Below are 114,891 nucleotides of genomic sequence, written 5' to 3'. Positions count from 1 at the left end.
ATATTACAATGTGCTTGACATATCATATTTCATACATTTGATTCAAGTGGGTTATGAACTCTCAATTTTACCACGTGTACAGACTGCAGAATCACATTGGTCACACATCCATGTTTATACATACTGCCATACTAGTGTCTGTTGTTTTTTGCTGCCTTTCCTATTCCCTAGTATCCCCCTCCCCTCTCCTCCCCTCCCCTCCCTTCTTCTTTCTCTATCCCATCTACTATAATTCAATTCTCTCTCTTGTTTTTCCCCCTTTCCCCTCACCTCTTCTTATATGTAATTTTGTATACCAATGCAGTCTCCTTCCATTTCCATGCAATTCCCCTTCTCTCTCCCTTTCCCTCCCACTTCTTGTCCTTGTTTAATGGTAATCTTCTTCTCATGCTCTGTCTCCCTGCTCTGTTTTGAGATACCCTCCTTATATCATGAAGACATTTATCATTTGTTTTTAAGGGATTGGCTAGTTTAACTTAGCATAATCTTCTCTAATGCCATCCATTTCCCTGCAAATGCCATGATTTTGTTATTTTTTAGTGCTGAGTAATATTCCATTGTGTATAAATGCCACATTTTTTTATCTATTCATCTATTGAAGGGCATCTAGGTTGGTTCCACAGACTAGCTATTGTGAATTGTGCTGCCATGAACATCTATGTAGCTGTATCTCTATAGTAGGCTCTTTTTAGGTCTTTAGGGAATAGTCCAAGAAGGGGAATAGCTGGTTTGAATGGTGGTTCCATTCCCAGATTTCCAAGGGATCTCCATACTGCTTTCCAGATTGGCCACACCAATTTGCAGTCCCACCAGCAATATATAAGTGTACCCTTTTCCCCACATCCTCACCAGCACTTGTTATTGTTTGATTTCATAACAGCTGCCATTCTTACTGGAGTAAGATGGTATCTTAGAGTGGTTTTAATTTGCATTTCTCTGACTGCTAGAGATGGTGAGCATTTTTCCATGTATTTGTTGATTAATTGCATATCCTTCTCTGAGAGTGTCTGTTCAGGTACTTGGCTCATTTGTTGATTGGGTTATATGTTTTTTTTGTTTAATTTTTTGAGTTCTTTGTATACTCTGAATATTAGGGCTCTATCTGAAGTGTGAGGAGTAAAAAATTGTTCCCAGGTTGTAGGCTCCCTATTTACCTCCCTTATTGTTTCTCTTACTGAGAAAAAAACTTTTTAGTTTTTAGTTTGAGTATGTCCCATTTGTTAATTCTTGTTTTTAACTCTTGTGCTGTAGGTGTCCTATTAAGGAATTTGGAGCCCGACCCCACAAAATGTAGACTTGAGCCAACTTTTTCTTCTATCCGTCGCAGAGTTTCTGGTTTGATATCAAGCTCCTTGATCCATATTGAGTTAACTTTTGTGCGAGGTGAGAGAGATATTTAGTTTCATTTTGTTGCATATGAATTTCCAGTTTTCCAGAACCATTTGTTGAAGATGCTATCATTTTTCCATTGCATGCTTTTAGCAACTTTGTCAAATATAAGGTAGTTGTAGTTCTGTGGATTGGTCTCTGTGTCCTCTATTCTGTACCATTGGTCCACCCGCCTATTTTGGTACCAGTACCATGCTGTTTTTGGTACTATTGCTCTATAGTATAGTTTGAAGTCTGGTATTGCTATATCGCCTGTTTCATTCTTTCTGCTTAGAATTGCTTTTGCTATTCTGGGTCTTTTATTTTTCCAGATGAATTTCAAGATTGCTTTATCTATTTCTACAAGAAATGCCATTGGGATTTTGATTGGCATTGCATTAAACCTGTACAGTACTTTTGGTAGTATTGCCATTTTGATGATGTTAGTTCTGCCTATCCATGAACAGGTATAGTTTTCCATATTCTAAGACCTTCTTCTATTTCTCTCTTTAGGGTTCTGTAGTTTTCATTGTATAAATCATTCACCTCTATTGTTAGGCTGCTTCCCAAGTATTTTATTTTTTTGAAGATATTGTGAATGGGGTGGTTGCCCTCATTTCCATTTCAGAAGATTTGCCACTGAGATACAGGAATGCCTTTGATTTATGCATGTTGATTTTATATCCAGCCACTTTGCTGAATTCATTTACTAGCTCTAGAAGTTTCTTTGTAGACCTTTTTGGGTCTGCTAGGTATAGAATCATGTCTCCCACAAATAGTGCCAATTTAAAGTTTCTATTTTTTTTTATCTTTATGCCTTTAATTTCTTCCGACTGTCTAATTGCTCTGGCTATTGTTTCAAGAACTATGTTGAGTAGAAGTGGTGAGAGAAGGCATCCCTGTCTTGTTTCAGATTTTAGAGGGAATGCCTTCAATTTTTCTCCATTTGGAATGATGATAGCCTTTGGCTTAGCATAGATAGCTTTTACAATGTTGAGGTAAGTTCCTGTTATCCCTAGTTTTTCTAGTGTTTTGAACATAAAGGGATGCTGTACTTTGTCAAATGCTTTTTCTGTGTCTATTGAGATGATCATATGGTTCTTATCTTTAAGTCTATTGATGTGGTGAATAACGTTTATTGATTTCCGTATATTGAATCAGTCTTGCATCCCAGGAATGAATCCTAAGATGCTTTGCAGTACTGGTTTTCTGGCTGTGAATTCTTTTAACTTCTGATTATTGTGAAAGATTTTTATTTCGTTTTCATACCTGAAGCTGAACTTTGCTGGACAAAAAATTCTTGGTTGGAATCCATTATCTTTCAGTGTTTGAAATATGTTGTTCCAGGATCTTCTTGCTTTCAGCATCTGTGATAAAAAATTAGCTGTTAACCTAATTGGTTTACCCCTGAATGTAATCTGTCTCCTTTCTCTCATAGTTTTTAATATTCTCTTTTTGTTCTGTATATTGAATATCTTCATAACATTGTGTCTTGGAGTTGGTCTACTGTGATTTTGTTTGCTCAGCATCCTATATGCATGTTCCTTTTTCATGTCTGGAATGTTTTCTAAAATTATTTCATTCAACATATTGCTCATTCCCTTTGTTTGGACCTGTATACCTTCCTCTATCCTGATGACTCTTAAGTTTTTGTTTTGTTTTTTTTTTTATGCTATCCCATATCTTTTGGATGTTTTCCTCGTGATTTCTTACCAACTTTTCTGAGTTGGCTAGACTCTTTTCGAGATGATATATTTTGTCTTCATTGTCTGACTTTCTGATCTCTACTTGATCTACTCTATTAGTGATACTCTCATTTGAGTTTTTAATTTGGTTTATAGTTTCCTTCATTTCTAGGATGATTGTTTGATTTTTTTATAATCTCTCTCTCCTGGTAAAGGTGCTTATTTGCTTCTTGAATCTGTTTATGTAAATCATTTTCAATGTGTTCTTTCACTGTTTGAATTTGCTGTCTAATGGCCTCTTTAAGATTCCATTCCATCTGTGTAAGATATGCCTTGAGTTCTTTATATGATCATTTTTCTGATGCCTCTAGGTTCTCCTGTAAATTTAGCCTGTCCTGCAATGTTTGTACTCCTTTTCTTCATTGTTTTTTCATGGTGCTCATATCACTTCTGGCTCTATTTGACTGCTGAGTTACTGTTTATTCTTATGAATTTATTTTGGTTTTGTGTATCTCCTGGTTCTCTCCTTTGTGATGGGAGACTATGTCTAGAGATGTTGAGTTTTATTGTACTTTAAAGCAGATTCGTTCATTTCATAAAATGATTTGCATTCTGATGGCATATAGCAATCTGCGGTTTGGTCTTGGGACTTATGTTTACATCAGGTGATGTGATGCTATAGAGGTTGGTATATCTTGGCAACCTTGAAAGATTGCTCTACTGAAAGGGGATATTAACAGGAGAATTTTCTGGAGTATTTGGGGTTATCTAGGGGCTTGGGAGCACTATTTATTGCCTCAGAACTTTGATCTATATACATTTAGTAAATTCACATATAAACAGAGTCATAATGCTTGGGAGGAAAGGTATGAGAAGAGGAAGGAAGAGGTCACTAAGGAGAATGAGAGAAAATAGGTAGAATTCAAAAATAGTGGGAAAAGGGAAATTTAAAAAGAAATTAAAAAAAAGATAAATGCAGTCTTAAAGTTCGATTAACTTCTCTTCCAGTAGCTGGAGCTGTGCCCACTGGGCCAATCTTCTCCTCTCAATATGCAGGAAACAATCCCTGTGTGGCGGCTCTTCCTCCCCCACTGGGCAGCTCTCCAATGCTGGTGGCCCAGGGCCTTTCCTGGACTACAGCCACCTCCCGGCTTCTCCTCCAGCCAGGCACCACTCACTGCTGGCATTGACCACAGAACTAGCCACACGCCAGGCCTGCAGCTCCTGGGTGCCCTATTTTCTTGAAGGTCTGTGCACTCTCTCTGTTTGCCATTCACCTAGACCCCAAGGTTGTGGAGTGTGGCGCTGGGGACTATCAGCTTTTTTTGCCTGATTCCCTCTTTTAGCCACGGTCCTGGGAGTTGGTACAAGAGACCTCAGTGGTCAGCACTGGTGGGAGTGGTAGCCAGAGGACAGGTGCTGCTCCTGACTCCCTCAGGTCCAACAATCACACTCTTGGAGAGCTGGGAGGAGCCCTTGAGATTTCCCTGCTGTGTGGAGAGGGGGGCTGGTGGGGTTACACATTCTCAGTCCTGCTCTCACTGCACAGCGATCCCATCTGCCAAATTCTGGTGACATCAGTTCTCTGCTATGGTGGATGTGGTTTTCTGATGGGGTGTCCATTGCAAAAGGTGGGTCTAGTCCGTTTCTCCCAGGTCCCACCTCCACTCTCACCTGCTGACCTATAGAGGCTCGGTTGACATCACTCAAAAGGTTCACAAGGAACCTAAGAATTGATTCTCTATTCCACTGGAGTGTCTCTGCAGCGCTGAGTCTCGGTGGTATGGTTACAAGACACAAACAGTCTGCCAGTAACTATACACACGGAGCAGTCTCAATTCACCCACGCAGAGCCCGCTGTGGCCTCTAGAGATTCAAACTGCTCATACTAGATCCACTTCACCCCATCATTGCCAAATGTTTCTGAGCCAACAGCATGGAGTCAGTTGAAGTCTCTTTTAGCCAGCGCAGCAGAAGAGGTCACAGGATTGATCTCTCCAAGTCTGCCACCATCTTTTTTAGTAATAATCTGCTTAACTGATTTCTTAATAGTACATTAAAATAAACACAAAAGCCATTGATGGCAAAATCATCAAAATAAAAAATGTCTTCTCTAACTCAAACTCTTCTGTAGTTCAATGCATATCAACCCTGTGTAGTTGTTCCTCAGTAATTCCTGAGAATTGGGCATATTATACATTATTACTATTTTTTTACAGTTTCCCCTGTGTGTGATAACAGCAGTTAATACCAGTCACTGGGTTCCTCTGCTTTATCTCAGGTCATATTGAGAACCAGCCTCATTGAACTCTTCAGGGATACCTGCATTGGCCAGGCACAGTTGCCTACCAGAAGTCCACATCCTGGCACTGTGAGATCCAGCTCAGAACCCCCAATAACAGTTCACTGGATAGATCTTGCTGTCAGAGGTCTCTTCTGCAGCTTTGAGGGGTCATCTCTCCCCTCATCCCCAACACTTACCTGATGTGCTACATTTCCAATGGGAGTAAATGCTTATCTCAGAATTTATTTATGGAACACTTTATATTTATTTTACTTTCATTAATGCTTTTTGATTTTATATAAAGATTCACTTTAACATAATCATACATGCATTAAACTTAATTTACTCTATTACAGTCCCTGGATCTCCTCTCTCCAATCCTCATTTCCTTGATTCCCTTCATCTATTCTACTGATCTACCTTATCCTCATTTAGTGATTTATTTTTAATTGGAGTTTTATAGATGCACATAGAGGTGGAATCCACAGTGTTACATTTACACACACTCATGACTCTTTCCCCATCCATTCTTCCTTTCTCTGGATCTCCTTCCTCTATTGCATTGATCTTCTCTATGTCTTTATAATATCCAACCTCATTTTCCCACTTACTTTCCTCTAAATTCTGCATATGAGATAAATCAATTGACCCTTGACTTTCTGAGTCTGTCTTATTTCACTTAGCATGATATTTTCTTCTTCCATCCATCCATCAACCAAAAAATGACACAATTTAATTATGCCTTTTTAATGAGTAAAACTTTACTTTGTAGATATATCACATTTTGTTCATTCATTCATCTGTCAACTACCATCTGGCTACTTTCATAACTGGCTATTGTGAATTGTGCTTCCATGAGCTATGATATGGCTGTATCAATGTAGTGTACTGATTTTAGTTCTTTTGGGTAAATACCAATGAATTGTACAGCTGAGTCATATAACAATTACATAAATTTTGTCAAAATGGCCATACTCTACAAAAGCATTATACAGGTTTAATGCAATTCCAATTAAAATCCCAATGTCATTCTTCATAGAACTAGGAAAAGGAATCACAAAATTTATTTGGAAAAATAAAAGACATAGAATAGCCAAAGCAATTCTTAGGGAGAAGAGTGTAGCAGGAGACATCACAATATCAGACCTTAAACTATACCACAGAGCTTAGTAACAAAATAGACATGTAGACCAATGGTACAGAATAGACACCAACAGAGACCAACCCCCATAAATACAGTTATGACATACTAAACAATGGTGCAAAAAAATACTTCAGAGAAAAGATAACTTCTTCAACACATAGTGCTGGGACAACTGAAAATCCATGTGCAGCAAAAGGAATGTAAACCCCTATCTCTCACCCTGCATAAAAATCAACTCAAAATGGATCAAGGACCTAGGAATTACACAAGAGTCCCTGTGCCTAATAGGAAAAAAAAGTACATGTGAAGAGCTTTATCCAAGAACCACAAACAGTAAAATTAGGATAATGCTGAAATGCATCTTTATCATTTCTGTAAGAACAACTCTCTTTGCATTAGTGTCCTCACAGTGACCTTTACCTATTTGTTCCTCAGACTCTAGATGAGAAGATACAAGAAGGAAGGAAACATGGTGTAAAAGCAGAGAGAACCATGTCCTGGAGAGTTTCAGAGGTTGCTGAGGACCTCAGGTACACACCTGAGCTGGAACTGAGGAAGAGGAACACCAAGAGGATGTGAGGGGGCAGGTGGAGAAGGCTTTCCTTGGGGCTCTGGTGGGAAATTTGAGCACAGCAGAAAATATGCGAATATATGACATGATTATTATAGCAAAGCAGCCACCACCAATGACTGTAATAGGGATAAGGATAAGGACCATGTTGCTGGTGATGTCAGAGCAGGAGAGCCTCAGCAGAGAGGGGACATCACAGAAGAACTGATGGACCACGTTTGACTGGCAGAAGGACAGCTAGAATGTGTTCCCAGAGTACACATCTGCATACAGCAGATGACTGAGTAGGGAAACCAAGGTCATGTGGACACAAATCTGGGGATTCATGATGAGGGGTACTGGAGGGGCTGGCAGATGGCCACATAGCGGTCCCAGACCACAATGGTTACAGAAGATCAATACATGCACAAAATGACCATGAGAGTCTGGATAGCACAGCCAGTGAGGGAAATGGTCCAGTTGCCAATGAGAGAATCGATATAGGCATTGGGGACAGTGATGGAAATGTAGCACATGTCAAATATTAACAGTTTCCATAGGAAGAAGTACACGGGTGTGTGCAGGTTCTGGCCAACAGTGGTGACAGTGACAATGAGAAGATTCCCTAACAAAGTACCTAGTAGATCAGTGAGAATACTGTGAAATAGAAAAAAAAACTTAGATTTTAGAATGGTATCAAGAAAGCCTGGGAGAAAAAAAAATTTAGTTACCATGGTGAGAATAGCTATTTGCTGGAAATTCTGGTTTTGAGAAAAGATAGAGAGATAAGAGAGAGAAAGCAAAACATGATCAGTACTACTACTTTACATATTCATGTGCACATTATTTTCTTCTATTTAGTAGAAGGTTTCCCAACAGATAAAAGGTCACTATTTGTTTTCTGATATAAACATATATTTTCTGGTATACTCATTTCTAAGCAGAGTGCACCTCTCAGTGCAAGTGTGGAGGTCTGCAGCTCAGGGTCTGGGTGTGACCTGCAGGGCTTATCCTCAGCTCCCCCATCATGCCTCACCTGACCTCTTGAGACTCCCATGTGGAGCACTTCCAATGTTGCACACCTCCTCTCCTGCATGCCCACCTGGGGGATAATAGATTCCTTAATTGATTGTATATTTGTTACCTTCAATTTCTTCCACAAATAAAATTTAAACATTATTTTCTCATTTAATCCACAATTAGTAATTCAAATTAAAATCCCTAATTCAGATTATAATTATTTTTAATTTTTATTTTAAAAATGTATATAATCTTGGAGTACTTATCAGTAGGACCAGAAAAAAAATTTACTCACAAGGACAGAGTCTCTAATAAACAACCTTTTCCATTTTAGGCCTGCAGGTCCTGCATGTTGAAAACTGCAGTGATCTGATAGCACCTGGACTCTCCTTCAGTTCCCCACTCTCCCTTTTGCTCACCCCCACATAGATGTTGCTGCCTCCTGGCCACTGGGTCTCAGCCAGGAACTTGTTCCAGCTCCCACGGGGGCTCTCTTCTCCTCTCCAAGAAAACCTGACACATTTATTACACTCACCCTTAGAAGCGTGACCTCCTGCTGAGCCTGCCTCAGCTACTCTGGAAATATGTGTGTCTCCCATACTCAGGGGTGGCTGGCCAGACACATGTAGGCTGCTGTTAAATTCACAGTGTGGGTGATGTTCAGGGGGTCCTACTCCCTTTACCTGCAATCTGTGTCTCGCCCCATCCCCCATCCCTCCCCGTCACAAACCTGAATCTCACTCCTGAGGGATCTCCTTGTTCATAACCTACCTAGAAATTGTTGACAGAGCCCCTTTTCTACTGTGACATAATGATTTAAATTCACCCATTACTATGTACTTTAAAGGACAGTCAAGTGCAAAAAATTCTCTAGAAACTGCTTTCAAATCTCAAAATTTTTTCACTGTTGTGTAGAGTTAGAAATCAGCTTGTTGTACTACACTTTCACTAAGTCATTAGGTATTCATCTTCCAAATCACTGATGTAAATTTTTTGATTTGGAACTTTGTATCTTCAGCTTTATATCCTTTAAGGAGCAAATGCATTATTTCCTGCACAGTAGTTAAAGCCTGGTGGCTTTACTAACTGGCCATTTCCCTGGAATGACTTTCTTTATGCTACTGATTTACAAAGGAATAGTTCCCAAACAGACTCAGCCCCTTCTACACTGCTGTAACACACAAAAGTGTACATTGGTTGAAGGCATGCAAGCCCAGAGGACCTGTGCACTTGCAAGGTAAGGTCTCTTTACAGCTGTAATCACTCAACAAGCATTGTTTATGACACAAATATGGCCACCCCTATTTCAGATGGTGAAGTTTTGGAAAGAAGAAAAATACTGATATTTTTAAGTATTTTGATTACCATGACAGAAAAAATACAATAATATAATATGTAAGCATGTAAATCCATATAACAAATTCAGAAGGTGATGGGTAAAGAGAGAAATCCATATTAAAAACCTTGCAGCTTTTCACCCTTCTGTACTGACTTTCGGGCCCTGTAGGGGGTCCTTTCTGACCAGCCCTAGACATTTGTGTCAAATACAAGATGGAAAAATACATACGTTTTCAGGATATGGAAGCTCACCTAGAATTATAGAGACATTTTTTTTTGTTTCTATTTTTTTCTACTTAACAATGTACTATTTTAGTTTCTCCAAAAGAACTTATCAAATTCTCTAGTAGTTTCAATTATATAACTTAATTGATATCTTTCTTTTCTTCTATTGTTTAATTACCTCTTGAAAAATTATTCTGTAAATTTGACTTACTTTTTTCACGGATCAATCCCATAGGAAATTTCAGATTATGATGATGGTAAAATACATATATGAATCACATCCTAGTGTTCATACAGCCTCACATCCTGTAGATCTAAAAAATGATTACTTTACAAACCTACTTTTAAAAAATAAAGCATAAGCTTTATGTTCTGTAGTTTGATTTCAATAATTTTAGAGTGTTCAGAACTACAATCTCCTTTAAGGGTGAAAAGGTTTATGGAAAATTCCCTCAGAAAAACGATAAGATGGTTCATAAGTAAAACAAATCTCCATTAACAGGAGGGTCATGAAAAGGAGTATGAGGAGAGGTTAACATATTTTTAATGCCATTGATTTGAAGAAAGACTGCTGCAAGTACTTCTCTCTATAAGTGGGGAAGCTGGGGGTTCCTCCTTGGTTCTTCTCTTTTTAGTGCTTCAAATAAGAAAATTTAAGTATGGTCAATTTATTGCATGTAAAAAAATGCAAAAGATTGCTTGGATTGTAAGATACGAGAATTAGTTACTTTCTAAATTACTTTTTTCCTCCTATTAACAATGATCACTTAGTGCTATTGATCAACCAGTGAGGAATGCTGAGGGACACTTTATTACGTCATGAAATTCATAATGTGCTTCTGAATCTCAGTAACCCTATTGTAATCATTTTGCCACTGGACACACATCCTAATCACATACAATATACCTTTAATATGAACTGTGAAAATTATTGATTTTGATCTTTTATCTTAGTATTTTCCTAAAGTTATTTATCAGCTCTAGAAGTCTTCTGGTGGAATTTTTGGAGTCGTATAGATATAGAATCATGTTATGACCAAATAGAGATAGTTTGACTACTTCTTTTCCTATCTGTATCCAATTAATTTTCTTCTCTTGCCTTTGGTTTTCTATCCATGATTTGTTCCTGATTTTTGAGAAAATGTTTTCAGTTTTTCTCCATTTAGTATGAAGTTGGCTTTGAGCTATTCATATATACCATTTATAATGTTGAGATGAATTCCTTTTATCCCTATTTTATCCAGTATTTTTAACATGAAGGGGTGCTGAATTTTATCAAAGATATTATTCCACATGTATTGAGATGCTCATGTGATTCCTGTTCTTAAATCTATTTATTGTATTCATGTTGTTTATTGCATTTACTGATTTGCATTTGTTAAATCAACCATGCATCGCTGGGATAAATCCATGACCCAGATGATTCTGCCAATATTGTGAAAATGGCCATTCTACCAGAAGCAGTAAACAGATTTAATGCTCTTCCAATTAAAATCCCAATGTCATTCTTCATATAACTGGAAAAAGCAATTATAAAATTTATTTGGAAAAAATAAAAGACCCAGAATAGCCAAAGCAAATCTTAGTAAGAAGAGTGAAGCAGGAGACATTGCTATAAACTCTACTACAGAGATATAGTAACAAAAATGGCATGGTCTTGGCACCAAATGAGACATGTAGACCAATGGTACAGAATAGAGGACACAGAGACAAATGACAAAAACTTATACTTCAACAGAGGAACTACCGGGAGACACCTCACACCCCATCCATAACATTTACTGCTGGCCCTTCAAACCCCATGTCCATTTTACAATGCAAAATTAATTTAGTCCATCTCCAAGTGTTTCACAGTCTTAATAATTCCAGCGTTGCCCCAAAGTGAAAGTCCAAAATCTTTCCTGAAACTGTAGGCAAACTATTGGCTGTGAACCCCTATAAAACATCAAAAGAAGATACATGCATCCAGTATTTACTAGCAGAGAGTAAATCTTCCATTAGCAAAAGGCATTATTAGGGGCATATAAAGAATGGATTAGGGCTGAGGAAATGTGAAACCTAGTTGAACAAATATGACCCTCAACTCCACCTGTAATTCCTCTGGTAGCATTGAAAACCCTTGACTATTTCCAAAGTGCTTAAGTATTTCTGCTCTTTGGCTTTGCCATTTGCAGAGCACAGGCAAATACTCTCTATTCCTTTGGCTATCTCTGTACCCAGCAGCTTTACTTGGCCAGCAGTTCATGCTTTTGGTAACTACAAATTTCTGAGAATTCCATTAGAACTTTGGCTTCACCTTCAGAGCTTCACCTATCACCTGGTCAGGGGCAGCCTGCAGGCCTCAGACCCTGCTACAGTTTGATTGGCATATGAGGCCTTTTATTGAGATGATGGTGAAAGGCAGCATGACCCCTTAACTTGAGCACCCTTCATTCCTGCAGAGCCAGCACAATGTAAATAGTGGCAAAGTCTGTTGTCAGCTTGTGCTTCAGTTGGTCCCTGAAATTACTGCTATGATGATTTCTGAATGTCTTCTTGCTGAGCAAGGTAAACTCACTTCCTGGGCCCCTATGCTAGTGGTGTGGCCCCAAGACAGTTTGGAAGGGAATTTGTCTTCTACCTCCTTGAGTGTACAACAGTGGTGGTCTTGCGAATTCCTTACACTTCCTCAGCCTCTTCTATATTGTGTCAGTTTGAAATGCTTGACATCTCTTAAGAGATTGCAATGTCTTTACCACCACACCTTCCTTGGCCCTAGTTTTCTCAATGATAATCTTATATCAAATATGGTATTTAACTCTACTAAAATAAGCAACTGCTTTCTTACAATGCTATATGTCTATGATATTGATATAAATATTGTAAAGGCTATTTAAAACATGGAAAAATGTAATGATTATGATATTATATTGTCAGTGATGAACATTACCTGAAAGCATTCAGTAGATTATGTTACCATAATGTCTTTTTGGTGGCTCTCTTTACAATAGATATTATCACACAATTATATTACTATAAAAATAACTTTCTTTGTACAAAACTAGCACACAAAGTAAAGTTTTACTAAATTCTGAAGAAGTATTATATCACACTCACACACCTACAGTGTTTTGTGTAATTTGACACAGCTGTGAAATATCATGAAGATCTTATATCAATATTTTCTTTTTTGGTTTCCTTCATCACCAATTCTTTCAATATAAAACATCTTATAATATAAGGTAAGCACCCAAAGTCTTTGTCAAGATAGATACATATCATTAGAGATGGTTTTGCAATTTAATTTCATTCTTAATTCATCTATTAAGTAAAAAAATTACCCACCTAACTTAACTCAAAATTGTTGATACAAGTCACTCAGAGAGGTTCAATAAGCTATAGTTCTGGGGGAAATGCATGTAAATGTGGAGTTTGCAGAATTCTTTGGGATTTTCTGAAGTTCTTTCTGCTCTAGCAGGGAACATTGGAGCAGTGACAACCAGAAACCATAGACACAGTGTGTGGATGGAGCTTATGTTCTGTTTAGATAATGTTAAGCATGTCAAGACTTCCTGCAGCAGCCAGTGCTGGGGTGCTCATTGATTCCTATTACTAGCATTTCCCTATCTGCAAACTTTAAGAAATACCTTTACTAATCAATCAAATATGTTCAGGCTTTTAAATTTACCTAGGTAATAAGTACATTGAATTTTTTGCATTTTTTCCTATTAGTGTACTGGTGAATAAAATTGTTTCTCAAAAGTTAGAATTTGATGTAATTATTTGTATAAATACATATTTCTCTTTTTTATATAAGTAGTCCTAGCTAACTTGATATGAGCATATGTCAGCTATAATTTTACTTGACAAAGCATATGTCAATGAGGACACTAGCATGTTTGGAGAGAAATAACGTTTGTGAGAAGATGAAAGATTGCCACAAGACTGGGGAAGTGGCACACCCCTGCAATTCCAGTGCATCAGGAGCTAAGGCAGGAGAATAAGAGTTTCCAAGCTGGCATCAGCAACATAGTGAGACAGTAAACAATTTACTAAGATCCTTTTTTATATTAAACACCTAAAAGTCTGAAGATACTCCCCTGGATTCAATCACTTTTCAGGAAAAACAAATAAATAAATAAACTGCCATGAGGTTTTAGGAAACAAGTACAGATAGAAGTTTAAAAATTCAGTAAAGTGAGAAAAATATAAGTGTTCACATAATCAGACAATGAGGCCAGACAATTACAGTGTGGGAGGAAAACTGTCAAAAAGATGACCTGCATTTTCACTTTGGACTTTGGTCCCTGACACTGGGTCACTCATGAACAGCTAAGGAAGATGGAGTATCTTCTCAACCAGTTGGGTTTATTGTCAGGACACAAGGGGTGGTAACAATGGCTATCCAAATACTTCATGGACAAAGAAATTTTTCTTTTTTAATGTTCTAAATGGAGAGAAATATTATTGTGTTTCTCTCTGGATTTTTGGTCACAACTTCTTTCGAATTTGATTTTTGTATATTTTATAATAATTAATTGACAAAATTATATATCACAGTTCTTGCTTATTAGACACTGGCTCTGAGTAAGAATAGATTATGGAGTGTAAGTTATCTCTAGATAAAACTGGTAAAATTTTCCTCTGTCACAGTATTTGATATATGTAAGAGGATATATTGGATGAATCTTCAATATATATATAACCTAAAAGAATTTCAGCAAATATGTTGAATTATATTTTTTATTAAATTATGTATTGATAAAAAAATACTTGTGAACCAATATAACAAATGAGGTAGAAGACCTCTACAATGAAAACAACAAAACAAAGAAGGAAATTGAAGATGATCTTAGAAGATGGAAAACCTCCCCATGATCTTGGATAGGCAGAATTAAGGTTTTCAAAATAACCATAATTCTAAAATCATTTTACAGATTTAATGCAATTTCTATCAAATTCCATTATTATTTTTTATAGAAATAAAAAAAGCAATTTTGAAATGCATTTGGAAAAATAAAAGATCCAGAATAGCAAAAGCAATACTTAGCAAGAAAAGTAAAGCAGGAAGCATCACAATACAGAATTTTAAATTATACTACAGAGTTATAGTTTCAAAAATGGCATGGTTTTGGCACCAAAATACTCTTTTAGACCAATGGTACAGAATAGAAGACGTAGAGACCAACCCACATAAATACAATTATCACATAATAAATAATGGTGCCAAAAATATTTCAGAGAAGAGAAAGCTTCTTTAACAAATAGTGCTGTAAAACTGGAAATCCATATGTAGTAAAATGAAACTAAACCCCTATCTCTCACTCTGCACAAAAATCAACTTAAAGTGGATCAAAGACCTAGGCATTACATCCAAGACCTTTTGCCTACTAGAAGAAAAAGTAGAACCACATCTTCATAATGTTGGCATAAGACATGATTTCCTTAAAAAGATTCCTACAGCACAAGACATAAAATAAAAGATCAATAAATGGGATGATATGAACTAAAACACGTCTTCACGAGAAAGGAAAAAAATCAAGAACATAAAGAGAGAGCCTACAGGATAGGAGAAAATGTTTCCCAGGTGTACATGAAAGAACACTAATATATATATATATATATATATATATATATATATATATATATATATATATATACACACACACACACACACACACATATATAAATTCAAAAAACTTAACACCAAAGAAACAAATAACCCAATCATTAAATAGATTTAGAAACTGAACAGACACTTCTAATAAAAACTACTCTAATATTTCATCTCACTCCACAATACCTGTTGGTGAGGATGTGGGGAAAAGGTACACTCATAAATTGCTGGTGGGACTGAAAATTGGTGCAACCGCTCTGGAAAGCAGTATGGAGATTGCTTAGAAAACTTGGAATGGAAATACCATATGACCCAGCTATCTCACTTCTTGGTATGTACTCAAAGAACTTAAAGATAACATACTATATGACACAGCCACATTAATGTTTATAGCAGCTCAAGTCACAATAGCTAAACTATAATACCAAACTAGGTACCCTTCAACAGATAATGGATAAAGAAAATGTAGTATATGTACACAATGGAGTATTACTCAGCCTTAAAAAAAATAAAATCATGGCATTTTAGGGTAAAGGATGGAGTTGGAGAATATCCTGCTAAGTGAAATAAGTCAATCCCCAAACACCAAAGGCAAAATGTTTTCTCTGATATGCAGTTTTGATCCATAAACAGGGGGAACATAGGGTAGTATGGAGGAATTTTAGATTGTGCAAAAGGAAGTGAGGAAAGGGAAGGGTGTGGGTGGAGAAAGCTGGCAAAATGAGGCAGTCATTATTAGCATAGGTACTTATATGTATGCACAAACCATAAAACTCTGTATCATGTAAAACCAGAGAAATAAGAAATTATACTCCATTTAGAATAATGAGATAAAATTCATTCTGCTGTCATGTATAACTAGTTAGAACAAATAATCAAAAATAAAAAATATGTACAATGATAAAATTTCACATTTTATGAAGTATCCATGGAAAAATATGGTAAATCACAAAAGATACCTTTAAATAAATAAGCTTCTAATGATGTGATCCCAGTGTAGGTAGGCTAAGATGGAAAGCCCACATGTAAAGAGCTTTATATAAGAACCACTAAGAGAAAATGAGGATAATCCTGAAATGCATCTTTATTGTTATCTTGAGAACAACTGTCTTTGCTTTAATCTCCTCAGAGCTTTCTTTACCTGCTTTTTCCTGAGACTGGAGATGAGAGGATTCAGGAACGGAGGAACCATGATGTGAAAGGCAGAGAGAACCATGTCCTGGAGTGTGTCAGATATTTCTGAGGACCTCAGGTACACACCTGTGACAGAACTGAGGAAGAGAGACACCACGATGATGTGAGGGGTGCAGGTAGAGAAGGCCTTCCCTGGGGCTCTGGTGGGAAATTTCAGCATGGCAGAAAATATGTGAAGATATGACATGAGTATTATAACAAAGCAGCCACCACCAATGATTGTAATAGAGACAAGAAGAAGGACCATCTTGCTGACCTCCTGAGACTCCATGCAGAGCACTTCCAGGGTTGCCTACCTCTTCACCTGCATGACCACCTGTGTGAGAGTTCATTGTTTAATGCTCTGTACTTTACTTACCTTCATATTCCTCCATAAATACAATTCAATATTATTTTGACATTACCTAAACACCTAATAATTCAAATTATAATGCAAATTGTAATTTTTTTATGTTTTTATGTAGAGATCTCTCTCTCTCTATATATATATATATATATGTATATATATATATATATATATATATATATATATATATATATATATCATGTTGGAGTACTGATCACTATGAACATGGAAACCTTTTACTCATGAGAAAATCATCTCAAGAACTCAGATTTTCCCATTCCAGCATTACAGATACAGTGTTGTGGAAAACTGAGGTGACCTGAGTGCCTCTGAACTCTGCTCAAGTCCCCCACTCTCCCTGGTGCTCCCTGGATGGGGGTGGTCTTTCTCATGGACATACACCCGCAGCCTGACCTAATCCAGCTTCTGCTGGGACTCTCTATTCCTCTCCAGGTGATCAGGGTAAGGTTTTCAGAGCCTCCAGGTCCCCGTCCAGCTGAAATTCTCCTAAACCTCTACTTTGTACATTTATTGGTTTTTCACTCTGTGTTCAGCACCATGAAGTTGTAGTTTCCTTTGTCTGAACAATAATTTATACTCTCCTTGGGGACACCTTTCATTATTTTTCTTTCTTCTCAATGGCATCATAATGATATAAAAAGATACTGAATGTATATACTAAAAGAATGTTTTCCCCATAGTTACAACACTTCAACAGCAGCTTAGACCACCTATAAGGTGACTCAATCCAGAGTCACACATATTGTCATTTCCTCTGCCCTCTGCAAACCTGATCCTTCTCAGCACCTTCTAGGTTAACCACACTTACCCTTAGAAAAGTGATCTTCCTGGTGAGCCTCCCTGGGTTCCTCTGGAAATGTGTGTTCCCCTGGGTCAGGGGTGGGTAGCCAGACACAGGTAGGTTGGTGTAAATTTCACAGTGAGGGTGAAGTTCAAGGGGTCCTACTCTGTCTATCTGAACAATGTCTTGCTCCATCCCCCATTCCTCCCTGACACAAACCTGAGGCTCACTCCCAAGTGACCCCCTTGTTTATAGCATACCCTGGAATTGCTGACAGAAGCCTTTTCGAACTGTGATATAGTTTGACATAATTTTCTCCATTAATGTATATTGGGCTTCAAAGAAAGCTCAAATCGAATTTTTCCTCTGGAAACTGCTTTACAATCTTAAACATTTCCCCCTTCTATGTAGTGTTAGAAATAGACATATTGTATTGCCTTTAATTAAATCAGCATTTATTCATCACTCAGATCACTGGTGCAAATTCCTTGATTTGGGACCTTGTATTGTTCATCATTTTTGTAGCAAGTGCATGACTTCCTTCACAGTGGTAAGGAACTAATGCCTGGTGGCTTTGTTGGCTGATTGCTCCCCTCGACTGGATTTCTTTATGCTACTGACTTACAGATGAAGAGCTCCTAAGCAGGCTCTGACCCTTCTACACTGCTATAGCACACACAGTACATGATGGTGGGAGGTCATGCAAGTGAAGGTGCAAAGTAAGATATCTTTATAACAGTAATTGCTGAATAAGGATAACCGATGACACAACTATGGCTACAGCTATTTCTGATGGTTAAGTTTTGGAAAGAAGAAAAATATTGGTATTTTAAAGTAAATTGATTACCACGAGAGAAACTGCACAATATACATTATGTAAAAATATAAATGCATATGACAAATTCAGATGGTGATGGGTGATGAGACAAATGAATGTTAAAAACTTTGCAGGTTTTCAACCTTTTATACTAACTTCCAGGCACTACAGGAGTCCTTGCTCACTACCCCTAGACATTTGTGTCAAATATAAGATAAACAAATATGTGTTCAGGATCTGGAATTTGGCACAGAACTACAGAGACATTTTTTGTTACCAAATTTTATACTAAACCATGAACTATTTTTATTTTTCCAGTAGAACTTAGTAAATTTTCCAGTAAGCAGTATGAATTATATGAATTTAATTGATGTCCTTCATTGCTTATATGTTTAACTACTTCTTGAAAAATTCTTATCTATATTTGACTTACTTTTTTCATGGATCAGTCTCACAGGAAACTTCAGATTATGGATATGACAAAATCAATATAGGACCACTACCTGATTTACTGGGGTCTTCCAAGTATTCTTACACATCTCCAAAATGTGATTACTTTCTTCACCTAGATTTTTTAAAAATAAGAAATAAGCCTTCACTTTTCTAGTTTGACCTCATAATTTTAGTATGTTTAGAACTACATTGTCCTCTAAGGTATGAAAATGCTTATTGAAAATTCCCATAAAAACCAAATTTGGTGTTATAAATGAAACAAAGGTCAGGATACAAGAAGGTCAAGAATAGAATCATAAAGAGCAACTAGCATATTTTTAATGCCAGCAATTTGAAGAAGGGCTTCTGCAAATACTTTCATCTGTTAATGGAGAAAGCTGGGAGTTTTCCCTTTTGGTATTTCTTTGACAGTTTTTAACTATCAAGTAAGTGGATTGCATTAAAAAATGCATTGGGTTGTTTGTGTGTTAAAATACAGGTTTTAATTATTTTCTAAATTACATTTTTTCATAGTAGCAATTATGGTTTAGTGTTATTGATCAGTCACTGAGGGATGCTGAGGAGCATTTTAGCACATCTGACCTTCATAATGTGCTTCTAAAGGTTGCATACCCATATTAACTTATTTTTAATACTAAACTCACATCCTCATTAAGTCATATGCTTTTAGTCTAAAATGTGAACAATTATTGAAAATGCAAACATATTTGTGATTAGGACAAAAAGGTGAGGCTGATGAATTAAAAATACTTCATTGAAAATTGTATACCATATTAGATGTTTTTATTTCCAACAGCTACTGAAAAATATGAATGTATGAATTTGCAGAAATGAATTCATATCTACCTCCCTGTCACCAACAATGTATTTGGCATTTTCGTCCCTGTTGCCTTAATCTGAAGATATTTCTTTGTCAGCCATCAAAACTGTGCAGATAATTTTGTGCATTTTCTAAGTGTGTAGCAAGTAAAAGCTATTAAGAGGTAACATGAAGAGCTATCACATGTGTTACTTGCAAATAATGTGCAGATATCCACCATGCTCCAGGTATAATACTACTGAAGCACAGGAAATCAGAAAATAGTACTGTGTTTACAAGAATTCATTGTTCCTATAATTCTTTGAAGAATTAATCATTTTTTCTGGGGTGGTTGACAATCTGGATGAAACTGCAATTTGTTGAGCAGAATAAAAATGAGGCTCAGAAGTGCTTGGACTCTAACTGCCAAGTACTCCCTCCTTAGTGTCTCCTGTTCTCCAGGTGGGAGCAAAACTGCATCTCTCCTTGATTTTTCCCATCAATTCTGTCTGCAGTCAGGGTGCATCTGTGCAGTCAGCACAGTGCTATGTGGGATGTGGAAGGCTCAGTCACATCTGTGAATCTGGAGCCTGGCCAGTGGGAGCAGGACCCCAGGGATCCCAGATCTCAGACTGCAGAGATAGTCTGAGGCCTGAGCACACCACCAGGCAGCAGCACCACCAGAACCCAGGAGAGAGGACCTGGCCACATGCCATCATGGACAGTGGATAAAGCAGTGAAATTCCTCTGATGGATATCTGTAGAGAAATGCATAACACTAAGGAGAGACTGATGGTTCTCACTGTGTGTGTTTCCATCTTTGCCCTCCTTCACATCAGTGTGAATTAGGGGTATTTGGGGATCAGATAATATTAAGCGTGGTGGGCAACTCTTATTCACTCACCAACCTGTAAATAGGAAACCTCTAACACTATCTGCATTTTTGCTGCAAAAATTTCTTATCATTGACATAAAATTCACATGACATCATTTTAACCTTTTAACCGTTCATGGTCATCAATTTAGTGTTATCTACCACATTAAAAAATTGTGAAACTTCCAAATGCATCTTGTTCCCAGATAGTTATCACTTTCAGTGAGATATTATCCATTGTCCCTACATATACATACTTACAGTCACTTGATGACACTAAGTATAATCTCCATGTTTAGATTATGTCTTTCAGGTTTGGTTGAGTAGAATCATTCAGTATGGCTTCTTTTTATGACTTGGGTCAGTCAAATGTATTTCAAATTAGTCCACTTTGTAGTATTTATCACAATTTTATTCTTTTAGAGAATGAATACTATTCCTTTATATATGTATACCAGCAATTTAAAAAGTCTATCTATCCTTCTCTGAGCATTTTGGTCCTTTGTTCTGTTAGCATAGTGTGGGATTGCTGGTCCCTGTCTTTGGGCTTCTCGTCTTCTGGGATAGATCCCATATGTACACAGGGTGCTGTCTTTTTAATGTGCTGTTGTATTTCATTTTCTAGGTTTTGCTGAGAATGGTTATATGTATCTTGATCAAGGATACGGGTCTGTAATTCTCTTGTTTGGTGTTTTTTGTGTAATTTTCTGGATCTTATATTAAATGATGTTTTTTGTGAATGTGACTTGAGGAGTTGAAGGTCATTTCAGTTTCCTGGAGTGGGTTCAGGAGACATGGCGTTACCTCTCTTTGAATGTTTGGTAGAACAGTAGTGAAGCAACGGGCTGCTGGAGGATTTTATGTTTTTCTTTTTATGTGTTTGTTTGTTTGTTTTACATAGAATTATTTTTATTACTGATTCAAATTTCTTGGCCATTATATATGTCCAGGACATTTATTTTCTCATAATTCAGATGTAGTATGTTATATTTGTCCCAAATTTATCTCTTTCTTGTATATTTTCCAATATGTTGAGATGTGATTGTTCGTAAGAGTTGCTAATGCATTTCTGTGACATCACTTAAAGATTTATTTTTATTCTCTGATATTTTATTTACTTTGGTCTTTTTTATTGTTAGTGTAGCTAAAGGTCTGTTGGTTTTGTTTGTATTTTTATAAACAACTTTTGCTTTCATTGATACTTTTTGTATTGTTATTTAGTGTTAATTTATTTCTTCTCCAATACCTATCATTGCTTTTTCAACTGCTTATTTTAAGTGTGGTTTCCGTTTGCTTTTCTGCTGTCATTGTAGGATGTGTTCTTAGACTTTCTGCTTTATTGAACCTTTTTCCTTAGTAGTGCTTCATGAATGTCATAGGTTTTTCAATGTTATGGTTCCATTTTAATTAATAGTCTTAGTAAAAGAAATGTTTCCTAGTGTCTTCAAATGTCTTTCATTTAAAGTTAGTTTACTTTTTTATGAAAAGGAATTTGAACATTAGGAAAAAAGTCCATAAACGAAAATTTTCCCAGCTTCACAAGTATGGAAGAATGATCAATCAATAGTCTATGACCACATATAAAATGGCACACATTTTTCCACATATCAAATACATACAAAGTACCCAGTTCAGGCAGCATTTATGTGGGTTGTTTTCAGGATGCACTTATGCCAATATTTGGTGGACAAATTTGTGCATATTGTGTTGAGTTAATTTTGTTCTTGTCAGCAATATGTGAGTACACTGATTTCTCTCAACTATAGCTACAAGAGTTTCACCAACTGACCTAAGTATATGGCTAGACAATATCATTGTACTGTCTTTTGTTTTTTATTTTATGTATCCCACAACTTCAGTAACCAACCTTGAAGGGACATTTCTCTCTTTTCACAGTGGCTCAGAGACTCCCCTTACACTGGGAGTCCTCACAATGGGTATGAAGGCAGGAATATCCAATCTACTATGTTTCATGTCTTCTGGGATCTGATCTCTTACACTGTCTCTTTTGCTCTGTCTATATCTATTCTCTGCTTGGCTCAGTGTCCCTAAACAGACATGGATGCTGCCACTCAAGCCTGGGTGGCCCTTTTTCCTCAGTGCCTGGCCATGTTGTGCACACAGCAGCTCATACTGCCTGGTCCAGAGGCCTGAGTCCATTTATTTTTTCTTTCTCAATTTTACTCATCAATATTGTGTAGTTTTAGGACCATAGATAGTTCATTCTTAGGTTAAATGTTGTTGCTTATTTTTAAGTGTTTAATTTTTGTTAGTTATATATGTCAGTAGAGTATATTTTGACATATTTCTACAAACATGGAGTACATCTTATTCGAATCAGGATCACAGTATTGTGAAGTGTACACATCATTTTGATGCTAATGTAAATATGATTTTTTCTTAATTGAATTTTGATAGTACAATATAATGAACAGAAATGCCCCTGTATGCAAATTCACCAGCATAAAAATTTCTCCTCTATCTCTTCCTCTTCTGTAATTCAATGAATATCGATCCTCTATGTTTCCCCATTAATTTCTGAGAAGTGATTATATTAGAGATTCTCTTTTTACAGTTTTCCCTGTGTGTGATGAAGAGTGGTTATTATGAGTCATGGGTTCTTCTGCTTTAACTCAAGTCATATTGAGAACCAGCCTCATTGAACTCTTCTGTGATACCTACATTGGACAGGCACAGTTCTCTACCAGAAGTTCACATCCTGGTACTGCAAGATCCAGCTCAGAACCCCCAATACCAAGTTCACTAGGCAGACCCTTCTTTCAGAGGTCTCTTCTGCAGATTTAAGGGGGTCATCTCTCCCCACTTCCCAAGCATTTATCAGATATGCTACATTTTCAAAGGTAGTAACTGCTTATCTCAGAATTACTTTAAAGGAACACTTTTTATTTTATTTACTTGTTTTCTTTTATTAGTGTTTATACTTGTCCATAAAGACTCATTTTAGCATAATCATACATATATTGAACTTAATTTAGTACATTATAGTTCTTGTTTTCCCTCTTTTCTCTCTTCTTCTTCCTCCACTTATTCCCCTTCTATTCAACTGGTCTGCCTTATCTTTATTTATTTTTAATCCATGTTTATATTAAATTAATAATTAGTGGTTTATAGATCCACATACATTTGGAATCCACTGTTTTATATTCATACATGCACATGAACATTTCTAATCCCTCTCCCTTTCTCTGGATCTCCTTCCTCAATTCCACTGGTCTTCCATATATCTGTATTGTATCCAACTCCATTATCCCCCTTAATTTACTCTAGATTCTTCATTTGAGAGAAAACTTTTGATCCTTGACTTTCTGAGTCTGTCTTATTTTACTTAGCATGGTGTTTTCTTCTTCCATGCATTAACCAAAAATGCCACAATTTAATTATTCCTTTTGAATGAATAAAATTTACTGTGTACATATACCACATTTTCTTTATTCATGCCTGTGTTGACAACCATCTGAGTTAGTTTCATTACTGCCTATTGTGAACTGTGCTCCCATAAACATTGATATGGCTGTATCTCTATACTGTATTGATTTTAGTTCTTTTGGATAAATACCAAGAAAAGGTAAAGCTTATTCATATGATGATCCCATTCCTAGAATTTCCATACTGCTTTCTAGAATGTTTGTATTAATTTGCAGTCTCACCAAAAATTTACTATGGTCCTTTCCTCCCCATATACCTACCGACATTCATTATTTGATTCTTGACAGTTGTCATTTTGACTAGTGTGAGATGAAATCTGTAAGTAATTTTGACTTGCATTTCCTTGATTGCTAGAGATGTTGAACATCTTTTTCATATATTTGCTGGCCATTTGTATTTCTAAAATAAATATCTGGTTAGTTCTTTTAATTTTTATTGGTTTATTTGATTTTTTGGTGTTCAGATTGTTTACTTCTTTATATATTCTTGATATAAATTTCTTGTCAGAAGAATAGCTGACGAGGATTTTCTAACACTCTGAAGTTTCTCTCTTTACCCTCTTTATCATTTCCTTGGCTACGCAGAAGCTTTTTTAATTTAATGCTACCTCACTGATCATTGCTTTCATTTCTTGAGCTTCCAGGGTCTTGTTAAGGATGTCAGTGACTGCACCAATACATGCTGACCCTATGCTTTCTTCTAGAAGTTGCACATTTCTGGCTGGATTTCTACATCTTCAATCCATTTTGATCTGACTGTTGTGCAGGGTGGGATATAAGGTCCTACTTTTATTCTTTTAAATGTGAATATTAAGTTTTCCCAGCACCATGTTTACAAGGTGATTATTTCTCCAACATATATTTTTGACCCCTTTGTCAAGAATCAGAGGACTGTGCATGGGTTTGTCTCTGTATCTACTTTCTATTCCATTAGACTTCATGTCTATTTTAATGGCATCACCATGCCCTTTTTGTTATCATAGGTCTAAATTTATTTATTCTATTTATGTGGTGTATTGCATTTACTAATTTGCATTTGTTAAGCCACCCATGTATCCCTGGGATAAAATAACTTGATCATGGTTTATTATCTTCTTCATGTATTTTTAATTTGTTTTCTGAAAAAAAATTAGGAATTTTTGCATCTATGTTCATCAGGGACATTGGTCTGTAGATTTCCTTCCTTGAAATATCTTTGTCTGGTTTTGGAATTAGGGTTATACTTCTTTAATAGAATGTAATTGAGAGTTTTCCCACTCTTCAATTCATGAAATAATTTGATAAAGTCTAATCCTTGTTCTTCTTTAAAGGCCTAAATGGTCTTTTATATCTTATATGTGCCCTCTTGTGGTGAGCCGTGTCAGTGGACCGTGGTCGCCATTACAAGATGGCGCTGATAAGCGCCGTGGCCTGTGATAAACAACTCCTTGTTTTGGGAGAGTTGGCACGTAGCTGTAAAACACCCTATGAGAAAGGTCCACGTGGCAGTTGTGCATTGGGGCTTGATGTGCTTTATCAAGGCTGGGGCGCTCGGGAGCAGTAGCAGTAACAGTAGCAGTAGCAATAGCAGTAGCAGTAGTAGTAGTAGTAGTAGTAGTAGTAGTAGAAGAAGAAGCTTCCAGAGACACATAATTAAAGGCCTGAATAAACTGCTGAAAAAAGAATCCTGTGTCGTGTCCTCCTTGCTGGTGAGGGGTCGCGGCACCCTCTTAATTACTTTCATCTTATTTTAGGTTATTGAATATTTTAATAATCAGATTTTTATAATCTTTCTCTGGAATTCCAGTTATGTCTTTATCTGTGGGATCCTTTGTTGGTGTGTTGTGAGTTTTGGGGGAGGTTCTCTTGCACGTTTCCTCAAGTTTTTGAAGGTCTGGAATATGCACTTCACTTGACATGGAATCCTTCCTCTGTTAAATGTGTGTCCTTTGTGGGTAGTTATCATTTTGGTTCTAGGCACCTCTCTCTGTTTTTGCTGAAGGAGTCAATGTCCAGGATTTGGACCTATGTTTCTTCTCTGTTTCTTTGTGCCCAGACCCTCATTGTTGTTGTTTTCTCATGTATTCAATGTATGGAAGCATTTCTGAGGCTGTGATGGGTGTAGTTCATGTGTGGAGTGAGGTTTGCTGTTACTTGGCTGGGTTTTGAGTATTTTTTGGCAGCAAGATTTCTTTGTTGTGAACTTGAAGTGTCCCAACCACTTTTAGCCCCTAATGTCCTCCCTGTCAGAGTGCAGCATTCTCCACATGGATCTTCCAGCACAGCAGAGAAACCTGGGCTTCCTGAGCACAGTACAGGAGTCTGGAACTGTACCTGAGGAATGGCTAGGGACTCTTTCAATTGTTTGTAATCCTCATCTATCTGGAAACAAGTCTCCATATTAAAGTATCTTGAATAAAATGCCTAATGTTGATTTCTCTCTTCCTGAACAGATACAAATGATACACAGCTCTGTGTCAATCAAAATCCAGCTCCACACTTCCCCTCCTCCTAGCTTTTCAGAATGAGCTCAGGCTACTCCTCCCTTGCAAATTCCTCCCTTCAGGTTTACTCATGCTAACTCCTCTGGATTGGGTTTATCTCCTATTTACCCATAATGTGAGTTCCTATCAGTCCCTATCTTCCTAGCAATCCCATTTCTGGATGAGTTCACAGTATCAGTAAAGCCCTCACTTACATAATCAGAAGTCTGTTGTGGATCAGGCATTGACAGAAAATGTAAAATTTCAGTTCTCAGCACAAGAATCCTTATTTGTCTTCACCTGGGTAGCATCCTGCTTGCTAGCTACTCTACAACAACTTCAAGTGGCTCAGGTGGGTGTGAATCCTAGCCCTGAATCTGCAGCAGATATTCCAGCCTACTCAAGGCATGGGTGGGGCCTGAAGTGGGAGGGCGGCATGGGGGTGGGGGGAGTAAGGTGTGTGGCCCCAGCTTGGCCATTTTGGATGGCCATGGCTGGGAGGGAAGGAAACCAAGTCTCCCCATCTAGCTTTTCCAAAAGCTGTGGTGTCTTCCTCCCTATTCCACCTGCTGATGAAACTCCTGAACTTGGACTCACAAATGCTCCAGTAGATCTGGAAATTGTGCAGAGCACATCACAAATGCCACTCTTTTCAGAGCCCCAGAGTCCTCCCAAATTTTGATTATAATCATAAATGAAGTCATATCAGGGTAAGGATGGCTTTGTTACCATGGAGAGCCAGTACCACCCAATCACTGACCAATGATGGTGTTTGTAACCAATAGATTCTGAGTTAACTGTAGAAACACATCAAGAACAAGAAACACAATGAAAAAAACAAAAAAGTGCTCATGAGCAACACCATAGACCCAGACAGCCCTCTGCAGGTGAGGAGACTGTCCCCGGAAGCTTGTTTGGTCTTTATTCAGAGGTTTGTCAAATGATAAATCACTGAAGCTGGGTGCATATCTGTCACTTGCTTCTGATGGAGTTTCCTGAGTGTTTTGTTTAGAGGCCACAGAGCTGTTGCCCCTCTATGGGCTATGTATGTCACAATAGGGGAGAGTATATGGGCAGCCAAGAGCAGCGGCCTGGTGCAAAGCTGCTGGGGCCATAAACTGTGGCACACATGCAGGAAAATGCTGATGAATTTCTGAAGACTGAGTGTGGATTGGCATGAAGAGAGATTCTGAGCCTTAAACCTGAGAGGTGCTCCAGGGACTTGGTTGGCCAGTGCAGTTGACGTCAAGCAACTGTCCAGCTGTGGAAGCAGATTGTCTTTTTTTCTCTTTTTGGAATGATATTTTTGATGCCAGTTTTCTTCCTTTTTAGAGAAGTTTAACATTGAAACAGAAAAAGGCTGTAGTGAAAAGGAATTTGAAAATTGACTGGCTTGCATCCTGGATATTCCCCTTAATGAGAAAGTGTGTATTTTTCAGTCTTTTTTCTCTGGATATTGGGTTGTATTGTAGTCACCCAGAGGGTTGAACACCTCGAGGCAGACATCTCTCGTGTATCATGGTGTTATTGTGACTGGCATAATAAAAGAGAGCATAACAGTCACCTAAGTGGAATGACTTTGTGACATAAGCTGCACAGGCATCAGGCAGCTTTTCTGTGATGGTGGCAGGAGGTGGTGTCACTGCCCACATATGTGGTTTTGTTAAATCTATCATAATTTGAGGGGATGACCAAAAAGTGGTGTGTTAGTCAGTTTTTCATTGCTGTGACCAAAATACCCAACTAGAGTAAGTTAGAGAGGGTAATGTTCAGTTTCTTCCCTGGTTTTAGAGATTCAGTACATGGTGGACCAGTTCCATGCTCTGGGCCATGGTCATAGGGTGTAGTGGAGAAAAGCTGCTCAGCTCATGATAGCCAGATAGCAGAGAAAGAGAGGGGGAATGGTCTGCAGGGAAGATACATCTTTCCAGAATATGCCTCCAGTGACCCATCTCCTCCATCCTCCCCCACCTGTCTACATTAGTCATCTAGTCAGTCCATTCAAACTAGGATGGTCTGATTAGGTCTCAGCTCTCCTGATCCAATCATATCCACAGCTTCCTGCTGAAACACGCTAGTTTGCAGGGAATACCTCCCATTCAGAACTGGAGATCAGGCAAGACTCTGTGTTCGTGATGAGTGAGCATGTACCAGCTTCCATACATAGTGAACTACCACTTAGCTGGGTTCCAAGCAGGGTATAACATGACCCATCAGTGTGTCCTTATATCTAAGCAACTGAGCCTCTGCCAATCCTAGGCCAAAGCCTGTCCAGTGATGCTGAAATGTAGCCAATGCCAGGCCTCATCCACTGGGGACTCTCTGCATGCCATTTCCTGTCTTTCTGGTTGTATGTCCTGGAGAACATTAGCAACTTCCTTCTGTGTGGAATGTTGGCAAGTGCTAGGAACTTTTTCTCACTGAAATAAACTTTTTTATGTTTACTTGTCTCAGTTTTTCTTTATCAATTTTGATGTGGTCAACAGGACTTGACATACAGCTCCCAGTGAATGCAGGACCCCTAGATGAAAACACTAGAAACCTCCATGGTCCATCGAGTCCAGAGGTCTCTTCCAACAGCTGGAAAGATAACACAAAGTTTAGGTGAACATTGCACTACCCAAGGAAACATTTGATCTATAGAAGAGTCACATTATAATGTTATTAGAGTTTTCGTTACTTCCATTTCCATGTCTGCAAAGTCTGTGTACAAATTCCATGTAATATATTGGTCTAATTAAATAGCTATATGAGAGTGAAAGTATATAGGGTAGTCTGGGGGAGTCCCTTGGAATAAGCTTCTGCTTGTTGGTGACATTGTTTCTTCAGCTTGCTTGGTTCATGCTTGTGCCTTCAGAGTAGGAGAATCTGATGAACCACAAAATTAACATGCATATTTTATAGATCTTATTACTAAATTAATAGTAAGCAGTGTTCTTACTTGTCTGTCCTAGTAAAGAGTCAGTTGATTCATAAATGTAGAATGCCCAGGAATTACGATATACTAAAACACGGATGTTATTATTTTTGTAATCATTGCACGCTACATTTTTACTTCATAATGAACAAAACCATATGCTTTTCAATTGAAAATCAGTTAATTCAAAGATTATTGAGGATTTATGACATCATGAAATTAAAAATCTATGTCAGATTAGTTAGAACACAAGTTGGCACAATTTTTAAGAAGTCAAGCAACATGTGTAAGTAGGTTATCACAATATTGATTAAAATTATACTTTTAGAAACTTAGATAATAACCACCAAGTATTTAGAGTGGGCCTTTGAATCGCAGTTATTATAGTGAAATCTGAAAGTAATTTTTATAACAATCTACAGTGGAGGAATTTGATGTTAGGATCCAGTAATATATATAAATGTTCCAATGAAGTTGATGGATATTTAGAAACTGTAATGTAATAAGTATTTAAAATGAATACAAATGACAAAGACATTTCTCTATTTACTTATAAATAAGCTAAAGGAAATATACAGCTCAGTACCTTTTTGTTTGTGTCATGGGCCAGGCTATATGGACAATGACCAAACAGACTCCATTTTACCCTGAGACTCCATGTCATGTAAGAAATGTGCCTCCCATTGGAACACTCTGCCTCTGTACCTATCAAGAGTTGCTTAGCATAGCATGCTTGGCAACATAAATTGGCAATTTTTACACAATTTAAAATTGTTCTCTCTTTGGTTCCAATTTTTCTTGGGCAGTGTACCCTCTCAGAGATTGATTGTCCAAACATTAGTAACCATTCTCTAAATTGTACTCAACTAGAGTCATTTTTGACCCATTTCCCTTCTGCTTGCTTGCTGCTATGCCAACCTGGAAAGTCCCTTGGGAAATACCAAAGTACCCATTGCATTGTTTCACTAACTGCTCAGTGTAGCTTCTGTAACATGCTTGCTTGCAGATACATCAATCCAAATGTAGTTTTGGCAGTTTTTGCTTTTAAATAACTTGAAATGCTCAGTTTTGGGGCTATTCCTTGGAGAAACAATTATGGGTGCTGTAGGGAGCAGTTGCCAGCTGGCCAGGTAAATAAAGACTCTCCAATTTGAACAAAATGGACTTTGCATGTTTCTAAGTGGGGCAGCCCATAGTGGTTTGCACATATGTAGATAAAAGAGCTATATCTGCATGTTACCTGTATACTATCTATGTGGAAGGAGATGGAGACACCTATTTAGTTACATGGAGGTGTACATAGAAATGTACACAGGCTGCTTTATATTTTCTCTATCTCCTATCTTCTGTTTATCATTTTGGTCAATCTGAAACAGGTTTCTCAGTAAAAAATTAATTAAATTCATTGTGTTTGAGGACAAACTAAAAAAATGGTTTGCTAATTTGGGAAGATATTTGAAAACTGTACTGGAAAAAAATTATAATTGGTGCCACGCATGCTAAATCCTCAGATACATAAAAAATTCAGGTTCATAATTTTACCTTATTGTTGTTCAGATTTTCTTCCTTCTGTGAGGTTCTGTAGCACTAATGTCCAGGAAGAAGAGAGGCCCCTGAAGAGACAGACCGCTCCTGGCACTCTGGAGTTAGCTGGTACATGCCTCACCACCTGAAATCAAGTGGTGTTTTCTACCTAAGGGTTACTTCATCTAATGGAAAATAATGAAGAAACATGATGCATGTCAGTGTCACAGCTGTGACTACTATGCCATGTGGAGGTGGCTGGCTCTCCTCCCTCTCCATTTGGAGGGCCTCTGCAACTGGTTTTATTCTACCCTAGAGTTGAGGGGCTGAGGTTGTGGAAGCTTCACTTCCCACATGTGGGTAGCTATCCTGAATTCTGTCCACCATGATAAAAATGGGTGGCACCCACTCCATGCTCTGGGGTACAGGGAGGAAGCACTCATTACTTTATTTGATATGTTTGTATTTCAGCCATATGCAATTTTAGTTGCTCCAGTTAGAACAGTGAAGTAAATAGCACAATCTTTCCTCCTGGAGCCTGGTACTCACAAAAGATAGCATTAGTAGCTGGGATAGAAATATTCTATTATTGTAATTTTATAAAATCCAATAAAACTTGGAAATTGTAAATTGCTAAATAATTTTAGGAAAAAGTTTCTGAGAAAATAAATTAGAGTTATTGACTCAAACACTTTTTATTTACCAAGGCAGAGATCATTGAGAGGAGATGAATTCCCTGTTCATTTTGTATTTTTGTGAATAAAACTGCCATTTGCTATGTGTTCTACACTTTGAAGAGTAGGGTGGGTTGTTTCTATTTCATAAGCAACCATGTGGAGGGAGCAGCGGTCCTGGGAAATGTCCCAGTTATGGACATGCCCATGCATGCTCACACTCACACATGTGCATGTTCAGCCACACAGGGATATGCTTTGCTTTATCTATGGATAAACTATCTATCACTTGCCCATTTTTAATCAGGCTCATTGTGATTGAAGTGTAAAAGTCACTTACATTTAGAATAAAAATTCCATCAGATGCAGATTTCTCTTTCCCATCCCACAGGCAGGTTGCCTTTCCAATTTTACAATATTTTTTTTTCATATTTATATTTTTCATTTGTTTTCTCTGCATTTAGGTTCTATTTCATGAAACTGTGATCCTGTCCTGAGTCCTGGAGCTTTATCAAAGGTCTTCTTGTAGGAGTTCAATGGATTTAAGCCTCACAGTTAAGCCTTTGTGCATTTTGAGCTAAGATCCAGGATGGTATAGAGGCCCAAGTCACCCTTTTGCGGAGGTCCCAGTACCATACAGTGGAGAAGCCTGACACCCTGTTCAGTAATCTCAGCACCCTCATTGAAAATCTCCCAGCCCAGAGTGCAAGGGCTGCGGTGAGGACTCCACCTTCTGCTCTCTGCACTGTGTGAGGGATGCAGGTGCTGACTTAAATAATCTCCTTGTTATATGTTTGGAAACCTCAGTGTGAGGCTTTTAATTTTGCTCATTTCTTTTCAACACTATTTTAGCTTTGGAGAACAGTTTCATTCTACATTAATTTTGTAACAGTTTTTTTGTATCTGAAAGGAAAAGAGGAATAAAAAATTGATAATGATTTTATTGAATCTATAGAGTATTTTAGAAACTAGAGGTATTTTAATAACATTAATACTTCTTATCCACAAGATGAAACATCATTCTACTTATTTATAACTTTAATTTATTTTGACAATGCTTTTCTTATACTTTCATGTAAGAATCATTAAGATTTTGATTAAATATACTTTTTCCTTCCTGATACATAATTGAATGAAATCACTTTTTAATTTCATCTTGTGATTTGTTATTGTTAATGCAAATGATAAAATTTTGAGTGTTGAGTTTGTATCTTTAAACTTCTTTGAATTAGTTGATTTTTTGGTAAATTTTTAGGGTTTTCTACATGTAAAATGATGTCACCTCTAAACATATTTTAAGTTCTTTTTAAATTTCAATTCTTATGCCTGATTTTTTTAAATTAAATGTATTTTTTAGTGGCAAATTTGTGATATATGCAACAATTTCCTTAATTTTTGTTGTTTGTTCATTTGAGACAATTTCTTGTCATAGGTTCATAATTTTAGTTATCAGGCTTCTTTATATCAAACCACATACAGTTGAACTTTCTTCTCTGATTCTGTGTTTGTGAGCTTGCTTGTTGTGATTTTCCCACAAATGTGACCCCAGAGTCTGTACTTGGAGCCCTTAAGGACCACTCCTAAAATGCAAGAACAGTGCACTGTTTGAGTTACACTAATGCACACTCCTGGTTTAGGAAGGATGGAGCAGGACTCTGCCTTCTTCTTCTTCTTTGGGCTCTCAGTTGATACACCAGTGTACTCTCTGTCAAGGTCCTGTCTCACTTATCTAGTTACTATGCTCTTGGTGCTTTGCTGTTCAGAAGGCCACCCACGTGTGTGCTGAGCTGCTGTTCAGTGTCCCTGAGCACTATTAGGTTCTGATGTGCCTTACAATGAGATGAGCTTTGAGGGCCTGCATAACAGTGCTGACAGTGATAAGGTGCATTGAACAGCAGCTCCTCTCCCAGAAACATGCAGAGAACAGGGTGTGTGTAGTTGGTTGGTTAAAAGGCTGTGATCAGTTGCAATCAAAGCTGTCAGAGCCTAAACTGAATTTCTCATGATAGCAACGGGGCGGTGTTTACTAATCCAGCATTTGCAGTGACTTTGTAGTACTGTGAGGAGTTAGAATTGATTGACTCTATTTGAGGGTGTAGTTGAGGCCTGGTGTGGTGGTGCATGACTGTAATCCCAGTGATTTGAGAGCCTAAGGCAGGATGATAAAAAGTTCTAGGCCAGCCTGGCAATGGAGCAAGATCCTGCCTCAAGGTAAAAAATTAAAACGTCAGTGAATGTAGTTCAGTGGTGAAACACACCTGGGTTGAGGTGTAGGAAAAAGGAAACAAAAAGAGTACTTCTAAAAAGAATATTCAGAGTGGTATTTTTTCCATCTAATAGATGTATAATGAAACAACAAAATTTGCTTAGATTTCCTATATATATGCCCTTGTTGAAAACTTGTCAAAATAATTACATACATTTAGAATATTTCTGACCTGTCTGCTCTGTTCCATTTGCTTGGGTTACTGGTTTTATGCCAGTGCACACTGTAGATTGCAATGGCTTTGTAAAAATACCTTAAATGATAAAGTGGAATGCCTCCAACTTTGTTTTTCTTTCTCAGCATGGCTGTGAACATTTAAAGATTTTGTGGTTTCATACAAATTTTCAGAATTTTTTTCTATTTTTTATTACATACACATATTACCTATGTAAGTTATATATTTACCTATTTCAGGTACTTATGAGGTATATGTGTACTATGTACAAAATGATACTCATGATCAAACTTTTTGTATGTGATACCTGAAAATTTTGAGCCCATATAAGTATGTGGGGGCAGAAATAGAGTGAGGTGAGTAAATTCTGGTCAGCAACTGCCCAGCATGAAGACTGTACTCAGGGCACTGTGTACTTGACAGTTGAAGAGGGCAGATCCTAAATGTTCTCACCACAGACAAAAATAATGATAACTATGTGAAGTGGTAAGTGTGTGCTAAGGCATCTGAATGCCTCCTGCTGTTTTTCATATCTGTGTCCTCTGGGTAGAATGTAACATCCCAGTGTTCTGTTGAGCAGTAGTGCTGAGAGAAGGGACCTTGCCTTATTCCTGATCTTAGATGCACAGATTTCATCTCTCCATTGAATTTGGTGTTATCTGTGGGCTTTTTATACCTGCCTTTTACTATGTTGATGTATCATATTCCTACTTTAATGTACATTTTTATCTTGTTCAGTTTTTTTAAAAGTTTCCATATTAATTTTAATGATCATAGTTTTTGTATTAATTTTGTTAATTTGATGTATTACATTGATTGACATGGGTTAAACCATCCTTGCATGCTGTGTATAAATCCCATCTACTCAGGAGTATGGCTTTTTTTCATGTGCTGCCCAATTCAGTCTGCTAGTTTTTTTTCTTCTTCAGGATTTTGAGTTACTAGTCACTTGGGGATATTGCTCTTTTGATTTCTTTTCTTGTAATTTCCTTGGTTGTGGTTTCAGGGAGATGATTTGCTTCTCAGAATGAAGTGAGAGTGTTACCTTCTCTTCAGTTCTTCAAAAGAGTTTGAGAAAGATTGCTGTAAACTCTTCAAATATTTGTTAGAATCATCTAGTAAGTCACCTCTCTATCTCATTTCTCAAAGGAAAGAATTGGCAATCAAAGTTATCCTTCTAAGAAAATAAACTATCAATGTTTTATTTTCACATTATTTGAAAAAAATATGATAGAAAGGTAAACACTATTCTCTCACAGAAACATGGAAAGTCCTGCCTGTTCATGCTAGGACCCGAGTGCTCCTCTAGCAGCATAATTAGCCAAACATCTTAGTCCTCTCTCTTCTTTCTTGGCAGTTTACTTTTGCAACATGCTTTTGGGCACTAATTTTCTCAGTCCTTTTGACTCCTTAGTTTTCCCTAAGATCCCTGCTTGTATCAGACACCGGAGGCTCACATGAGATGCCCCTGGGCATTGTCTGCTACACTCATCAGGGTTCATGTGTGGAGGGATGCTCAGGAGACAGGACTCTGATGAACTCCCAGAAGTTATCTTCTATATTGTTAGCTTAATGCATTCCATGATTATTCTTCAAAATTTTATTTGCCAGATTCCAAACTTCCCCTCATGATTCCAGCCAATGATTATTGTTTTGTTTTGCTCATTATTGTGCCTCTGTCCTGTGTGCCCTCTAACTGTACCCAGAGGGCGTTGGTAGTGCTTTTTCTGAGTTCAGGCTGTCTGTAAGATTCCATGGCTGGAATCCAAAATAATCACTGTCAAGATCAGCATTAAGATATTTTACCTTATGTCTTAACAGGTTTTTTTTTTTGTGTGTGTGTGTGTTACTTTGAAATGTCCTAAATATAACTTCATTTTATCTGCGAGTAGAGATCATTTTATATCTTCCTTTTTGATTGGGGTGACATTTATCCCTTTTACTTGCCTGCTACCTCCTCCTGGTACTTTCCGTACTCTGGGTGGTAGAAGTGGTGAGAGTGAGATTCGTGGTTGTAGTGTTAGACTATCCAGCATTTAAGTTTTTCATACAATTGAACTGATGCATATAAGGTGTGATGGGAGGTGTTCATGCTGTTCTGCATGTGGAAATCTGGTTGTCCATAAAGCACTGTTAATGCTCCTATGAATACTTCAGAACTTTTATAGTATAATCAAAAATTTTTAATTAAATTTTCAAAATTATCTTTTAAACACTCTTCTGTATTTCACACTCTATTAATAGAAAATCATATGTCTTTTCACATATTTATAAATGGGAAACTTTCTTCTGTTATTGTTTTTGATGCTTCTTCAACTTTAGACTCATGAAGCCCTAATGTCCTCTTATATATTTACTTACAATATATGTCTTTTCTCAAACAACACTTGATGTTTTGAAATAATAAATCAATCTTTGTCATGATAAAACATTTTAAATATAATTTTGTAAATTGGGATTGATTTTGACTGTATAATATATTATTTAATCTTATTTTTACATGTTTTTATTAGTGCATTATAATTTTACATTCTAGTTGAATTCATTGTTTCATATTCACACATGCACTCAATATAACAATATAAGTTGGCAAATTTCATTCCTCAGCATTTCCCTTTTCCTCCTCCTTCCTCTCATGGATTGTGGCTCTACTCTACTGATCTTCATTCTATTTTCAGGAGATTCCCTCATGTTTTCTTTCTTTCTTTTTTTGTCTACTTCCAAATAAGAGAGAAACATACTCTTGACCATCTGAATTTGGCTTATTTCCCTCAACACAATGATCTCAAGTTCCTTAAATTTTCCTGCACATGACATAATTTCATTTTTCTTTATGGTTGACTAAAACTCCATCATTTACATACACCACATTTTCTTTATCCATTCATCCATGGATGGACACCTAAGCTTGGTTTCATAGTTTGGGTGTTGTGGACTGTGCTGCTATAAATATGGGTCTGAAGTCATCCCTGTAGTGTGATTAATTTAATTCTTTAGGGCAAATAATGAGTGCTATTCCTTGGTCAAATGGTGGTTCCATGCCGAGTCTTTTGTGGAACCTCCATACAGATTTCCATAGTAGTTGTCCTAAATTACAGACCCACCAACAGTGTGAGGTGTTCCCTTTACCCATATCCTCTTGAGCATTTATTATAATTTGACCTCAACATGATCCATTTGTGTATCTCATCTAGAGAAATATCTTTAGGTCATTTGAACACTTCTATCAAAGTTCTCTGAATTTCTATCAAAGTTGAACATTTCTATTAAAGTTGTTGTTCAAGTCTTCAACTACATCAGTGTGGAATACATTTCCATTCATCCATGTCTACTGTGACTACTTTCTGTAGCATTTTGGAGATTTCTGCACATGAGACTGTAACCTCCTTGTTCAAGTTAATTCCTGAATGTTTTATTGTTGTGCCCTTGCTGAGTACAGTTGCTGCCTTGGTGTGCAATTTATTAATTTTTAAAACTCTTTGAAGCCTAGGTGCACCCTGCCTTTGTCCTGAGTGAAACAAGCTTTCCTCATGTTGCTGTGGAGAAGAGGCAGCTGGTTTCCCATCACATTGAGCCCAAACCCAACACTCCTACAACTGCTGACCTACTGGCCAGTACCACAGTTAGGTGAACAAATGCCTCCTTTTACATGTTTTTTTTTTTTTAAATTAGCTTGTTCCCCGGAGAAGCTTATGGATATTGCCCATTGACATTGGTAAATACAGAATCCCATGGTGTGTCTCCCCAAACTTGACTCCAGCTCCCTGTCACTTCCAACTCTCAGTTGGCACCTCTAACACCTCTGGGACAAGAGAGTAGGAGTATGTTTCTTCTGTGTCATGTGCTGGACGTTCAGTTATTCCTCTGCCCTCTGTCTGACACACCAGAACCTGATGTTCCCCAGTCAGAGCTCCTCCAGGGAGTGCCCACCTTGTCCTCTGGTCACTGTCAAGGGAGAAACCTCATGTCCACACTGGAAAGAAATCAGAGCAAAAGAACATCAGGTTTATTCTTTTGGGTGCTAGTACCAATGGAATTGTTTATCTCTTCTGATTGCTCATGGTTATGTTATAGAGATAAATGTCTTTTTCTATTGGTTTTGTATTCTGCATCTTAGCTGCACTGATTTAGTAATTCTTATAGTTTGTTGTGGAAACTGTAATTTTTAAACACTTAAGATCACGTTATGGTGGCAAATTAAGATAATTTTACTCTGTCAGTTACATTATCAGATGTCATTTATTTTTATTTAATTCATTATTCTGCCTGTGACATACAGTACTTCATTAAGTGAAAATAATGAGAGCAGGAAATTTGTCATATTCTTTTCTTAAAAGAAACTCTCAGATACTCAGTATACTCAGTACTTGGTCATGTATTTGCTGTGGTATTTATTATGAGACTCTCACTATTTGGAGGTAGTTTTCTTCTTACTGTTTTCTTATTACTATTCACATTCTTTCTCTATTCCTATTGTTTCTGTTTGTGGATTCCTATTTCCTTCAATTTCCAGTTTATTGTCTGATCATAAAAATGAACTGAGTTTTACAGAGTGCTGCTTCTCCACCAGTGGAGAGGACCATGAGTTCTTTTTCTCCCCTATGACTCCTAGCCTGTTTGTGACATTGATAGATGTGTGTATGTGTGTGTGTGTTTGTGTGTGTGTGTGTATTGAAACTTTCTTGCATTTAGGGATAAACACCAATTATTTATGCTGTGTAACTTTCATTGTGCTTTTAAACTCTGTTTGATATAATATATCAATATTTTATTAATACAGTCTAGTTATTCATAATATTGGGGTTTATAATGACACAGTCATACAAGCATGGGAAATAATTTCTTCTAATCCAGTACCTGGTGTCTCCTTTTCCTCTCCTCTCCTCCCTCCCCACATTCCCTTTCATCTGCTCTTATGATATTCCTTCCATTCATTGTTTTTCATTTGATGTTTTGAAGGTGGAATTAACTAGGATGTATTCACATATGAACATACAATAGTTGGATCTTTCTTCCCATCCTTCCTCCCTCCCCTCAACTCCTGTCCTTTTCTCCATGGATTTCCTTCTACAGTCATTGGATTCCTCACTTCTTTTCTAATTCTTTTCTTCCAACATGAGGGAAAGCACTCAACCCTTGACTTCTCAGTCTTTCTTCTTCACTTAGTATGATGTTCACCAGTTCCATTCATTCACCTGAAAGGGCCATGATTTCCTTCCTCTTTATGCCCAGTCAAATGCAATTGTGTGTATGTACTGAATTTTCTTAATCCATTCATCTGTTGGTCAGCTTCTGGGCGAGTCCTTGACTGGCCAGAGTGAATTGCTCTGCTGTAAACATTGATGAGCCTGTTTCACTGTAGTATCCTGATTTTAGTTATTTTGGATAAATACCAAGGTGTATGATTTAAAAAATACTCATTAGGGCTCTGTTTTGTGTTTCATTTTCTCAATTTGACTTTGGCTTTCTATGAAGTAATACTAGTCTCAAAAATGAGTTAGGATATGTATTCTGCCTTTTGTTTTTGTATGAATTTTATAAATGTTCTTTTTAGTGGTAGTAGGAATTGAACCCAAGTCACCCTAACACTGAGCTCCAAAACCAGGTCTTTAAAATGTTTTTATTTTTTATCATTTTTGAGAGAAAGTCTTGCTGATTTGCTAAGATTGGTGTCATTTCATTAAATTCTTGTTTTGAAGAATCAATCTAAGTTTTGTTGATTTTTCTTGTGGATTTTTTATTTTGTTTTCTTTTTATTTTATCTCTATTACTCCACTTACTACTAACTTCATGTCTAATTTGTTTCTCTTGTTCTATGTCTTCAATGTGTAAAGTAAAGTGATTGAAGGGAAGTCTTTTTTGAAACAGAGTATTTTCAAATACAAATCTTCCTTTCCCACTGTGTGTGATTTCTCTCATCCTTTCAATTTCGGTGTATTGTGCTTTTACTTTCATTTTTATAAGGAGATTTTCTGATAGTGATGGCAACTTCTTCTCTGACCTCTTGTTTTTTTAGGAAACAATGTTAATTTACACATATATGCATATTTACCATGTTTTACCATTCTGTCTTTGCTATGTAGTTGCAATCCATTCTGAACCCAAGTGCATGCCTTCCCCATCACTGGGTTAAGTGGGGTATGTAGGACTGGGGGGCTGTTCTAGTCTGCTGTGTTCCTGTTGCTTCTCTGTCTGTTGTAGGTACTAGTTAAATACAGTTGGATATTGAAGTATATGAATATTATTTCAGAGTTGTCTCTCTCTTTTTTTTTCTGCCTAATCTTTCTCAATTTATTGTGAAGCTCTGATATGTGGTATGTATGTTGTCTTAATTGTTAATCCCACCTGTGAGTTAACACTTTTTTCATTATGTAATGGTCACTATATTTTTAAAAGTTTTTGACTTTGAATTAATTTTATTCTTATATTGTAGCACCCTGGATTCTTTGGGTTGCTGTTTATGCCTTCTTCATCCTTTTGTTCTTAGCCTATGTGGATACTAAGGTCTGAGTCAATACTCTAGGAGACAGAACAAGGTTGTATGATATTTAAAATTCTATTTTCTGATGTGTGCAATTTGATTAGAGAATTGAATCCAGTTAAAATTAATGACAGTAATGATGAGAAGGACTACTTTTTGCCATTTATTGTTTTCTATATGTCTTGGAGCTCTTTTCATTCTTATTCATTTCTTTATTTATGTCCTTTTGTTTGATTATTTTTTGTACTGATATTTATATTTACTTATCATTTGTATTGAGGCAACATATATAGACATTGTGTGTGTGTAGAAGGGTTATTTTGGGAATTACATCTATCAATCTTAGTTTATCTTGGTTTTTAACTATCTGTTTTAAACAGATACCAACTTAACTTTGATCATGTACAAAATTCTACTCTCTTAGTTTTGACTTTATACACTTCATTATTGATGTCACAAATTGTATACCAATTAACAGACCTAAAATCATTTTGATGCTTTTGTGTTCTAATCCCTAAGATAAATTAAATATGGAGTAATGAACTGAAATAACAATATTAATAGTTTTTATATTTTCCTTTACCAGAGAATTTTATTTTTATATGGCTACAGATTATTATCTAGTGTCATTTTATTTTTATTTTAACCATATCTTGTGGGATGTGTATAGTACTAATTAAGTTGATTGCTTTTTTTTTCCTAGAGTATCAATAGTTCTCTCTTATTTTAAGGAGATACACAATAGTTTTGTCATATAGGGAATTCTCTACTGATGGGTTTTATTTTCCTGTGTTAAATACATCAACCAAGTGGTCTTCGGTGTGCAAAGTTTCTACTGAGAGACTGATCAGTAATATTATAGAGGATTAGTTTTGTGTGATGAGCTGCTTTTCTCTTATGCCTTTCAATATTCTTTTTGCCTTTGTCTTTAGACACTTTGATACTTATGACTCTTGGTCTTAATCTCTGGATTTATTGGAGTACATGAATGTCTTGGATGTGCATTTCATATCTTTAAAGAGGTAATTTTTGTATTTTTTAAAAGAAAGTCTTAACTCCTTTCTCTATAACTTGAATTATCCTGTAAGTTTCTAAGAATGTTCTCTGTTTTCTTTTATTTCTTTTTATTTGTTAGACTTGATAATTTCAATTTAACGATCTTCCAATTTCTTGATTCTTCTTCCTATGTGTTTGATTTGACATTGAAACTTTAACTACACTTTCCAATTCATTTCTTACTTCATATTTTTTTACATTTCAATTCATTTCTTAGTTCAGAACTTTTTTCATTTCCTTTACTTTATAACTTCCTCAATTTTATTTGTACTCTCATTTTTTCATGTATACTTTTCTCTTTTGCTTTCATATTCTCTTAGTATTTTCCTTTAGCTTTTTGAATGTATTTAAACAATGGATATTTAGTCTGTCTAGTGAATTTGAAGTTAGTGTCTTTATATTAGTATTTGTAGATTTATTTTGTTCTTTTAATGGGACACTTCCCTTTTCTTTGTGTGTCTTGTGATCTTTTGTTGACAAATGGGCTTTATATAAGACACCAACTATAAGACAACCTCTGTCATTGAAGCCTGGCTCTGTGTGTGCTAGAAACATGCTTAATTGAAGGCTCACTGTGGGCATCTTTTCTCAGCATGTATCTTCCCTTCCCTGTGCAAGTGTCCTCCCACAATCATCCCAAGTTCATGGATGAACTTTCATAAGTTTTTATTTTCCTGAGATTCTTATCTCTTCTTCTTCTCATTAACTGATTGTTCTTTTATGTTCCTTGGCCTAAAATCTCTTACCCTCATATATCTGCTGGCCTTTTACCTTTTATTCCCATGGTACTTGCCTCAGCAATTGGAGGTTTCTCATTTTGGCAGTCAACATTGCCACTATTACTATTTGACCTGTGAACCAAGTGATATTGAAGTAACTCCTGTGATATTCCACAAACGTGACAGAATGCATCAAATTCTGTCCCTTTCCTTCCAAGGGGGGAAACTGAGAATTGGACTACCTCTTCTTGTCTGACATGATGTATATATGTGTGATAAAGTTTAAAAAATAAAAAAAAGAAAAAGAAAAGTCTCCACAAAATTCCCAACTTACTTGATGTATGTTTTTGGTTATTGTACATCCACTGGGTTAATATGGGTCATTGAAGAGTGTCCATAGTTCTCAAAAGGCTATTTTGGTCAATCTATAGATTTTCAATATTTCCATGTGGATTGATTGTTTCTGACTTCATAGCCCATGATCTTGTTGACTTCTCATAATTTTGTTTAAAGGAGAGTTTTCTTGGTGCTTGTATTGCTGTAAGAGAACACATAGCTTTGAGTAATGTCTAAAGGAAAAAAAATTAACTGACTCACCATTTTGTTGGCTGGGAAACCAGATATCATGGTCCAAACATCATGGTACCACACTGGATATGCCAAAACAATAAAGAACCACAAAGAGAATTTGTCAGGTGAGGAAGGGGCACTGTGTGAGCCAGGAGGCATGAGGGCAGGATGGAACATAGCTGGCTGTTTTATAAAAACCTGATCTCACATGAAGTAATCTAGTCCTATAGGACTGCCTCAATCTCATCAGATGGTGCTTCTCAGATGATGGAATCATCCAAGTCTTCACTACCTAAGGACTGTTTTGTTTCCTATTTTTCATGGTTGCATTACAGTGGTATATGATGGGATAAATGGTCACAGATTCATATGTATCTACAACAATATAATTTGGATGATAGCATACCCCAATTTTCCCCTTTCCCTCTCCTCCTTCCTCCACTGCACCTTTTCCTCTACTCTACTGATATCCCTTTGTTTTTCTTGAGATCCACCCCCACACACCTTTTTGTCCTTTCCAGCTTTCACATCTGAGAGAAAATATATGGCCCTTGATTTTTTGAGTTTGTCTTATTTTACTTAATCTAATCTTCTTAAGCTCCATTCATTTTCCTAATGACATAATTTCATGCTTCTTTATGCATGAATAAATTTTTGTGTATATTGCCACAAAACTTTTATCCATTCATCCAAGGAGAGGCACCTGGGCTGTTTTCATAGTTTGACTATTGTGAATTGTGCTGCTATAAACATGGGTATGCATGTGTCAATACATTATGCTGAATTTAATTCTTTAGCATAAATACCACCTGTATAGTTTAACTGAGGACCATTCTTCTAGCACATAAAACTTTAAAGGAAATACTCAAAACACGTTCAAAACAGATCATTACTTGTTTTTAATTCTAATATGGAAATGAATAAAAACAGCAGCTATATAGATTATATTTCATATATATGCCAATCCTGTTTCAATTTTTTTTAAATAACTCAAGTTCCATACCAGAGTTTTAGTTGTTCATTGTGGAATATTAAAGAATGGTCATTGTGGTGTGTAGCAGGTAAAGCAAGAGAATATGAAGAAGTTAACCTGAGATAAACCCACATAAAGACTGTAGTCTGAGCTTTGATACTGCTTGCTGGATGTTCCCATAGCTTCTTACAACACACCTGCTTGGTTACAATATTCAAATAATTTTGTTTTATGGAGTTAATATATATATTCATAGGGACTGGGAATTGAATTGAGAGTCCACCTTTCTCAATCTTTGCCCCCAGTAATTTCTGGTGATGTCATCCTCATGGTGAAAAGAGATTGCTGTTCTAGTCCAGGGACACTGGGCATGTGGAGGGCAGGCACTGTCTTAGAAGCCATGGTACACATTGTTTTGTGCTCTATAATGTAGCCACCTCTTATTTTTGTCAATTAATCTCCAACTTGCTTCAGTGTGTGTGTGTGTGTGTGTGTGTGTGTGTGTGTGTGTGTGTGTGTGTTGTCTGTGTGTGTGTGTAGTCATTTATCTGTATATGAGTCATTGTGGAGCCCCCACTTTATTTAGAAGTTTGGTAGAATGTTCTACTCATTCGTGTAAGTGAGTTTCTTCCCTGTGTATTTTATATATTAAGTGACTTCTGGTTTCATTGGGATATCAAGTTTCTATAGTCACGTTTAATGTTTAAAGAAATCTTTCCAATTTACTGTCATGTGCAAAAACACATCTAGTGCCTTTTTTTTTTTGAAGGAAACACATTTGATGAAGCTCTATCACCTCTGAAATGGAGCCATGGACTTAGGATGGGTGATACTTCTGACTATCAGTCATTATCTTAAATTGCTGTTTTCTCCCGTTTTCATTTGTTGTTGCAACAGATGGATTTTTTTCCAGTGAAAATATAGTTTACTATTTAAAAATCTTTGCCTGAACAATTTTGTAGTTTTCTTCTATAAATTTTTATCTCTACTCTTTGGTTACACATGATATTTTTCCATTGAATTTCAATTAGTCCTTTAATTTTCATGAACATTTGCAAAGGTAATATTTAATATAATTGCACATTTTTTTAATATATAAAATGCTCTCATTTGAAATATTTCATCTTTCCATATTTATTTCACTGTTTGATAATATAAACATAAGTGGCAAGTGGAATATATAGTTAATGCCTGGGCCATATGTGAAAATAGAGTCTTTATCACTGCCACACAGGAAGCCAGCCTGCTGAAGACCAGTCCTGTAGAGGGATGTCACCCCCTATAGAGGCGTGGGCACCCAGCACAGGGCCTCACCTTCCCCTGCTCCCTGGGACCATGCTTTCTCGCAGGAGTGCTCCAGGGGCTCCTATTTTTCTTTAGTGTTTATTTTCTGCTCAGGAAGATTATGTGGGAAGACATTAGTTAAAATCACAGATCACCCAGAGTAGAATCTGCATAAATCTATTCAGTGTGATGGTGGCTTCAGCCACAGTGTCTGCATAGCAGTAGGTCCCTGGTCAATGCCAGTTAAGGGCTGATCAACAACATTTGCTGAGGGCCCTTTCCTGGCACATGCATTATTGATACAGCTTTGCAGAGTCACTGTGTTTGCTTGTTTCTAAACACTGGGACATGAGCTTGTCACTTTATTCTCTGGGTAAAATGAGAGGCCAAAAATAAGTGGTAACACTTATAAAATCAAGTAACCTGCACAGTCTCAAAGCTGCTAAGAAATGTGTTTTGGACATTTGTACAGTCAAAAATGTCTAGGCCATTTTTTTCATATATTTGTTAGTTGATTGTATATCATCTTCCTAGAAGTGTCTGTTCAGGTCCTTGGCCCATTTATTGATGGCGTTATTTGTTTTTTTTTCCGTGCTTAGCTGTTTGAGATCCTTATATACCCTAGAGATTATTGGTTTATCTGATGTGTGAAGAGTAAAAATTTGCTCCCAGAATGTAGGCTCTCTATTCACCTCATAGATTGTTTCTTTTGCTGAGAAGAAACGTTTTAGTTTGATTCCATCCCATTTATTGATTCCTGGTTTTAATTCTTGTGCTATAGACATCTTATTAAGGAAGTTGGGGCCTAATTTCATATGATGGAGATTAGGGTCTACTTGTTCTTCTATTAATTCTTAGGTCCTTGATCCATTTTTTAGTTATCTTTTGTGCATCATGAGAGATAGAGGTTTAATTACATTTTGTTGAATATGGATTTCCATTTTTCCCAGCATTATTTGTTGAAGATGCTATCTTTTCTCCAGTGCATGATTTTGGCACCTTTGTCTAATATAAGATAATTGTAATTTTCGTGTTAGTCTCTGTGTCTTCTTTTCTGTACCATTGGTCTACCAGTCAGTGTTAGTGCCAGTACCATGCTGTTTTTGTTACTGTTGTTCTGTAGTATAGTTTGAGGTCTGGTATAGTGATACCACCTGCTTCACTCTTCCTGCTAAAGATTGCTTTAGCTATTCTGGGTCTCTTATTTTTCCAGATGAATTTCATGATTGCTTTTTTTCTAGTTCTATGAGGAATGTCATTAGGATATTTATCAGAATTGCATTAAATTTGTATAGTGCTTTTGGTAGTATGGTTATATTGATAATATTAATTCGTCTATCCATGAGCAAGGAAGATCTTTCCATCTTCTCAGGTTTTCTTTGATTTCTCTCCTTATGGTTCTGTATTTTTCATTGTATAGATCTTTCACCTCTTTTGTTAAGTTGATTCCAAAGTATCTTACTATTTTTTTAAGAGAAGTTAATTTTATTGAGTTAAATTCAAAAATAAACATTGGTAGAGTCAAACAAAGGCAATTAATTTCAGAAAGTATCATTTTTATCAAGAATGAATATGCGTCCACAATAACTGTAGTTTAATTAATTCGTATTCATTGTTATTTTTTATATATTTTCTTTTATTTTAAATAAACTTTAAAAATACTTTTACTTTCTCCCTTTCCTTTATTGTTTTTGAGCAATCCAACCTTACCCCATAAATATGTACAATTTTTGCATGTTAATTATAAACTAAAAATTAAAAATACTAAATAATTAAAACCATTTACACCACGACAAAAAAATATACACATACACAATTTACTCAGTTTATGAAACTAGATAGCTTTCCAACTCACAAAAGCTGTGTCTGTGGTGTGTGTGTGTGTGTGTGAGTGTGTGTGGGTGTGTGTAGTTATGACTCATGGTGCTTTCCAGTTTTTTTATTTTTTTTATTATTAGTTGTTCAAAACATTACATAGCTCTTGACATATCATATTTCATACCTTTGATTCAAGTGGATTATGAACTCCCATTTTTTCTCCATATACAGATTGCAGAATCACCTGGGCTACACATCCACGTTTTTACATACTGCCATACTAGTGTCTATTGTATTCTGCTGCCTTTCCTATCCTCTATTATCACCCCTCCCCTACCCTCCCATCTTCTCTATCTACCCCATCTACTGAAATTAATTTCCCTCCCTTATTTTTTGTTCCCTTTCCCCTCAATTCCTCTTATATGTAATTTTGTATAATGATGAGGGTCTCCTTCCATTTCCATGCAATTTCCCTTCTCTCTCCCTTTCCCTCCCACCTCTCATCCCTGTTTAATGTTAATCTTCTTCTCATGCTCTTCCTCCCTGCTCTGTTCTTAGTTGCTCTCCTTATACCAAAGAAGACATTTGGCATTTGTTTTTATGGATTGGCCAGCTTCACTTAGCATAATCTGCTCTAGCGCCATCCATTTCCCTGCAAATACCATGATTTTGTTATTTTTTAGTGCTGAGTAATACTCCATTTTGTATAAATGCCACTTTTTTATCCATTCATCTATTGAAGGGCATCTAGGTTGGTTCCACAGACTAGCTATTGTGAATTGTGCTGCCATGAACATCTATGTAGCTGTATCTCTATAGTAGGCTCTTTTTAGGTCTTTAGGGAATAGTCCAAGAAGGGGAATAGCTGGTTTAAATGGTGGTTCCATTCCAGGCTTTCCATGGAATCTCCATACTGCTTTCCAAATTGGCCACACCAATTTGCAGTCCCACCAGCAATGTACAAGTGTACCCTTTTCCCCACATCCTTGCCATCACTTGTTGTTGTTTGACTTCATAATGCCTGCCAATTTTACTGGAGTGAGATGGTATCTTAGAGTGGTTTTAATTTGCATTTCTCTGGCTGCTAGAGATGGTGAGCATTTTTTCATGTACTTGTTGATTGTTTGTATGTCCTCCTCTGAGAAGTGTCTGTTCAGGTCCTTGGCCCATTTATTGATTGGGTTATTTGTTTTCTTATTGTTTAATTTTTTGAGTTCTTTGTATACTCTGAATATTAGGGCTCTATCTGAAGTTTGAGGAGTAAAAATTTGTTCCCAGGATGTAGGCTCCCTATTTTCCTCTCTTATTGTTTCTCGTGCTGAGACAAAACTTTTTAGTTTGAGTGAGTCCCATTTGTTGATTGTTGTTTTTAAATCTTGTGCTATGGATGTCCTATTAAGGAATTTGGAGCCCAACCCCACAGTATGTAGCCTGGATCCAAGATTTTTCTTCTATCAGATGCATAGTCTCTCTTTTGATATCAAACTCCTTGATACATTTTGAGTTAACTTTTGTGCATGGTGAGAGGAATGGATTGAGATTCATTTTGTTGCATAAGGATTTCCAGTTTTCCCAGCACAATTTGCTGAAGATGCTATCCTTCCTCCATCGCATGCATTTAGCCCCTTTGTCAAAAATCCGATAGTTGTAATTTTGTGGATTGGTCTCTGTGTCCTCTATTCTGTACCATTGGTCGACCCCTGTTTTGGTACCAGTACCATGCTATTTTTGTTACTATTGCTCTATAGTATAGTTTGAAGTCTGGCATAGCTATACCACCTGATTCACTCTTCCTTCTTAGAATTGCTTTTGCTATTCTGGGTCTTTTATTTTTCCATATGAATTTCATTATTGCTTTATCTATTTCTACAAGAAATTCCATTGATATTTTGATTGGCATTGCATTAAACCTATAGAGAACTTTTGATAAAATCGCCATTTTTATTATGTTAGTTCTGCCCATCCATGAACAGGGTATATTTTTCCATCTTCTAAGATATTCTTCTATTTCTCTTTTTAGGTTTCTGCAGTTTTCATTGTATAAATCTTTCACCTCTTTTGTTAGGTTGTTTCCCAGGTATTTTTTTAAGGATGTTGTGAATGGGGTGGTTGTCCTCATTTCCATTTCAGAAGATTTGTTGCTGATATACAGGAATGCCTTTGATTTATGCATGTTGATTTTATATCCTGCCACTTTGCTGAATACATTTATTTGCTCTAGTAGTTTCTTTGTAGACCCTTTTAGGTCTGCTATGTATAGAATCATGTCATCGGCAAATAGTGATAATTTAAGTTCTTATTTTCCTATTTTTATGTCTTTAATTTCTTTCATCTAATTGCTCTGGCCAATATTTTGAGAACTATTGAATAGAAGTGGTGAGAGAGGACATCCTGTCTTCTTTCAGATTTCAGATGGAATGCTTTCAGTTTTTCTCCATTTAGAATGATGCTAGCCTGAGGCTTAGCATAGATTGCTTTTACAATGTTGAGTTCCTGTTATCCCTAGTTTTTCTAGTGTTTTGAACATAAAGGGATGCTGTACTTTGTCAAATGCTTTTCCTGTGTCTATGGAGATGATCATATGGTTCTTATCTTTAAGTCTATTGATGTGGTGAATAACATTTATTGATTTCCGTATATTGAACCAGTCCTACTTGATCATGGTGCACAATTTTTTTATATGTTTTTTTATCCAATTCGCCAGAATTTTGTTGAGGATCTAGGTTCATTAGAGATATTAGTCTGTAGTTTTCTTTCTTTGAAATGTCTTTGTCTGGTTTTGGGATCAGGGTGATGTTGGCCTCATAGAATGAATTTGAAGAGCTCCTTCTTTTTCTATTTCCTGAAATAACTTGAAAAGTATTGGTATTAATTCTTCTTTAAAAGTTTTGTAAAACTCTGCTGTATATTCATCTGGTCCAGGGCTTTTCCTGACTCAATCTGGGCAAATCATATGACTTAAGAAAGTTATCGATATCTTCACTATCTTCTATTTTATTGGAATATAGAGTTTCAAAATAATTTCTAATTATCTTCTGTGTTTCTGTAGTGTCTGTTGTGATATTGGCCTTTTTCATCCCATATGTTAGTAATTTGAGTTCTCTCTCTTCTTCTCTTCATTAGAATGGCTAAGGGTCTGTTGATCTTATATATTTTTTTGAAGAACCAACTTTTAGTTTTGTCAATTTTTTCAATGGTTTCTTTTGTTTTAATTTCATTGATTTCTGCTCTGATTTTAATTATTTTTTTGCCTTCTGCTATATTTGCTTTTGTTTTGCTCTTCCTTTTCTAGGGTTTTGAGATGAAGTGTGAGATCATTTATTTGTTGATTTTTTCTTTTTTGAGGAATGAACTCCAGGCAATGAATTTCCCTCTTAAAACTGCTTTCATTGTGTCCCATAGATTCCGATATGTTGTGTCTGTATTTTCATTTATCTCTAAGAATTTTATGATTTCCTCCTTTATGTCTTCTGTAACCCATTGATCAGTCAGTAACATATTGTTCATTTTCCAGTTTATGAAGGATTTTTTCTTCCTTCTTTTATCATTGAATTACAGTTTCATTCCATTATGATCAGATAAGATGCATGGTATTATCTCCACACCTTTATATTTACTAAGGGTTGCCCTATGGCATAATACATGGTCTATCTTTGAGAAGGATCCATGTGCTGCTGAAAATAAAACCTATATCCCCTTGATGATGGTTTACATATTCTATATATGTCAGTTAAGTCTAAGTTATTAATTGTGTTATTGAGTTCTATAGTTTTTTTACTCAACTTTTGCTTGGAGGATCTGTCCAATGGTGAGAGAGGTGTGTTGAAGTCATCAATAATTATTGTGTTGCAGTCTACTTGATTCTTGAACTTGAGGAGAGTTTGTTTTATGAACGTTGCAGCACCATTATTTGGTGCATACATATTGATAATTGTTATGTCTTGTTGGAGAATGGTTCCTTTTAACAGTATGTAGTGTCCTTCTTTATCGCTTTGGATTAACTTAGGTTTGAAGTTGACTTTATTTCATATGAGTATGGCCACTCCTACTTGCTTCTGAGGGCCATGTGAGTGGTATGATTTTTTCCAACCTTTTACCTTCAACCTATGTATGTCTTTTCCTATCATATGAGTCTCCTGAAGGCAGAATATTGTTGGATCTGTTTTTTTTTTAATACAAAATACTAGCCTATGTCACTTGATTGGTGAGGTTAAGCTATTAAAGTTTGGGGTTACTATTGATATATGGTTTGTAATTCCAGTCATGTTTATGTATTTATTTATTTATTTTAATTTGGCTTATTTTTAACCCCCCTTTACTGAGTCACCTCCCACTGTTGGTTTTGGGTGCTGTTTTTCATTTCCTCTTCTTGTAGTGTTTTGCTCAAAATTCTTTGCAGTGCTGGTTTTCTGGTGGCAAATTCTTTTAATTTTTGTTTATCGTGAAATATTTTAATTTCATTGTCAAACCTGAAGTTTAATTTTGCTGGGTACAATATTCTGAGTTGGAATCCATTATTTTCCAGCGATTGAAATACATTGTTCCAGGATCTTCTCGCTTTCAATGTCTGTGATGAAAAATCAGCTGTTAACCCAATTGGTTTACCCCTGAATGTAATCTGCCTCCTTTCTCTTGTAGCTTTTAATATTCTCTACTTGTTCTGCATGTTGGATATCTTTATAATAATGTGTCTTGGAGTTGGTCTATTATGTTTTTGTATGTTTGGGGTCCTGTAGGTTTCCAGGATTTGGCAATCCATTCCATCTTTCATGTCTGGAAAGTTTTCTAAAATTATGTCATTCAACAGATTGTTCATTCCTTTGGTTTGGACCTATATACTTTCCTCTACTCCAATGACTCTTAAGTTCGGTATTTTTATGGCATCCCATATCTCTTGGATGTTTTGCTTGTGGTTTCTTACCAGTCTTTCTGCATTGACTATATTCTTTTCGAATTGATAAACTTTGTCTTCATTATCTGATGTTCTGACTTCTATTTGATCTAGTCTACTGTAATATTCTCATTTGAGTTTTTGATTTGGTTTATGGTTTCCTGCATTTCTAGTATTACTGTTTGATTTTTTAAAAAAATCTCTAAATCTCCTGGTAGAGTTGATTTTTTGCTTCTTGAATCTGCTTATGCAATTCATTTTCAAAGTATTCTTCCATTGTTTGGACTTGCTGTCAAATGACTTCTTTAATATTCCATTCCATCTGAGTCAGGTATGCCTTGAGTTCTTTCTCTGTCCATTTTTCTGATGCCTCTAGGTTGCCTGTAAATTTAAGTTTTCCTGCATTGTTTGAAATCCTTTTATCCCTTGTTCTTTCATGGTGTTCACATAACTTTCCAACTCTGTTTAACTGCTGTGTTTCTGTTTTCTCCTATAAATTTGTTTTGGTTTTGTATATTTCTGTGGTCTCTCCTTTGTGGTGTGGTACTATGTCTAGAGATGTTGGGCTTTATTGTAATATAAGCTGATTCATTCATTTCATAAAAGGCTTATGGATTCTGTAGGCATATAGTGATCTGTTGTTTGGTCTTAGGACTTTATGTTTAGGTTGGGTGCTATGATGTTATGAAGGTTAGTATGTCTTGACTACTTTGGAAGATTGATCTACTGAAGGGGGATATTAACAGGCAAATGGATCAGGGTATTTGGTAATAGCTAGGTACTTAGGAGCCCTATAGACAGCCTTGGAACATTCACCTATTTGTATTTAGAAAATTACACCTAATAAAAGTCATAATGCTTGGGATAAAAGTTAGGGGAAACAGGAAGGAAGAAGTCCTTAAAGAGAAAGAGGGAGAGAAAAATAGGTAGAATAAAGGTGAATGGAATGAACAATAAATATTAAAAAGGTAAAAGAAAAAAAATGATAAATGAAGTCTTAGAGTTCTATTTTCTTCTCTTCCACTAGGTGGAGCTGTGCCCTCCGAGCCCAGCTTTTGCCCTCTATGTGCCAGCAGCAATCCCTGTAAGGCAGCTCCTCTTCCCCTACTGGGCGTCTTTCCAATCCTGTTAGTCCAGAGCTGTTTCTCTTCTTAAGCCCCTCCCCAACTTCCTCCTGCCACCCAGCCAGGCCCAGCTCACCAGAGGCGATATCCACAGATCTAGGTACACTTGCAGCCCCCTGAGTGCCCTATTTTCTGAATGACTGAGCACTCTCTCTGTTTGCCATTCATCCAGACCCAAGGTTGTGGAGTGGGTGATCTGGGAACCGTCAGCTTAATTTGCCTGAACTCCTTCGGTGGCCATGTCCCCAGGAGCTGGCGGCAAGGGCCTTGGCTCTCACTGCTGGTGGTAGGGGGAGTTGGAGGTCAGGGGTCCCCTCTGCTTCCCCCGGCCCCTACAGGCAGACCCACAGAGCTCTGGGGTGAGATTTTTGAGCCAAATCAGCTGGGAAGGGATACTGTCCGCCAAACTCTGGTGACATCAGCTCTCTGCTATGGCGGGCTCCAGACTCCTTGCCGGAGTGTCCGATGGAAGGGGTGGGTCTAGCCTGTGTTTGATCTGACCCAGACTCTGTTTCAGTTCTTGGTCCACTGTTTCATGAAGGTGTGGTTAGAAACCTCTTCAAACAGTCTGTAAGCTGCACAGGGTATCTGGAAGTGCTGAAACACTTCCTTCTGTGCTGGTCACCAGACAGTTGTGGCCTGCACCTCAGCACAAGGTGGCCAAGATTCACCCATCTGGGGCAAGGTGTCACCTCCGATAATGCCAAACTCCAAGCCTAGAACTCACTTCAGCGGAATTTTGCTGGGAGTTTCTCAGCAGGGAGAATCCAAATGTTCTGATGGGTCTCTCTGTCCACGTGGCTGAGGAGGTACTGAAAATGCTGCCTTCCCGTCCGCAGCCATGTTGAGTCAACTATTTTTTTTTTTTAGGTTATTGTGAATGGGGTAGTTTTCCTCATTTTCTTCTCAGAGGATTTGTCACTGATATCCAGAAATGGCTTTGATTTATGGGTGTTGATTTTATATCCTGCTACGTTTCTGAATTCATTTACTAGTTCTAGAAATTTTCTGGTTGATCCCATTGATGTTTATAGCAGCACAATTCATAAGAGCTAAGCTGTGCCAACCTAGATGCACTTCAGTGGAGGAATGGATAAAACATTTGGCATATATACACAGTAGAATTTTACTCAGCATTAAAGAGAATAATACATTTGCAGGTAAATTGATGGCGTTGGAGAAGATAATTCTAAGTGAAGTTAGTCAATCCCCCCAAAAAAATGCTGAATGTTTTCTCTGATATAAGGAGGCTGACTCATAGTGGGGTAGGGAGAGAGAGCATGGGAGGAATAGATTCATTCTAGATAGGGAAGATGGATGGGAGGGAAAGGTTGGGGGCAGGGGATTAGCAAGAGCGGTGGAATGTGGTGGACATCATTATCCAAAGTACGTGCATGAAGACTCAAATTGGGTGGCAACATTCTTTATGTATAAACATAGATACGAAAAATTGAGGAATACATGTGTATTAAAATGTTAATACAAAAATAAAAAGAAAGTACATGTATAAAGGCATGAATTGGTGTGAATGTACTCTGTATACAAAGATATGAAAAATTGTCCCCTATAAGTGTAATAAGAATTGTAATGCATTCTACTTTTGTATATTTAAAAAATAAAATCAATAAAAATAAAAACAAACAAATAAAAATAAATCAAAAGAATAGTATTTAAAAGAAAAACAAAAGAATGTCTAGGCCAATGACAATTGCTTATGCCCCCTTGTATTCACCCTCAGGGTGTGCGTTCCCATGGGAAGGGGCAGCTCCTCAGGCCTGTCAGTGGGTTAGAAGGGCCTTGGTTGATGCAGGTTTGGGAATATTCAGGGATAGGTCTTCTGCTTTTCTTCAAATTTTCTAGGTAAACCAATTCTAAGTCATTTGAATTCAGGATACATATGTTCATCATTAATTATAAAATGACAGTGATGCAGAATATGCATTATGTGATGTTAACTTGGTTAGCTTAACAAAATAAACACCACAATGAATTAATTGACAGATTTAATTCCTTGGTTGCTTAAAATTTGTGTCTGGTAAATAAAAGAGAATTAAAACACATGTCTGTCTAAAGAAGAAAAATATCTATGTGTTACCACATTCAAGTAAACCACAAAAGTTATGACTGATTAATGAAGAAATATATGGAGACATTATTTTCACTACTGGAAACACTAGTAAGTGTGCATGTTCTTCTCTGCAAGAATAAAAGCAAACACAGAGTGTTCACATTATCCATTTAGAAGAAATGTACTTCCTTGTATCTCCTATTCCATACATGATCATTAACATTTCCTGATTAATTTTACCTTATTGAAGCAATTTGATTTTAGGTCATGTGTGTCTCCAGGCCCTTTCCCAGATGTGTGCTCTCGGACAGGCTCAGGCAGTAAACACATTCCCCCAACCTTAACAAAACCTTAAGACAAAGTGTTCCTTCCCATCCTTCTTAATAAAACTTAATTAACAGACAGTGACTATCATATCCTGCCCTCCTTGCAGTCTCAATATGCCTTCATATGACAACACACCTCAGTTTCAACATGACTTCAGGAAAGCTTAGCTATGGCAGACATTCCTGAATCTAGCCTATGATTTTTAATCTTTTTTGGTTTCTGCCTAACATAGATTTTAGGGATATATTCATACCTAAAAATTTCAATAAGAGATTGAGAAAACAGCATGTTCTTTTGGCTGTTATTTTATTCCTGCTTCTGTAGTTACATAGGACATGAAAGCTGTAGAAGTGTCCTACTTTACATAAGCCTCATATTTACCAGACTATTTATTTTCACAATGAATCTCATTAATGGCAAAATTATTATGTGTTACCAATAATGAAAACAAATTAGAAAAACTTAAAATGCCAAGGCAATTTTTTAATGAACTTTTTATTACAGTGTTTTACTTACATTATTCAGTCTGACTATGAGAAAGGCTAGCAAGAAACATCATCTCAATAACGGTTTCAAGATGGTCTAATCCTTGCAGCTGAAGCATGGCCCCCATCTGGATACCCCTGAGTGGATGAATGGAGAAACGTGTGAAATATAGTCACAAAGAATTTTATTCAGGATGAAAAATGGTGATATGCTGTCGCTTGAAGCTGGACACAGACTGGTGGAAGGGAGGTCATTGTGTGGGATAAAGTGGACCCAGAAAGCAGACACCACACACTCAAACACATTTGTGCAAGTTGAAAAGCAGGTCTGAGGAAAGAAGAGAATGGGGTGGTGTCACTAAAAACATGGAGGCTTGGGAAAGGAAGACAGAAAGAAGTGTCAGGATGGCCACCCAGCCAGTGAGAGGATGGGACTGGTCACTGGCCCTGCCATATCGCAGTGGGAAGCTACTAGAGAAAACAGGTGGGGCAAGGTCTCAGAAGGACTGGAGAAGAGGAGGATGACATGCCCAGCCACAGGAAGGCTAAGGTCTAAGGAGGTTGCTCAGCTTTGATCATCACACGTTTGACAGAGGGATCACATTCTGTCTAACACATACCGACACTATATGCAACTTATAGGATGTCTTGAAAATTCAGAGCAGTTCTCTACCCAGCATGACTCTTTTCAGTTGTAGAAGAGACCAGACAGAATGACTTATACTTCACATAAGAGGGCAAATCTCATGACTCAGACAATGATATCCCAGCTGTTTTCTGATGTGTGAGATCCCTAAGCTATCATTGTTTTTATTCAGTTTCTGGCACACACATTATTGCCTTCCAGCCAAGAGCAGTTCCTGCTTCTTGGTTGCTTTGTCCAATCAGTATTGCACAATGAACCCATTGCTAGTCCTGGAAATGGTTCACGTTGTCAAAGTCTCTACTAAAAATCATAATGTAAGGCTGAAATGTCGATATGTACTTGAATAGGACACTGAGGGTGTGTTTTTGGTCTTACCAGGTGAAAGAAGTTTGCATCCAAAAGCCTGTACTAAATTATACTGGAAAAAAAAACAACTTCCCATATCAGAGAGCCCAAAAAGTTCTCATTATTTTATTTTCCTTGGTGCACAGTCACCCTGGAAGAAGACTGTAGGTCTTTCCCAGATGGCTGGCAACAGATAAGTTTCTGTACATCATTGTCAGGGCAGCAATGGCCTTTCTCAGCAGAACCCAGCCTAAGATTCATGGGGGTTAAAGTTTGCATTTTGGCTCAGGTGAGGAATGTGCTGGAAAGCTGGGACTCTGGGTGTTCATGGTTCCATGGAAACTTGTTCCCTCAGTCATTGCTCATGATTGTGAGTTGGTACTGATGGACAGATACTGACACAAGGACAGCAGGAGCCAACCCAAGAGAGGGCAGTGTTTCTGAGGTCAGTGTGTGTTGGGTGCAGCATGTGAGTGAAGGTGGGCTCCTTGACACAGCCTCCTGCTTCCCCATGAGTCTGCCACCCAGGTGCATGGAGACATGAGGGTGGTCGGTGATTTTCTTGCTGTGGCCTGAGCTTGGCCATTGGTTTCCTGAAGTGACATAGAAAGTGGAAGAAGGGAACCTCCCAGGGAGACTCCCACATCACTGTTCAAGATGGCACTCATTCTTTTTTTGCTAGCTCACAGTTAGCACCAAAAAGAAGAGAATCAAACCAAGTGAATGGCTGTTAGGCAGTAAGGAGCTCAGATATGATGGTTTTAAACCTCATGACAATGACAAATGCTCCCCACAGGGAAGAGACTACAGTTTTAGAAGAGGCTGCAGAGAAATGTGGTCTTTGGGTCCATTTGACTCTGGGTTCATCAATTGTGGTTAGCTAGCCTGTCAGTGAGATCCTGACGTGTGCCCTGTGGACTCCTCCTTCAGACTTAAACCTAAGCAGTCATCCTGGAAATGACTACAGGCTGCCAAATCAGGTGAACTCAATCTGGATTCTGTAAAGGACATTGCAGAGCCAGTGTTCACTGTCATGCAGAGGGAAGCCTTCCCAGGGTCTTGGGACACCAGGCAGGCCCCCTCCCCAAGTGTAGTTGCTGATCCTGGTTCCTTGGCTGAGTGCTCTTTATCATGGGTAAGCTCTTTGCTTTGCTGCCCTCCTGTTTAATACTTTGCATGGATCACGGTGTTTTTACCAATTGGAGTACTTCTTTCCTGTCACTGTTGTCATCTTGTTCTTAATGTTCCTACTTTCTCCATGAAAAAGACACATGTGGTTTGATTTGACTCAGGATTTGCCTAAAACTGTCAAGCCAATGTTGTGCTTGTCTTTATTTCTCTTTGAATACCACTAAAATCCACTTGTTACTAAGATTTGGTGGCGATGTGTTTATTTTCCTAACTCCATTCAAACATAAAACAGCATTTTAGATGAAAATATCCCAGGTGGAAGTAACCACAATTCTGTAAGGCCAAGTAAGTAAAAGCCAGAATGGAGTGTTACTGCTGAAGTAACATGTGGGCTTTTTGTAGACTTTAGCCACTTCTCCAGATTTTCTTAGAATTGGAACTTAGGGAAGGCCTGTGGATGTCAGTGTACAAAATTCAAATTTTCCATCTGGGAACCTCAAGTAAACTCATTAGTTGGGGTTTTCTGCTTATCTTTAGTTCAGTTTTCTGATCTTTCTACTTAAAGTCTCTCTCCTAAATACCAGCTTTGAAAAGTGAGGCTCACACTGTGCTTTTAGACAATTCTAAAGCGGTATTTTTACCAAAAATAAATTACTTGCATTTCCACAGGGACTGGTATGTTGTCCCAGCCACTGAGCAAATGTTACTTCCTGCTCCTAGACCCGGCAGGGGTAGTTCCCAGAGATCGCTTCTTAGATTCACATCAATCCATAAAATATCTAGGACTGATACTGGCCTTGAATATTCCACTTTCATCATAAGAGATGTGACTAAGGTAGGAGAAAAGCTCACTTCCAGCTTAAAAATCAACAATTTGACTTCTGAAAGGAAGTTCTGCACCCCATCTTTTATCCTAGATCCTATACGATTACAAGTTTAAATAAGGCTTGCTAAATTGGAAGAAAGTGCTACTGATGCCCCAAACACCATAAAATGTTTAACCTGATGAGTAGACTGAGCTGAACACATGTTAGTTTGACATAGCAAATCTGGACATGATGCAGGATTCCTAAGATGGAAGAACCTCCTGTCTTACTGGGAATCTTATGTCCTACAGAAGTCTATGGACTTTCATGCCATTGCATTGGGACCAGTATCTTCAAAAAAAGTGGGAGCAATTTTCCTCATAGAAAATCCACTTTGGTTGGTACATTAGAAAGGAACTTTTCTGTCTTTGACAGGAGCATGATTGGCTGCTGGACCAGGTGGAGATGATTCTACTTCTCTGCTGTTGGTGTGTATCTCTGATTTTTGAAATGTTGAACAACTATGTTTGCATCCATAAAATTACAAAAATTAGACATCTAAAACTTTGTATTGATCTTTATGTAAATATTGATCTGCACAGATGATTCAGCGAACACCGGTGCACATCTGAATTGGTCACTTCCATCCCTGGGTTTATTCTACACTCCAGCTTTGTGTCACCAGATGCACTAACAAACTGTGGGGGTCCTGTAAGTTCTTACTCAGAAAGCAGAATCAAAGGACTGGGTCTGAGTCTCAGTGGTAGAGCACTCGACTAGCATGAGCAAAGCTCTGGGTTTGATCCTCAGCGCCACATATAAATAAAGGTATTGTGTGCAACGACAACTAAAATAAATAAATAAATAAATAAATAAATAAATAAATAAATAAATAAATAAATAAATAAATGAATAAATAAATAAGGAAAGAAAGAAAGCAGCATCAAAAAACCAGAGTAACTTGAGCATTTTCTCTGGAAACTCATTTGATCCAGTAAGTGAGGCCATTGTGAGCTCATCAGTTCTCAGTCTGCTCCCAGAAACTAGCTCAACAAGCCATGCTGCTGAGACTTGCCCCTTGCACCCTCAGAACCTGTGCCTCTGTCATTCCCAGTCTGAGCCTTCACATGGCCAATTTCACCAAGTCACAATGACATTACTTATCATTCTATTTAAAATCATTTAATGGTAGACTCCACTAAATCACATGCTTAGTAACTTTTTTCATATCAATGTCTGTAAAGGTGGTATTGTCTCTTGATGCAGATAATTTAATAAATAACATGATCACATGTGATTACCTGCTGATTTGTGAAGTAAGACAGCATGTTTGTTATGAAGTAGTAAATTGGGCTGAGGATGTGGCTCAAGGGGTAGCGCGCTCACATGGCGTATGTGGGGCGCTGGGTTCGATCCTCAGCACCACATAAAAATAAAATAAAGATGTTGTGTCCTCCGAAAACTAAATATAAATATTAAAAAATTTTCTCTCTCTCTCTCTCTTTAAATAAAAAAGAAGTAGTAAATTGATAATTAATCAGTAAGCACCCATCTTTATTTAATGCATAGTGATGCAAGGCTGTTGGCAGTGAACTAAAAGAATTTTAAAGGAGGTGTACTGATAAATGCTAGGTTTTTGTTTTTGATTTAAAGACCATGTATATGAGAGAGAAATGATTTTTAAAAAGATTAATTTAAAAGTAAAAATCTTTTCATTAACATTGATTATTTTAATATAAGATTTAACCTAGTTATTAAATGAAGCAATAAGGTATAAGCTGCTTAATATACCTGAGACAACTCTGATACAGATTTAGATATGTACACACAAATGTTTTATTCAGTTAAAATTCACATAAATAGGTTGAAATATTATGTGCAGATACTGAAATTGGAATTCATGTTTCATGGCATGGCCTATTTTCAGAACATTAGACTGAATATCAGCACAAAATAATATTTCATATTTTCATCTTCTTTAATGTATTCTGAGTAATTTGATAATCCCAGAGAAGAATCATTGAAAATAGATTAAAACAATCCCTTATTTTATATGTGAAAGAAATATCTTAACAATTAGCTGCTGTTATTACCTATTTTTATCTGCTGACCTCTTTTTTTTCTCCCTAAGAACTTATCTTCAGGGTATTGCATATTTTAACATCAGATATGGGATTCCATATAGTCTTTGTACCAATATTTTATTATTTGCATTTTGTTTGCAATCAGCTTTTTTGGTATAATACATCTTGAAACACAAGTTAAACATCCAATGACTTTCACCAAAATGGATGTCTCTCAATAGGAGTGGTGTATGCTATTTAACTTTTCTAAATTTATACATTAAAGTTAAACTTAATTTGCTTGTCATCTCAAATCATGTAAGTCTTTTAATGCCACTCATTAATATTCAGTAGGTATTAGTTGTAGAGGAAATGAAAATGTAAAGGTAGAGGTTGCAGAATTCATCTGTGGTGCTCTTAAGGGCCTTCTGCTCTAGGAGGGATCATTGGAGCAGGGAGAACAAGTCTTCATGGACACAGGGAATGAAATCTGTGTTCTGGTTGGATCATGTGACAGCAGATCAAGGCTTCCTGCTGATTGTCTGGGTGCTCATGGGTTCCTACTACAAGTATTCCCTTGTCTGCAAACTTTAAGAGATGCTGTTATTCATTAATCATATATATTTAGACTTTTGTATTTTCTTAGGTAATACATATATTTATATTTTTTTTCCTCTTTTCCTTATTAGTGAACTGCTGAAAAAAAACTGTTCTCAGAATTTGGAGTTCGATGCGTTGCCTGCAATATAAATGAACTCTTTTGTTTCTATATTTTTATATTAAAATTTCTAGATACATTGACAGTGAGTATATGTCAGTTGCAATTAACAACTAACAAAACACATACCAGTTAGGCCACTAAAATACTTCAAAAGAAATAAGCTGTGTGAGAGGATGAAAGACTGCACAAATGCATTAGAGTATATGTACAGATACAGGCTTACATTACATACTTATAGAAAGTTGACGTTGACAGGGGAGACATTTAGGTCAGATAATTAGTGTCTGTCATTTCATTTTTATCAGACATGGCAGAGTCTTAAACATTACAGAATTAAGTTACATCGTAGAGGCAATCATCTAAATGCTCACCTGCAACTTAGACCCAAGGTTTGGTTCCCATCTCTGGGTCAATCATGGACATAAAAACAGACTGGCAGCCAACATGGCCTAGGAAGGCAATGTGGCTTCCCCAGGGGATGGATTTGACTGTCAGGATAAAGGGGTTGGTAAACATAGCCCTCTGTTTACTTCATGGACAAAGACTTTCCTCTTGTTCTATGTTCCAGAAGGAGAGAAATGTTACTATGATTTTAACTGCTTTTGGATTTGATTTTTGAGTATTTTCAATGTATTTAAATTGACACAATTGTGTACCAGAGACCTTCCATATTTATTTCACACATCACTAAATGAGATCACAAAATATGAGCAAATTATTTCAGATTGTTCTCATGATTAATTTGTAAGATTTGCATCTGTGACATTACTTAATAAAAGTATGACAAACTATTTGATGAATCATAAACAGATATATTCTCAAATGATTATAGCACACAAATTGAACTGTACTCATTCAATAAAGATGCATTTGCTAACATTATACATTTTATGAAGAATAAATAGAAATGATGGCGTAAATTAAAACAAAAAATATTTTATAAGTTGAATTACCCAGGATCCAATAAGGTGACCTTAGAGTAAGCAGTATGACTTCTGAAGCATAGCTATGAAGAACATGATCTCTGATTAAGAACCTCGAACAGTGAAATTAGGATAATGCTGAAATGCATCATTTCCCAGAGAACAACTGTCTTCCCATTACTCTCCTCCCAGCGTCTTTTACCTGATGGTTCCTGAGACTGTAGATGAGAGGGTTCAGGAAGGGAGGAACCATGGTGTAAAAGGCAGAGACAACCATTTCCTGGAGGGTGTCAGAGGTTGCTGAAGGCCTCAGGTACACACCTGCACCAGAACTGAGGAAGATGGACACCACGAGGATGTGAGGAGTTCAGGTGGAGAAGACCTTCACTGGGGCTCTGGTGGGAAATTTCAGCACAGCAGAAAATATTCGAATGTATGACATGGCAATTAAAGTAAAGCAACCACCAGCAATTGCCACAGCAGAGATTAAAAAAGGACCATGCTGCTTGTGGTGTCAGAGAAGGAGAGCCTCAGCAGAGAAGGGACATGAAAGAAGAACTAGTGGACCACGTTTGACTGGTAGAAGGACAGCTGGAATGTGTTCCCAGTGTGCACACCTGCATACAGCAGACCACTGAGCAGGGTGGCCAGGGTCATGCGGACACAAATTTGAGGATTCATGATGAGGGGGTACTAGAGTGTCTAGCAGATGGCTACATAGTGGTCCCAGGCCATGATGGTGAGAAACAGAAGTTCAACACATGCACAGAAAATGACCATGAAAATTTGTGTTGCACAGCCAGCTACTGAAATGGTCCTGTTACATGTGATAGAGTTGACACAGGCATTGGGGACAGTAATGGAAACGTAGCACCAGTTCAACATGGACAGCTTCCTGAGGAAGAAGTACATGGGTGTGTGCATATTCTGGTCAGCAGTGGTGACAATGATGATGAGAAGATTCCCTACCAAGGTACCCAGGTAGATCATTGGGAATACTGTGAAATAGAGGAAACTCAGATCCTAGCCATCAGGAGAGCCCAGGAGGAGAAATTCAGTTCCCATGATGGATTGGCAACTTGCTGGAAATTCTGGTTGTCTGGGAAGATAAAAAGATAAAGTGCAAAGAAAACAGAATTAATGCAATTACTTTATATATTCATATACACCATGTTTTCTTGTATTTTCCAATTGGTTTCTCTGCAGAGGAAGTTCACCGTTGGTTTTCCGATGATTCCTTATTTCAGAGCAGAATGCACCTTCCAGTGCAGGTGTGGAGTTCTTCAGCTCAGGCTCTGGGCATGACCTGCAGGGCTTGTCCTCAGATTCCCATCAGGCCTCCCCTGACCTCCTGAGACTCCATGCTGAGCATGTGACAATGTTTTTCTTTTTAAAATGATGAATACAATTTCAACATTATTTTGCCATTTTTCCACAGTAAACAATTCAAAGTATGATTAGTAATTCCTCTTGTAATTTTCTAATTTTTCTTGTATTGTCAAGATTTACAACTTACTGTTTTTTTAAGGAGAGAGAGAGAAAGAGAATTTTTAAAATATTTACTTTATAGTATTCAGTGGACACAACATCTTTAATTTATTTGTATGTGGTACTGAGGATTGAACCCAGGACCTCGAGCATGCCAGGGGAGTGTGCTACCGCTTGAGTCACATCCCCAGCCAAATTTTCTAATATTTTTACATAGGAATGTCTTCATTATATAAGAGTATTTATCTCCATGAACATGAAAATATTTTACTCAAGAGGAAAGCATCTCAAGTATTCAAACTTTCCCATTCCAGGGCTGCAGGTCAGTGCTCTGGTAAACTGAGGGTATCTGACTGCACCTGGATTCTCCTGCAGTCCCCCAGTCTCCCTGCTGCTCCCCAGAATGGGGTGGTGCTTAATGCAGACCACACAATCTCAGATCGGGATCTGGTCCTATTCCCATGGGGCTCTCTTTTTCTCTCCAACAGATCAGTATGAGGTGTTTAAAGCTCCAGATTCTAGCCCAGCTGACATTTTCCTAAACTTTTATTTTTTACCTTAATGTGTTTTTACTGTGTATACAGCACCATGATGTTGATTCCTTTGTCTAGACAATAATTTTTCATTTTCTTGTTGATACTTCTATTTTAATCCTTTCCTCCAAATGTCATGATTATACAAAATGATACTGACTGTATACCCTATAAGGAAGATTTTGTTCATATTTATAGCACTTCTGAAGCAGCTCAGACTGGTTCAATCCCAAATCACCAAAATTGTCATTTTTCAGCCCTCTGAAAACCTGGGTCCACCTCAGCACTAAGCCAGGTTAACCACACTCACCCGTAGAAAATCGATCTTCATCATGAGTTTGTCTGGCCTTTACTTAAAATTTGTGTCCCCCAGCGTCAGGGGTGCGTGCCCAGACACAGGTAGGTTGGTGTTAATTTCACAGTTAATTTCAAGGACCCCTACTCAGTCTAGCTGCTATCTCTTCCTTGCCCTATTCCTCATTTCTCTTTGACACAAACCTGAATCTCACACGTCAGTGATCCCCTTGTTCATGCCCTAGAACTTGCTGACAGAGGCCATTTACTACTGTGACATAATGATTCCATTTTTCCCATTACTATGTACTCAACTTTAAAGGAGGTTCAAATGCAACTTTTTCTCAGAAACCCTCTTCATAGCTTCTAATTATTCTTCTATTTCTCTGTAATGTTAGAAATCGACATGTTATTCTACCTTTCAGTAAATCAGTATGATTTATCCCCCAAATTACTGTTGCAAATTTTTTGATTTTTGACCATGTATTGCTTAAAGTTTTATTCTCTTAGTTGCAAGTGCATGACTTCATACGTAATACTTAATAAAAAATGCAATGTAGCATAATTGTCTAACTGCTAACATGAACTAAGTTTTTATTTGACTTATTTACAAATGAGTAACTCCTAAATTGTTAAGCCCTTCTTCACATGTCTAAGAAATACAGTGTACCTTCTTTTGAAATAACTCACCTTTGCCTGTGGGCATAACATATTTTCAAATTAGGTAATCTTTCCACAATTATTTGTTAATGATTCATAACATGGCAAAATCTGCTCTAGATACTGAGTTTTACTAAAAGAAGTAAATTATCATCTTTAAAACATAATTTGAGTACTGTGAAGGAAAAATAAAATGGTACATATGTAAAAAGTTAAATAAACATGAAAATTTTTGAAAGTGATATGAGACTAATCAGGTTTCTTTATGGAAATCTGCCAGGTTTTTCACATTTTATCCTGGATTCTGGGATCTCCGGAAGTTTTTGTTCACCACCCCAAAACATCCTGTCACATACAGATGGGACATAAACATGGGTTTAAATTTAAAAGTTGCATAGAACAATAGAGACATTTTCTTTCTTCTTAAAAATGTTTTAATTTTTTGTGTTTGTGGTGTGAGTGTTGGACCCAGAGTCTGGTGAATGTGAGGCCAGCACTCCATCAACTGTTATATGTCCCTAGTGCTTTTTTATTATTATAGTTTTTAACATTAAAGCACCTCCTGCTTTTCTTTCTCCAATAGAACTTAGAAAATTCTCCACAACTAGTTTGAATTATATGAACTTACGTCATGTTCTCTTTACTTTGTGTGATTTAGATATAGTTTGATAAATTCTTCTCCTTCAACTTTCTTTTTTTGTATGCCAGTCAATATTTGGAAACTTCCAATTATGGATAACTGATGCAAAGTCATGTATACATAAAATAAAATAAATTTACAAAGCACCACATGTATTTTTACATAGGCCCTGACACAATTTCAGTAGATACTAAAGATATGGTGACTTTTTGAACCTAGATTTTTAAAATAAAAATATGGCTTTAAATTGCATAGACTGACCTTAAAATTTTAGTATGGTTCAGCATGACTTCCTCATTTAAGGGGCAAAAAATACCTATAGAAAATTCCCTCTTAAAGACAATAAGATGAAGGTATAAATAACAGAAAGGGTTGGTAGAAGTGAGAGTCAGCACAATGTGTATGAGGAGAACTAGCATGTTTTAACTCCAGGAACATAAAGATGGACTGCCCAGGTGCTTTCTCTGGAAGTGAAGAGCCAGGAGTTTTTATTTTTTGCATTTCTCTTGATAGTGTTTCAAATAATTATTTAAAATGATTAAATATATGATTTAATTTGATTTCATATGTGCTAAAAATTATTTGGTTTGAAAGAACCAAGAATTAATTATTTCTAAATTAAATTTTCCATATTAGGAAATTGATTAGTATCTTCGATAACCTATTGAGGAATGTTGAGGTACATATAATATGAAAATCAAAATAAGTTTACAAATGTTACACAACTTGATATTTATATTGATACCACCAGAAACACACATCCTTATAGTCATACGTAATATATACTCTGTAAAAAATGTTAAGAATATGATTGAAAAATTGGGCACAGTGACACATGCTTGTAATACAGCAGTTTAGGAGGCTGAGAGAGGAGGATGGTAAATTCAAAGCTAGCCTCCCATCTTGTCAAGACTGTGTCTCAAAATAAATAATAAATAGAGCTGGGATGTGCCTCAGTGGTTAAGCATCCCTGGTTTCAATCCCGGAAACCCCCAAAACAAAAAGTAACAAACTGGATAAGTGAAAAAAAAATGTATTTGTGATCAAAAGAAAGGGGTGAGATTAATGTTCAAAATGTTCCTATGAAAATTGTATTTTACATTAATATCTTATTTCCCACTGTTATTGACATATGTGCATGTTTATCAGTTGTATAAAAACATTCCTATCTACCTACCTATCCTATACCATATTTTGCATTTTGTTCTTGTTAATGTGAATGTGTTTATTTTTCTCTGGAATATTGTGAATTTTGCAAGTATACTATTAGTAATAGTATTCTGAAGAAAAGAATTTTAAACCATCCAGAATCAGCATGAAGAATTTTCACACACTATACTAGCATACACTGTACAGACGTCCCCAAGGTCCCTGTGTTCTTATTGCAGCAGTGGCAATCACCCCGAAAACCATAGTTCAGTTTTAAGGACTCTCCATGCATGATGTGTTCTTCACAGAATTAAGAAACCTTTCCCTGGACTAGCTGACTCTTTGGATGACACTGTAATTCGCTGAACAGAATAAAAGTGAAACTCAGATGCATTTAAACTCTAACTGCTTATTACTCACTCCTGAGTGTCACTGGTTGTCAACATGGAACAGAACCATGTCTCCCAATGCTTCTCCCTTCAATGGTGTCTGCAGCCAGGGTGAATCTGTCCAGTCAGCACAGTGCCATGTGGGATGTGAGGAGCTCAGTCAATTCTGCTTTATGTGAACATGGTGCCTGGTTGAGCCCAGAGCTCAGCCTGCAGAGACAGCAGGAGGCCTGAGCATTCCACCAGGCAGCAGCACCTCCAGAGCCCAGGAGATAGGACCTGTCCATGTGCCAGCATGGACAATGGAACTGCTCTGCCACACATTGCTGTAAATCATTACTGAGAAGTGAATAACACTGAAAAGACTGATGATTCTCCCTGTGTGTTTTCATCTCTGTCCTCCTCTCCTCATTATGAATTAAGGGTGTTTGTATGGATCAGGTAACATTAAGGCTGTTGAGCAACTCTCACTTGTAAGTTGGAAACATCTCACTATCTGCATTTCAACAGAAAAATTTCTTATCATTGACATGAAAACCACATGACACAAAGTTTACCTTTGTGACAGTTCATTTTTATAAATGTAGTGATATTTACTACATTTCCAAGTTGTAGAACATCCAACTACAACTTGTTCCCAGATACTTTTATTACTTCAGATGAACCATCTACTATGTTACACATGGTCTTTCAGACACTAGAAAACTCTAAGTATATTCTGTACCTTTGAAATTATATATTTGTGAAATTTCATATAAATAAAATCATTCAATATATGTTCTGACTTGACTTACTCTAACTTTTTCAAAATTATTCCACCTTGGACAGGCTTCTTTTTTTCATTCCTTTGGATGAAAGACATTCTGTTACATGTACATTCCATAGATCTTTAAATCAACACATCCATCTGTGGACTTATTTATCCTCTGTCTGGTAATATAATGTGACTGATTTATTGTTTATTATAAGTTTGGCCATTTGGTCACCTCTGCTATACATTCTGCAGTCTATGTGATTATGATGAATAACTGTATCAGATTTGCCTGGCTGTGACCAAAAGTACTAGTTAAAAAAAAAACACCCACAATAAACAAAAACCAACCCAGATTTGGGAAAGCATACTGTGTCTCAGGGGTTCAGAGTTTTAGTCTATCTTCAGCCATTTTCATGACTATATGTCCATTGTGGGGTCACACTGAGGACCAGCACAGCAGAGGGAAGATGCTCAGAATATGGCTTTAGGTAAGCAAAGATAGGGAAGGGGAAAGAGGTTTGGGGTTAGGGTTAGGGTTAGAGGAAAGCGATCAGGGATTAATCCCAGTGGGCCACCTCCTCCAGCAATGTCCCAAATGCCTAAAGCTAGCACCCAATTTGTTCAAATTAACATGGGTCGATTACGTTGCAGCTCTCATAACCCAATCATTCTACCTTTGAAAATTCCTCCCTGATAGGAAGGGCAACAGAAAAATTAGAGACTAATATTGATGAATGTATATACATGTCTGTATAACCAATGTTATTCTGCAACCTTTAGACTTGGAAAAATGAGATATTATACCCCATTTTATTAAAAAAAAATTCTTGTGTGAAAACAAGATTTTATATATCTGAAATAAACACTCAAGAATGGAAAAAAAGAAAAGAAAAAAAGAAAATTTCTGCCCCAATACAGGAACTTTTTGAGATACCTCACATCCCATCCATAATGTTTCAACCCCAGACCTCTAAAACTCATGTCCATTTCACAATGCAAAATTAATTTAGCCCATCTCTAAGTGTCTGATAGTCAAAACAATTCTAGCTTTATCCTAAAGTTTGATTCAAAAATCTCACCTGAAACTGAAGGTAAAAATATTGGTTGTGAGCCCCCATAAAAATCAAAAGCAAGTTACATGCATCAATATCCACTGTAGAACATAAACCTTCTTATTCCAAAAGGACTTAGTAGGGCTGTGGAAAGAATGGATGGTGTAGAGGAAATATAAAACCAGCTGAGAAAAAAACCTCATCTATAAATCCTCATGTAGAAGCTAGGACTCTTGACTCTAAGACAATATTTCCAAAAGGCCTGGTAATTCCTGCCCTTTAGCCTTGCCAGTTGCAGAACACAGGGCTCTCTTTGCCTTTTCTTGGCAGAGAGTTTATGCTGCTAGTAACTATTAATTTCTTGGGATTCCTTGCCAACTTGGGCTTCACATTCACAGCTCCACCTATTCACCCTGTCAGGAGGAGTCTGTAGGGCCTAGAATATGCTACAGTTCACTTGGGCTATCAAGCCTTTCTTTTAATTGATGGTGGAAGGCATCATGACACATTAATTTGGGCACACTACATTCCTTCAGAGATGGCACAAAGTAAATGATGCTAAAGTCTGATGCCAGCTCACACCATAGTTGGGTCCCAAAAATTAATACAATGGTGGTTTTTGAATGTCTTCCATGCTTAGCATGGTAAAACAGCTTTCTGTGCCCTCTGTGCAAGCAGGGTGGCCACAAGACACTTCTCAAGGGAATTTTCCTTTCCACATCCTTGTATGTGCAATAAGTATTGTCCTACAAATGAATTAGATGCTCTCAGCTCCTTTCTTATTGAAGAGGTATGAAATATTTGGCATCTCTTTAGGGCCTACAATCTGTTTATAACCACTCATTCTTTGAACCCAGCTTTTAAAATGATCTCTTTAAAACTATGATCAAATATGGCTTTTAACTCTACTGATACAAACAACTGCTTTCTTGAAGTTGATATAGTATTCTAAAGGTATTCAATAATAAATATTCTAAAGGCTTTATGAAGCTGGGCAAAATCCCATGGTTCTGGCATAATATTCTCAGTCATGAATGTTATCTTAAAAGTCTCCATAGAATAAGTTACTACCTTGCCTTGTTGATTGCTAATCTTTCATCATACTTCTAACTATGTACTTGGCTAAGGTTTTCTCTTCTGCAGCTTTCATCCCACAGACACTGACACACATAATCATGGGAGATGGTGATGTGCATTAGGTTTGTGATTGCCTCATGGTTCTGGTGTGCTGCTGCACTGGAAACCTCTTGAACAAATACACAGTTGAAGATCCCCCAGTTGGTGACACCCAGCCTAAGGAAAAATCAGGGCAAAAGCTCAGAGTTATCAGTCTGAAACTTGAAACTGAGATATTATCTCCCAGGGATAGGGGATTGTGAGCATAGAATGATAACAAGAATCACAATGTCTCGTTGGTGTTGGGAGCTTAACACCTGTCTGCTTTGTTGAAACTTTCCCACAAATAACCTTTTGGTGACAAAACCTGTAAAATAAATGTGCTGAGCCAGCTCCGGGTCACTAAACTCAATCAGAGATGAGATTCCTGCCTGAACCCGGCATTCTCTGTAAAGGTTTTTGTGTGTTTTTTAAAAATCTGTGTTCATCCCTGTCTGGCAGCTGAATTAATGGCCATGCAGGTGGCAGCACATTGTCACAGAAAAGATTCTAACAAGTACTCTTAAATATTGTGTCCTTATTAGAGTAAACCTAATATTTCATGAAAACTGGCTATCTAAACAGACCTAATATTTCAGAAAAGCTGGCTATCCAAAATATATCTTTGACATAATTGATATTACTATAAAAATATGTTCCTTGGCTCATGACAATACACAAAGTAAATTTTTTTGCCAATATCTGAATGTGTTCCATAGCTCACCAATTGATGGTGCTTTGCATTATTTCACAACAATATGAGCTATAAAGAAGTCCTTATATCAACATTTGTTTCTTTATCTCCTTTGACTCAAGGTCTTTCAAATAAAATATAAATTAAATATACAAAAATGTACCCCAAACGACACCTCTCAATAGAACTGGTGATTAAAATTTAATTTCTTTCCAGAGAAATTTATTTGTGAAATTTAAACTTCATTTATGTGGCCACCTCAACTCATGAAAAGCTCATAAATTTAGATTCAGTAAGCCATAGTTGAAGAGAAAATGCATGTAAAAGTAGAGTTTGCAGAATTTATCTAGGATTCTCTGAAGGCCCTTTGTTCTAGCAGGATACATTGTAGCAGTGAGAACCAGAAGCCTGGACATAGTGTGTGGGAGGAGCCTCAACTCTGCTGGATCATGTCAGAGCAAGTTAAGCCTTCCGCTTCAGGCAGCCCTGAGGTGCTCATTGGCTCCTACTGCAAGTATTCCCTTATGTGAAAATTTTTTAAAAAATGCCTTTATTAATCAATCACATATATATTAGGCTTTCATATTTTCCTAGGTAATAAATACACTTTTATTTTTCTCCACATATTCCTATTAGCGTATTGGTGAACAAAATTGCTTGTTTAGATTTTGGAATTGAGTAAACTGACTATTTTTTGTATAAATATTTTTTTCCTCATTTTGTTATATCAGTACTCCTAGGTAACTTGATATTGAGCATATGTCAGTCATAATTAACAATGAACAAAACACATGCCAATGAGGACACTAAAATATTTGGAGAGAAATAACTCATGTGAGATGATGAGCTGCCACAAACTGGGCACAGGGGGTGCACACCTGCCATCTCACACATGAGGAGGCTGATAAACATTGATCACAGGTTTGAAGCCATCCTCAGAAACTCCTGGAATCCCTAAGCTACTTAGCAAGACCCTATTTCTGTGATTAAATGTGGCACATTAGAAATAAATCACTGATGGGCTGGGGATGTGGCTCAAGCGGTAGTGCGCTCGCCTGGCATGCGTGTGGCCTGGGTTTGATCCTCAATACCACGTGCAAACAAAGATGTTGTGTCCACTGATAACAGAAAAATAAATATTAAAAAAAAATTAAAAAAAAATAAATCACTGGGTGAGTCTTGAAGTAGGACATTAAGTTTATTAGATGGTGGGTAGGAATGGCAGATAGAAAGTCAGCTCTGTATCCTTCAACCTTTTGCAGAAGGTAGGGTACATTTTTATAGCCCCAAACTACAAACTACCAGTAAGTCAAAACCATAGTAACATGGAGAGTGGGTAGGAATTACCCAGTCAGAGTACAGTAAGCAGCCCAAGAAAAATAGGAATTAAAATGAGAACAACTTACTCATGTAGTTCCTAATAATACACTGTGAAAGAATAATTGAAACTCTTTTAGCCTTATATGTTGCCTCACAGAGTGTGCTTGGCAGGAGGTGGGTCACATATGCAGGGTTTTCTCATGTGAGAAGCATTTCTCATATGCAATGGAGTCTCAGGGTAAAATGGAGTTTGTCTGATCAAAGCATATATAGTTTGTCCCACAATAAAAACAAACAAACAAAAAAAGTTTAGGGATGCTGTGGTGAGCCGTTCCTGCGGACTGTGGTCGCCATTACATGATGGCGCTGGCTCCGTTGTGGTCTGTGAAGGACAACTCCATATCAAAGAGAGTTGGCGTGTTCCCAGCTCCTTATCAGAGAAAGTTGGCGTGTCATTTTCTAGCACCCTGTGAGAAGGGTACACGTGGCAGCTTTGCATTGGGGTTCGCCGTGCTTTATTAAGGCTGGGAGGGGCATCCAAAGTTTAGTAGAAGTAGGAGTAGAAGAATCATTAGAAGAATATCAAGGGCCTGAATAAACTGCTGAAAGAAGATTCCTGAGTCGCGTCTTCCTTGCGGGCAAGGGGGGTCACGACAAGTGGTGCCGAGACCCGGGAAAAAAGAAACAAAGAAACACCCAGGAACCAGAACTTTCAGCAGTCAGGGAGGTGCACCGGTAAGTCCCAGGTAACGTGGGACCCGCTGTTAAAAAGCGGGAAGCTCCTCTGTAAAGAGAGGGCGCTACATCTTATAGCAATTGCACTCTGAATTTTTGTTCTCTTTCTGTGTATGTTCGTTTTGTTTTGTGTACTTTCACTTTCGATTTCTGTGTTTTCTTGTGTTGCGTCATGGGTTCTGTGACTTCAAGTCCACTTCTTCTGGCCTTAGATGGCTTTTTGCGTTCCAAGGGACTGGAGGTGAAACGCAGTACCTTAGAGAAATTTTTACAGAGGGTAGATACAGCTGCACCGTGGTTTGCATTTTCAGGCAGCCTCACTACACCCAGCTGGGATAAATTAGGCAAAGACCTTGACTTTGCTCGTGAGAAGGGCATGCTAGAGGGCGGGGTGATACCCCTCTGGAAGATGGTCCGTAGTTGCCTTACGGATGGCAGATGCCAAGAAGCGCTTGTTAAAGGGCAAGAGGTTTTAAAACAATTGCATGAAGAAAAATCAGAAACAACAGAGAGCGAAGTGTCTCAGGAAGAGGGGAGTGTGCGGGGCGTGGAGAACGGGAGGAGACTGTATCCAGATCTCAGTGTGCTGCACACGCCCCCATGCGAAAGTGGGTCAGAGTTAAAGATAATGAAGAGGAGGAGCTGGAGACGCTGTCCCGGCAGTTAGGGAGTTTAGGTACAGGGAACAGAGATAAGCAAGGGCTCAAGAACAGACAGCCTCCCGATCCGCCTCCGTATGGCGGGGGTGTTTCAGGCTGCCGCTGCTTTCCTCTGTTCCTCAGGGCTGGCATATCATTGCTATTGACATTAAAGACTGTTTCTTTTCTATTCCTTTGCATCCTAAGGACTCACAGCGTTTTGCCTTCACCCTTCCCTCCTGTAATCACGAGGAACCAGATCAAAGGTTTGAGTGGATTGTTTTACCACAGGGAATGTCTAACAGTCCTACGATTTGCCAGATGTATGTAGGGAAGGCACTCGCACCTCTCAGACAACAATATCCTTCCATCAAGATTATTCATTATATGGATGATGTATTATTGGCAGCCAAATTACAACAGTCAGTTAATGAGGCCTATAAAGACTTGGTGAAGTTGTTAGCTCAGTATGGATTACATATTGCACCTGAAAAGGTTCAAACAGGGGATTCTATTCAGTATTTGGGAGCGACGATTGGATATGACATGTTACAACCACAAAAGGTTACTATAAAAACTCAAGATCTCCAGACTCTAAATGATTTTCAAAAACTGTTGGGAGATATTAATTGGATAAGAGGTTATTTACATATTCCTAATATCGTGCTCCAGCCTTTGTATGCTATTCTTAAGGGTGATCCAGATCTTACTTCCCCTTGTACCCTCACTACAGAGGCCAGAGTGGCCCTTATTAAAGTAGAGGAAGCTATACAACATGCTACTCTATGCAGGCTCCAGAGTGATAAACCTTTCCAGTTATATGCGGCAGCCTACTGGAGTACTGTGGCAAGATGGGCCTTTACTATGGATCCACCCACATGTATCCCCAGGAAAATCTTTAGAATACTATCCTGATGCTGTTGCAGCGTTAGCACTTAGAGGGATTCAACAGAGCATTCAATTTTTTGGACAAGCACCTTCTTCTCTTATCATACCCTATTCTAAAGTTCAACCTAATGTTTTGTGTGCTACTCTGGACAACTGGGCCATTCTATGTTGCTCGTTTCAAGGGGATATTGATAATCATTACCCTTCTCATCCATTACTCCAGTTTGTTAAAGAGCATCCTATCATTTTCCCTAAAGTAACTTCACCCACTCCAATTCCGGGGGCTGTTAACATTTTTACTGATGGCTCTAAGTCTGGAATGGGAGCTTATGTGATTAATGACTCTCCCTCTGTCCAGCATCAACTTGCTCCTAGAAATCCACAATGGGTAGAACTACAAATTGTCATTAAAGTTTTTAAGCAGTGTTCTTTTCCTTTCAATCTCATTTCGGACTCCATCTATGTGGTGCAGGCGCTCAAAATTCTGGAGGCTGTAGGAGCTATTAGTGACACCCATACTGTGTCTGCTTACTTTAATCAGCTTCAACAGCTTATCCGTAGCCGTACTGCCCCTTTCTATCCAATGCACATTCGGGCTCACACCTCTCTTCCTGGCCCGTTATCACAGGGTAATGCCTGTGCTGACTCGGCAACTAGAAGCCAGTTGGTATGCTTGGCCTCCTCCTTAGAAGAAGCTAAATTGTTTCATCACAACTTTCATGTCAATGCTATGACACTGCGTAGACGGTTTTCCATATCCAGAGCAGATGCTTGTCAGATAGTATTACAATGTCCCCATTGTGTCACATTTCTTCATCCTCCTACTTATGGTGAAAACCCACGAGGACTGAAGCCATTGGTCGTCTGGCAAATGGACGTAACTCACGTGCCTGACTTTGGTAGCCTCAAATATGTACATGTTTCTATTGACACATACTCTGGAATTATTCATGCTTCTGCTTTATCGGGAGAAAAGGCACGTAATGTTATTACTCATTGCTTAGAGGCATGGGCAGCATGGGGTGCACCTGCATCCCTTAAGACTGATAATGGACCTGCTTATACGGGCAGACAGTTTACATCTTTTTGTTCTACTATGGGAGTACAACTTGCTCATGGGTTGCCTTACAATCCTCAAGGGCAAGGCATTGTTGAAGGTGCCCACCGCACCTTAAAAGAAACCTTAGAAAAACAAAAAGGGGGAATAGGAGTTGACCACACTCCTAAAGAACGCCTGTCCTTAGCTCTTTTTACCATTAATTTTTTGAATTTGGATATTCATGGCCGCTCTGCGGCCAATAGACATGTGTCCCCTCAGCCCTCTGTGACTGGCTATGTTAAGTGGAAGGATGTTCTTACGGGCCAATGGAACGGCCCTGACCCCGTGCTGACATGGGCACGAGGATCTGTATGTGTTTTTCCCCAGGATCGCACGGAGCCGCTGTGGATCCCTGAACGCCTGACAAGAAGAGTCTCGAGATCTACTAACCAGCAGCAGGAGGTGCCACAACAGTCCCATGATGAGGAGCTTCATTCTGATGAGTGCTCTGGCTCTGATGCTGGTGCCAACGGTACAGATGGCACCAATGCAGTGGTGGGCAGTGGCACGGGCATGGCCAATGCCAATGATAGTTCATAGTAATTCTAGTGTCCTCCCCACTCTTTTTTCTACCTCATGTGAGATGTCTGCTCCTTGTACCTCTCCTAGAGGGGACATGGAAAATATTTTTAATCAGTCTCAAGTTAATCTCACAGGAGTTTTTTGTTTCAGTCTTGGGAACACTAATTGTATTAGCCTTAAGACCAAAAATTTGACTAACTGGGAGGACCCATTGCAGTCCAGTCGAGTCTCAGGGAGTATTCTCAGTGCTGTATTGAGCCAAGTAGTTACAGGGAAGCAATCAGGCTCAGGGACCCCCACAACTAGCTCTGTTTTAAACATAACTACTTTAGCTATTATCTCCGAGGTATTAATCCCAATGCCTCCTTCTTCTAATAGAACTTGTAATGCCACTCATTTCAAGGCCTCTCCTTACTGTACCCCTAATTTTGGTTTTCCCCCGACATTTATGCCTTGTCAGGATCATTCTTGGGAGAAACATCAAGTTGCTAAAGGTTTCTCCTTTTCCCCCCCTCTGAAGAGATATGTTTATAACTTTAACAACAATGCCAACTCCTCTACAGGAACAGGTTGGTCCTGGTTTCAATGGCTCATTTCCAATGAGAAGGGGGCTTCAGCCGATATTTCCGCATTGGCTCAATTACTAGGAGCCAAAAGTTGGCTGGCTAATGTTTCTGGCACTACTAAGGAGAGTGAACGAGGTAATAGGCTTACATCTGTTTCGTTCAACTCTCTGTTACATTATGCCACATTGCCTCCTGCAATGGTCTGTATCCAATCCCCGTTCCTGTTCCTTTTAGCTAATCACACCTCATCGGGGATGCTGGATTGTTCTATTATTACCTGTTTCTTATCTGAGTGTTGGAATGGTTCTTGGACTGTAGCAGTAATTATGAAAATTCCAACTTTTGTCCCAATCCCAGTCACTGCGGATCCAGATAAATTTCCTATTGTAGAGCTACTTAGAGTCCGCAGAGATTTTGGAATCACAGCAGCTATAGTGACAGCCGTGGCAGCATCTGCTGCTGCAGCAGTTACGGCCAGAGTAGCCATGGCCAGTCAAGTACAAACTGCTGCCACTATTAATCAAGTTGTTCAACAAACGTCCACTATACTTGAATCGCAAAATGCGATTAATCAACATATTTTGTCAGGGATTTTAGCTACCAACCAGAGAATAGATTTTCTTCAAGCTCAGGTAGAAGAATTGGCTGACCTCGTACTTTTAGGCTGCATTGACCAACGTGCACATTTATGTATAACCTCTGTCAGATTTAATGATTCCAGGAATGCTTCCCACATCATTGGTGGATATCTGGCCGGAAATTGGTCCATGGAAGCGGAAGACATGATCCAGTCTCAACTAACCCAGATAGCTGTCTTGAATAGTACCCGTGTCGATCCCGTGACTCTGGGTCAATTCACCAATTGGATATCTTCTGCTTTTTCCTTTTTTAAAGAGTGGGTGGGAGTAGGCATTTTTGGTGCACTGTGTTGTTTTGGTATGTTCCTCTGTTTGTGGTTTCTCTGTCGCCTTAAGGCTCGTAGTGCTCAAGATAAGGCTATGATCATACAAGCTCTTGCTGCTTTAGAAACTGGCAACTCGCCACAGGTCTGGCTTGCGCATCTTAAGCACTAAACTTTTGACATGGTCATTGCACCCCAAGTTATTATAACATTGCACTGGGATTGACATGTCTTTCCTCGTTATTCTCTTAGTGTCAGAAAGCCCTTCCACTCTGCCGGTCTTGCTACCATTGCACGCAGATGGGTTTCTACACTAGTGCCTTTGACATGGTCGTTGCACCCCAAGTTATTATAACATTGCACTGGGTACGACATGTCCTTCTTTTGTCTTTCTCTTAGTGCTGGAAAGCCCTTGCACTCTGCGGGTCTTGTTGCCATTGCACGCAGAAGGGTTTCCACACTGGTCTTTATCTATCACTTTAAAGTCCGTGCCTTTCTTTCAGGGTGCTGCCAACTTGTTTGTAGTTGTACTTCTGCATGGCCACAGTTCAACCTCAGCTATTCCCTCTTACTCACCATCGTCACGATACAGGATGCGAGGCAAGGCACTGCACTTGAGTGATCCATTGAGAAGAGGGACCTCAAGGGGAGCATGTCCTATTGCATGCGGGTTTGACGTGTCTCCGCCCCGCCCCACGAAAAAAGGCGTCGGCTGATATGGTGTCAGGTCTGGGGAAGGTGCCCCCTGGGGCTGGCCCATACTATGCAGCCACTTTTGCACAGTGGGATAGGACCTCTACTCTCGCCTGTATTGTCTTAGTGAAACAAAAAGGGGGAGCTGTGGTGAGCCGTTCCTGCGGACTGTGGTCGCCATTACATGATGGCGCTGGCTCCGTTGTGGTCTGTGAAGGACAACACCATATCAAAGAGAGTTGGCGTGTTCCCAGCTCCTTATCAGAGAAAGTTGGCGTGTCATTTTCTAGCACCCTGTGAGAAGGGTACACGTGGCAGCTTTGCATTGGGGTTCGCAGTGCTTTATTAAGGCTGGGAGGGGCATCCGAAGTTTAGTAGAAGTAGGAGTAGAAGAATCATTAGAAGAATATCAAGGGCCTGAATAAACTGCTGAAAGAAGATTCCTGAGTCGCGTCTTCCTTGCGGGCAAGGGGAGTCGCGACAGGATGCAGCCTTGGTTCAGTCCTGCTGAGCATAACAACAACAGCAACAACCAAAAAGATGGCCAGAAATAAACCTAAAGGTTTACTTTATAAAAACCATAAAACTGAGAGAAATTTTCACATTTACACGGGTCAGAAAGTGAAGCCAGACAAGTCCTGGTCACTTTTTCATAATGATCAGGCATGACTCATTATCAGTTGTTACAGAAGTATGAAGTTTCGGAGGAAAACCCTTAGAAAGCTTACCTGCAACTCAGCCCCAAGTTTGTGTCCCCCAAACTATTATCATAGACATAATAAAAGATTGGCAGCCATAACAGCTGGGGGAGCCCAAGGTGCTATTTCCTAGTGGATGGATTTAACTATTGGTTCATGATTGATGTAGCCTTTTTTCTCTCTTTTCTTCATGGTCAAGGAGTAAGTTCTTTTTTTATATATGTTAAATGAAGAAAAGTATCATTGCAATTCTCTCTACATTGTTTATTATAAAGTCTTAATAATTTTATTTTTATATATTTTTGAAGTAATTAAATTGACACAATTTTGTATCACAGTTTGACAGCAGATTATGTAACTGTACATTATCTTCATGGTTTATTTGTAAAGATTTCCTCTGTGACAGTAATTGATGAAACTTTAATATATATTACCAAAAATGATTTCAGAAAATATATTGGATCATATTTTTATATTAAAATGGATTGATAAAATTAAACTTTTTTGAAGGATCTGTGGCAATTATAGGGTAAATCACACAAAAAAATATGCTATAAAATCACTGAGATTCTAGTAAGATGATTATAGTAGGCAGAGTAGAAGAGGACTTGACCTCATTTAACTCCACTCAGTGAAATGAGGATAATGCTGAAAAGGGTCTTTATCATTTCCCTGAGAACAATTGTTTTTGCATCACTCTCTCACAGTTTCCTTTACCTGTTGGTTCTGAGACTTTATGTAAGATGATTCAAGAAGAGAGAAACACTGCTGTCAAAGGCAAAGAACCATGTCATGGACTGTGTCAGAGGTCACTGAAGGCCATCTGTAGACACACATGATGGGACTGAGGAAAACTGAAATCACGAGGATGGGAGGGATGCAGGTGGAGCAGGCCTCTCCAACTCTCTGGTGGGATATTTCAGCACAGAAGAAAATATGTGAATATATGACATGGCAATAAAAGTAAAGCAACCCACCAACTGCCACAGTAGAAACAAAAAGAAGGACCATGTTGCTGTTGTGTCAGAGCAGTAGAGCCTCAGCAGAGAGAGGACATCACAGAGGAAATGATGGACCATATTTGACTGGCAGATGGACAGCGGAATGTGTTCCCAGTGTTCACACCTGCATACAGCAGACCACTGAACAGAAAAACCAGGATCATGTTGACATAAAATTGGGGGTTCATGATGAACAGGTACTGGAGGGGCTGGCAGATGGCCACCTATCGGTCCCAGGCCATGATAATGAGAAAAGAAATTCAACATATGCATAGTAAATGACCAAGAAGATTTGTGTTCCACAGCCAGCAACTGAAATAGCCTTGTTTTGAGTGAGAGTTTGACACAGGCATTGGGGACATTGATGGAAATAGTTTTTTTTTTTTTTTAACAAGGTACCCAGGTAGGTCAGTGGGAATACTGTGAAACAAAGGAAACTCAAATTAAAGATATCAGGAGAGCTCAGTGGGAAAAATTCAGTAACCATGGTGGCATTGGCCATTTAGTGGAAATTCTGGTTGTCTGTGAAGATAAAGAGATAAGAGAGAGGAAGCAAAATTATGATTAACACAAGTACTTGGGCTTGGTTCTGTAGCTCACTGGCAGAGCCATGAATAGCATGTGTGAACAACTGGGATCGATTCTTAGCACTGCATATAAATAAAAAATAAATAAAATAAAAATGTTCATACACAACTTAAAATATATATGAAAAAATACAGTTAGTTTACACATTCATGTCCAACATGTTTTCTTGTACTTTTCAGTAGCTTTCCCTGGAGAGGAAGGTCACTCTTGGTTTTCTGATATCTTTACTCATTTCTGAGCAGAGTGCACCTCCCAGTGCAGGTGTGGAGGTCTGCAGCCCAGTGTGTGGTTATGACCTGCAAGGCTTGTCCTCAGCTCTCCATCAGGCCTCCATAACCTCCTGAGACTCCATGCAGAGCATTTCCAGGGTGGCCCACCTCCTCTTCCCCATGACGATGTGTGTCACATGCATTCCTTTTGTTCTCCATTTTCGTCACCTTCATTTTATTTCATTAATACAATTGTCCAAATTATTTTCTCATTTTTTCCACATTTAATAATTCAAATCATAATTCAAAAAAATTTTTAGGTAGGAAATGATTCATAATGTTGGAGTATTTATACTCAGGAACATGAAAAAATAATTCTCATAAGGAAAGTTCTCCACCATACTTTTCCATTCCAAGCTCACAGGTCTGGTGTTACAGTAAACTGAGGGGACCTGACTGCACCTGGCTTCTCTGCAGTCCCCTACTCTAGCTGCTGCTCCCCAGGACATGAGTGGTGCTGTCTCATGGTCACACACAATCAGACAGGCACCTGTTCCTGTTCTCACTTGAGCTCTCTTTTCTTCTTCAACAGGTCAGATTAAGGTCCTCATAGCCTCCAGCTGACATTCTCCTAAACTTCAACTTTTAGCTTGTTGTGTTTTTATTTCATATTCAGCACCATGAAGTTAAAGATTACTTTGTCTAAAAATTAATTAGCCTTAGTCTTGTTGACATCTTCTATTATATTTATTTATTTATTTTTATTTTCCATATCTTTGTTTATTAATTTTTATGTGGGTCTGAGGATTGAACTCAGTGCCTCACATGTGCAAGGCAAGCACTCTGCCACAGAGCCACAACCCCAGCCCTATATTTCTTTCTTCACAATATCATAATCATACAAATAGGTACTGACCGAACACACTAAAAGGAAGATTTCTTCTCATAGTTCAACACTTCTGTAACAGCTCAGACCACCTCAATACCAGGTCACCTCCATCATAATCTCCTTAGGGCTCTGTCATCCTGGGTCCTCCTCAGCAACTTGACAAGTTAAACACACTCACCCTTAGTAAAATGACCATCCTTCTGAGCCTTCCTGGGCTCCTCTGGAAATGTGTGTGTGTCCCAGGGTAGATAGTGGGTGGCCAGACACAGGTAGGGTGCAGCTAATTGCACAGTGTGGGTGAAGTTCAAGAGGTCTTACTCAGTCTACCTGCAATCTGTTTCTTGTCACATCCCCCATTTCTCGATGACACAAACCTGAAGCTCAAGCCTGAGCGATGACCTTGTTAACAAAATATCCTGGAACTTACTGACAGAGCCCTTTTCTAATGTGACATAATGGTTTAATTTTACCCATTTACTTTTTACTGGTCTTTAGAGGAGGTTCAAATGCAATCTTTCCCTGGAAACTGCTGAATAATGTTAATTTTCCCCCACTTGATCCCAATCGCCAACTGTGAGACCCCGGAGATCCAGGCCCACTGATTCCTGCGGCCTGCCCTGCGGCTACAGAAGGCGTGGCGCCCCAGGGAAGCCATTAATTAGCAAGCAGGGAGAGGCTCGGCTGCGATCAGGTGGAATCCCACCAGCCAAGCCCGCACTGACCCCCGGGCTGAGTACGGGAGTTTAGACGGGGAAGGAAGCGGTACAGTCCCATCCCCCACAGAGGACACTCCACCAAGGGAATCAGCAGTCAGCATCTTGAACAGCTGATATATCCACCGCCATTCTCCGACAGATCTCAACAACAAAACAGGTGTGTGGCACTCAGCCCATCCCCCATACATCGGGAACTCGCATAAATTCTCTCCTAGGCTTGCCGGGGGAGGGAGAATCAGAGTGAGCCTGCATAAAGACTAGGGGGGAACTAGAGGCACCTGACCTGCAACCCCCCCTACCCACCTGCAGCCAAAAGGAAACCTGTCTAGCTAGAGCTGGGGGAGGGGCAAGCAGGAAAAATCCAAAGGACAGAGTGCCTGGGATCCCAATCGCCAACTGTGAGACCCTGGAGATCCAGGCCCACTGATGCCTGCGGCCTGCCCTGCGGCTACAGAAGGCGTGGCGCCCCAGGGAAGCCATTAATTAGCAAGCAGGGAGAGGCTCGGCTGCGATCAGGTGGAATCCCACCAGCCAAGCCCGCACTGACCCCCGGGCTGAGTACGGGAGTTTAGACGGGGAAGGAAGCGGTACAGTCCCATCCCCCACAGAGGACACTCCACCAAGGGAATCAGCAGTCAGCATCTTGAACAGCTGATATATCCACCACCATTCTCCGACAGATCTCAACAACAAAACAGGTGTGTGGCACTCAGCCCATCCCCCATACATCGGGAACTCGCATAAATTCTCTCCTAGGCTTGCCGGGGGAGGGAGAATCAGAGTGAGCCTGCATAAAGACTAGGGGGGAACTAGAGGCACCTGACCTGCAACCCCCCCTACCCTTCTGCAGCCAAAACGAAACCTGTCTAGCTAGAGCTGGGGGAGGGGCAAGCAGGAAAAATCCAAAGGACAGAGTACCTGGGATCCCAATCGCCAACTGTGGGACCCCGGAGATCCAGGCCCACTGATTCGTGCGGCCTGCCCTGCGGCTACAGAAGGCTAGCAGGAGAAACCAGGAGGCTAGAGGCAAGGCCCTCGAGACTGGGCAGCTGGAAATTGCAGGCCCGCCGGCGACAGTTCACCCACTGCCCGTATAGCTGGGCTGTAGGAGAACACCCGGCCGCAGGTGACCGATCACCCGCCCTCGGCCTGTGATACTGGGCAGCTAGAGACCGCCTGCCTGCCGCGACTGGGAGCTGAAATCAAACAGAGACAGTCCAGTCACACCACCTCATCAGGATACCCAGGCAAGGAACTGGGGCCGGTCATAGCAAAGTAGTGTCGTCACTGGAGCTCGGACTTCGGATCTTCCTTCACAGTGGAATCCACGTCAGCAGGCATAGTTTAACAACACTAAGGAGAGGCATCAGAGTAATACAGAACCAAAACAAATCTATAGAAGAGAGTAGAAACACGACAATCAAATAGAGCTGGAAAGCAACGGGGACAACATGAGAAAACAAGGGAAAAAAGGAGTACAAACAATGCAAGACAACTTAATTCTACAAGAGGACATAGAAACATCAGAAGCAGGGATAGGGAAAGAACTCAAGGCATACCTAACTCAAATGGAAAGGAATATTAGAGAAGACATGAGACAGCAAGTCCAAGCAATAAAAATATATTTTGAAAATGAATTAAACAAACAAATTCAAATGGCAAAGAACGAGCTCTACCAGGAGATAGAGATCTTAAAAAAGAATCAAAATATAATCCTAGAATTGCAGGAGACTATAAACCAAATTAAAAACTCAAACGAGAATATTACAAATAGACTTGATCAAGTAGAAGTCAGAACATCAGATAATGAAGACAAGGTTTATCAACTTGAAAAGAGTATAGTCAACACAGAAAAGATGCTTAAATCCCATGAGCAATCTATTCAAGAGATATGGGATGTCATTAAAAAACCAAATTTGAGAGTCATCGGGATAGAAGAAGGCACAGAGATTCAAACCAAAGGAATGGACAGCATATTAAATGAAATAATTGTAGAAAACTTCCCAGAGATGAAAGATGGAATGGATTGCCAAATCCTGGAAGCCTACAGGACCCCAAACATTCAAAACTATAATAGACCAACTCCAAGACACATAATTATGAAGATAGCCAACATACAGGACAAGGAGAGAATATTAAAAGCTACCAGAGAAAAGAGACAGATTACATTCAGGGGTAAACCAATTAGGTTAACGACTGATTTCTCAGCACAGACTTTGAAAGCGAGAAGATCCTGGAACAATGTATTTCAAACGCTGAAAAATAATGGATTTCAACAAAGAATATTGTATCCAGCAAAATTGAGCTTCAGATTTGACAACGAAATTAAAATCTTTCACGATAAACAAAAGCTAAAAGAATTTGCAGCAAGAAAACCAGCACTGCAAAGCATTCTGAGCAATATACTACAAGAAGAGGAATTGAAAAATAGTGCCCAAAACTAACAACAAGAGGTATCTCAGTAAAGGAGGAGGAAAATAACCAAAAAAGTAAAACTAGCCAAACTAAAATAAATAAATAAAGAAGCATGACTGGAAGTACAAATCATATCTCAATTGTAACTTTAAATGTTAATGGCCTAAACTCACCAATCAAGAGACATAGGCTAGCAACCTGGATCAAAAAAACAAATCCAACAATATGCTGCCTTCAGGAGACTCATATGATAGGAAAAGACATACACAGGCTGAAGGTAAAAGGTTGGGAAAAATCATACCACTCACATGGCCCTCGGAAGCAAGCAGGAGTGGCCATACTCATATCAAATAAAATCAACTTCAAACCTAAGTTAATTAAGAAGGATAAAGAAGGACACTATATACTGTTAAAAGGGACCATCCACCAACAAGACATAACAATTATCAATTTGTATGCACCAAACAATGGAGCTGCAATCTACATAAAACAAACGCTCCTCAAGTTCAAGAGTCAAATAGACCATAACACAATAATTACGGGTGACTTCAACACACCGCTCTCGCCATTAGACAGATCCTCTAGACAAAAGCTGAATAAAGAAACTATAGAACTCAACAGCACAATCAATAACCTAGACCTAACTGACATATATAGAATATACCAACCATCATCAAGTGGATACACGTTCTTCTCAGCAGCACATGGATCCTACTCAAAAATAGACCATATATTATGCCATAAGGCAAATCTTAGTAAATATAAAAGTGTGGAGATAATACCATGCACCATATCTGACCATAATGGAATGAAATTGGAAATCAATGATAAAAAAAGGAAGGAAAAATCCTACACCACATGGAAAATGAACAATATGTTATTGAATGATCAATGGGTTACAGAAGACATAAAGGAAGAGATAAAAAAATTCTTAGAGTCAAATGATAATACAGACACAACATACCGGAATCTATGGGACACAATGAAAGCAGTTTTAAGAGGGAAATTCATATCCTGGAGTTCTTTCATCAAAAAAAGAAAAAACCAACAAATAAATGAACTCACACTACACCTCAAAAACCTAGAAAAGGAAGAACAAAACAACAGCAATTGTAGTAGAAGACAAGAAATAATTAAAATTAGAGCAGAAATAAACGAAATTGAAACAAAAAAAACCATTGAAAAAATTGATAAAACTAAAAGTTGGTTCTTTGAAAAAATAAATAAGATAGACAAGCCCTTAGCTATGCTAACAAAAAGAAGAAGAGAGAGAACACAAATTACTAATATACGGGATGAAAAAGGCAATATCACAACAGACACTACAGAAATACAGAAGATAATTAGAAAGTATTTTGAAACAATATATTCTAATAAAATAGAAGATAGCGAGGATATCGATAAATTTCTTAAGGCATATGATTTGCCCAGATTGAGACAGGAAGACACACACAATTTAAACAGACCAATAACAAAGGAAGAAATAGAAGAAGCCATCCAAAGTCTACCAACCAAGAAAAGCCCTGGACCTGATGGGTATACAGCGGAGTTCTACAAAACCTTCAAAGAAGAACTAATACCAATACTTTTCAAACTATTTCAAGAAATAGAAAAAGAAGGAGCTCTTCCAAATTCATTCTATGAGGCCAACATCACCCTGATCCCAAAACCAGACAAAGACACTTCAAAGAAAGAAAACTACAGACCAATATCTCTAATGAACTTGGATGCAAAAATTCTCAATAAAATTCTGGCGAATCGAATACAAAAACATATCAGAAAACTTGTGCACCATGATCAAGTAGGATTCATCCCTGGGATGCAAGGCTGGTTCAATATACGGAAATCAATACATGCTATTCACCACATCAATAGGCTTAAAGACAAGAACCATATGATCATCTCGATAGATGCAGAAAAAGCATTTGACAAAATACAACATCCCTTTATGTTCAAAACATTAGAAAAACTAGGGATATCAGGAACTTACCTCAACATTGTAAAAGCTATATATGCTAAACCTCAGGCTAGCATCATCCTAAACGGAGAAAAACTGAAGGCATTCCCTCTAAAATCTGGAACAAGACAGGGATGTCCTCTATCACCACTTCTATTCAATTTAGTTCTCGAAGTACTAGCCAGAGCAATTAGACAGACAAAAGAAATTAAAGGCATAAAAATAGAAAAAGAAGAAATTAAATTATCGCTATTTGCAGATGACATGATAATTTACTTAACAGACCCAAAAGGATCTACAAAGAAGCTGCTAGAGTTAATAAATGAATTCAGCAAAGTGGCAGGATATAAAATCAACACGCACAAATCAAAGGCATTCCTGTATATCAGCAACAAAACCTCTGAAATGGAAATAAGGAAAACCACTCCATTCACAATATCCTCAAAGAAAATAAGATACTTGGGAATCAACCTAACAAAAGAGGTGAAAGATTTATACAATGAAAACTACAGAACCTTAAAGAGAGAGATAGAAGAAGATCTCAGAAGATGGAAAAATGTACCCTGTTCATGGATAGGCAGAACTAACATCATCAAAATGGCGATATTACCCAAAGTTCTCTACAGGTTTAATGCGATGCCAATCAGAATCCCAAAGACATTTCTTGTAGAAATAGATAAAGCAATCATGAAATTCATATGGAAAAACAAAAGACCCAGAATAGCAAAAGCAATTCTAAGCAGGAAGTGTGAATCTGGAGGTATAGCGATACCAGAGCTCAAACTGTACTACAAAGCAATAGTAACAAAAACAGCATGGTACTGGTACCAAAACAGGCAGGTGGACCAATGGTACAGAATAGAGGACACAGAGACTAATCCACAAAGTTACAACTATCTTATATTTGATAAAGGGGCTAAAAACATGCAATGGAGGAAGGATAGCATCTTCAACAAATGGTGCTGGGAAAATTGGAAATCCATATGCAACAAAATGAAACTGAATCCCTTTCTCTCGCCAGCCACAAAAGTTAACTCAAAATGGATCAAGGAGCTAGATATAAAAACAGAGACACTGCGTCTGATAGAAGGAAAAGTTGGCTACGATCTACATATTGTGGGGTCGGGCTCCAAATTCCTTAATAGAACGCCAGTAGCCCAAGAGTTAATGACAAGAATAAACAAATGGTACCTACTTAAACTAAAAAGTTTTTTCTCAGCAAGAGAAACAGTAAAAGAGGTAAATAGAGAGCCTACATCCTGGGAACAAATTTTTACCCCTCACACCTCAGACAGAGCCCTAATATCCAGAATGTACAAAGAACTCAAAAAATTAAACAATAAGATAACAAATAATCCAATCAACAAATGGGCCAAGGACCTGAACAGACACTTCTCAGAGGAGGACATACAATCAATCCACAAGCACATGAGAAAATGCTCACCATCTCTAGCAATCAGAGAAATGCAAATCAAAACCACCCTAAGATACCATTTCACTCCTGTAAGATTGGCAGCCATTATGAAGTCAAACAACAATAAGTGTTGGCGAGGATGTGGGGAAAAGGGCACACTTGTTCACTGCTGGTGGGACTGCAAAATGGTGAGGCCAATTTGGAAAGCAGTATGGAGATTCCTGGGAAAGCTGGGAATGGATCCACCATTTGACCCAGCTATTGCCCTTCTTGGACTATTCCCTGAGGACCTTAAAAGAGCACACTATACGGATACGGCCACATCAATGATTATAGCAGCACAATTCACAATAGCTAGACTGTGGAACCAACCTAGATGCCCTTCAATAGATGAGTGGATAAAAAAATTGTGGCAGCTATACACAATGGAGTATTATGCAGCACTAAGAAACGACAAAATCATAGAATTTGCAGGGAAATGGATGGCATTAGAGCAGATTATGCTAAGTGAAGCTAGCCAAGCCCTAAAAAACAAATGTCAAATGTCTTCTTTGATATAAAGAGAGCCACTAAGAATAGAACAGGAAGGAAGAGCATGAGGAAAAGACTAACAGTAAACTAAGACGAATGGGGGGAGAGAAAGGAAGAGAGAAGGGAAAACATATGGAAATGGTAGGAGACCTTCAGTGATACACAAAATAATAAGAGGTTATGAGGGGCAAGGGGGTGGGGGGAAAAAAAGGGGAGAGAATTGAACAACAGCAGAGGAGGTAGAGAGGGATGTTGGGAGGGGAGGGGAGGGGAGGGGGGATAGTAGGGGATAGGAAAGGTAGCAGAATACAACAGTCACTAATATGCCATTATGTAAAAATGTGAGTATGTAACAGAAGTGAGTCTGTATTATGTATCTGGGGAGTTCAAAACCCAATTGAGTCGAATGTATGAAAGATGATATGTCTTGAGCTCTGTAATGTTTTGAACATCCAATAAAAAAAAAAAAATTTTCCCCCACTTTTGTGTAGTATTATAGATCACTCTGTGGAAATTTGTTCATTTGGGACCTTGTATCAGTCATCTTTGTATTTTTTTAGGTGCAAATGCATGCACAGTGGTTAATAAAGCTGGTGGCTTTGTAGACTGACCACGAACCTGAACTGGCTTTCTTTTTGATACTGGTTTACAAAGAAGTATCTCCCAAACAGGCTCTGCCCTTTCTACACTTCCTTAGCACACACAATGCAGGCTGGAGGGAGGTCATGTAAGCCCACTGCCCTGTGCAGTTGAAAGGTAAGATCTCTTTACAGCAGTAATCTGTCAACAAACATTACTGATGACACCAATAGGGCCACATTTGATTCAGATAGTGATGTTTTGGAAAGAAGAAATATATTGGTATTTTTAAGTAATCAGTTTACCATAATAGGAATTATAAAATAATATAATTTGACAAATTTAGAAGGTGATGGCTCATGAGACAAATCCATATGGAAAATCACGCATCTTCTCACTCTTCAATTCTGACTTCCAGGCACTCCAGGGGTCCTTGCTGACCACCCCTACACACTTGTGTCAAATATAAGATGGAAAAATAAACAAGTGTTCAAGATCTGGAAGCTGGCATAGAACTACAGATATATTTTCTTCATTTCTGTTCTCTTTTTCCTACTAAAAAATGTACTTTTTTAGTTTCATAAGAAGAATTTAGTAAATTCTCCAGTAAGTACTTTAAATCACATAAGCTTAATTTATGTCATTTTTGCTTATTGCTTGAACTACAACTTGAACACTTCTCCAAATTTGACTTGATTTTTTCATGGATCAATCTCATGAACCTTCAGATTTTGGATGTGACAGAATATATGCATCACCTCCTAACTTGCATAGATCCTCAGAGTGTTCCTGCAGATCTACAAAATATGATTACTTTATGAACCTGGATTTTTTAAAGTAAGAAATAAGCTTTAGCTTCTATTGTTTGACCTCAATAATGTTAGAGTGTTCAGAACTGCATTGCCTTTAAGGAGTGCAAATGCATATGTAGAATTTGCTGTAAAAACAAGAGTTTGGAACCAAAATAAAGCCATGATCAGGTAGCATGAAGTTCAGAAAAACAAGTATGAGGAAGAGTTATCATATTTTTAATGGCAATTATTTGAAGAAGGGCTGCTGCAAGTACTTCTCTCTGCAAGTAGGGAAGCTGGGATTTTTCCCTTTTGGTAGTTCTCTTGGTAGTGCTTAAAATAAGGAAATGTGTGCTAATTCTCCCACATGGACAGTGGATGGCACAGTGGAACTTCTGTGCTGGACATCATGCTTAGTCACATTGAGAATCCAGTAACACTAAGGAGAAACTGGTGATGCTCACTGTGTGTTTTCATCTCTGCTCTCCTTCACCTCAGTGTGAGTTAGGGGTGTTTATGGTGATCAGTTAACACTGAGGGTGATGGGCCACGCTCACTCACTCTTCAACCTTTAAGTGGGAAACATCTAAGGCTGTCTGCAGTTCAGTATCAAAATTTCTTTTCATTGAGATGAAATACATGTGTCATGAAGTTAAATTTGTAACAGTTTGTGGTTAACAATTCCATATTATTTACCACATGGCAAAACTGTACAACTTTCAACTACCTCTTGTTCCCAAATATCTGTAATTTTTTAAATGAACCATCTAACCCATTGCACATAGTCCCTGTTTATCTTTACTTTGGGAACAACTAAGTATAATCACCATGTTTGAATATATATGTTCTGAATATTTTGTATGACTAGAATTATTAAATATGTGCTATTTTTATAATTTGAATCAGCCTGATGTTTTCAAAGAAAGTCCATATTGTAGAATTTATCACTATTTTATTTCTTGAATGGATGAATTAGGTTCCATTATATGTATATACCAGCATTTTTAAAATAGACCTATTGATGGATGATTTGCCCTTTGTTCTGTTAACCCACTGTAAAATTTGTTGGTGATTTTCTGTAGGTGCTTTATTGCATGCTGGGATTGATACCATATGAATATGGTCTATTCTGGTTTTGGTGTCCTGTGGAATTTTTTGGCTACATTTTTTTGAGAAGGTTTGCCTATATTCTTGTCAGGGATATTGTATTGAAGTCTTCTTTTCTTGTTCTGGCATTTTCTTCATTGTCCTTCGCTACTAATCCCATACCTTATACCTAGTTTAAAGAAAAAAAAAATGTGTGTTAAACAAGCCAAATATACAAAGTACAAAGATCCTGTCTCTACAGACACCAAGAATGATATTCTCCTTGTCTTGAGGCCACAATGTCTGTAAGATTGGAGAACTAAATAAGCAGGCATGTCACTGGATGCACCCAGGGTGTTCACTGGCTAGTAAAAGAGTGCAATGGGGACTACTTCACTGCAATGGAGACAACATTAATTACTATGTCTACAGGGTTATTTGACTTGAAATCCCATGGACTATGAAAGGATGGAAAATGTCCAGGAACAGAAGTCAGTATTTGACTTGACAACTGGTGGATAGATTAACAGATATCCAAAAAGTAACTAAGGTATGTTTTACCTATTATAATTGTAGGTGTACAGACCACACTGTCTGAGTCCCAGGACCCAGAACATAGAAGGAACACTGATTATGATGAGCCACAGAGGTAAGACTACTGAAGGACAGTCAGAGAGTGATAAGAGAGCATCGACCCCCTGTCTCATTCATGATCTTCAGCAGAACCTGGGCCAAGGCTAGCAGCCTCCATGCCTTATGAATATCCCACCTGATATGTGGAGAGCAAGACCTGGCACTGGTGTTCAGAACAATGTAGCTTGTAAAAACAAACAAACAAACAAAAAACAATCTTATGGTGGACTGGTCTTTGTTTTTTTATTTTATTTATTTATAAATTTATATGACCACTTCTAGTATAACCTTTCTGAATATCTGGGGCACGAGTACAAGAATGTAAAAAGTGTTATGAAATAAAATCAAGTCAACTGTCTAGAGATAGCTTAATGTAGAAAGTTTAAGTTTCATGAAGAAAGGGAGACATGGGTGGTCACCTTCTCTTCATGTCTATCTGTGTTCTCCCAGGTGAGGAATCCAAGATAAAAAGCACACCTCTGTTTTTTATATCTATGAAAAGGAATGATTAGGGAATCAGGAAATGAAGTTATAAATAATAATGAATAGTGTTTTAGTCAGTTTCTTTCTTTCTTTCTTTCTTTCTTTCTTTCTTTCTTTCTTTCTTTCTTTCTTTTTTTCTTTTATTTTTGGCTGTGATTAAAGGACTAAACCACACACAATTATAGAGGAGGAAAAGTTTATTTGAGGGCTCACAGTTCAGAGCTTTTAGCCTATATAAGGCCAGGTTCATTCCTCAGGGCCCCAGATGAGGCTAAACATGGTGTGAGAGTGTGGTGAAGGGAAGAAGCTCACATCACAGTGATAAGGAGGCAGAGAGAGACTCCACTCTCCACATACAAATATAGACACCAAATCCATGCTCTAATTCCCATCTCCTCCAAAAGCCACACCCCACCACTTCTGTTACCACTCAGTTAATCCTCATCAGAGGATTAAATCACTGATTGGGTTAAGACTCTTACAACCCAATCAGTGCTACTTGAAAACTTCTTACATTGTCTCACAACTTAGCTCTCAGAGGACACAACATTCAAACCATAACAAATGGGCATCGGCTTCTTGGAGCCTCTAGGAGTCCAGTGGTCACAGTACTGACCACCCTGCAGGCCACGGAGGGAAAGGAGCACTATATCTTGCAGTGGACTCCTGCTTGATCTTGGCCTTGGTCTTTCATTTACTATTGTAACTATTTTTCCTCCCAAATGTCACAAGCCAAAGAAGTGAGCCCCATTTTCCATGATAGAGCCATCTGCAGACTTCTGATCACATGACACTCATCAAGCTCATCCATAGTGCACAGGCCAAGGTGGGCATATGATGTGGGGGCCTGGCCCTCCTATGTAGATGGCTTTTATGGAAGTGAGAACCCTATTCTCAGGGCTGGAGCAAATCCAGTTGTCCTGTAGGCTGCTTTAATGGAGGGATGCAATGAGTCCTGAGTTTTACCAAGCACAGTGTGAAAACAAGGTTTTCTAGATTACAGGCTGGAGCAATACTGATCACTGCAGCTAAAAGCAGCCTGTCTGCTCCAGGCACACTCCTGTGCATGATCAGACTCATGTTCTCCATGTACCACAGTCCTGCTCAGTGGTCAGTGGACAATGCTGTTGAGCCTAAAGTGATCTCCTGGCTGCTCACTCAATAGTTTTCATTTGAACTTATAATTTCGCACCCTTTCACATGCAGAGGAGCACAGAAACAAAACAAATTTTACTCTGATTTTTAATCATTTTATATGTGACTGTGAGAAAATATATTATTGTCAAAATGTGTAAAGCTATTTACTTAACTCAGCATGTTCACTGACATATTGTGTAACTTTTAAATATATTACTGCCTTATCATTTTCTATAGCTGAACCTAGTGTTATTTTATGAAGGATAGATATAAAAGTCTAAATCACATAATTATTATGGTAAATATTTCTATACTTGGTCTTAATGATTTGATACTAGGATATTAGTGTAACATGAAAAGCTCAGATATGAAGAGCTTTATCCAATTATGAACTATAACCAGTAAAATAAGGATGATGCTGAAGCACATCTTTAGCATTTCCCTGAGAATAACTGTCTTGGCATAACTCTCCTTACAGCTTCCTTTACCTGTTTATTCCTGAGACTGTAGATGAGAGGATTCAGGAAGGGAGGAATGATTGTGTAAAAGGTAGAGATAACCAGGTCCTGGAGGGTGTCAGAGGTTGCTGGGGACCTCAGGTACACACCTGTGATGGAACTGAGAAAGAGGGACACCACAAGAATGTTACGGGTGCAGGTGGAGTAGGCCTTCCATGGGGCTCTGGTGGGAATTTCAGCCCAGCATAAAATATGCAAATGTATGACATGATTCTTATAGCAAAGCAGCCACCACCAACTATTGCAATAGACACAAGAAGAAGGACCATGTTGCTGGTGGTATTGAAACAGGAGAGTCTCAGCAAAGAGGGGCCATCACAGAAGAACTGAAGGACCACGTTTGACTGGCAGAAGGACAGCCAGAATATGTTCCAAGTGTGCAAGCCTGCATACAGCAGACAATTGAGTAGAAAAGCCAGGGTCATGTAAACACAAAACTGAGGGTTCATTATGAGGGGGTAATATAGGGGCTGGCAGATGCCCATATAGCAGTCCCAGGCCATGATGGTGAGAAACAGAAGTTCAACACATGTACAGAAAATGACCAGGTAAATCTATGTTGCACAGCCAGCCACTGAAATGGCTCTGATGCCCTTGAGAGAGTTAACATAGGCATTGGGGACAGTGATGGAAATGGTTTCCCTAACAAGGTACCCAGGTAGGTCAGTGGGAATACTGTGAAATAGAGAAAACTCAGATTATAGATATTAGGGGAGCCCAGTGGGAGAAACTCAGTAACCATGGTGAAATTGGACATAGAGTGGAAATTATGGTTGTCTGAGAAGATAAACAGATAACAGAGAGAAAGCAAAAATATGATTAGTGCAAGTGGATGGGCCTGGGTCTGTTGCTCAGTGGTAGAGCAGTTGAATAGTATGTGTGAGCCACTGGGATTGATTCTTAGCACTGCATATAAATAAAAAAATAAATACAATATAAATGTTTTTACACAACTGAAACATATTTGAAAAATAATACAGTTAGTTTACACATTCATGTCCAATGTGTTTTCTTGTACTTTTTAGTATTTTCCTTGCAGAAAAAGGACACTCTTGGTTTTTTGATATCTTTAATCATTTCTGAGCAGAGTACACTTCCCAGTGTAGGTGTGGAGGTGTGCATCCCAGGGTCTGGGTCTGACCTGTAGGGCTTGTCCTCAGCTCCTCATCAGGCCTGCCTGACCTCCTGAGATTCCATGCAGAGGACTTCCAGGGTGGCCCATCTCCTCTTCCCTATGACCTTGTGTGTCACCATGCATTCCTTTTGTTCTTCATTTTTATCACCTTCATTTTATTTCATTAATGTAATTATCCAAATTATTCATAATGTTGAAGTATTTATTCTCATGAACATAAAAAAAAATTATCATGAGTTAAGTTCTCCACAACACTTTCCCATTCAAACCTCACAGGTCTGGTGTTACAGTAAACTGAGGTGTCCTAACTACACATGGTTACTCTCCCGCTGCTTCCCAGGACATGAGCGGTGCTGTCTCATGGTCACACACCATCAAACAGGCACCTGTTCCTGTTCCCACTGGTGCTCTCTTTTCTTCTTCAAGAGATCAGAGTAAGATATTCATACCTACAGCTGACATTCTCCTAAACTTCTATTTTTACTCTGTTGTGTTTATATTTCATGTTCAGCACTGAAAGAAAGAACAAGGCTCATTGTCAGAGAAAATGCCCATTTATTGAGGATCAGCTCTCCATATTTATAGAGCCGGGGGTGGTTTAACAGTTATGACAGATTCATGGCTGAAGGGTTTTACAATTGACCTGGGTGCTTTCTGATTGGGGGATAAGGATCATATGTGTCAGCAGGGCTAGTTTGATTGATGAGTAAAAATCATGCAAGCCAGCAGGGCTAGTCTAATTGGTGGGTAAATATCATGTGAGCCAGAAGGGTTAGTCTGATTAGTGAATAATGATTATGTGAACCAGCAGGGCTTGTCTGATTGGTGGGTAAGGATCATGCGAGCAAGCAGCACTCACCGTTAGATAGCAGGATCATGATAGCAGGGCTCACCATTGGATGGCTCTTCTTGGGGGATGGGGAAGTTAGTCTTTTGAGCTGGGGCAACTCCTAGAAAGCACCATGAAGTTAAAGATTCCTTTGCCTAAAATTTAAATTGCTTTAGTCTTCTTGACATCTTCTATTGTGTTTCTTTCTTTCTTTTTAATTTCAATATCTTCGTTTTGTTTATTCATTTTCATGTGTTGCTGAGATTGAACCCAGTGCCTCACATATGTGAGGCAAACACACTTCCACAGAGTTACAACCACAGCCCTATATTTTTTCTTCACACTTTCATAATCATACAAAAAGATACTGACTGAATACACTAAAAGGAAAATTTTTTCATAGTTGAATACTTCCATAACAGCTCAGACCACTTCAATCCGAGGTTACCTCCATCATAATATCCTGAGGCCTCTGTCATCCTGGGTCCTATTTAGTCTCCTCTTTAGGGGCTAGGGATGTGGCTCAAGTGGTAGCGTGCTTGCCTGGCATATGTGCACCCCAGGTTCCATCTTCAGCACCACATAAAAACAAAGAAGTTGTGTCCGCAGAAAAAAAAATATTAAAAAACTCTCTCTCTCTCTCTCTCTCTCTCTCTCTCTCTCTCTCTCTCTGTCTCTCACGCTCTCTTTAAAAAAATTTAACCTTTAGATTTGATGAAGAAATAAAAACATTTCATGATAAACAAAAGTTAGAAGAATTTTTTAGCTAGGCAATTGGCATTATAATACATATTTGGAAACATATTCCATGAAGAGGAAACAAACAAAAAAAAAAAAACAATGAAATCAGCAGAGGGAGGTAGTACCCTAAAAAAAACTAATCAAAAAAGAAAATCAAGTCAAGTTAAATAACAAAAGTAAATAAATATGACTGGACATGCAAAACATGTCTCAATAATAACCCTGAATATCAATGGCCTAAACTCATATATCAAATAACATAAGCCAGCAGATTGGATTAAAAAATCAACAATATGTTGCCTCCAGGAGACTCATCTGTTAGTAAAAGACACACACAGACTGATAATGAAAGGTTGGGAAAAATCATTCCACTCACATGGACTGTGGAAGTAAGCAGGGGTTTTGATCCTCATGTCAGTAAAGTAGACTTCAAGCCAAAGTTAATCAAAAGGGAAAAAGATGGAAATTATATACTGTTCAAGGGAACCATACCAACAAGCCATAACAAACATAAATATATATTCCCCAAACAATTGAGCAGCTATGTTCATCAAATTTTTCTCATGTTCAAGAGTTAAATTGACCAAAACATAATAATCTTGGATGACTTTAACACACCTCTCTCACACCTGGATAGATCTTCCAAACAAAAATTGAATAAAAAAGAACTATATATCTCAACAATGCAATTAATAACTTTGACTTAACTGACATATATAGAATATAACAACCAGCATCAAGTGGCTACACCTTCTTTTCAGCAGCACATGGATCCTTCTCTAAAATAGACCATATAAATTGCCACAGAGCAACTCTTAGCAAATACAAAAGAGTAGAGATACTACCCTGCATTTCATCAGATCATAATAAAATGAAATTTGAAATCAATGACAAAATAAAAAATAAAAATTACTCCAACACCTGGAGACTGAACAATATGTTACTGAATGAACAATGGGTTTCAGAAGATATCAAGGAGGAAATTGAAAAATTCCTAGAGGTAAATGAGAACATAGACACAACATATTGAAATCTCTGGGAAACTATGAAAGTGGTCCTAAGAGGAAAGTTCATTGCATGGAGTTCATTACTTAAATGAAGAAAAAGTCAAAAAATGAATGACCTCACACTACATGTGAAAGCTCTAGAAAAAGAAGAACAAATCAACACCAACAGCAGTAGAAGACAAGAAATAATCAAAATTAGAGGTGACATTGAAGCAAAAGAAACAACTGCAAAATCTGACAAAACAAAAATTGGTTCTTTGAAAAATTTAAAAAAAATGACAGATACTTAGCCATGCTAATAAGGAAAAGGAGAGAGAAAAATCAAATTATCAGCATATTTGATAAAAAAGTACTATCACAAGAGATACTACAAAAATACAGAGGATAATTAGAAATTATAAAGTAGAGGATATTGAAGGCATTGACAAATTCGTAAGTCATACAATTTTCCCAGGATGAAGTAGGATGATATATACAATTTGAACAGACCAATATCAAGTGATGAAATGGAAGACACCATCAGAAGTCTACTACCAAACAAGAAAAGCTCAGGACTGGATGGATACAAATCCAAATTCTACAAGATCTTTAAAGAAGAAGTAATATCAATAGTCTTCAATTTATTTCAGTAAATAGAAAAAGAGAGAGCACTCCCAAACTTATTCTATGAGGTCAATATCATCCTGAAAAACAGGCAGAGACACATCAAAGAAAGAAAACTTCAGACCAATATCTCTAATGAACATAGATACAAAATCTCTCAGTAAAATTCTGGCAAATAAAATACAAAAACATATCAAAAAGATAGTGCACCAAAATCAAGTGGGATTCATCCCAGAGATGTAAGGTTGGTTCAACATATGAAAATCAATAAATGTAATTCATCACATCAATAGACTTAAAGACAAAAATCATGTTATCATCTCAATAGATGCAGAAAAAGCATTTAACAAAATACACCTTCTTCATGTTCAAAACACCAGGAAAACTAGGGATAACAGGAACATATCTCAACATCATAAAGGCTATCAACACTAAGCCCCAGCCAACATCATCCTAAATGGAGGAAATTTAAGGCATTCCCTCTAAAACTGGAACAAGACAGGGATGCCCTCTTTCACCAATTCTATTTAACATTGTTTTTGAAGCACTGGCCAGACCAATTAGACAGATGAAAGAAATTAAAGAGATACATGGGAAAACAAAAACTCAAATTGGCACTATTGGCTGACAATATGATTCTATACATAGAAGATCCAAAAAGCTCCACCAGAAAATTTCTAGAACTATTAAATGAATTCAGAAAAGTAGCAGTATATAAAATCAACACTCATAAATCAAAGGAATTTCTGTATATCCGTGACAAATCCTCTGAGAAGGTAATGAGAAAAACTACCCCATACATGATAACCTCAAAAAGAAAAAAAAAAAACAGATACTTGGGAGTCAACTTAATGGAAAAGGTGAAAGAACTGTACAATGAAAACTACAGAACCCTAAATAGAGCAATCAAAGAAGATCTTAAAATATGGAAACATCTAACTTGCTCTTGGATAGGCAGAATTAATATCAAAATAACCATACTACCAAAAGCACTATACAGATTTAATGAAATTCCAATCAAAATCCCAATGGTATTCCTCATAAAAATTTAAAAAACATTCATGAAATTAATCTGAAATAAAGAGACCCAGAATAGCTAAAGCAATCCTTAGAAGGAAGAGTGAAGAAGGTGGCATCACTTTACTAGAACTTAAATTTAAACAATAGTAACAAAAAACAGCATGGTATTGGCACCAAAAGAGACTGGTAGAACAATGGTACAAAATAGAGGACATAGAGAATAACCCACAAAATTACAATTATGTTAGACAAAGGTACCAAAACCATGCATTGAAGAAAAGATAGCCGCTTCAAATAATGGTGCTGGGAAAACTGGAAATTCATACACAACAAAATGAAACTAAACTTCTATCTCTCACCGTGCAGAAAACTTCAACTCAAAGTGGATCAGGACCTAGGAATTAAACCAGAGACCCTGAGCCTAATAGAAGAAAAAGTAGGCCCTAATCTTCATCACGTGGGATTAGGCTCCAACTTCCTTAATAAGATTCCTATAGTGCAAGAATTACAACTAAGAATCAATAAATGGGATGGATTCAAAATGAAGAGTTTCTTCTCAGTAAAAGAAACAATCTGTGAGGTGAATAGAGAGCCTACATCTTGGGAGCAAATTTTTACCCCTCATACATCACATAGAGGACTAATCTCTAGGGCATTAAAGAACTCAAAAAGCTAAACACCAAAATTGAAATAATCCAATCAATATTTAGGCCAAGGACCTGAACAGCCACTTCTCAGAAGAGGATATACAATCAATGAACACATTTATGAAAAATGTTCATCACTGCTAGCAATTATAGAAAAGCAAATAAAAACTACTCTAAGATTTCATCTCTCTCCTTTAAGAATGCAAACTACTATGAAGACAAACAACAATAAGAGTTGGCAAGGATGTGAGGAAAATGCACACTCATACATGGATGGTGGGACTGAAAATTGGTGCAGCCAATATGGAAAGCAGTATGGAGATTCCTTGGAAAACTTGGAATGGAACCACCATTTGACCCAGCTATCCTTCTTTTCAGTCTATACCCAAAGGACTTAAAAATAGCATACTGCAGTGAAACAGCCACATCAAAGTTTATAGCAGCACAATTCACAATAGCAAAACTGTGGAACCAGGCTAGATGCCCTTCAGTAGATTAAGGTATTTTTAAAAAAAACTGGCATGTACACACAATGGAATATAACTCAGCAGTAAACGAGAATAAAATTATGGCATTTGCAAGTAAATGGATGGCATTGGAGAAGATAATGCTAAGTGAAGTTAGCCAATCCCAAAAAACAAATGCGGAATGTTTTCTCTGACATAAGGATACTGACTCATAGTGGGTAGGGAGGGAGAGCATGAGAGGAATAGATGAACTCTAGATAGGTAAGAGGGATATGAGGGGAAGGGAGGGGGCAGGGGATTAGTAAGGATAGGACAGAGGGATGGGAGGGGAAGGGAGGGAGTAGGATGTTAGCAGATTAGTAAGGATAGGACAGAGGGATGGGAGGGGCAATGTTGGCAGAATGTGAGGGACATCAGTATCCAAAGTACATGTATGAAAACATGAATTGGCGCGAACATACTTTATATACAAGAGATATAAAAAATGTGCTCTATATATGTAATAAGAAAGAAAATGCATTCTGCTGTCATTTATTTAAAAAAATAAAAAAAATTGTGGTCTATATGTGCAGTATAAATTATAATAAATTCTGCTGTCATATATAACAAATTAAAATTAAAAAAATAAATAAATAAAACACTACCAGCAAGGAAAACAATAAAATGACTATCAGAATAAAAGATATAAGTTTACATTACAAATTCAAGAAAAGTGAGGTGAAATATAAGAGTTGGCATGGCCCAGACATATGTGCCAGACAACTATGGTCCATTTCTACATTATTATTAGGAGTAAGTCATTAGCACAACACTACAGGAGTAAGATGTGTGGAAGACAAACCATCAGAAAGCTGACATCAATTCATGGGCATAATCAAAGACTGGCCCCTGTCATGGCCAAAGAATCACAGGCTTCTGTTCCCTGTGGAAAGATATGAATGTTGGGACAAAGGGTGCATTAATCATTGCCCTCTCTTTACTTCACAGAAAGGAGTCCCTTCTTATGCCTGGTCCAGATGGAGAAAAATATTACTGTTAAATTATTTACATTTTGAGAATTGGTGCATGGAGCCTGGTAGAGGGAGTGGATTCCTGTGAAGTGTGTGTAGAGTGCCAGTGAGAGTTCGAGAATAAAACGTTGCTGTTTGAACATACAAAAAAAATTCTTTACATTTTGGCTACAATTTCTTTAGGATTTGATTTTTTATATATTTTATAACTAAATAAATTGAAAAATTATGTATTACAGTGTTTACAAGTAGGTTCTACATTGTTTGGAATAAGAGCAAATTATATCAGAATAAATTATCTCCTAGAGTTTTCTTTGGTGTCAGAATTTGATATAGGTAATTGACATATGAGATGATTCTTTAAAATATATAACCACAAATGATTTCAGCAAATATATTGAATTATATTTAATCATTAAAAGATGCACTGTATAATAGGTCCATGGAAATGATATGGTAAGACACAGAAAAATACCTTATGAAATAACTCAGATTCTAATAATGTAATAGAAAGGTAGACAATGTAACTTGTAAAGCATAAATATGAAAAGTATTGTATCTAATTAAGAACCAAGATCAATGAAATTAGTATGAAGCTGAAATGTTATCTTTATTATTTCGCTGACAATAACTGTCTTTGAATTACTCTCCTCACAGCTTCCTTTACCTGTTTATTTCTGAGACTGTAGATAAGAGGATTCAGGAAGGGAGGAATCATGGTGTAAAAGGCAGAGAGAACCATGTCCTGGAGGGTGTCAGAGGTTGCTGAGGATCTCAGGTACACACCTGAGCCAGAACTGATGAAGATGGACACCATGAGGATGTGAGGGGTGCAGGTGGAGAAGGCCTTCCCTGGGGCTCTGGTGGAAAATTTCAGCACAGCAGCAAATATGCGAATGTATGACATGGCAATAAAAAGGAAGCAGCCACCACAAATGACCACAGCAGAGACAAGAAGAAGGACCATGTTGCTGGTGGTGTCAGAAGAGGAGAGCCTCAGCAGAGAGGGGATGTCACAGAAGAACTGGTGTACCACATTTGACTGGCAGAAAGACAGCCAGAATGTGTTCCCAGTGTGCACACCTGCATACAGCAGACCTCTGAGAAGGGAAGCCAGGGTCATGCGGGCACAAAACTGAGGGTTCATGATGAGGGGGTACTGGAGGGGCTGGCAGATAGCCACATAGCGGTCCCAGGGCCATGATAGAGAGAATCAAAATCTCTACATATGCACAAAAAAGGACCAAGAAGATCTGTGTTGCACAACCAGTCACTGAAATGACCCAGTTGATAGTGAGAGAGTTGACAAAGGCATTGGGGACAGTGATGGAAATAAAGCACATGTCCAAAATTGACAGGCTCCTGAGGAAGAAGTACATGGGTGTGTGCAGGTTCTGGTCAACAGTGATGACAGTGACAATGAGAAGGTTGCCTAACAAGGTACCCAGGTAGGTCATTGGGAATACTGTGAAATAGAGAAAACTCAGATTCCAGCCATCAGGAGAGCCCAGGAGGAGAAATTCAGTTACCATGGTGGCATTGGCCACTTGCTGAAAATTCTAGTTGTCTGGGAAGATAAATGGATGAGAGAGGAAGCAAAAAATAATTAATACAATTATTTTACATATTTATGTCCAGATTGTTTTCTTGTATTTTGCATTAGCTTTCCCGACAGAGGAATGGTCACTCTTTTTCTCTGATATTTTTAAACATTTTTAATCATAGTGCAACTCCCAGTGCAGGAGTGGAGGTCTGCAGCCCAGGGTCTTTGTGTGCCATTCAGAGCTTTTCCTCAGCTCCTCATCAGGCCTCCTCTGACCTCCTGAGACTCCCATGCAGAGTACTAGCAAGCATTGGTCACCTTCTTTCCTGTTTGAGACCTGTGTGAGAGTGCGTTCTTTAATGCTCTGTAATTTAGTTACCTCATTGTCTTCCATAAATGAAAATTCACCACTTTTTTGCCGTTGTATACACACTAAATAATTCATAATATAATTTATAAATATTTTTGTAGATATGGTTTCAGAGACTTTATCATCATGAACATAAAAAACTCTTACATGCTCACCAGACTTGTTTCAGCTCCCCCAGGGGCTAGTTTTTTCTCCAGAAGATCAGTGTAAGGAATTTAGAGACTGACATTCTACAAAACTTCTACTTTTTACCTTAATATATTTTTACTCATTGCTCAGCACCATGAAGTTGAAGATTCCTTTGTCTACATAATAATTGTTCCTTTTCTTTTTGACACCTCCCCTTATATACCAATCTTCTTAAAGTTATCATAAATGTACAGAAAGTTACTGACTGCATACCCTAAGAGGAATGTTTTGCTCATAGTTATAACACTCCTGCATCACCTCATACTGGTTTCATCCTTTGTCACCAAAATCATTATCTCCTCAGCCCTCTGCAACCTGAGTCCATCTCAGCACCTTGCCAGGTTAACCACACTCACCCTTGGAAAAGAGACTTACCTGCTTAGCCTGCCTGGGCTGCTCTGAAAATGTGTGTGTCCCCCAAGGTCATTGATGGGTGGCCAGACTCATGAACTTTACTGTTAATTTCACAGTGTTGGTGAAGTTCAAGAAATCCTACTTAATCTACTGCAATCTTTTGCTAGCCCCATCCCCCATTCCTCCCTGACACAAAACTGAACTCAAACTTCAGTGACCTCCTTGTTCACAGCATATCCTGGATCTTGGTGGCCGAGCCTCTTTTCTACCAAGACATAATTGATTTAGTTTTCCCCATTAATATATACTGCTCTTTAAAGAGGCTGAAATGCAACTTTTCTCCAAATCCCTTTCTTAGCCTCTAATTTTTTTTATACATTTCTGTTAGTGTTAGAAGTTGACATGTTATTTTACTTTTTAGTAGATCTATAAGTACTAGTCACTGGTATAAATTCCTTGATTTTTGAACGTTGTATCATTCATCTATTTATTCTCTTAGTAGCAAGTAAGTGACTTCGTGCATAGTAGTTAATAAAAAATGCAATGTAGTACAATTGACTAACTGCTAACATGAACTAAGATTCTTTATTCCACTAATTTACAAGTGAGTACAGTCTAAATTAGTGGTGCCCATTCTTCACTTCTTTAAGACATACAGTGTGTGTCAATTTGAGATAACATATCCCCACTTCTGTGTAGAAAGAAAGATTTTTTTCAAAGCAGGCAATCTTGACAAATATTTACTAAGGATTTATAATACGGCAAAATCTGCTGCAGATACTGAATTTTAGTAAAAGATTGTTTTTTAAAAAACATTATTTCAGTACTGTGAAGGAAAAAAGAAATTGATACATATATAAAAATTCAAATTAATATGAAAACTTCTGAATGTGATATATGATGAGACTAATAAGAAAATCTGCCAGACTTTTTACCCTTTAACCTGGATTCCAGGAGCTACAGGAGCTCCTGTTGATCACCTCAGGACATCCTGTAATATACAGATGGGACGTCAAGATGGGTGCAAATCTAGAAGGTGCATAGGACTACAGAGACATTTTCTTTCTTTATTATTGTTTTTTACACTAAGCCAAATACTGCCTTTCCTTCTCCAATAGAACTTAGCAAATTCTCCACAAACCAGTTTGAGTTACATTAGTTACTTGATGCCCTCCTTTGTGTGATTTTGCTATGGTTTCAAAAATTCTTCTGAATTTGAATTTCTTTTTTCATGTATCAGTCTTCAAAAACTTCCATTTTTGGAGCACCAATCCAAAGTCATGTATAAATACAATAAATAAATGTACAAAGCACTGCCTAATTTTTACAGAGAGCCTCAAATAATTTCAGTAGATTCTAAAGATAGGATGACTTTTTTGAACCTGGATTTTTAAAATAAAAGTATGGCTTAGATTGCATAGATTGACCTTAATATTTTGGTGTGATTCAATTCTACATTCTCATTTAAGGGGTAAAGATGCTTATAGAGGATTCTCTCATAAAGACAATAAGATGAAGGTATAAATAACAGAAAGCATTGGTAAAATTGAGAGTCAGCACAATGTTTGTGAGGAGAACTAGCATATTTTAACTCCAGGATCATGAAGAGGGACTGCCCACGTGCTTTCTCTGTAACTGGTAAAAGCTGAGAATTTTCTCTTTTTAATTTCTCTTGATAGTGTTTCAAATAATGAAATACATAATGAATAGAGCACTTCAAAACTGCAAATATTACTTGGTTTTGAAGACACAAGAATAAATTATTTTCTAAATTATATCTTCCCTATTAGGAATTATTATTAGTGTTTTTATAAGCCATTAAAAATGCTGAGGCACATATATTCTGAAAATAAAAATATGCTTCCAAATGTTGCACAACATTATTTTTATATTTATTCCACTGGATACACACATCCTCATAGTCATACATAACATATATTTAGTATAAAAACTTAAGAATACAATTGAAAACTTGGGCATAGTGGTGCATGCCTATAACCCCAGGAGCTCAGGAGGCTGAGACAGGAAAATTTCAAATTCCAAGCTAGTCTCAGCAACTTGTCAAGACCCTGTCTCAGAATAAATGTTCAAAAGGGCTTGGAAGTTGATCAATGTTTAAGCAGCCCTGGGTTCAATCCCTGACACCAAACAAACAAACAATAAATAATTGAAAACATATTTTTGTGAACAAAAGAAATAAGATTAATGTTCAAAATATTTCAAAGAATATTGCCTACCACATTAAATATAATTCCCATAGTTATTGACTTAGGTGCATGTGTATCAGATATATAAAATCATTCCTATCTACCTATCTATCCTATACCATGTTTTGCATTTTATTCTTGTTGTCTTAATGTGAATATTTTTATTAGTCTTCTATTGAATTTCTGTGCAGACTACTTTGGGCATTATCCAAGTGTACTAATAGTCAAAGTAGTCTGAAGAAAATAATTTTAAACCAACAAGAAGCAACACAAAGAACTATTACACACTTTACTTCCATATACCATGCAGATGTCCCCAGGTTCCCTGTGTTCCTATTGCAGTGGTCGCAATCACGGCGAACATCATAATGCAGTTATAAGGACTCCCTCTGCTTCCTGTGTTCTTCTCAGAATTCATGAAACTTTTCTTGGGCTACCTGACTCTTTGGATGAAATTGCAATTTGCATAGCAGAATAATGATGAATCTTAGATGCATTTGGACTCCAAATGCCAAGTACTCACTTCTGAGTGTCACCTGTTCTCCATGATGTTGCAGTACCAAATCTCTCCTTGGCTTCTCCCATCCACTGTGTCTGCAGCCAGGGTGGATCTGTCCAGTCAGCCCAGTGCCTTATGGGATGTGGGGAGCTCAGTCACTACTGCTTTATGTGAGCATGGTACTGGGCCAATGGGAGCAGGGCCCCTGGGAGCCCAGAGCTAGGGCTGCAGGACCATCAGGAGGCCTGAGCCCACCACCAGACAGTGGACCTGCAGAGCCCAGGAGAGAGGACCTGGCCACATGCCAGTATGGACAGTGGATGACACATGGGAACTCCTCTGCTGGGCATTGACTCTAGTCGTTATTGAGAAACCAATGACCCTGGGGAGAGAATTATGGTGCTCATTGGGTGTGTTTTCATCTCTGCCCTTCTTCACCTCAGTGTCAGTTACAAGTAGGTATTTGTATGGATTAGTTAACATTAAGTGTGGTGGGCAGCTCTCACTCATTACCAACCTGTAAGAGGGAAACATCTAAAACTACCTCCAGTTCAGCAACAAAAGTTTCTTATCATTAAGATGAAATCCACATGATTTAAAATTAACCTTTGTAACAGTTTATCGTTCTCACATCAGTGTGAGTTACCACACTGCATAATTGTACATTTTCCAGCTACATCTTTTCCAAAATAATTTTTACTTCAAAATGACCAACTAACCCATTACATACATTGTGCATATAATCCCTAATTGCAGTCACTGGAAACTAAATGTATTTTGTATCTTTGAATTTATATATTTGTGAAATTTCATGTAAATAAAGTCACTCAGTATATGAAGTGTATTCTGGCTAAAGTGAGCATAACATCATTGAAATTAGTCCACTTTATAGCATGTATCATTTGATCATTTCTGAAAGATGAAAGAAAAACCATTATTTACATTTGCCAGAAATATTTTAATCAACATATCTATTTGTGGACATATTTTTTAATACTCTAGTATAATTTGACTGATTTGTTTTGTTACCTTATATTTTGTCATATTTGACTTCTCTGGTAAACACTCTACATTCTCTATGATTATGTTTAGAACCTGTTTCGGTGAGCTTTGCATTGCTGTGACAAAAATACCTGAACAAACACAAAAAACAGCCAGGCACTGTGGTGCATGCATATCATCCCAACAGCTCCTGAGGCTGAGGCAGGAGAATTGTGAGTTCAAAGCCAGTCTCAGCAATAGCTAGGCACTTAGAAACTCAGTGAGGCCCTGTCCCTAACTAAAATACAAAATAGGGCTGGGGATATGCCTCAGTGGTTGAATGATCCTCAGTTCAATCCCCAGTACTGCAAGAAGAAAAAAAAATTCCTTAGATTCTCTCAGCCACTTTCCTGATGTCTCTGTGTGAAATGCTTAGCATCTCTTTAGGTGCTGGTATCCATTACAATTACACCTTCCTTGGCCCTAGTTTCTTAAATAATCTTTTCAAATCTCTGATCCAATTTAGTTTTTAACTCTACTACTATAAACTACTGCTTTATTATAATGCAATATATCTCTGGTATTAATATAAATATTCTAAAGTCTTTTAAAACTTAGAAAAGTTTGAATGTTCTGGCATCATAGTCTCAGTCATGAATATTACCATGAAACACACTCTAGAATAAGTTACTACATTTTCTTGGTGGTTGCTAAACTCACATCAAATTTCTAACTACGTGTTGCTCTAAGTCTTTTGTCTTCTGAAGTTTTCTATAAAGCACTGAAAAAACACAATCACAATAAAGAATCTAACAAGTACTCTTAAATATTGTTTCCTTAATGGGTAGGGTTAATATTTCAGAAGAGCTCTCCAATACATATCTTTAACATAATTTATATTACTATAAAAAATCTATTTCTTTGTTCATGACTAATATACAAAGAAAATGTTTTTGCTAAATTCTGCATAAATTTTATACCATTCTCATGCACCTGCAGGGTTTTGTGTTATTTGATACAAGATTTGAGATATCACAAATTCTAATATCAATGTTTCCTTTTTTTGTATCTATTGCTACCAGATATTATGATATAAAACATCTTAAAACAGGTGTTAAATATCCAACAGCTTTCATCAAGAGGGGCACCTTTCAATAGAACAGGTGTTTGCTTCTTAGTTTGAATCCATGCCACTTGTTGATTCTTGATTTTCCTTCTTGAGCTTTAGGAGTCTTGTTAAGGAAGTCCAGTGCTAAGCTGACATGATAAAAATTTGGGCCGACTTTTGGAATGGAGTCAAACTAAAAAGATTTTTCTCAGAAAAGAAACAAATAATAACATGAAGAGACATCCTACATAACGAGAGAAAATCTTTACAACATGCAACTCAGGTACAGTGCTAATATCCAGGATATATAAAGAACTCAAAAAACTTAACTCAAAAAAATGAGAGGAAAAAAACCCACAAATAATCCAATCAACACATGGGCTAAATAACTGAACAGACACGGCACAGAAGAGGAAATGCAATTGATCAACAAATATGTGAAAAATGTTCAACATCTGTAGCAATTAGAGAATTTTAAATTAAAACTCCAATCAGAATGGAAATTATCAAGAATACAAATAAGCATTGGTGAGGAGGTGGGTGAAAAGGTGCACTCATACATTGCAGGTGGGATTGCAAATTGGTGCAAACGCTCTGGAAATCACTATGGAGATTCTGCAGAAAATTTAGAATGACAGAGTGATTCTTTGTGCAAGCGGCCACATTTATCTATATCAATAGGTTATATTAGGTCGTTAGTACCATAACCACATTATTGTTTGGAGTATCACTGAGGTCACTTATTCTGCAGTTACATTACAGTTACAATTTTGGACGTCAGGAGCTTTGTGCAGCTTTCCAGAAAGTCCATTGTCTGAAGGTACTATTAGGTGGGTAGCTCCAGGAGCCCTGGAGCTTGATGAAACATTGTAGTTATCTAGCCAGCAAATTCTTCTATTCCCAGGAGCTATATGCCTAAGATCAAGATGGAAACCCTCATGAAGACCATTACTACAGTGGCCAGGCATCCCTTGTCTTTAACATGGAAGTTTTCCAGCAGCCAAACATTCTGCACCTTTGCACAGAAACTTCCTATCCACCAAGCATGTGACAGTCATGAAGTTAATCAGAGACCCAATCTCAAATGCAGAATTCCTACAAACTACCACTTGACCCAGCTATCCCACTCTTTGGTTTGTATCCAAAGGACAATGTAGGCAAACAATTGTGACACAGCCACATCAATATTTATGGCAGCTCAATTCACAATAGCTAAACTATGGAACCAACCTAGGTGCCCTTCAACAGAATGTATAAATAAATGAGGTATATATAATTGGAATATTACTCAGCATTAAAGAAGAACAAAATTACAGCATTTGCAGGTAAATGGACGAAGCTGCAGAAAATCATGCTGATGGAAATAAGCCAATTCCAGAAAACCAAAGGCCCAATGTTTTCTCTGATACACAGATGCTGATCTGTAATGGTGGGAGGGCTAGGAAAGAATGGAGAAACTTTAAATTGGACAGAGGGGAGTTAGGGTAGGAGATTGTGGGGTGGGAAGACAGTGGAATGAGGACACTATTATTCTATATACACGTGTGATTACACCACACATGACTCTGCCTCATGTACAGCCAGAGGATGAGAAGTTGTGCTCCAAATATTTACAATGTGTCAAGATGACTTTTGCTACCATGTAAAACTAATTAATTAGGACAAATAAAATAATTACCATCTATACAAAAAAGAACTGGTGTGTATAATTTAATTTCTTTCCAACTTTTTACATTAAATTTAAAATTAATTTAACTAGCCCTCCCATCTATGTAAAATGTCCAATACTACTCACTGGGATTCAGTAAGCTATAGTTGTAGAGAAAATGCATATAAAGGTAGAGTGTACAGACTTTAACTGAGGTTCATTAAATGTCTTTCTATTCTAGCAGGGAACATTGGAGCAGTCAGAACCAGAAGCCATGGGACACAGTGTGGGGATGGTTGGATCCTGTTAAGCAATTCAAAGCTTCTTGCAGTAGTCAGTACTGGGGTGCTCATCTGCTCCTACCACAAGAATTCCCTTGCCTAAAAACTTCAATAAGTGTATTCATCAATCAATCATATATGTTTATTATTTTGTATTTTCTTATGTAATAAGTACATTTATATTTTTCTCCATATTTTCATTTTAGTATAATGGTGAAAAAATGTTTTTCAGAATTTGTAATTTAAAATCTTGAATATGATATTATATATTTTTTTCTCATTGTGTTATATAAGTAATACTAGATAACTTGTTCTTAAGAATATGTTAGTTACTATTGCTAATTATCAAAGTATATGCCAGTGAGGGCACAAGAATACTTGGAGAGAAATATTTTGTGGGAGGTGATGAAAGACTGCTACAAGACAGGTGTGGTGGTGAAAGCCTGCAATCACAATGCCTATGGAGGCTAAGGCAGGAGGATCAGAGGTATCAAGACAGAATTAGCAATGAAGCAAGGCCTGAAACCACTTAGCAAGTCTCCGGTCTAAGTAAAACACACAAAAAAAGAGACTGGGGATGAGAACTTAAGTTCAATCTTTGGTTAAAAAAAGAAGAAGAATGAAAATAATAATGATGATGGTGATTATGACAATAATAATTATTATTATTATTATTATTATTATTATTATTATTATTATTATAATTATAATAATAATAATCAGAGTGCACATACACTGCCATAAAGTTTTAGGGAACAAGTATAGACAGATGTACTTTAAGAAGTACAGTAAACTGAGGGAAATTTAAGAGTTTACCCAAGTCAGAAATTTAGGTCAAAAATTAATGATCCACCATGTCATAATTTTGAGGCCTGGCACATTAGCATAGATGTCACAGAAGATGTGTGGGAGGTAAACCATCAGGGCTGACCTGCAACTCATGCTCCAGTCTTTGTCCCCCACACTGAATCACTCATGGACATAATAAAAGACTGTCAGCTGCCACTGCCAGGGAAGTACTGGGTGCTCTTCCTGGTTGGTGGATTTGATTGTCGGGACACAGGGTGTGGTAAACATGGCCCTGTTTATTCATGGACAAGGATTTACTCTTCTCATGTGCCAAATACATTGGCTATAACTTCTTTAGGATTTAATTATTGCATATATTCAAAGTAGTTAATTTGATAGATACAGTTATGTACCACAGTGCTTAGAAATTTGCTTGACATTTCTCTGAATAATAGCACATTATGGGAGTGTAAGTTTTTTTCAGATTTGATTGCTAAAATTTTCCCCTGTGATAGTACTTGATACAGGTACTGCAATGTATTTTATGAATCTTTAATGCATGCCTCCACAAATGATTTCAACAAATATATTAAATTATATTTACTCATTAAAAGATACATTGATTAAATTACACATTGTATAAAGGACTCATGGAATAATAGGTAAATGAAAAAAATCAAATAATAAAAAATCTCATAGTCAAACAAAGTGATATTAGAGTAGGCAGTTTAACTTATGTCACCCAGATATGAAGAACATTTGACCGAATCTTGAATTTCACTCAGAGAAATTAGGATGATGCTTTTTTTCCCCTGTTGATAAGATTTATTGTCCTCTGCTCTGTACAAGCTTCGTCTGCCACCCTACCCCCACCCCACCATCCAAGAGCACCCAGACCCCCCTTGTGCCCTCTCAACTCAGCTCATATCTGCTGCCCAGCCAGATTCCAAAGGGGAGGTATTTCAGATTAATCTCCACCAAAGAGCTCCCAGGGCAGAATGCTGCTGGGGGTGGCTAGTGAGGGTTACAAAAGAGGGTAGGACAGAGGGTTCAGTTCAGTGTCTGACAGAATGAGGGGAGGTCCAGAGATCCAGGATGGGAGTGATTCAGTCTTGATTTGTAGGGCATGTGCCCTGAAGGAGACTCAAACATCTGAAGTTCAGAAGGACAGGTGACACAAGGAGGGGGAAGAGTCTGATCAGCAGCCCTAGGAGGGAGGAGTCAAGAAGGGACATCTGATTGGAGCGGCAGATAAAACTCTGGAGTCAGGCATCCTTCCCCAGGGCTCCTGCCCCTGCTCCAGGGCCCCCCAGGCCCTTGGCCTTGTGCACCAGACGGTGTTTCTTCAGGCCATAGGTGCTGGCGAAGCCCTCCCCACAGGAGGAGCAGCGAAAGGGCCTGCCACCCTGGTGGGCCGCCAAGTGCTTATGGAAGTAGCGGGGATCCTTGAAGGCCTTGAGGCAAGCGGGACAGCGTAGCTCCGGCTGCGGGGGCTTATGGGCGAGCTGGTGGCGCAGCACAGAGCTCACGTAAAAGAAGCCCTTGCCGCAGATAGGCGCGCTCGCCCAAGTGTAGCCGCTGGTGCTCCAGCAGGTTGGAGCGGTAGCGGAAGGTCTTGCCACAGGCACCGCAGCGCTGGGGCCGAACCACTGCGCGCAGCCGCCCATGCTCTGCCAGACTAGATGATTGTGCAAAGCGCTTGGCGCACACGCCACATTTGAAAGCCCGCTCACCAGTGTGCACCACGCGGTGCTGCCGCAGGTACCATGAGCGCAGGAAACCTCTGACACACACACCACAGCGATAGGGCCGCTGCTCTGTGTGGCATCGCTGGTGGCGCATCAGCAAAGCTGCCTCCCAGAAGCGCTTCCCACACACCGGACAGCGGAAACCCCGCTTCTGCCTATGGCTGTAGCGGTGCAATCAAGTCATAGGCGCCCGCAAAGCTCTGGCCACAGAGGCCACAGCCCAGGGTCCGCCGCACCAGGTGCACGTACTTATGAGTCACTAGGCCCAGGAAATGCTTGAAGCTCTGGCCTCGCGTGGCACAGCTAAAGCGTTCAGGACCCGAACTGGCACCTCCACCGGCCCCTACTACTGCAGCCCCACCAGCGTCCTCGCCCCCAGACACTCCTGCTAGCGCTGCCACAGCCGCCCCTACTTCTCCTGCCAGCCCGTTGTCCAGCACGCTGGCCGCATCAGTGGCGCTGGAGCCATCAGGGGGTTGGGAGCCACCCGGCGTGGGTGCGAGCAGGCGTTCTGGGGCAGCTTGGTGGACCAGCTTGTGCCCCATGAGGTTCTCGATGAAGCCAAAGGTCTTGCCGCAGGCATCGCAGCCATACACGGCTTCTCAGACATGTGGGCTTCCTTGTGGCTCATGACGTGGAAGAGATCTAGGAAGTGGAGGCTCCACCGCTCTGGGGAGACCCGAGGGCCCTACCGGAAGTGCCACCCCCTCCCCCTTCCCGGCAGCCCCCTAGGATGATGCTTAAAGGCAGCTCTATCATTTCCCTGAGAACAACTGTCTTTGCATTACTCTCCTCACAGCGTCCTTTACCTGCTTGTTCCTGAGACTGTATTGTTATGTTATTGTGTGGATCTAGGAAAATAAAGGTTTTGTGGAACGTTACTTGAGGAGTTCAAGTTCATGTCAGTTCCCTGGAATATTTTCAGAAGACATGGTGAAACTTCTCTTTAAATGTTTGATAGAACAGTAGTGAATCCATGAGCTGCTGGAGTTTTCTTTACTGAAAACTGAGCTTCCTGATTCAAGTTTATTGGTCATATTGATGTGCAGGTCTTATATTTTCTCATAATTCAGTTCTGGTATGTTATATTTGTCCCAAATTTAATGCTTTCTTGTAGATTTTCCAATATGTTGATATGTGTTTGTTGATAAGTGTTGCTAGTAGGCCTTAGCATTTCTGTAGCATTAGTGAAAAGATCTCCTTTTTATTTTCTGATATTTTATTCATTTGGAGCACTTTAATTGTTAGTATAACTAAAGATTTGTTACTTTTGTTTCTATTTTCACAAACAACCTTTTGTATTATTGATATTTTTATTGGTATTTAGTGTTGATTTCTTATTTCTGATTCAATGTTTTATCATTTCTTTTCCAACTGCTTTTTATACGTGTGGGTGTCTTTTTATATTGTCGTGGTAAGAGTCTGCACTTAGACTTTCTGCTTCTTTGATGCAGGCATTTAGTGCAACACCTTCTGCCTTAGTAGTGCTTCATGAATGTCATAGGTTTTG

At 38.1% G+C, this 114,891-nt stretch overlaps 3 pseudogenes; all 3 read right to left on the bottom strand.

Annotated features, from left to right (window-relative positions):
- Window positions 1–29,652: 29,652 nt before the first annotated feature.
- Window positions 29,653–64,742, bottom strand: LOC144372214 (olfactory receptor 14C36-like; annotated as a pseudogene).
- A 29,376-nt stretch (window positions 64,743–94,118) lies between these two features.
- On the bottom strand, window positions 94,119–96,648 carry LOC144372213 (olfactory receptor 14C36-like; annotated as a pseudogene).
- A 5,629-nt stretch (window positions 96,649–102,277) lies between these two features.
- LOC144372212 (olfactory receptor 14C36-like) lies at window positions 102,278–107,942 on the bottom strand (annotated as a pseudogene).
- Between the last annotated feature and the right edge of the window lie 6,949 nt (window positions 107,943–114,891).

This window comes from Ictidomys tridecemlineatus (genome assembly GCF_052094955.1).
Source record: "Ictidomys tridecemlineatus isolate mIctTri1 chromosome 1 unlocalized genomic scaffold, mIctTri1.hap1 SUPER_1_unloc_7, whole genome shotgun sequence".
Taxonomy (NCBI): Eukaryota; Metazoa; Chordata; class Mammalia; order Rodentia; family Sciuridae; genus Ictidomys; species Ictidomys tridecemlineatus.
This window is presented reverse-complemented; position numbering and strand designations above follow the sequence as displayed.